The sequence below is a fragment of the Felis catus genome, chromosome B1 (assembly GCF_018350175.1).
Source record: "Felis catus isolate Fca126 chromosome B1, F.catus_Fca126_mat1.0, whole genome shotgun sequence".
Taxonomy (NCBI): domain Eukaryota; kingdom Metazoa; phylum Chordata; class Mammalia; order Carnivora; family Felidae; genus Felis; species Felis catus.
Window position 1 is genome coordinate 72312466 of NC_058371.1, and position 144179 is coordinate 72456644.

Below are 144179 nucleotides of genomic sequence, written 5' to 3' on the forward strand. Positions count from 1 at the left end.
GTAAATTGAAGAAATATAAATAAATATTCTGGAGAATATTATATGTGTATATACACGTATATACACATATATATGTATATATATGTATATACACATATATACATGTATACGTATATACACACATATATATATACATATATATACACATATATACGTGTATATACGTACATATACGTGTGTGTGTGTGTGTGTGTGTGTGTGTGTGTATATATATATATATGGAATACTACCCAGCAATGAAAAAAAAATAGGTATCATTCAACAACTTAAATGAATCTAACAGACGTAATGTTGAACAAAAGAAACTATGTACAAGATAGTATATACTGCGTGATTCACTTAACATGAAGTTTTCAAACAGACAAATCTAATCTGTGGGTATAGTAGTCAGAATAATGTGTACCTTTCCAAGAGGAGATAGTCTGAGAAGAGGCAGGAGGGAGGCTTCTGCCTTCAGCAATGCTTGATGTTTTCTGTATTTTACCTGGGAGATGATTACACAGGTGTACACATTTCATACACCAGTGTAATCATTGATTGAAAGTTCATTCACCATCATATTAAAAATTTGGCACTTTATTGTATGCAAGTTGTATGTCAATAATTGACAAAAATTGTATCTCTTTTAGATCCTAGTAAAGAACAGGTCAAAATACATTTTTTCTGGGGTGAATAAATGAAATGAGTTATAAGGCTGAACTCCAGTGTGATAGAATGAAGTAAGCATGGACCTTGGAATGACACAGGTTAAGTCTACACTTTTGCTCTAATACATATGGTGTGACCTTGTATAAATCACCTTTCTGGGCCCAAGTTCCTCATCTCCAATTTCTATCTGCCCAATAGGGCTGATAGGACTGTGAAATGAGACAGCAATCATAAGGCTTAGCAAAGAGCCTGACACAGCAGATTTCTCAATCAGTGATCTCTAGTAGTATTATTAATCCTGTTGCTTCCAAAGAACAGATTGCGCTCAAATAAATTAGAATGCATTTATTTAAGTTTTTATATTTTAAGGTGCCTTTTCTGAAAAAGTTACATACACACACAGTTTTAGAATGACAAAAAGATTATAGGGTATACAGTGAAAAATAAGCCATTCTCTTTGCCTTTGCCTTTGCCTGAAAATTCTCCTTAGGAGCACCCACAGTATAAACTTTCAGAAATATTAAATGAATATAACAGAATATATGTAAATCCTTCTATTTAGCACAAATTATACCCACTGCTCTACACCTTTTTTTTTTCACTTAATTTTATATCTTGAGGATCACTGCATATCAATGCTTTGGGGTTTTGACAGGATCTAATAAAGAGCATGACTCTTCCTCACCAGACTTCTGAACCAATTGAGATGTGACAAGAGTCACCAGATGGATAACACAAGAACCAGGTTTAACGCTGATGAAAAACACAAGGACTTAGCTTAATGTGAGACCCAAAAGGGCTTTCTAATAACTTCTTCCCCAACAGAGACCTTGGAACAGCTGACCTGAGAGAATGTTGCCTTGGAAGAGCAGACACAGCCCACAAAGTGCCCTCCCTCTGAGTGGAAGTAAAAGGACTAAACCAGTTGCTTTTAGGGGGGGTGGGTGAGTCCATTTTATTTCCTTCTGTTGACAACGCTATCGTGAATATCCTTGACCATCAATACATTCTTAGATACGGAAACAAAGAGTATTTGCTTGTTAAATTTTGGTAGGTATTACCAAATTACTCAGTTTGAGCAAAGCATTAAAATGTCACGTAATGTGATTTCGCCTTCATTAAGTCACCAAAATGTGATGCTAGTGTCCTGCGGGTCACAAGGCGGGATTGGAAACTATGCATCTCTACTCTCAATTCAGTACTTCATATCCCTAATGGAAACATGCTTCCAGAACAGGAAAGTGGCAGTACTCCTCGGCACTCCCAGCCAGAGGGACATCATAAGGCTTCTGAGGCATCACTTCCCAAACCTATCGACTTTCAGGCACCTCATCTACCCAGCACCCAACAATCTTTTGCATAAAAGCAGCATTTTGCTTGTAGACCCAAACAGCAGGATTCTAAATATGGCATATGTAACCAAAAGGGGAATGAAGGTCCTAAGAACAGCAGTGGCTCACGAGTAAAAACACACTATTTATTCCTCTGCAGCAACAATTGTAGAAATTCTGTTTTGTGAAAGTTTGCTGAGTCTTTGGTTTCTTTTCAAGATACAACATATTTTTTAAATAAAAATTTGAAAAGAAAACTGTTGCAAACGTGTGAGGCATGAGGCAAGCTAGATTTGACTTTGGAAATAATGGTTCTCATAACATGGCAACAAAGGTGGTATTTGGAGATAAGATAAATATGGAAAATATGGTAGATTATTTTGTATAAATGATATGCACTGTAAAGTTCATACCTTTCTAGGACTAACCTGTTTATTGAAAAATTAATTATGAGAGATAAGAATCAATCATTCTAACTTTTCTTTATACTAGAAATGCTATGCACAAGTGAGCTAGAAACAAAACAGTATTTGGAAAGCAGAGGCAGTCATAATATGAAAAAAATGGGTTTAATGTTTAAGCGGGACTTCAATAAGAAAAAGGTTCATTCTGGAATTGCCACTTACACTGGGGTAATCTGGAATTAAAGTTGGTCTAATTGATTCCTAGGGTTAGGCAACCCTACAACACTCTATTATTCCTGCATTTCATTTTCCACTAAGTAGATCTAGCCAGATAATATTCCATTGCTATTTATTTATTTGCTTATATATTTATACGCTCACGAAATATATATTGCTTCAGCTCCAACTAAGTACAAGGAGGGTACTAAGTTCTAGGGATGAAATGGGAAGCTTGAATAGGCATAGCCCTTTGCATTATGGGACTTACCATCTACTAGAACAGAGACATGTTTTAAAAGTCACAGAGGGGCGCCTGGGTGGCGCAGTCGGTTAAGCGTCTGACTTCAGCCAGGTCACGATCTCGCGGTCTGTGAGTTCGAGCCCCGCGTTGGGCTCTGGGCTGATGGCTCAGAGCCTGGAGCCTGTTTCCGATTCTGTGTCTCCCTCTCTCTCTGCCCGTCCCCCGTTCATGCTCTGTCTCTCTCTGTCCCAAAAATAAATAAACGTTGAAAAAAAAAGTCACAGAAGTGAATGCATACATGCAATCTTTATTTAATACTATGAAAAATAAAGTGTGAAAGGGTAAGAAAAGATATGGCATTGTGACTTGCTAGGAAGTGTCATTTGAGCCAGAACCTGAAGGATGAGTGAATTTTAACTTGATGAAGAAATCCCAAAGCCAAAGGAATGTCATTAAGACTCAGAAGATCATCAAGACTGACCACAGAGAACAGGAGGGCAGATAGGTATGGAATAACCAGAATGGTCATGGAGGGCAGACTAACAGCCTTGTATGCTATTTTGTGAGGTTTGCTCTTCATAAGAACAAAGGAAAATTCTAACAGGGTTTTAAGCAGAGAGATGATGACATGATTGCTCTTTAAAACCATCACTCTGGGTATAGAGTTCTGAAGTGGGAATTTGAGTGACACAACGGAGGCTGCTGGGAACAGATTGTCACAGTATCTCAGGGCAGTTACACCAGTAGTTTGAAAGGGAAGGCTGCAAACAGAAATGGAAAGAATGGTACACACCTGAGAGATATTTTGAGGTAAAATTGATAGGACTTGTTAAGTTACTAGATGTGTGGGGTAGGGGAGAATGTCATGCCTGCCTGGATATGAAACTGGATAGATGGGCAAAGAATAGGTTGAGAATTTGGATATTGGGCTTGTCACCTTTGAAGTGCTCTTTTGGCATTTTTCTTGTTGATATGTATGATTTACTTGATTTTTATCTTTCTTTAAGAGACAGTCTAGTAATTCCTTTGAGGTGAAGATGTCAGGCGGTTCTAGATCCATCGTGTAATCCTTCAGTGCTCTTGAGCAAGGCTATATGCCATAAATGTCAAAAGCCCATGGGAAGGGAAGACTTCTGAGGCCAAATATCTACAGATTCATGGCAACAGCAGTGATGGTGGGACTCCTCAACTGATAATACCTGGCAGTTTGGGAGAAAAAGCGACAGGTAGAATCAAAGAAGGATCACAATAAGAGAATTATTTGGCCCAAATTATAAAAGCCTAGATCAAAATTAGACACCTTGGTCAAATGTACGTTTTGATCCAAACTTTCCTTAAAGTTATGCCCGTGGTACCACAAATTTTGCACTATTGCAAGCAACATTTTGAAAGTAAGAGTGTTTCTGTTACTTATCCCATGACCCTGAGTGACACGGTGTTTGAAAGCATCAAAGTAACCTTCAAAAGCATGGAGGTTAAAGAACACCCTACTAAAGAATAAATGGGTCAACCAGGCAATTAGAGAAGAAATTTAAAAATATATGGAAACAAATGAAAATGAAAATACAACAATCCAAACGCTTTGGGATGCAGCAAAGGCAGTCCTGAGAGGAAAATACATTGCAATCCAGGCCTACCTCAAGAAACAAGAAAAAGCCCAAATACAAAATCTAACAGCACACCTGAAGGAAATAGAAGCAGAACAGCAAAGACAGCCTAAACCCAGCAGAAGAAGAGAAATAATAAAGATCAGAGCAGAAACAACAATATAGAATCTAAAAAAACTGTAGAGCAGATCAACGAAACCAAGAGTTGTTTTTTTGAAAAAAATAAACAAAATTGATAAACCTCTAGCCAGGCTTCTCAAAAAGAAAAGGGAGATGACCCAAATAGATAAAATCATGAATAAAAATGGACTTATTACAACCAATCCCTCAAAGATACAAGCAATTATCAGGGAATACTATGAACAATTATATGCCAACAAACTGGACAACCTGGAAGAAATGGACAAAAGGTAAGAACCATATGATCCTGTCAATCGATGCAGAAAAGACCTTGGACAAAATTCAGCAACTTTTCTTAATAAAAACCCTCGAGAAATTCGGGATAGTAGGAACATACTTAAAGATCATAAAAGCCATTTATGAAAAACCCACAGCTAACATCATCCTCAATGGGGAAAAACTGAGAGCTTTTTCCCTAAGATCAGGAACACGACAGGGATGCCCACTCTCACCGCTGTTGTTTAACATAGTGTTGGAAGTTCTAGCATCAGCAATCAGACAACAAAAGGAAATCAAAGGCATCCAAATTGGCAAAGATGAAGTCAAGCTTTCACTTTTTGCAGATGACATGATACTGTACATGGAAAATCCGATAGACTCCACCAGAAGTCTGCTAGAACTGATACATGAATTCAGCAAAGTTGCAGGATACAAAATCAATGTACAGAAATCAGTTGCATTCTTATACACTAACAATGAAGCAACAGAAAGACAAATAAAGAAACTGATCCCATTCACAATTGCACCAAGAAGCAAAAAATACCTAGGAATAAATCTAACCAAAGATGTAAAAGATCTTTATGCTGAAAACTATAGAAAGCTTATGAAGGTAGTTGAAGAAGATATAAAGAAATGGAAAGACATTCCCTGCTCATGGATTGGAAGAATAAATATTGTCAAAATGTCAATACTACCCAAAGCTATCTACACATTCAATGCAATCCCAATCAAAATTGCACCAACATTCTTCTCGAAACTAGAACAAGCAATCCTAAAATTCATATGGAACCACAAAAGGCCCCGAAGCGCCAAAGGAATTTTGAAGAAGACCAAAGCAGGAGGCATCACAATCCCAGACTTTAACCTCTACTACAAAGCTGTAATCATCAAGACAGCATGGTATTGGCACAAAAACAGACACATAGACCAATGGAATAGAATAGAAACCCCAGAACTAGACCCACAAACGTATGGCTAACTAATCTTTGACAAAGCAGGAAAAAACATCCAATGGAAAAAAGATAGTCTCTTTAACAAATGGTGCTGGGAGAACTGGACAGCAACATGCAAAAGATTGAAACTAGACCACTTTCTCACACCATTCACAAAAAAAAACTCAAAATGGATAAAGGACTTGAATGTGAGACAGGAAACCATCAAAACCTTAGAGGAGAAAGCAGGAAAAGACCTCTCTGACCTCAGCCGTCGCAATTTCTTGCTTGACACATCCCCAAAGGCAAGGGAATTAAAAGCAAAAATGAACTACTGGGACCTTATGAAGATAAAAAGCTTCTGCACAGCAAAGGAAACAACCAACAAAACTAAAAGGCAACCAACGGAATGGCAAAAGATATTTGCAAATGACATATCGGAAAAAGGGCTAGTATCCAAAATCTATAAAGAGCTCACCAAACTCCACACCCGAAAACCAAATAACCCAGTGAAGAAATGGGCAGAAAACATGAATAGACACTTCTCTAAAGAAGACATCCGGATGGCCAACAGGCACATGAAAAGATGCTCAACGTCGCTCGTCATCAGGGAAATACAAATCAAAACCACACTCAGATATCACCTCACGCCAGTCAGAGTGGCCAAAATGAACAAATCAGGAGACTATAGATGCTGGAGAGGATGTGGAGAAACGGGAACCCTCTTGCACTGTTGGTGGGAATGCAAATTGGTGCAGCCACTCTGGAAAACAGTGTGGAGGCTTCTCAAAAAATCAAAAATAGACCTACCCTATGACCCAGCAATAGCAGTGCTAGGAATTTACCCAAGGGATACAGGAGTACTGATGCATAGGGGCACTTGTACCCCAATGTTTATAGCAGCACTCTCAACAATAGCCAAATTATGGAAAGAGCCTAAATGTCCATCAACTGATGAATGGATAAAGAAATCGTGGTTTATATACACAATGGAGTACTACGTGGCAATGAGAAAGAATGAAATATGGCCTTTTGTAGCAACATGGATGGAACTGGAGAGTGTGATGCTAAGTGAAATAAGCCATACAGAGAAAGACAGATACCTTATGGTTTCACTCTTATGTGGATCCTGAGAAACTTAACAGAGACCCATGGGGGAGGGGAAGGAAAAAAAAAAGAGGTTAGAGTGGAAGAGAGCCAAAGCATAAGAGACTGTTAAAAACTGAGAACAAACTGAGGTTTGATGGGGGGTGGGAGGGAGGGGAGGGTGGGTGATGGGGATTGAGGAAGGCACCTTTTGGGCTGAGCATTGGGTGTTGTATGGAAACCAATTTGACAATAAACTTCATATACTGAAGAAAAAAAAAAAGAAAGCATCAAAGTAGATACACATCCACTTTTGTAACATAGCCTTAGAAGCTATCAACACTTTAATTATCTAATACCTTCAATTAATGCATAAAGACTTTTAGAAACCTCATTGCTATGACCAAGTTAAATAAATCAATGATATAATGGGAGAATGTGATTTTTATTCCATTGGAAATGATTTTTTTTCATTTTTTAAAGTTTAAATTCAAGTTCGTTAACTGACAGTGTAGTGCTGGTTTCAGGAGTAGAATTTAATGATTCATCACTTACATATAACACCCAGTGCTCATCCCAGCAAGTGCCTTACTTAATGCTCATCACCCATTTAACCCATCCCCCCAACTCCCTACATCAACCCTCAATTTGTTCTCTATTGTTAAGTCTCTTATGGCCTACCTCCCTCATTGTTTTTATCTTATCTTATTTTTTATTTTTCCTTCCTTTCCCCTATGTTCATACGTTCACCTCATTTTTTCTTAAATTCCACATATGAGTGAAATCATATGGTATTTGTCTTTCTCTGACTGACATTTCTTAGCATAGTATACTCTGGTTCCATTCACATTGTTGGAATTCATTCTTTTTGATGGATAATATTCCATTATATATATATATATTATATATATATTATATATTATATATTATATATATTATATATATTATATTATATATATTATATATATTATATATATATTATATATATATAATTATAGATATAATTTTGTATTTAATGATACATATATACATCTTTAAAATTTTTTTCTTTAATGTTTATTTATATTTGAGAGAGAGAGAAAATTAGAGCGTAAGTGAGGGAGGGGCAGACAGAGATGGAGACAGAACCTGAAGAAGGCTCCAGGCTCTGAGCTGTCAGCACAGAGCCTGACGCGGGGCTCGAACTCACGAGGTGAGATCATGACCTGAGCCGAAGTCGGACGCCCAACTGAGCCACCCAGGCACCCCTTCTTTATCCCATTCACCGGTTGATGGACACTTGGCTCTTTCCATAATTTGGCTATTGTTGATAATGCTGCTATAAGCATTGGGATGCATGTGCCCCTTCAAATCAGCATTTTTGTATCCTTTGGATAAATACATAGTAGTACAATTTCTGGGTCATAGGGTAGTTCTATTTTTAGTTTTTTGAGGAAACTCCATACTGTTCTCCAGAGTAGCTGTACCAGTTTGCACTCCCACCAACAATGCAAAAGTGTTCCCCTTTCTTCGCATCCTTTCCAACATCTGTTGTTTCCTGAGTTGTTAATATTAGCCATTCTGACAGATGTAAGGTGGTATCTCATCATGGTTTTGATTTCTATTTCCCTGATGATGAGTGATGTTGAGCATCTTTTCATGAGTCTGTTAGCCATTTGGATGTTTTCTTTGTAAAAGTGTCTAGTCATGTCTTTTGCCTATTTCTTAACTGGATTATTTGCTTTTTTTGAGTGTTGAGTTTGATAAGTTTTTTATAGATTTTGGATACTAACACTTTATCCAATATGTAATTTGCAAATATCTTCTCCTATTCTGTTAGTTGCTTTTTAATTTTGTTGATTGTTCCCTTCTCTGTGCAGAAGCTTTTGATCTTCATGAGGTCCCAATAGTTCACATTGGAAATGCATTTTAGTCTAAGAGTCCAAAATGTACAAATACTTCTTCTTGTCCTCCTTTTTCAACACAAAAATTGACTACTCTTAAGGTAAAAAAAAAAAAAAAGGTACCACATATGAGTAAAAAATCATGTAATTAAAAGAAAAAGTAAATTTTCAGTAAATTTTCCAAGGGAAACTTTAATGAAAAGGTTGCTAATTATAATTTGAATAGGAATTTAAACTGTAGAATGGTATGTTCAGAAATAAAAAATAGCTGACACAACAGAAAACACCAAAATCTCAGCGGCTTAAAAAAACAAGGCTTAATTTTTCTTCCTGCAAAGTCCATTACAGGCCAGGCAACCCTCTTCAATATAAATCCTGTCACATATAGTATGTGGTCTCCAAGGTCCCACAGCATTGAGAAATAGAGGAAGAGGTAACTCACCAATTCTTAAATACATTGGCTTAGAAGAGATTTGTGTCAATGTGCTTCCTTTTCATTATCCAGAATTCATTAAATAAACCTAGCATAATTGAAAGGAGAAATGTAGGGATTTCATAGATATTTGGTGAGTACTAGTTATCTAATCTTTGACATGGTAATTTTCCCAGGTGCATGCAGGTGTTTTCAGATTTCTGTCTGGAGTAGTTTTTATTTTACATTCATTCCACTTACAGTAGCACTTTATATAGTACAGACAAATACTTATGGTTTTCCACCCCCAATCGCTATATCTAAAGTAACAGCTTGGCCAAGGTACCATCATTTTTCAACAGCATCCATAATGGTGACCATAGGAACCTGGAATTGACACGTTTACTACAGTATCTGACAGAAAATATTTGCCAAGAAGTTAGTGAGCACCTGATTGACTCAGTCAGTACAGTATGTGACTCTTGATCTCAGGGTTGTGAGTTCAAGTCCTATGTTAAGTGTAGAGATTACTTAAAAGTAAAATCTTTTTTTAAAAAAAGAAGTTTAGATAATGATGAAATGCTTCCCAAAATATTTGTTCTATGAACAGACATCTCTTTTCTTTCTAAAGAGAATGGAATTTGTTCTGTGATATCAATTCTATGCATTCCACTTCCAACAATAGTCAAGTAAGCTTTTGCTAGACTCATCCTCCTCAGACAACAACTACACATACTGGAATAATTATAAAAACAACTATGGAAGTTCTTTGGAAGGCAAAGAAGAAGAAGAGGAGAAAGACGGAGAGGGGAATGAAGGAGAAAGCAGCAGCAAATTTTGGAGGGAAATCATCACTTGGGGAGAAGGGAAGAGCACTGAGTAAATTTTCCCTACTTTGCAGGGCCTTCACAATCTGTGCCAGGTAGGATGGTTAAAAATGTAGTAGGAAAGCCACTATATTTCTTGGTTGAAGAACCAGAAGACCAGATTTGGGGCAACCAGAACCATTGAAAAATGAGAGGCAAAATCACCAAAAGAAGACAGGCAGAGAAAGGAGTCTCAAATTCTGTATATAACCTATGCCTAAGTCCCTGCTGACATCTTCACTATGTGTGTGTCCGTCTCCAATCACTGTGTCTGAGACTAGAAGAAGGGACTGAGGTGTGTGCTCCTTCCCAGGAGCGGGTCTTCCATCTGATACAAACCAAATTAATTGCTTAAACAAACAAACAAAAAACTGGATTCTTTTGGAGGGATATTAATAGAATCCAAAACCTTCACAGCATAACATTTACAAGTTCAAGTTAATCAATATTCCAAAAAGTAGGAGAACACAACTGATTCTCAAGGAAAAATGACAGTCAACTGACACAGATTCCAGATAATCCAAATGTTAGAATGAGGAGACAGGGAGTTAAAGGAAGATATTAAAACCATGTCCAAGGATGTAAAAGAAATTATGTTTGAAAGAACTAAAAACTAAAAAATAGAAAACCTAAAGACATGAATCAAATTTCTAGAATTGCAAAATACAATACCAAAAGTAAAAGTGTTCAAATAATGAATTTAATAGCAGAATGGAGATGACAGAGGAAAGATTCTATAAACCTGAAAATCTATCAATTATGCAAATTATGCAACCTGATAGAGAAAAATATTTTAAAAATAAACAGACTCTCAGTAATTGGTGGGACAATATCAAAATGTCTAACATAGGTGCAATTGGAGTCTCCAAAGGAAAGGGGTGAAAGAACAAGGCAAAAGATACTTTGGAAGAAACGACAGCCAAAAATTCCCCCAATTTGGTGAAAGATATGAATTTACATATTTGAAAAGTTCAGTAAATGCCAAAGAATAACATGCCTAATTAAGTGATAAACTTTTGAAAAGCGATGATAAAGAGAACATCTTGAAAAACAGCAGAGAAAAAGCACATGTTAAATGTAGAGACAGTTAATCAAATGGCTGTAGCATTCTCATGAAAACAATAGAGACCAAAAGAGAATGGATCAGCATCTTTAAAGTGATGAAAGAAGTTTTCAACCTAGAATTATACACCCTTGTGAAGATAGCCTTCAAAAATGAAGAAAGAAAATTTTTCAGATAAAAGAATACTTCTTTTTTTTGCTCCCGCACATAAGGGCTCTATGTAATAAAACTGAGTTATTGAAAAAGGGATACATGTTATGCCAAGCAAACTGAGATTAAGGAGGTCAGAGTGTGTATATTAAAATAAAATAAAGTGAAAAAATATCAAGGCAAAGATTATTATCAGAGATAAAGAGAAATAATTCATAACAGTACAAGACTTAATTTACAAGAAAGGCAATTGTAAATGGGTTTATAGTAATAACAGAAATTAAAAGTTCATGTAGCTCATGAAAAAAAGTTCATGAAACTAATAAATAAAAAGAAAGTTCATGAAGCTAAAAGTGATAGAAATTAAAGAGAAAAATAGATGAATCTGTATTAACGATTATAGATTTTAGTAGTCCTCTCAAAAACTGGTGGAATAACTATGCAAAAAAGTCGGTAAAGATATGCAAGATTTGAACACTCTCAACAAGATTGACCTTATTGATATTCATAGAACTCTAAACTCAGCAGAATACTCATTGTTTGCAAGTGCTTATGGTATTTTCACTATGATAGACCACAATGTTGGGCTAAGGAAGTCTCCATAGACTAAAAAAGGATGAAAATCATCCAGAATATGTTCACTGGCCACAGTGGAATAAAATTAGAAATCAATAACAATAAAATCTCTAGAAAACTTCAAATACTTATAAATTAACCTTTTATATAATTCATAGAGAAGAACTCAGATATTAACATTTTTTAAGCTAAATGAAAATTAAAATACAACATATCAAAAAATTGGTGTTATTAAAGTAGTTCTCAGAGAGAAAGCTATAGCTTTAAATTATTAGAAAAAAGACGATGGTGTATTAATGACCGATTTAAATAGAAGAAAATAATAAAATGCAGAAACTAACAAAATGGAAAATAAACAATAAAGGAAATTAACAAAGCCCAAAACTGATTCTCCAAAAAAAATCAATTTAATCAACTTTAACTAGATGGATTAAGAAAAAAAGAAACACAAGTTACCAGTATCAGAAAAGAAAGTGGAGTTATCACTACAAATTCTATACACATTAAAGGGGTTTAAAAGATGCCTGGGTGGCTCAGTCAGTTAAGCGTCCAACTCGCTTTTGGCTCAGGGCATGATCTTACAGTTTGTGAGTTTGACCCCACGTCAGGGCCTATACTGACAGTATGGAGCCTGCTTGAGATTCTCTCTCTCTCCATCTCTTTTTGCCCCTCCCCTGCTCACACTGTCTCTCTATCTCAAAGAAATAAACATACATACATACATACATACATACATACATACATACATAAATAAAAATAAAAGGGTTTAAGGAAATAGGAAATATCATGAACTGGGGCACCTGGGTGGCTCAGTCAGGTGAGCATCCAGCTCTTAATTTCGGCTCAGGTCATGAATCGTACATAATCTCACTACCAGAACTTGATAAAGAAAATAATTATTGGTGTATTGACTCTCATGAAAATAGGTACAGAAATTCTTCACCGAATATGAGGAAATTAAATCCAGTATTTATATAACATAAAAATTATCGTTAATATCTGTGACCTTTGCAGTTTTATTTATTCCACAGATATTTGCTGAAAACAGGAATTGAAAGAAGCTTGCTCTACACAGGAGCACCTGGAGTTCACTCAATTACCGCTTTGAAATCTAACGAGTATCATTTCCTCCTTGTCCTAACCGACTCATTTGTATATAAAAAACAAGATCAGCAGGTTTTAGGTGTATGTTATGATCTGACAGCTTTCATTTTCTTCTTCTGCCCCAACCCACAAGCACATTGATTGTAACTGGGGCTTCATTTTGAGGATAGGCTTCCTTCTTTAGGAAGAGGATAAATAATCTTGAGGCATGGATCACCACCAGGCTTTTTTAGAGGCAAATTTGAAGTTTCGTTATACTCAAGGATTTGAAAATTGAGCCCCTTTCTCATAAAAAACTATTTTGCACCATCTGATTGTATTTTCTGGATAGACTGATCAGACACATCCTCACTCCTACTTTGTCTACTGACTGGCAAATACCTTGCCATACAGGAAGAATCAGTAACTTTTGTGTTCTATGATATATGTAAATGGAGCTAAAAACAAGGTGATACGTAACTCCAAAATACTTCCTTTTCATTAATATTTTTTTTCATTTTAAAGCCAGGCTAAGGTAAACAAAGACAGATGATCATAATCATAATGGACAGCAAAGTTAATTTTTCCATCTTGAAACTTACTGGTAAAGTATTCCAAGGATGATGATGTGATTGTAACAGTCTATCCCATGGACTGTTGAATAACTTGCTTTCCAGTTATTCAAAAATCATCCATGGTTAATGGATGATTAATTGACAAAATTAATAAAATATGGTCTAAAAAAATTCTGACTTGATACAGGGACCTTAACTAAATTAAATGATGGTCCAGTAACCAAAAAGACATATAAGTGATCCAGTAAAAGGGTTTAGAAGTCTGAGACTTGAACTTTCCAGATGTTGCTACCAATCTTAAATATGTTTCACCTTTGTGTTCTGACATTGTTCTCAGTACAGTAGGTATAATAGTTGGTAGAGGACATAAAAACATTTCCTGTTTATTTTGCCTCCATGCCCAATTAAACCAGGGAAAATTACATTTCCTTCAGTCTACGTCTACGATTCAACCCCAGGACTCCTGCTTTCCATCTGTCATCTCCATTTTTATCTCACCAGGCTTCTCCCTTCCATCAACAGATCCCATCTCTGGTCACATACATATTTTCTTCCTGGTCCACTGAAAATTTCTCTACCTTTACCTTTCTTAGATTCCTGAATGTTGGAAGCAGACTCATGGGCAATTAGTAAGCATAAGGCGGACCCACAATGGTGACATTTTAGCTAAGAGACGTCAGTTTTATACTGCGGTATCTGGTCCTATGTATCAACACTTTCAGGAATGCGATTCAGCACATGGGAGCTTACCTTTATTAAATGGAAGAGGGAAATGAGAGGAGCTTTTCCTATAATGAAAGGGTGACATCTGAGGGTGTGTTTAGCAGGGGTATCTACTGCAAAACATTGTTAATGGCTAGGCATTCCTGTTCATAAAGATAAGATTTGCAGCGCTCTTTCTGAAATCAGTTCTCTTTGTGTTGTGTGTGGTCATTAGTCACACTGTAGAGGGCAAGTGCTCTCTTTATATAGGTGTGGCAATAGAGACCTTCCACTCTCCGATCTGAGCTGTCAGTTTTATTAAAATGCTGATTTCACTCAACACATTTAAGGTTGAATTTTTAAGGAGAAAGAGAAATACAAAATGGAACAGAGTGAAGACCATGTTTAAACAAAATGATGGTAGTACAAACACAAAGCACAATAAATTCCTTCAAGTATGAGCTCTGGAAATAACCTTCAAGAGAGTTACAGGTTATGTTCCCTTTAAATGCAGTTTAAAATTGAGGAAGAATTTTCTATCACAACTGAACTTCTAAAAATCTATTCAGTCTAAGCACTCTCCATGCCTAGAGAGTAAGTAGAAAAACATATGTTGCATTTGAAATATAAGTTTACTGAACATGTATGTCATGAGCAACAAATTTGAACTGAGAAGTCATTGGGTGCATACCATAGCGTTAAGCATTCGACGAGGATAATCCATCAGCAAAACTACCTTCCCTTCTCCCAGGGAACTTAGATCCATCCCACTATGAACAAGGCTGAACTGCTGTGCATACTGAAAAAGTTTTAGTCCTTGTGTCTTATTCAGAAAAGGCAACAGAATCCATAATACTCCTCCCATTTATTCTAGCATTTACATCTGGATGGATGGAAGACAATAGGACCACTGCCATATTTTACGACTTTGGGACTACTTATTATAACACAAACTTTTTATCATGACTCACTCACCTCTGTTCCTTCCCCTCCAAGTAAGCCTGTTGGAGTGTTCCCAAGCTCCTTGATGTCAGAAGCAGTTTGTCCAAACTGTCCTTGCCTCACCTCTCCAGGCAAGAATTGCACTTGACCTTCTCACCCCTACAGTGCAACCATACAAAATATTTTATATCGCTGTGTTCCTTGCAGTTTCCTGCCACTTGGAGTCTATCTATGCTGCTGCTTCGCCTCTCACTTATTCTCTCCAACTGGTACAGAGTCATAATGCAGCACTGAGCACAGCTGAGGTATTTCCTCTCACTTCCTCCGAGAGCACTCCTTTGTGCTGCTGGTCAATGTACTCAATATATATGCTCATTATTGCATTAGTAATACATATTTTTATATTTGTATTTGCATTGGTTTTACATCCTGTTTTCTTTGTTAGAATGTTAGCACATCATATGCCAGGTATATATTAGCTGTTAATAAATTGTTCATGAATTCAAAGTAAGCATCTTAGAGCTGGGGGAAGATGGAGGTGGAGAAGAATCATTAATAGTTGTCAACAAAAAAAGCATGTTAAAAGCTTAACGTGTGTGTTTAAAAGTGTGCATTGAATACCTTGGATGCATATGCAAAGAGCTTAGAATTTTAATTAGGGAAGCAACATAATCAGTTTTATATTTTTCAAAGGCAATCACATTTCCCTTCCTAATTATCTCCCAGACACTATTCCAGTTGCTAGGGATAAAGGGGTGACTAAGACATGATGTGCTCTACTAAAGCATGGTGACGATAGCACAGGAGTAGTTACAGACCTCTAAGCAATTAATTAAAATATAATAAGATATGGAATGAATAAGTCACAAGAATAAAAAGTACAGCATAGTGGGGGCGCCTGGGTGGCTCAGTCGGTTGAGCGTCTGACTTCGGCTCAGGTCGTGATCTCACAGCTCGTGGGTTCAAGCCCCGCGTCTGGGCTCTGTACTGATAGGCTGGAGCCTGCTTCAGATTCTGTGTCTCCCCCTCTCTCTGCCCCTAACCCACTAGCATTCTGTCTCTGTCTCTCTCAAAAATAAATAAATAAACATTAAAAAAAATTTTTTTAAACGTACAGCATAGGGGGTATAGTCATGGTACTGTGTTAACAATAATGTATGGTGACAGATGGTAGCTATACTTGTGCTGAGCATAGCATAATGTATAAACTTTTGAATCATTATGTCATATACTTAAAACTAATGTAACACTGTGTGTCAACTATACTTTGATTAAAAAAGAGAAATATAAAATATAAATGCCTTAGACAAAGTGTGCTTCACCTAGCTTATTCTGTATACCCCAAAATTTAGTGGTTCAGATAATAACCATTTATTAGCTCGTGATTCTGTAGATTGCCTGGTTGGTTCTAGCTTACCTCCCCAGGAATGTCCCATGTGTTAGTTAAGAGGGTAGCTGACCATTACTCAATATTTTAATAGAATCTCACTCAGAGGTCTAGTGGTTGGTGGAGGCACGTAGAGTGACAAGGGTCTAGGCCAAATGTTACTCATCAAATAGGTTGGCCACACTTCCTTATGTAAACGAAGCAGAGATCCAAGATCAGGAAAAGGACAGGCCCCAATGAATAAGCACTCTTAAGCCTCTACTTAGATCAAGTTTTCTGATGTCACATCCACTAAAAGAAGTCACATGACAAGCCCCAAGGCAGTGTGGGAAGAACTACCAAGAAGAACTAAGAGTGGAATAGGAATTTTAGCCGTCATTTTGCAAACAATCTCTTCTCTATGACTCTTAGCTCTGCCCTCTTGGCTTTTTGGCTTCTCCTTCTGATATATCCTCCTTTTCTGTAAAAAGTAAATGGCCCAAGTTGGCAGTTGAGTAACTTTCTAAGTCTGCCTCCAATAGAAATTTGAGAGTCCAGAGACCTCTTCTTCATTTGAAATGACTCAGTTTCTTTTAGTCTAAGTTAGCAGTCCTTTCGCTGATACAACTTCCTTCAAACATTTGTGTGCTTTTTGTGCATCTTTTAACAAAAGTCATTCCCACAATTATTTTCTTTAAAAATTTTTTTTCAATGTTTATTTATTTTTGGGACAGAGAGAGACAGAGCATGAACGGGGGAGGGGCAGAGAGAGAGGAAGACACAGCCCAGAGCCTGACGCAGGGCTCGAACTCCCAGACCGCGAGATCATGACCTGGCTGAAGTCGGACGCTTAACCGACTGCGCCACCCAGGCACCCCTCCCACAATTATTTTCAAGACAGGCCTTTCAGGCTTCTTATGAGGCAATGTTATTTAGAGTCTCTTTAGAATCCTATTTAGAGTTATTTGAAGTCCTTTATCTACCTGACAAGTTCCACTAGACATCACCTTAGATTTTTCTTAGAGTCCTAACAAGGTTCTTACAGATGTATTCTTGATTTGATCTTGATGAAGAGACCATGTTTTACTGGGAGTGTCCTGACTTTTTAAAACACTCTTAGGTTTTCATTTGCATTGGGACTGTTACTGGCTGGAGAGACTGCAAATGAAAACCAATTAATCCAGCACACCCTACCTCCTCTACATTCTACATAAGTTCTTCTTGCAAGCTGATCCGTTCTTTCTTTAGAGCTCATCTTTCTTTCCCTGTCACTTTCATAGACAACTAAAAGAAGCCAATGGAATTTTAAACTCTCTCTGAAAATGATCCTGTCAAGGTTCCCATGTTTTCTTTTCTAAATTACCCTAGGCAAGAGTTTTATGAGTTATTTCATAAGATTACGTAACACATGTCACAATCTTTCCATCTTCCACTAGCAGTTGGCTTGCCAATCTTCCAGACTTCGCAAAGTATCTTATGGCTCTGCCCCCTGAATGGTTTCCAGTGCCACTGTCACGTGTTTGTTGTTGGTGGTGATGGTGGTTATGGAAACACCCCAAGTCTAGGTATCACTTTCTTTATCAGTTAGCTTTTGTTGCAAAAAAAAATTACCCCAAACATAGTCACTCAAAACAAAAGCCATTTCTTTAGCTCACTATTTTGTAGACAACGCTAGTGGTTCTTTGATCTGGGGTGGCAATCTATGACACACTGAAAATAAACTGATCTCTCCTGAGTCCTCTCAAGCATTGCATTCAGTTGGAAAGGCAGCTGGTGGGTGTATTACCAAGGATGGCCTTTCACACTGACACTTAGCATAGTTTTCCACACATAGCAGAGTTCCAAGAGTGGGAAGAGGGTGAACCCCGATGTACAAGCAGTTTCAACATAATGTTTCCTTCAAGTTACCTAATGTTCTATGGGTCACTAAGTCACATGGGCAAGTTCAGGGTCGGTGTGGAAAGGCACTAGCAAAAGGTAGAGACATAGGATAAGAAATTACGGTAACTATTTTTGTAAAAATCTACCATAAACTATGAGAAGACTGCAAATAGAAAAGAAAGGAGAAATTGACTAGCTACTAGAGTAAGACCAAATCCAAGCCACATAAGGTTTTACAGCACAAATTCTCAGCAAAATAGAGAGCTAGTACAATAACCTGGAGTCAGCATAGTTTTAAAAACATTCATTTTAACTAGCCACAAACCACAACTCATATGCACAACGTGAGATGGAGACACATCATTCAGAGCAGCTCCCTGTCCAGCCTATCTTCAGTCTCACACATTCCAAATCCTATCATTAATGCATCCTGGATACAGCAGTGTTCATTCCCATGGGTGCCTTTCTGAGGTATTTTATTGGTCAGCCATTCTTAAATTCCTAAACACTTCTGATTTCCTGGTTCACTTCCGCTCTTAGAAGTCGGTAGGTGCAGGATTTCTCCTTTATCTTCAGTGAGGTTCTTCTGAAGAGACTGGCACCCTGGTACTATTGAGTCTTTGATTATCTTTCAAGATTTAGCCTTGATGTCAAAGGTGCCTCAGTCCGGTTTAAGGAAAATCCCTCCATGCCTCCATGGAAATTTCAACTGGGACATTTATAAATATCAACTTACACCCTACTACTTTTACCTATATTCAGCCAACAAGAATTGATTTTGAAGATGCTCACACAAGTATGTCTTCACACATCACCCACTGTATGTGAGGTAGAGAATTATACTCAGTAACAAGTTTGGTGATAAGATTTGGAAGGAATGGGATGGGAAAGCACCAGAAAGCAGTTTTGCTGAGAGGAGAAATTGACTTGTAAATTAAATAATTGCTAAAATTCAAAAACATTTTTTTAAATGTTTATTTTCGAGAGAGGGAAAGAGTGTAAGAGGGGGAGGGGCAGGGAGAGAGGGAGACACAGAATCCAAAGCAGGCTCCAGGCTCTGAGCTGTCGGCACAGAGCCTGATGTGGGACTCAAACTCTCGAACTGTGAGATCATGACCTGAGCCGAAGTCGGACGCTCAACTGACTGAGCCACCCACGCGCCCCAATAATTGTTAAATATTTAAATGCAAGAGCCTAACATGCCTAAGAAATGTATTTGTTTTCAAAATTCTAAGGGAAACAGCAGCTTTTCAGTATGTCAGTGTTATCATGTCTTAATTTTATTGAATAAAGCATGAAAATAAATCAAAAAGGCGTTATTTTATTAATATAAGCTGAAGAGAAAAAATTGAGGCAAGACCCAGAAGGAATGTGGAATAAACTACTAAAACAAAGGTGAAAAAATAAAGAAAATAAAAAGGAGAGATATTCACTATCATCCAGCATCTTTTATAGACCTTGGCATATAATAGGGGACAATAATGACTTCTTAATTATTACATTTATGATTTAGGGATCATTTCACTCCCATGGTGTATGTTGTCAACCAACGTAGATTCTGAAGCCCTCCACCTTGTATAGCTCTCAGTTCACATGGCAAAAAATAAATTAGGAAACCAGTACTATGCCATGATTACCCTCTGCTCCATCCAGAGAAATAAAACCCACTCTAGCAATTGCCCTTTTGTAGTGACTTCAGCCTAGCAGTGACTTCAGTCTCAGGTAGGAAATTAAGTGGCTTCTCCATTTACTAAACTCCATAAACTAAAGAGTTCAGGACATTAGAAAAAATAGGGTAAAAACAGCATTTGGTATCTTTTTTATGCGTATTTGTGGGGAGGGGTGTTGCAGAATATTTGAATGTAATAATTATTTTTTGTTTGGGTCAACTACCATGTCTCTGACAATGTTTCGGATTCTGGCTGTGCAAAGGTGAGTAATCCATCTTCAAATAGTTTATGTTCCAAGAGGGGGAGACACGCACCTAAACCAATAACCGTATCGAAACTATATAGTTTCTACAATAAAGAATGAACTGAGTGGTGTAAGAGCATTGAGGAGGAAATGATCCACTCTGCCTGCATTGAGGAGTTGGGGGAAGTTTCATGTATGCGATAAGATCTGAGATGGTTCTTAAAATTAGAATGTTTTCTTTAGTTATGGTCAGCAAGGAAACAATTACATGCAAAAATAAATGATATTGGCAAAATAAACTTAAAAGCCCGAGGTGAAAGAGGAGATTGTAGAGAATATGGCTAGAGTCAATATAAATCTTAAGGCTCAGTTGGCCTAATTTTTTTTATTACCTTTATTACTTTGCTGTTTTCTATTAAGTTTTTTTTTAATGTTTATTTATTTTTGAGACAGAGAGAGACAGAGCGAGACAGAGCATGAACGGGGGAGGGTCAGAGAGAGAGGGAGACATAGTATCCGAAGCTGGCTCCAGGCTCTGAGCTGTCAACACAGAGCCCGATGCGGGGCTCGAACTCACAGACCGTGAGATCATGACCTGAGCCGAAGTCGGACGCTTAGACTGAGCCACCCAGGTGCTCCTCTATTAAGTTTTTTATTCAATTCCATTGTTAACATACAGTGTCATATTATTTGGGGTGTACAATATAGTGATTCAGCAATTCTATACATTACTCAGTGCTCATCGTGTTAAGTGTACTCCTTTATCCCCATTCCCTATTATTTCACTCATCTCCCCTCCCGACCTCCCTTGTGGTAACTATCAGTTTGTTTACCATAGTTAAGATCTGCTTATTTATTTGTCTCTTTCTCTCTTTTGTTTTCTTTTGCTTGTTTGTTTTGTTTCTTAAATTCCACATGAACGAAATCACATTGTATTTGTCCGCTTCTGACTGACTTTTTCACTTAACATTATACTCTCTAGCTCCATCCATGTCAATGCAAATGGCAAGATTTCATTCTTTTTATGGCTGAATAATATTCCACTGTGTGTGTGTGTGTGTGTGTGTGTGTGTATACATCACATCTTCTTTATCCAGTTATCTATCGATGGACACAGGCTGCTTCCATAATTTGGCTATTATAAATAATGCTGCAATAAACATAGGAGAGTGTGTATAACTTGAAATTAGTGTTTTTGTATTTTTTGGGTAAGTTCCCAGGAGTATAATTACTGGATCATAGGGTAACTCTATTTTTAACTTTTTGAGGAAACTCTACACTCTTTTCCACAGTGGCTGTACCAGTTAGCACTCCCACCAATAGTGCACAGGGAAACAAAAGTTAACATTATCAGGAAACCCAGGATGATAATTTGTGTGGTTCTGTCCTGCTGTCTCCCTGAAAAATTTAATTATTGATAAATTATCATTATTTCTAACTGCAAGACATTTTTATAATAACATACATGGTATTTTCTTCTAATTGAGAAGATTCTGTTTGTTCAAATTTAACTACTAGAAATGCATTTGAACATTTTTTTATTGAGGTACAGCAGAGCTAAGGAAAAATATGTATCTGCACCAAAATTAACTACTTCCAAAAAATAAGCAAGCACAGAAAATAAATATAAAATTATGCTCTTTGAAATTTGCATTTTGCATATTAAAACATCCAGAGTTCACAGTCCTCATTGAAGATGGCATATTACTTAGCTTGCTATCAAATGGATTAAAATGTAAATCTGAGTTTAAAGTCTAAGAATGGTGTTGCCATAAACATAGCTAATGATGAGCTGTTTTTTGTTTTGTTTTGTTTTGTTTTTCAGTTTAGAACTGAAAGCATTAGAAGCACACTGTAAGGTCTTAAATTCAGAATCTCCAATATGAAGTTTGATTCTTTTTTTTTTATTACTTGAGAGAGAAAGAGGGAGAGCATGCATGCATGGGTGCAAGTAGAGGAGGGACAGAGAGGGACAGAGAGAGAGAATCTTAAGCAGGCTCCACACTCATTATGGAGCCCGAAGCAGGGCTCAATCCCCCAACCCTGGGATCATGACCTGAGCCAAAATCAAAGATTGGATGCTCAAATGACTGAGCCACCCAGTTGCCCCTGACATATAATTCTTACTGGTGTGTTTTTGCACAGAAATATGTATAATTTTTAATCAACTTTTTCACCCAGAAAACACATTTGATTACTTACTTTAGTTTCCTTAAGATTTATTTTTTTATTACTTTAAAAACAAAAATTGTTCGGGGCGCCTGGGTGGCGCAGTCGGTTAAGCGTCCGACTTCAGCCAGGTCACGATCTCGCGGTCCGTGAGTTCGAGCCCCGCTTCGGGCTCTGGGCTGATGGCTCAGAGCCTGGAGCCTGTTTCCGATTCTGTGTCTCCCTCTCTCTCTGCCCCTCCCCCCGTTCATGCTCTGTCTCTCTCTGTCCCAAAAATAAATAAACGTTGAAAAAAAAAATTAAAAAAAAAAATTGTTCAAAATAATTAACATTTCTAGAATCTGACATAAGTTAAATTGCTTTTAAATTTAAAGGTACCTTTTCCGATTCTGTGTCTCCCTCTCTCTCTGCCCCTCCCCCGTTCATGCTCTGTCTCTCTCTGTCCCCAAAATAAATAAAAAACGTTGAAAAAAAATTTTTTAATTTAAAGGTACCAAAGGAGAGAAAAATAAAAATTCATTCAATGCACAAATGTAAGGTTTGTAGGTGTTGTCTGTACCTGGCACAATAAATATACCCCCCAGAGCCCGACAACAGAATCATTAATTCAACAAATATTTGTTTTGTAAGTGCAGAGAACATAAAGATGAATGACGTGGTCTCAAGCCTTCTAAAAGTTCATGTTGTGGTTGGGAAATTAAACTTGAAAATAAATTATAATAAGAAGTGATCAATATTATAATAGAGGCAACCACAGTACGTAAATGGAACATAAGAGGAAGGAGCATCTGAGCACATTAGAATCATCTGGAGAGTTTGGAACAAATGCCAAGATCAGACCCACCCCAGACAATTAAATCACATTGTTTTTTGGAATAGGCACTTTTAAAATACCTTAAAAAGGATATTTGATGATCTGTACATACAGCCAGAGCTGAGAACCTCTTAAAGAGATCACCTGATATTGAGCAGAGCAGGAGCAACATTAGACATTTCAGTAAGTGGTAACAGCACATGCAAAACTCTAGAAGCCTAAAAAGCAAAAAAAAAAAAAGGGGGGGGGGTAGGAGGGTGGATATTTAGGAACCCTAAGCAGTTAAGGTCTACTACAGAGTAGATTTTGGATGGGAAAGTGACAAGAAATAAAGTGCACATCTGAACAATTGTTTTGTGGAGCATGGACTGGAGGAAGGCAAAATTGCAGGACACCCATCGAGAGTCTATGGTAGAAGGCCACATGGGAAAAGAAAAGTTCGGAAATAGGCCAATGGAAATAAAAACGGACATCAAAGGAGAACAGCAGGAGATAGCAAGAGATTTTTACAAGGGGCAGTGTGGCTTTGTGGAATAGAGCAGTCTTTGGAGGCTTTGTGAACTACTTCTCCACTTGTAAACCGAAGAGCGATTGAAAAGATTAAGTGTGATATGGAGCTAACATAACTATTATAGTGCCTACTAAGGAAAAAGAACCCAGGAAGTAGTCACTCTTTTCATGTGCAGGTAGATTAGGCAGATCTTATATGGGAGGGGTGGGTAGTGGCAGGAAAGGCCATGGGAAACCTAGGAGGACACCATGATTCTGAGTGAAGGAGCAGATTCATGGCATTGTGAGGATGTCAAGCACCAAGATAAGAATGCAATCAGGTGCACAGGTTTGGGAAGGGGGAGATGATGGGTGAGTATCATCTGGTGAAAAGCTCTGGAAGGAGGGATAGAAGTTTACAAGTTGTTTGAAATAAACTTGAATCTTTGATACCAATGGAGCATCCACAATGAGATATCTGGGAAGCTGAATATCTGAAACTAAGAGCATGGAATGTTTATTATATGAAGACCTAACATGGGTACCAGAGCTTTGAATTTGTTTTTATCATCATCATTATCAGTACTGTTGATATTTACTGATAAGTTGGGAACTAATTGAGCCATCCACATACATTATCTAATTTAGTCATCCAACAACCCCATAGTGTCGAATTTTGGAGATGAAGCAATAAAGCTTGGGGATGTTAGGAAATTTCTCAAGTACTCATACTATTTACAATAATAATTCCATATATCAGCATCTCATATAAGAGTTAAATTAAGAATAAAATGCATATTGCCCTTTAATTAAAGTCAATATATGGAGAATTTAGATCTCACCCACTGACCCTGGACAGTCCAGGAGGTCTGGCATCTGATTGTCTTTGTTCTAGAAGGATTTCTAAGGTTAGACTCTGAATGCATGAACCAATTTGTAAACCCAGCAGGTCTCAGACATAAGCTGTATAAAACCATTTAAGAATTAGACAGTTCTTTCCAAATCGCCTATCTCTCCTGCTGCTTACCAAATTATGTAATTCCTTATCCTTTGTGAAAATGCTTTATGTTGAGGGGAGTTTCTTATCTTTGGAAATTTTGATATAAGAATTATATTTCTTTACTAAAAATGCCAAAAAGTTTTTATGGAACAAAAATCTATAAAAGGATCTAGTTAACTCACGTTAGGTAATATTTGCATTGTTACCTTATAGTATTATAAATAAGAGCAGAAGACTCTCAAGTAAATCTATATCAAGGAGGGAGAAGGATCAATAAAAAACAAACAAAAATAAAAATAAGAAAGGAAAAATAAAAAAGAGAGTTGAAGCCGTGGAGGAAACCCAAAGGAAAATGGGAGAAAGAGGGACATTTGTGAGGATGTTAAAGAGTAGGAAAACAGGGGTGGTAGGGAAAAGTGGGAAAGGAGAGGAGACAGGATAGATGATGATAAATAGAAAGATAGATAGATGGATGGGTGGATGGATACATACATACATACATATATATATACATATATACATACATACATAGATGGATGATAGTTTTATTTATACACACATATAGTATATGTTATAAGCCTGTTTTTAAAGCCCAAACATGTTTCATTCATTCATGATCAAAATTCTATGTGAACCAAAGGTCATAAGTTTCAGTTCACAGTCAATGAGAAAAATTTACTGAGATATTATGATAATAACGTTATTTGTACTAGTGCTTAGAGAAGATAAAGTGTGAGATTAAACATTATACTTATGTAGAGAGTTAAGAAATTAAGATTGGAGAGTGTTTACATACCAATTACCATGGCACTTAAATTAAAGCTATACTTATTTGTATACTTATTTGCTATTTTATCATAAAGCTGAGTTTCTAAGTCTGTTTACTGGAGAAATGCAAAGAATTTCCCATAAAATTGAATACTATGATCAAAAGGTTTCCATAAAATGATGATTTGTGGTGCTGAAATTTATAAATTTTGTTTAGAAAGCATATGTGTTAGCATTTCTTTTTTGTAGAAAACTGTTTTAGTTCCATTTTTTTAAACCGTGTTTATCATAGGAAATTTATTTTTCTCACCAATCTTGTGCCACTGATTCTCACCCTTCAGATCTAGCTCTAATATATCCAATAAGTAAAAACATAAAGAGACCTCCTTATCACTGGAAGATTGAAGGATTTACTAAGGAGAAGAAAATGTTCTTTACGGCACTGATCTATCACTTTTTTTCTTTTCAAAGAGCTCACATGTTACGAAGCAGAGCTTGGTTTATGGTCAAACAGCTGGGTTTCGATTCCAGATCTGCCACATGGTGTGAAACTTTGGCCAAGTTAATTATTTCTCAGAGTTTCAATTTCTGAAAGAAAGACAAAACAAGCCATATTCGAGCAGTGACTGGCACATGAGATAAACCATGAATGAAATGACTGAGTGAAGGAACAGACCTACCGTTATGCTCTCAATTCAAAGATGTTCAATAAATGTTATTTATGTTCTTCCCTGACAAGTCCACGTTTATCACTTGTTTCAAATTCAACTCAAACGACCCTTTCCAGGAATCTCTTAGATTCGGAGCTTTGTTGTCTCCTTTTGATACTTACATTTCTCTTGTAACGTAGTGCTTTGCTGTTGTTAACTTTCCTCTTGTTTTCAAGCTATTTTAAGTGTCTCTGCTTTGCCTTTTAAGCCAGATTCCTTCTTTAAAGACAAAAGTAAAGACTACCAAATTGCTGCCTGTCTGGACACACAGCAGGCAAGCAGAAACAAAACGTATGCTACCTAACCTTAGGGATCACACACAACTTTTCCATCATCTCCCGTCTTGCAGAGACCAGATGTGACATAACTGTCTTCACTGACACTGAATAAACAGTTCCGAATAATGATGCAAATGTTCCTCTGCTGTGATATAGACTAAGAGAAAACTTTAATGTTTATTTCACCCACAACATAAGGGCATTATAATTTGAGAAAACTTGAAAACATTGCTTGTATCAAATCAAAAAGAATAAGAGAAACCCCCCAAATCAGACCTGCTGGTACACTGAAATGGACCAAGCCAATAGTCCATGATAACAATTATCAATTATTTTATATTTAATATGTGCTCAACATGACACTGAGTGCTTTCAAACATTACATCACTGAATGTTCCTCATCACAACCCAAAGAACTGGATGACTATTATTCTCATTTTACAGATGAGGAAAATAAGATTAAGTACATTTTCAAATTTAACCCACAAATGGCAAAGTTGGGAAACAGTGGTGTTTCCAACTCCAAACCTACTTTGTTTTTCCCAGTATTCTTTGCTTCCTTTCAAAGTTTACAAGAATTTATTTACTTAGAGGAAAATGGAATGTTTATAGGCACCTGGCTACACAGAGAGTACCCTAAAATGAATAGGGGAGGGATAGCAAACTTTCAGATTCATCTCTAAAAACAAAGACCTCCAAGTTAAAGCTAACAGATCCTCGAGGTAAAAATTAAATCAATGTTTGCTACACCCTGAACATCTGATGGCTATGGCTGTTCTGTTTCTACTCAGTTGTCCTCAACTCTGGGAGAACTGGTGACTTTGACTTTCATGAGTTTGGTTTAATAGCAGAATTGAAAAAAATTTGCATATGCAAACACTGTCACCCTGATGCTCTAAATGGAGCTGCTGCCTACCGATTTGTTGGGTTCATCAAGGAGCCCTGTGTAAGGCTTTATAGTGTATGACGTATATAGTATCACATTGAGAAGAGTACGGCAGAACAGATTTGTCTGGTGTATCATAAATCTGTCGTCCCTAAACATTCCAATGGACACAGTATGCTTCACCCAAATTTCTTTCAGGTCAAACCAATTTCCATGTGGAGGCTATGCTTCCTACAATCATTCAGACCACAAACCTAGTTTACAACAATTGCATTTCAGTGTCATGGAGACACAGCTGGCTTAAGACCCAAGGATGGATATTTCATTGCTTGAGATTCATTCTGTTCATTCTTTACTGAAAGGGGAGTTGTGGGGAGCTGATTCTTCGTATGCCCCACCTTGTAATGTTGGGACAGCCAAGAGAATATTGTTTCAAGCCAATAACTAGATCAATAAAAATCTTATCCCTTACTTTCAAATATCAAGCCCAAAAGCCCTACTGCAGAATAAGGTTGAGAATATCAGGCCATGACAATTCAGCTTCCTTTGATGTCAAAGGTCCACTTCCTTGATCTGGCGGGTTAGGTGCCTGTCTCCTTCCTTCTCATTGCTCCACAAGTCATGCCTCAGTTCAGGACAATAACCTTTACCACAAGAACAAAATTCTTCAGGAAAGTCTATATGTGTAGGATCCCAATTCCTTAAGAAGTTGTTCTTTAATGGAACATGAGTTAAACATAAATCTCAAGCTGTAACTTCACAAAGAGTTCGGAAGTTTCCCATTTTATTTTCTGATTGAAAAATAGGGCCTCTGGATTTCTCCAAAGGCTGAAATGCCCACCTTGAGAATTGTCTGCAATTGTCTTGTCTCTGGGTAGCATTGCGTGTAACTTCATTTTTCATGGTGTTTTCATCTTCATTCCTCTGCTTCACTGGATCCAAACACTTCATGACTTTAGTCACTTTGCTAAAATTTGTAGAGTCAGGTTTAGGGTGACAGTTATGGAAAGAGGGACGATCAAAGAATATGTAACAATTTGCTACCGTAAATGACGCCTGCATCACTTCACTAGGTTTGCCATAATAAAGTAATGCAGACCAGTTGGCTTGAAGAAGAGAAACTCATTACCTCACCATTTTGGAGACTAAACATCCAAGATCAGGGTGTTAGCAGGGCTGGTTTCTTTTGAAACTTCTCTCCATGGCTTGTAGACATGTGTCTTCTCCCTGTCTTCACCTGGTCATTCTTATGTGTCTGTCTGTGCCCTAATCTCTCCCTAAAAAAGACACCAGTCATTGAATTAAGTCACACCCCAGTGCCCTCATTTAACCTTAATTACCTCTTTAGAGACCCTGTCTGCAAAGACACTCACCATCTGAGGTAGTGAGAGTTAGGATTTTGACAGAGGAATTTTGGGGAAGGGAGTGGGGGAGACAAAGTTTAGTCTATAACTGTCCTAGTTCATTTTTTCTCTCCCCCATAGGTGCCTGGATTATACTCTTCTGCCTTCTGAAAACTTCACTTCTGACATAACTCCTCTCATCCATAGAAAACCCACCGGTGAGTATGATCCAGGTCCCAGTCCTCAGCCTCCCTCATTTACCATCTTTTCATACATATCTTTACTGTTTTCAATGTCCCCTTACATTCCATTTGAGCCAGAGGTGCTAAAAAAAAAAAAAATCACCATTTGAGTCTCTCTCCTTTCTCGCCTTCCAATATCATGAACAATGGAATGAAGAAGCAATAAGCAAGAAAGGCAAGAAAACAAGAGATCCATTTTTACCCTTGAACAACCTACAGTTAAGATTGGGATTGGAACCCAAATGCAACCTAAGTATCATGTTCATGTTCATGCTTACTATGTAACGTTTTGTAGATGAAATAGAAATGAAATCACAATGTTTTAAAAAATAAAATGAGCTTCTCCTTTACTGTCAACTTTTTAAAACCACCAATCTATTTCCATGTAAAAATATGACTAAATCAAAATAAATTGCTAGCATTCATTTTCCCCAATTAGTGACTTCATTTGTAAAGAAAACATTTTATTTCAGCAATTAGTAAAGTAAATGATTAGGGTTTAATTGAATTTTGAGGCTGCTTCCAACTCCTAAAGTTTAGATCACTTAAATATCTATAATTTAGCATTTGGCATTTAAATAATCTGGGCAATATGAAAAGCACCCTTTATCAGCTGTTTTTTTTTCAGGCAAGCAAAAGGTAGCCATGGGAACATACTGCATGTTGTAGTACAGAAAAAAATACTTATGGGTCTGTCATAGAAATATTAATATTGAAAATTTTCCCCCCTGGATAATCATTTTAATGATGATGCCCTTTATGATTGATATTGCTTCTTTCTTCCAAAGGATCTCAAGGGTTTTTCACAGTATCTCTATTCGGGTTCTTCAGTAGGTCTTTAAATGATTCATGTTTTTCCACTGATGGTTGCATCACCCCTGGGTAAATTATTTGGAGTGAAATTAAAGAAAGTTTAAGCTCTAGGTAAGTAATAAGGTGAGACAATTATAATGTTCATCTCATGCCTCATATGTTTGAGCCTTTGTCATGCTACGGTTGAGATGTTTTTAATATTTATATTAAAGTCAGTGTGTAGCAGGATGCAAGGGACATTAAATGGATCCTGCTTCTTATTTATCTAAAATGTCTCTGGGTTTTTTTTGCAATTATGCTTCTGAATTATGTTACTCTGACAGTAAACATGCATTAGAGAAGACAAAAGAAATTTAATAGGTAAGGCTGAGAAGCATAAAGGAAAAGGATTTGCAAAATGAGAGAAGATGTCTAATGAATTATGGTGGAAGAATTGGCCAATCTAGGAGTGTCTCTATTTCTGACCCTGCACCCAGACAAAAATTCCATCCAATTTGTGACCGTTCCCATCTTTGAAGTTAAAATTAAGCAGGTGAAACTTGGAAGCACCTGTGTCAGAGGGTCGGGGTGTCTCCTGACCTTTCCATCATCACGGGGTAAGAACTGTTCCTGCTCTTCCATGCCACCCCTTCTCTGAATACCTGAGCCGACGCTCTTACCTTTAATTACCTTAAACATAACAGACCTAAAGTTTGTGTGTTTATAAAAATCGCAGAGGGTTCTATAGACTGGATGTTTGTATGCCCCCCAAATTCATATGTTAAATCCTAACACAATCTGATGGTATCTGTTGGGGCCTATGGGAAGTGATTAGGTCATGAGGGTAAAGCCCTCATAAATGGAATTAGCACCTTTATAAAAGGAACTCCATAGTCTCCCTCATCCCTTCTGCTGTGTGAGGACTCACCGAGAAGATAGCTGTCTATGAAGCAGGAAGCAGATTGTTACTAGACATCCAGACACCCAATCTGCCAGCACCTTGATCTTAAACGTCCCAGTCTCTAGAACTGTAAGAAATACATTTTTGTTTTTCATAAGCCATTCAGTCTATTGGATTTTTGTTGTAGCAGCCCAAACAGACTAAGACAGAGTGAGAGAAAGAAGGACTGAATGCTTTCTGTGTACTCACTAAGTCCTTCATAAGAATTGTCTCAGAATTCTAGGAGATAATCATTTTTGCTGTTCTCATATTAAGGATAAAGAAATGGAGCCTCAAGCACCATAAATAACTTTCCCAGGGCTGTTTAATCAAGAAGTTATGAAAAAATAGTTTTAACCCCATCTGTAGGACTCCAAAGCATGTGTTCACCCCATTCACACTTTTCCTCTAGCTCAAGAGAGTAATGCACAAACCAAGAAGTACGTAGGGTCATGAAAAAGCTAGAATTGGGGGAACAAGAAAACAAAATGCGTTAAGGACGTAGACTATAATTTCAAGGTAGTAGCCCTCACAAAGAAAGTTTCAGAACCCAGAAACTGAGACCAAAAGAAGTGACTAGCCACAAAGTCCCTGTGACAGTGCTGGTAGTCTTTATTCACAGTGTCTTACTATATGTGTGTGTGTGTGTGTGTGTGTGTGTGTGTGTCCATGTTATGCACATATATCCTACACTGTTATTTACTTTCATGAAAAATCAGAAATTTAACCACATTAATTTAGGATCAGGACACCAAATAGGCATTTTGACTTATTTCAGAGAGCTCGATCTTCAAAGAACCTGATTTATATTCTGTTTCAGTAAACAAAATCCAATATATCTTTAGAGGGCCATGCGGAGACTAGGTCACTTCCAAGGAAAACAACCTTATCTTCATAACCTCCAGGTTCCAAGTGTGGGTCTCCATAGAGATAATGCCCTCATGAGCAGCAAGCAGAGAAAACTCATCCTTTGAAGAAACAACCTTTTGGAATTAGATGAAAGGAAAATAATTTTATTGATAGAAAAACATGGAGATAAAAAAAAAGGTAGAAATTTTCTTTTGAAATAATCACAGTGAATAGTAACAACTTGATAAATATAAGGACTCATATTTCACAAGTGGTACCTATTATATTTTTTCTTATATGATTATTTAATCCTTAATCAGTAAATCAAGTCATGATCCCAAAGAAACCCAAGGACAATATCTAAAAATTCTTAATGTTATTCATTTTATATGCTTGCTTAATGCAGGATCATATGGTATGAGACACAGCTCAAGACAAGCAGCAGTTTTGATAATGTGATTTTCTGTTTGTGACTGGGCTTATGGGGTGGAACTAAATGCAGGAAATGTATTTTTGAGGGAACACTCATATTTGGAGTATATTCTTTTTATTTTTTTGGCTAGGAAAAAAATCATGTTTATTACAAAAAATAGGAAAGTATTGAGAAACAGAAAAAAAATTACCTGCAATCCCAAGAGGTAATTTTATCGCCGTGAAGATTTCAGTATATTTCCTTTCAATACTTGCATTTCCAAAAACACACATTTAGCTAGTCAAAATTTTATCATCTAACCATTTTAGCTTACTTTTCGATTAATAGTATTTCCTGAATTTCTTGGACAGAGCAGGCAGCAATATACGTCTGCACCAGCCAGGCAGAGGCTTTAGTGGCTGATGGAGAATGATCTTGGTTTTGTTTTTTAATTTCTTCTTAATGTTGATTTATTTTTGAGAAAAATGGAGTGCAAGCGGGGTGAGGGGCGGAAAGAGAGGGAGACACAGAATCCAAAGCAGTCTCCAGGCTCTAAGCTGTCAGCACAGAGCCCGATGTGGGGCTCCAACTCACGAACTCATGACCCGAGCTGAAAACGGACACTTAACCTACAGAGAGCTATGCAGGTGCCCCAGGAGAATGATCTTAACTGCAGTCTGCAGTAGTGATATCAGCAGCACTAGGGCTGCTTCTAGATCCTTCGTTCGGATCCAGGGCTTCGGGCCCTACCCTGAAGCTATTAATGCATCCAGTCATCGGTGTTTTGTAAATGTCCTCCCCACCCCCTGAATGATTCTAGTGCATAGCCAGCATTGAGAATCAGTGCTCTAGATTTTGAAGCCTCCAAAGTTTTTTGTTTTAAACACTCTAGAAGAATTTTGCAACTGTTGCCTGACCCGTTTGAAAGTTGACCTACAAATTTTTATTGGAAATGTAAATATTTATAAAAGATGTAATCTCTGGTACCCTGTAAATATTGATATTTTAAAACATTTTTATTGTATTATTCTAAATGTATCTGGAGGAATCTAAAGAACACAGCAGTGTGATATTTACACTTTTAAATAATCCATTAACGTTGTTTTAACAGTCAGAAATTTCATATCATTCCTTTTAATCCTTGACCTTGTGTTTCCATTCCTTTAACTCCAGACAGTTTTATCTCAAGATAACACATTATTATGATTCTAAGTGTTTTGTTGACCACCATAACAACAAAATGTGTACGTGAGTTGAAATTTAATTTTTCCCCCTGATGTGTGACCGAAGGGCTAATAGATTTCTTGTGAATTGAGAAATCCCAAACGGAGCAGGTGCTCAGCTTGAAGGAGGCAGAGCTTCAAATTCAGCAGCTGACATGAAAATTTCAGCGGTGCTTGTACAACCTCATGTCTCTGCAGGGTGGCCAAACTCTAGTTGTCATCTATTGGGAACCTTCTGACTGGACAAATACAACTAAACACTGCAGCTGACCACTGTGATTCACAAGCACCATTTATCTGACTAATTACGCCTATTAACACTTAAGGAAGACACACACGAAAGGGACTCAGAGAGGTTATTTTTGACTGTCAGAGACAAACCCATGATACGGAGAAAAAACGCTCGAAGGTTAAGATGCATAGTACCTGGAGATAACTTCAGCACTCAAAATATGGCTACCTCTTGAACCAAAGGATTTCAAGTTGAGTTAAGCAAAAATGCCCCACAGCGGCAGAGACAAATAGTAAACCATTCGAAAATAACATTGGTGCCTGATGTTAAGGGTACTGCTGAGAATACCTTTAATAGATGCCCTACCTGGTAATGACATGATCCTTGAAAAACTAGTAAAGTGGGAACCAAAAAAGAAGTAAAGCCTTGAAGCCCCTATAAACACCCCCAAATGGATTTTATACAAATAGCAGGAGCAATGAGCTATGACTATGTCCCAGTTATTGTTTCCTTACTCTGAGCGAATTGAGGGCTTTCCTTGCCAGAAAGCTATGATCCTAACGGTAATAATAATAATAATAATAATTGCTGGTTGGGGCGCCTGGGTGGTGCAGTCGGTTAAGCGTCCGACTTCAGCCAGGTCACGATCTCGCGGTCCGGGAGTTCGAGCCCCGCGTCAGGCTCTGGGCTGATGGCTCAGAGCCTGGAGCCTGTTTCCGATTCTGTGTCTCCCTCTCTCTCTGCCCCTCCCCCGTTCATGCTCTGTCTCTCTCTGTCCCAAAAATAAATAAACGTTGAAAAAAAAATTTTTTTTTAAATAAAAAAAAATAAAATAAAACAGGTCATGATAATTTAATAGGTCACTACCACCTTCCTCCTCACCCTCTTATTATTTGCCCGTAAAACAGCTTTCAATATTGGACTAAAAGGCGTGAGGTGGGGATTTCAGCAGAGAAGTAAGGGAAGGCTAGGAAGCATCTGACTTAACCTAACACTCAGCTGTCTTCTGAACATGCAATTAATTTCCCTCAAAATTTGTTTGTTTGTTTGTTTGTTTTCCTAGGTTTTCAAAAATCTTTTCTCTGATTTCAAAGAATCCAAAGGAAATGGTTTTGAAAAGCCCTGATTTACCTGTAACCACTCCTTCACTGGCAGTGCAGTGTCTTACTTTAGGTCAGGCAGAGCACTCAAATAAAATCCCAGGGGGTTGTATGGAAAGGGGGTAAATCACCAATAGTCTTCTCTCTCTGCCACCTCTGAGTTTGCTTTTCTCCACCTCCAGCCACACTTCAGTTTTCAGATCCAGGCTGCATGTGTGCAATGTTCTAACGGCCCCGAACAGCTGCAAGAACACCTCAGTAATTGATATTTCTTCCTGGAATTATCATAAGTTTTTATTTTTGTTTGAAAATTATTGGATTGCCCTCAACGTGTCCAAACATCCAAAGCTTTAAAAGCTCTCAATCTATTTTCTGATCCGTAGAAAACCAGTTTTTATTTTTATTACCCTCAAATAGAGAATATCATATAAATCTACTTCATTTATAATATTTAATATGTGGGGGTGCTTTTTAGTAAACAGAAATAGACATTGTATTTATTTATGTACTTATAAATCACTTTTTTGTTGTTGGTTCCTTAATGGTATTAGTTGTCCAAAAGGTGTTGATCTAATAATTCAACCTCTGATGAGAGAAAAAGCTAAATTAAAGGTATGAAACGTATTTGTTCATTTGCGTTTATACTCACAGAGAAGCTTTATAAGGCAATGAGAAGAGCTTGGACTCTAGATTCCAAATATGTGGTTTCAAATCCCAGGAAAGCCATTTGCTATGGCTTTGGGCCGGTTAATGAAATGCTCTCCTCCTTATTTAAAAAGAAAAATTGAATATGATCCAAAACAATTAAAGGTGAGGCATGCTTTTCTAATTGATAAAACTGATAAGAAGGCGTTGTAATCCAGAACACTTCACAGACAGATTCAGGCACAAAATATGCTTTCCAAGAGGGCGGTCTGCACGTGGTGAATTTGCCATGACTCCCGATGGTGAGAACTGGGGGTGAAGACCTGGGAGAATAGGTTAAAATCAGAACTTCCCCCCCCCACCCCACCCTACACCTCACTTAGAAATTCTAAGAGCAGGGAGAGGAGAAGATTTTAATTTGAAGACAGATTGAAATTTCAATATCTATCAGACTTGTAATAATGGAAAAGGAGATCTGAGTAACCCAAATCTCTGGTATTTATGCAAGATTAACTTTCAGAGATGAAAAAAACCAACAGAGCTAGTTTTCAGGACAGTGGTGAAAACGATACTAAAGCTTCTTCCTCATTGTCCAACACGGAGTCTAGCGAGCTGAGTAAATAGCCCTGTCTGTAAAGCACCTGGCACATGGCCTGAGTTCAAGGTAGGCTAGGTCCTTCCATGTCTGGTTTCCTCTGTCTAGTTCTGGGCCCTTCATTGAAAGGTTCTCATTTATAAAATGCAGGGGGTCCCTGGGAGAGCTCCATGAGACCAGGCATTCATGTGTTGCTTCATTCACACACATGCAGTTCCTTGGGCTCTTTACTTCCTTATGTCCCGTCTTAATGCACAGTTTCAAAAGCAAGGAAATAGAGCCCAGGAAGAATATGCAGAAAAGAGAGCTGAATTTTAAGTTGGCCACATTCTTTTTTTTTAATTAATTTATTTTTTTTTGAGAGAGAGAGGGAGAGAGAGAAGAGGGGCAGATAAAGAGGGAGAGCAGGAATCCCAAGCAGGCTCCGCACTGTCAGTGCAGAGCCTGATGTGGGGGTCGAACTCATGAACCATGAGATCATGACCTGAACTGAAATCAAGAGTCAGATGTTTAACCAGCTGAGCCACCCAAGCACCCCTAAGCTGGCCATATTCTAACCCTCACACAGTTCGGTTACATATGTTTTTAACACTGCATAGATACTACAAGTTTTCAATGGACCTGGGAAAAATATTGTTTTGGCAGTTGCATCATTTTTAGGCTTTAATTCCTCTGGATTTTCTATTTCATGTGCTTCCATAAACTCACAAATGTATAAATGTTAGCATGATTAACATTTTTGAACTATTTCCACAAGTCTTGCTAATTTTATCTAAGTGAAGAGAAATAGGTTGTTTGAAAAGCATCAATAAAAATGTTATTTGCTCACAATTTTAAGTGACATACAATCTTATTAATCAATAAAGTAAGTGAAATTTATTTGCAAAGCCTTCATTAGGGGGAATGCCTTGTTGAATACATGAGATTCCCAAATAATGTGTTAGTATTTTAAATAAATAGGCGAAAAGAGTTTAAATGTGTTTGGAAAATTCATTCTCTCATGAAATTTAAGTATTCTACCTGATGCCTTAGTATTTTGTTTAGCAGATTTTTGTCCTTAATTAACACGATATAAAAGTTTAGGCTCACCTCTCTTCCAATTATCCTGAATTCTAAATCTGTAGAATTGAATGCAAAGTCAGAAAATGAATACTGTTTTGGTTCAGTTATAATTTCCATCAACATCAGGAGATACTGGGTGAACTGAAAGGCCATGCAGGATGGGGAAGCACCCAGGAGAATGCAGAAACCCACAGCACAACTGAGTGGAAGTGTGGGCCTCGATAGTACGGCCAAAGCTCTGAAACCCCTGCTCTGGTGGACTGGGGTGATGGACAGAGGGCTTTGGATCACACAGGCAATCACTGGGGGCACATAGCATGCATGGACGCAGCAGCATGCCTCCCCCGGAGAGAGAGCAAAACACCAGGGCTAACGTGGAGACTGCTGGTACAGGTCTGGCGGCAGGAAGCTGGGTACCCACACACGGGGCTGGGATTCAAGGCAAGACCACCACTCAGTCTTTGAGGGAAACAGAGAATGGCACAGCAGGGGTCTGAAGGTTCTGGGAAGTTCAGTTCGGAAATGTTATCAGAACTAGCACACAGAGTGAGCACCTGATTGGCTCCCAGTGTGTTTAGTGCCAGATCATAGCATTAAGTAAATCCTTCTGGCCTGAAATCAGAAATGATTCTAGCAGTTGGGGGTACGCTAAAACTGTAAGTGGATTCAAGAAAGCAGGAACTTAGCGGAGATTTTTAGTGTGTACTTTCAGATATATATTAGGTCCTTGAAAAAAAAAAAAAACTATGCATCACCTCTGACTTGATTTTTCCAGTTCAAGATGAGATTATTTTTGTGCACATTTCTTAGGGGGATGTTGAAGGATTTTAATGTGATTATGGTACTAGAGTGTTTTGCACTTGTTTTCTAGATTGGAAGGCCTCAAAGTCAAAGCTTGGTTTAAACAAGGCTTAACTGGAAACAATGTGTGTGAGTATGTGCTCTTGTGAAATATGGCATCCTTAGTGTCACATTAAACTTTACTGAATGAAAGAACCTATTCTCGTCTTCACCGGAGCCCCTCAGGTCTTATCTTTATACACACACGAACACACAGAGACACGCTCTACGCAAGCGCACTCTCCTTTCTCTGTACAGAAAAATATATGTTTGTTTGAATTGAGTCTGTATGCGTACGTACATCGTGAAAGCCAACTCTCACGCAATATGGACAAATGCAACAAGTTCCTAAAATTAAATAAACAGAAAGAGAAGAGTTTACTTTTGTCCAAAGCTCAAAGCAATCCCTTCTTAGCCTTTTACAGGAAAGAGGCCAGAATTCAATAGCAGGTCTTCTACACAGTTTATTAAAGTAGAAGATAAAACACTTCCTCCAATCAGGAAGAAAAATTGAGAGCGAAAAAATATAAACTCTCACAAGAGCTGCCTGGGATCCTTAATGGAGCGTAAGTGTTCCCAACATCTGGGGCAGAAATAAAAGTCATTTCTACAGCATGAAAAATGGAAACAGGCTCATTTCATTGAAATTCCCCTCCCTTTTCTACATGCCTTGTGGGAGACCCGAACATCCACTTTTGTTTCTCCCCTGGTTCATCTTTCCATTTCCATCATGCTTTGCAAAAAGAACTATAGTTATTATAAATTTCTTATGTGCTCAATTACCCTTTGACTTATCTTCCATTTATTCTTTTTTTAGTTGTATCCAGTCAGATTTGCCAGTTTTCTTTCCCTCATTTCTATTGCTTTTAACTTGTTGTAAAGTAGAATACCACTCATTATTTTTTCCCCTCTATCTCCTCTCTCTCTCCCACTCGCCCTTTCCCTCTCTCCCCCCCTCTTTCTCACCCTCTCTCTTTCCCACTCCTTGTCTCTCCTTCTCTACCCCTCTCTTTCTGTGTCTCCCTCTTCTCCTTTACTCTCTCTCTCTCTTTTGCTGTGTGTGTGTGTGTGTGTGCGCGCGCGCGCGCGTCTTTCTCCTTCCCTCTCGTCAATTAGAAAAGATGTTATATTAGCTAGCCACACTGTTTTGGACCATGGTTTCTTCATAGAAGCAATGCAATGCATTTACTTTCCTTTGGGCAGGCCTCGACTTCTACCAGACATTTTAGATTTCTTCTTCACCAGCTCCTTATGGAATTTAATTTTTATTGTCTACATATATAGTTTTTAGAATCTTCACTTGAGATTGAGACTCTTTTGGTTGGTTTCTCAGAATAAGATCCAATAATCTAATATGCTTAAGAACCAGTATACCTCCAACCCCCTGATTTCCCTTCTTTTCTAGCCTTGGATACTGCTCCTTCTCACACTCCACGTCCTGGGAAACTCCTGAAGACACTCTTGGTACTGAGAGAATTCAATCACTCTCAGTTTCAACCGTGTGAGTTATTTTCAGATCTGCCCACCAGACTCAAGGTTGTCAACAGAACTTTTTAACTCCACATTCCCGGTTTTCTAAACGTTATTTTCATCTGTGTTCCACTAAAATTTCAAACTTAATATGTTCTGAACCAGTAGCTTTCAAACGTTTTAAAAACAGACTCCTTTTTACAACATGTCTTAAATGGAAACCCAATATTTTATCACTTTAAAGTTAACAGAACAGCAAACACTTATCCTTAAATGTGACAATTGGGTCATTTTGTTACATACATATATACACAAAAAGCTATGGGTAACAGTTGGGTTGCATTTCTGTTCCATGGTCTAAATTCAGAAAAAGACATTGAAAAGCAGCAAATTCTCAGCAATTCTTTTGTAAGAATTTTGAATTTGAGTACACAGACAAACAAGTTCTGTGCAATGAGTGAGTCAGCACAGAGGCTCCTATTTATGCCATCAGTGTCCACCAATGAGATAAAATTTATCGATTGCACATTTAAGTGAGTGTGTTGTTTTATATTGAAATGTGTCAATAGCTAATTTTTAAATTATGTTCTGTGGCTTTCAGAAATCCTGACATGCTTCTAAGGAACTACCATAACCCATATAGCACCGTTTAAAACTTGTTCTTCTATTTTATACCAGGTTCACCATTTCTCATCAAGAACTGTTCTCTCATCCTAATATTTGTATTATTTTGGTAAAATGATGACTGCTTCTTATTTTTTTTCACATACAATCACAAATAATCCTAGTGCTCAGTTCTTTCTTTTCTACTGAATTGCTATTGCCCTTGTCTACACCTGTATTAACTCACATCTGGATTGTCAAAATAGTTTCTTACATGGCCTTCCTATCCGCTACCATCTTTTTGTCCAATTTATCCGGCACTCTGACCCCTGACGAAAATACTACAATTCTCACATCAGTTCCTTACTCAAAAAATATCAATAGCCCTCTGCTGTCCAGAAATAAATGCCAAATACTTCTGCTCAGTTACTCATTATTCAGTTACTCATTATTTAGATCTTTTACTCTTCACAACCCCAACAGTAGACACACAAATAAACACACACACGCACACACACAAACCCTAACTGAAACATTTCTCCACCTCACTCCACATCTATCACACCCATATCAAAATCCATTCTGAGAACGTCCTTTATGACTTCCCTAACTACTCATAATAACTTTATTTTCTCTCATCTCTGATTTCTCTTGCCCTCGAGGTCGATACTATGTGAGGGGCAGATAATTATATACTGTTGACTTGTTCTCATTATTTTATATATGCGCATCTCCTTCAAACTAGATGGCATGTCCTTTGAAAAAAAGGACCTCTATTTTCTTCATCTCTCCTCACTCTCCACCTCGCACACACTCAGAATGACTAAAATAGGCTGGTTTGAGGAGTAATCTCTCAAAATCACTTGACTATTATGATTTTTCAGTCTTCTTATTGAATACTTAATTCTTTTATTTTTACCTCTTAATGAACTTTTTTGTTTTTCATTACCTGTGTGATTTTCTCAGGAACTGTGTATACATTGTGGATAACTCACTTGGCCATATTAAATTTAACTCAAGCCTTGGTATGGGAAAGGACTTTCAACACTAGTAATTATCAAATTCCCTAGTAGGGTAGATAGTATATAGCATCCTGAATCAGAACAGAATATTTTAAAATTAGGCAATACTCTGGTTTCTCTTCAGATCGTATAAATCTTTCGCCTTTTACTAAAATTAGGCAAGACCTTTTACACACACACACACACACACACACACACAGAGTGATGAGTGTGTGCCCCTAGGCAGATCTTTTGTCCTATTCACATACAGAGAACCAATACCTGAAAGGGTTACTAATGTGCTCTTGGCGTATCTCTTGAATGGGGTGAAATGAAGAAAAAATATGAGAGAATTTAAATTAAAAGAACAAAATATTTGATTACATTAACATTCAAAAATTTTATTCAGCAAAAATATCAACATTATAATTTAAATCAAATAACAATCAGATTTAGATTACTTCTTACTCCCTCCCTTGAATCAGCCCTAGAGAAACCACGGAAAACAAGAATCAAGCTGAAAAAATTATTCAAAACCTTTGAGAGCTCCGGGAAGACTGATAGCATCTTGGAAGGAAAGAAGGAAGCTTTAGCATCTGGCTACGAACATCCAGCTTTGAGGCAATACACTGGAAGAAATACATTAAGTTTTTTTCTTCTCTTTACATTGCTTTGGACAATTATTGCCTGCCCCATAGTCACAGGAATTCCCTCAAGTCTAGGCAACCTGGTTTTGAGGAAAGGGATGAATGTGGAAGAGAATTCAACGGTAGCACAAAAATCCCGCTGGGGCCAGGAGCTGGCAGAAACAGGTGTAAGGCACACTGGCTACCCTCAGGCATTCATTATTTGCCTCCTTTCCCTCCAAACAGTAAGGTTCACCTCACTCCAAAGAAATGACCCCTTCTAAAGCTGCCTCCATCTAAGGGGGTTTTAAAGGTGAATCTTTTAGATATAATGGCCCACCTAGTGGCTCTGTAGTGCCTGGATGTGCTGGTTTCCCCTCCTGCCCTTTCCTAAAACTCAGAGAAAACAGGTTCTTCCAGGGCTTCGGTATTTCCCCATTACACATTACAAGTCAGAGCAGGAATCCATTTTAAGAGAACATGAACACACAAGCCAACATGGCTAGACTCTTAAAGCAATCCTTTCAACAAATAAAGCAAAACCAACAATGGAAAAATAATTTTAAGCAATCATGATAAATGCTCTCAAAAATATTAAAATGAATGTTTAGTAATATTTAGTGGGATGAAGTCATAAACAGAAAGCAGAAATGTTAGTTCTGGAAAATAAAACAGTTTCAATGGTTTAAGATAAATAAATAGTAGCGTAGAAATAGCTGAGAAATCAATTAGCATGCCTATAGATTCTACTGAAGAAAACTTCCTGAGGATAGCATGAAAGGCAAAAGGAAATAAAATATAAAAGAAAAATGAAGAGATATGGAGGAGAGAAACAAAACTACCAACATACAGAAAATAGAAATATTATAAAAATATAAAATAAAAATAGGAATTTTAATGATATATAAGGACATGAGAAAGTTCTAAAGGCTTTCCACAAAGAAATAAGGATCAGACTTATGTGAGACTTCTTAACACTAACTTTGATGACAAGAAGATAATGGAGTAATATTTTTTAAGTGCTTAAATAAATCAACTTTGAACCTATAATTTTTATAATTTTTCTTAATGTTTATTATGAGAGAGAGAGAGAGACTGAACAGAGGAGGAGCAGAGAGATAGGGAGACAGAATCAGAAGCAGGCTCCAGGCTCTGAGCTGTCAGCACGAGCCCGACGTGGGGCTCAAACTCACAAGCATGAGATCATGACCTGAGCTGAAGTCAGACGCTTAACCGACTGAGCCACCCACGCATCCCTGAACCTATAATTTTTAAATCAACCAGATTGGCTTTTAAATGTGAGGCAAACACATAGCAAGACTACCTTCCCCAGCTTTCTTTGAGGTAGGGTGTAAGTATGTGGTTATATTTTGGCCAAGGGAAAATGGGAAGAAGTATGCCACTTCCAGGCCTAACTCATAAAATATGTGATCCTTCTATCCCCTATATGTTGGTAATATTGATGGCCAAAGCAATTTGGGAGCTATGTATTGGCACATTAGAATGTGAATTCAAAGTGCCAAATTTCTGTATCACATTCCCTTCATTTAAAATACCTTAAAAAAATACCTAATTGGTTTCTCTTTTCCTGACTGGACCCTGACGAATATACCTGGCAAGCAGGGGCCCCTTCAGCATTCCAGGGCCAAGTACAAAGGATACCAGTAGATTGCTACATAGCTTCTCAAGAGTTGATGTTAATAACGCTGGTCAAGAAAAGATCACTCATTGGGCAGAATGGAGAGAACACAATTCACTGCTTAGGAAATGAATCAGCAGAATGATGTTCATGAATTTTCTAACTTAAGTCTCTGACCAAGTTGTATCACTGTACAAGTCCATGGATTTGTACGAGGCCTCTAAGTATTACACAGCTGTTGTTCCCAAACAACTGTAAAAAGTTACCATCTCAATCCAGACCACTGTCTAGATCACTGTCCCTTACTGACAAGGTTGCTTTCAGACTGGCATTATAACAAGGGGAAGTGTCTTCCCCTGAAAGGCAGAACTACAGAGGGTCTAGCAACACCCAGGCTTGGCATATTCTTTTTCTGTGCAAGCAGAACAGGTGGGGAATCCACACTTTCCCTTATCTTCTGCTGGGCTTGGTTTTGTGAGTTTCCTTTTTTCCTTAAAGAAAGATGGTTCTTCAATCTGTTCTATTTGATGTTTCGCTATCTATCCTGAATCTCGACACATGACACATGAAGACCCAAACAGGGCCAAACTTACATGACTGGCATATCCAAAATCATTAATAATTAGATATCTGAAATTATAATAAGAGATTACTTTAAACCTATAGAATTGTCAAAAATTAGAAAGCTTGATAATGTTAAGTGTTGGTGAGATGTGCGGATACAACTATCGAGCATATACAGTAGGAGCAATGTGGAAATGCTTAGTCAAATTAAGCACACACATTCTCCATATCCCACCCTCTCCTGGGCATTTACTCTGAGAAATGTTCACATAGACCCTTCAGAGGACACATGTAAGTATAGTTATCACAGTGCCATTTGAGATGACAGGGAGTAGGAGAATCTAGAGTGTCCATAAAAAGACAGTAGATAGGTAAAATGCAGTGGAAATACATCATGGATTATTGTGCACTAGTTAAACAGATCAGAGTAGGTATGCACATAGCAATATGGACGTATCTAGAAAACACTGAGCTCAGGGAGAACTTTTAACTATATGACATGATACTGTTTAACTAAAATATGTATGCACACAATATATATTTTGCAAAAAACATACAAAGAAATATATACTTAATAAACACATTTGAATTGTTGTCAAAGTGAGCAGGGTAGATAGTTAAGGAAAAAAGGTAAAATAGATTACATAAAGAAATAAAACAGAGTGGTCTGGTGTGGCCATAAACTGACACGGCACCTGGAACCGAGGAAGTATGACTAACTCAATCCCACACAATTATGTTCCAAAAGAAAAGCAAACATACAACCATAAATGCACACATATTGTGGACAATTATATGCTAATTCATTTAAAAATCTAGTTTAAATAAATAGCTTTCCAGAAAAATACTTTTAATGTTAAAACTCAGGAATAAGTATAAAATTGGAATAGTCAATATAATTGAAAGAAATTAAAAATACTCACCAAATGCTATCTTCTCCCTAAACTCTAGGTTAAGGCAGTTTTAGAGATATGTTTACCAACTTTCAAGATACAGTTAATTTCTCTCTAATACAAGTGTTTCCAGTAAACAATAGAAGAGAAAAATTTCTCAGCTCGTTTTATAAGGCTTCTATAACCTGAATTCCTAAAGTAGATAAAAGCACTAATTGAAAATAAGGAAAATGTTGGAGTTTTAGATCTATAATTTTGTTATTTGCTTCTACGTATTGGAGGCAATGTTGACTCTGTCACCCTGGGTCCTTGAATGACCATACCCTCTGGAGTTGAATGTGCTTTGTGTGAGGAAGAAATATTTTTTGTGTGTGTTAAAATAGTGCTGTTTGTGGATTATCTATAACTTCAGCTTATGTTACCTTAATACAGAAAATTTTATATTGTGGTAAAGGAATAACAGAAAAGGAAGCTATAGCAATCATAAACATATGTGCACCTAATGATATACTTCCTAAATATATAAAACAACAACTGCAGAACTGAAGGAAAAGAATAGATAAAACAATGGTACCAGGAGATTTCAGTCCATTCCACTCTAAAACTGAGGCAAAAAAATAGCAGACCTATAATCAGTAAACCTGAACTACTTGTCATTGTTGGCTTTGTTAGATATATACACCTAACAAAAAAATTCTCATTCAATTTAATCATTTTAAATCATTGATTCATTTTAATCACACAGGAAATATTTTATGAAGTGAGTGAAACATCAAACTACTGAGAAAGCTTTAGTTATTCCCCAAATCAAAGTGCCATGTTAGAGGTTGCAATTCACGGTGTGCACATTGTTAATGTTTTCAAGTTAAGAGATTTATTATTAAGTTTTTTAGCTCTAAAAATTATATCAACAAAATTTTTTTCTAATAAATTAGTATATTATGATAATTTTTAGATAGAAGAAAGTAAACTGCTTTGTTCTAATATTATATATGTGCACATTCCAATATTATAATATACACATTTGATAAACAAAAGACATTGTTGATCTAACATCTCAATCTGTGCTTCTAAACAAAGAAATTGCATTTTAAATTAATATACTAATTACCATATCTTAAAAAAATTTTAGAAGCCTCCATTGTTCTTAGCACAGTGTCGAAATTTGATATTTAATATTGTAGCTCATACACTCTTCTACTTTAGTTGTGTTATAATTACATTGCTGAATTTTAAAATTAACTATATAAGTACTTTAATAATACAAAGCATTATTTAATGGCTAAGGTATATTTTTTTTCATTTGTAAAGTGTTATATGTAAATACATTAGGAATTACTCTGTAACGGTTTGATTAGTATAGCATAGCATCATTTGCTTGTTATTATGATTACTTCACGATTTAAAATAAAACTGCTTTCAAACTAAATAACTTTAAATGCATATTATTTTTAAACGCTATAAAATTTAAGATAAAACACTACATTGTTAAATATCACTTCACTGCAGATGTCAAGATTAAAGAAAAGCAGAGGTGTTAGAATAGAATCATAAGAATATTATTCTGTGTCATTAAAAGAAATTCTGGAGAAATTTGATGAAATGCCAGGGGAAAATATAATAGAATTCAGAGCTATTACTTTCAGCAAACTATAGCACAGTTATGTCACTGATAGAATAAAATGTAAATTTACCCTCTATCTCCATACCAACTATATCTAATGAGTTTTGAGAAAAACTGAAAGGAAAAAAAAATGGATGACCTATTTACACCAAAGTACTTTCTCCTGTCCCAGATACATAACCATGTAACTGGGATTTTCAACTAAAAGACAGTCTTGTTGAAAGTTCTCCATCACAAGTTAGAAGTAATAACATCTTGGGGCACCTCAGTGGCTCTGTTGGTTTAATGTCCAACTTTGGCTCGGGTCACCCCTGTGAATCCAGAGTCACTAGAGCAAAATAAATGCTTATCTTTGTGTAACACTGAGATTATGTGGTTGCTTATTTCAAGAAATGCTTAGCCAATACCAGGCAAAAACTATATCAAAATTTGATGATGGTATAGGAAAACAGTTGTGCAGAATACAAAAATCAACAACAAACAATATAACATATTTGCAGGCAATAAATTATAAAAATGAATAATTTAAATAGAAGATATATATTAAATTTATTTTGAAAATGTGAAAGACTCTAAATATTTCTCAATTTTGTATATACAATCCCTGAGCAAAGTAATGTGAAAGAGATCATAATTAGAGTTAGACTTATAACTTCCAAAATACAAGTGGCTCCATCTGAGAATAATGTGAAGAGTTTTGCCTAATACACAGCAGAAGCAGGATTGCACACATTTATGTAAACACTTACAAACACCTTATCTAGATAAAAATATAAGAAAAAATTGAGGAACCAGGAACATCCCAATGCTGTTAACATACTGTAAAAAATTAATAGAATGAAAAGTTATCATAAAAACCGTTATGGTATTTTGTATTTCTTGGTGAGTGTGCCCTTTAAATGTTTTTTATAAATCCAGGAGAAAGAATATCTTTTTTGTTTCTAGCTTTATTGAGATCTAGTTGACAAAATTGTATATTGTACAACTTGATGTTTTGATATACGTATTTGTCAACCAGGCTCATCAACTATAACAAATGTGCTACTCTGGAGGGGGATGTTAATGGGGAAAGCTGTGCATGTGGGAGGACAGAGAGTATATAGGAAATCTCTGTACCTTCCTCTCAATTTTGCTGTGAACCTAAAACTTCTCTAATAATATATACATAATATATATATTACATATTATATATATAAAGTCTTAAGATTAAAAAAAGTAAAATCCAAAAAGATTATCCTAGGAGGGCTGACTTAATGAAGTAAGCTCTTTAAAAAAAGGATTTAGAAGTCAGAGATGGTAGAAGTCAGGGAAAGAGAAGAGACAGCAGATATACTCCTACAGATTCTTTTTGTTGTTTATTTTTGAGAGAGAGCACGCACATCGGGGGGTGGGGGGGTGGGGAAGGGCTCTCATGAACCAAGAGATCATAACCTGAACTGAAGAGTCCAATGCTTAACTGACTGAGCCACCCAGGCGCCCTTACTCTTACAGATTCTAAAGAAACAAACCATCATGACAAGTAAGAGCCATGTGGCAGGGAATGGGGCTGACTTTTGAAGCTGAGGGCCTCAGTCTCTTGACTGTAGGAAACTGACAACAACCAACAACCAGTGAGGTCGGAAACGTCCTGAGCTCTGCATGAGAACACAGCCACAGCAAATACCTTGATTTTTTCCTCGAGGGACCCTGAGTGGAGGACACAACTAACCTGTGTCTAGATGACCAAATATGAAATTTGTGAGATAAGAAATTTGTGTTGTTTTAAGACACCTTAAATAACAACAACAACAACTTTGGCTATTTTTCCCCATTGAGGTAAAATTGACAAAAATTGTATGTACGTAGGGTGCACAACTTGGTATTTTTATGTAAGTATACACTGTTAAATAATCACCACCACCAAGCTAAGTAGCATATCCATCACCTCACATGGTTATCATTTTCCTTTTTTCTTTCTTTCTTTCTTTCTTTCTTTCTTTCTTTCTATCTTTCTTCTTTCTTTCTTTCTTTCTTTCTTTCTTTCTTTCTTTCCTTCTTTCTGTGGTGAGAACACAAAAACTTAGAACTTAAGATCTACACTCTTAGTAAATTTCAAGTATACATTGCAGTATTCTTAACTATAGACAGATTGCTGTACATTAGATCTCCAGACTTTATTCATCTTGCATAACTAAAACTTTGTGCCCTTTCATCAATATCTTCATGCTTTGTCCTCTCCCAATCCTGGTAACCAGCATCCCACTCTCCACTTTTATGAGTCTGACTATTTTAGATTCCTCATATAAGATCATACAGTATTTACCTTTCTGTTCCTGGCTTGTTTCACTTAGCATCATGTTCTCCAAGTCCATCCGTGTTTTTCCAAAAGGTAGAATTTCATTTTTTAAAGGCTGAATAATATTCCATTATGTATATATATACATAGCACATTTTCTTTATTCATTTCATCTGTTAATAGATATGTAGGCAGTTTCCATATCTTGGCTATTGTGAATAATGCAATGAACATGGGAGTGCAGATATCTCTTCAAGGTACTGATTGCATTTTTTTGGATGCATAGCCAGAAGGAAGATTGCCAGATCATTAGGTAGTTCTATTCTTAATTTTTTGAGAAAACTCCATACTTTTTTCCATAATGACTGATTTACATTCCCATCAACAGTATACAATGGTTCCCTTCTCTCCATATCTTCATCAGTACGTTATCTGTTGTCTTTTTGATAATAGCCATTCTAACAGGTGTGAAGTGATATCTCATTGTGGTTTTGATTTCATTTTCCTAATGATTAGTGATGTTGAGCACATTTTTGTGTACCTGTTGGCCATTTATATCTCTTCTTTAAAGAAATATCTATTTAGATCCTAATCCATTGTTAAGGGGGTTATTTGTATGGGGTTTTTTGCTATTGAGTTGTAAGAGTTCCTTACATATTTTGGATATTAACCTCTTGTCCCAGATATGTGGTTTCTAAATGTTTTCTCCCATTTTATATGTTGCCTTTTCACTCTGTTGGTTGTTTCCTTTGCAGTGCAAAAGCTTTTTATTTTTATATAGTCCCATTTGTCTATTTTTGCTTTTGTTGATTTTTTTTGGTGTCATATCTATAAAAATCACCCAAACCAATGGTAAGAAGTTTTCTAGGTTTTCTTAGAGTAGTTTTCCAATTGTAGACCTTACGTTTAAGTTTTTAATCCATTTTGAATTGACTTTTATATATGGTATAGGACAAAGGTCTAATGTCCTTCTTATATATATGGAAAAACAGTTTTCCCCAGACTCAGTTATTGAAGAGACTATCCTTTCTCTGCTGTGTGTTTTTGTCACCTTGGTAAAGATCAGTGGACCGTACATGTGTGGATTTATTTCTGGGTTCTATATTCTTTTCCATTGGTATATATGCCTATTTTCATGCTGGTATATTACTGTTCTGATTGCTGTAGCTTTGTAATGTATTTTCAAATCAAGAAGTTTGATTCTTTCAGCTTTCTTCTTCTTACTCAAGACTGTTTTGGCTCTTCAGGGTCTTTTGTACCTCCAAATGAATTTCATGATTGTTTTTTCTATTTCTATAAAGAATGCCATTGGGTTTTGATAGGGATTGCATTGAATCTTCAGATCACTTTGAGTAGTACAGACATTGTAGCAACATTAATTATTTCATTCTGTGAATATAGGATGTCTTTCCATTTTGACTTGTGTTTTTTTTTATCTTCCTTATTAGTGTTTTATAATTTCCAGTATAACATAGTTATTTAATTTCCACTTACCTGAATTTTTCTATTTCTTATTGTTATTGATTTTGGGTGTATTCCATTCTGGTTGGATTAATTTTGATCCTAAATGTCTTAATACTTGTTCTGTGACCTAAAATGTGATCTACCTTTGAGGATGGTCCATGTGCAATTTAGAAGAATGTGTATTCTTCTGCTGTGAGGGGAAAATTCTGTACGTGTCTGTTAGGTCCATTTGGTCTATGATGTCAAGTCAGTTGTTTCTTTACTGACTTTGTGTCTGTATGTTCTATACATTTTTGAAAGTGGGTCACTGAAGTCTCCTACTGTTATTGTATTGCTGTCAATTTCTCCCTTCAGATATGTCAATATCTGCTTTATATATTTAGGTGCTTTGATGTTGAGTGTACACATATTTATATTTGTTGTACCCTTCTATTGAATTGACCTTTTATCATTATATAGTTACCTTCGTTGTCTCTAGAGACAGCTTTTGTCTTAAAGTCTTTTGTGTCTTATCTAAGTATAGTCATCCCTACAGGGGCCCTCAGTGATGAAGGTTGTTGGGATCCTCCTGTTCTCCTTATCCATCACTGGGTGTGGGAGAATCCCAATTCAGGGGTCCCTTTTAACATTGAGGCTATACCAGCCTGAGATATAAGAGGACTCCTATAAAATGCTTCCGAAGCAGGCTCCAGGCTCTGAGCTGTCAGCACAGAGCCCGACGCGGGGCTTGAACTCAAGAACCGTGAGATGGTGACCTGAGCTGGAGTCGGACGTTCAACCGACTGAGCCACCCAGGCGCCCCATCATTGATATTCTTTATTGCTATCCAGTGAAACGTTGGTATTTGTTGAAAGTCATTTACTTGGCAATGTGAACCCACCATAGAATGTACGATAGAAAAACCAAGATGATACCATCAAGTTAATTTAGTTGAATACTTGGTCCTATTTTTAAAGAAGCTGATAGTAAGATATCAATTCTAGACTGCAAATAAGATATACTTTAGAAAATGTCCACTTGTGACTTTCTTAACTTAGTACCAATTTGACATGATATTTTAAGTAAAATTAATATTTTAAGCAAATTTATGATGAAAAAAATCCAATATATATACTATCCTTCGAAACATTGAGAGGAATAAGAAACCATTTTAAGTGATATTGTGAAAGTATATTATTGAGGCTAAAACAAATTGATGCCAAATGTTTAGTTAGCTTTCAAACAGAAAATGCTGGGGAAAAAATGTTGAAATTCACTTCAACTACATATCCCAAGATCAGTTTATCATTAATCTAAAACTAAATTTTAAAATCATTTTTTCTATGTTGTATAATATTATATAATTTTTTAATGTTTATTTTTATTTTTGAGATAGAGGGAGATACAGAGTGCAAACAGAGGAAGGGCAGAGAGAGAGGAAGACACAGAATCTGAAGCAGGCTCCAGCTCTGAGCTGTCAGCACAGACCCCGATGCTGGGCTCAAACCCATGAGCCATGAGACTGTGACCTGAGCTGAAGTCAGACACACAACCAACTGAGCCACCCAGATGCTTCTAAAATTATACCATTTTTAATGTTATGTTTATGATCTGAAAAGTTATCATGGTCTTTTCATTTTATACATGATATAAGTATATAATAGAATTATAATGAATGTAAGCTAGTGCAATAACATAAAAATTGACAGTTAAAATTAGTGAACATGGTAAAGAATATGTTATTGATGTGCATCAATGTATAATGAACTTAAAAGAATATTGTTTTAAATTTTAGTAAGGATCCCCAATGAAGTATTTTACATATTTACTGCAATAGTTCACTAGAACTATTAAATATTTATGTAGGTTTCATTTGTACCTAACTTTGCAAAATTGGTCCACAGTAGAGAACACAGATCTCAAAAATATTATTGAAAAGGTATATAAGGTCTGCAATATCACAAGAAAGACTATTAAGGTTCATTTATATCAAAAATCCAATAATGGAGCAATTAAGCATTGAAACTATCATAAAGAATTTTCTATCTACAAAAGCAGATGTATAACTCTTTTATGGTGATGATCATTATATCTAGACAACTTTGACTTTCTGATTACTGTGATTAAATTTTACATTAAAGAATGTATTTGTATTTCCAGAATTCTTTTCCATTTGTAACTGCTGTATAATAATTACACAATTGCTACAATCATACACAATTTATGTAATTATTATGTAAGTAATATACTGACTTAAGATATATTTTATTTGAGGAACAGGTGCTTTTTAAAAAATCACTCAAAAATGTCATGTGGGCTGATGAGCAGCTTTACTCATCAAATTTTGTCTTCATCAGGAATTATTTGCTTCTTAAGGAACAAAACTTACTCAACTAGTTTAAGTTAAAATGGAAAATTTTTTAAGGACAAGGGGATTTTTTTTTAGAATGAAAGAACTGAAATCAAGCCCATCTTTGTGAAAGCCTGGAACTAGGACCTGAAAGGCAATCAAATATCAAGATGCCCAGGGACTCTCTCTTTCTAAGGTCACATAGTCAATTATCTCTGTTCCACTGAATACCTTTCAACCCTCTTTCTCTTTGCAGACAAGCATTCTCTACTGTTCTTGTATGTACACAATTATGGCCAACTTAGTCACGAGTGGACACTTGTTATATCTTCTTTGTCCCAGTTCCAAGGCTCTGGCTTGCCCAGCTTAAGTCAGCCAGCTCTGCCTGGGCAATGTGGGGAGGACTCACTCAGCCAGGACCATGAGGCCTCATTCCATGGGCAACACAGACAAATACAATGTTCCTCCTTTATACGTGTGGCATACATTGCAAGACCCCCAATGGATGTCTGAAACTACAGATAGTACTAAACTCTATATTTACTATGTTTTTTCCTACACATACTTACATATGATAATGTTTATAAATTAGGCACAGTAAGAGATTAATAATAACATAGAAAAATTACAACAATATGCTGTAATCAAAGTTAAGTGAATGTGATCTCTCTCTCAAAATATCTTCCTGTCCCTATACTCACCTTCTTCTTGTGATGCTACGCAATGATAAAATGCCCCTGTGATGAGATAAAGTGAAGTGAATGGGGTAGGCATTGTGATGTCACATTAAGCTACGACTGACCTTCTGAGGCATGTCAAAAAGGACGATCATCTGCTTCCAGACTGCAGTTGACCTTGGGTAACTGGAACCACAAAAAGGAAAACCTCACACAAGGAGGGAGTACTGTAGCTCACAAATGAGTCCTAACTGCTCCATCTCTTATCACAGGCCTGTTTCCATGCCCTGTAAAACAGGCAGTCATCTCATCCTATACAAAATGAAAACCTTTTGAGCATTAACATTGGGTTTCTCATCTGGTCACCAGGATCTTTTTTAGCTCATGTAAACTCTGACATTTTTTTCAGTTTTTAGAGGGATTAGTATGAGTGAGGACATAAATAGGGCTCAATTCATGCTGGGAATCTAAAATTCCTAAAGATCCAGAACACTGTAAATGAAAGGAGGCGTTTTGTATGTAAAACTGATTTGACTTGATGCACCCCCTTAAAAGGGCCCCATGGACCCCAAGAGGTACATAGACTACATGTTCAGAACCACTGATTTACATTATTTAATTTTCCAAAGGGTTTATATTAAGAATAAAGAAATTTCGGAGCACCTGGGTGGCTCAGTTGGTTAAGCGTCCGACTTCGGCTTAGGTCATGATCTCACAGTCCATGAGTTCAAGCCCCACGTCGGGCTCTGTGCTGACAGTGCAGAGCCTGGAGCCTGCTTCAGATTCTGTGTCTCCCTCTCTCTCTCTGACCCTCCCCTACTCATGCTATGTCTGTCTCTGTCTCAAAAATAAATAAACATTAAAAAAATTAATAAAAAAGAATAAAGAAATTTCTTATGGAACCAAACAGCTGGAACAGGAAATGGAGGGAAGTCTATTGCATAAGCATGATTAGAGGGATGAGATTCAGGAGTTGAAACATGGCATCATTAAATTAAAGTTGTATTGGTCCTCATGGAACTATGCCTGAATCTATGCAAGACAGCCTGTAGATAGAATCTGAAATAGCTGTTTATATATGGATTCTGTTTGATGTGGGAGCCTTGCTGTCCCAAGACAAAGCATCATGCTTCTGTGCATGGAGGAGCCCAATATACACAGGTTTATCAGGAACATGAAGAGGTTTAGCAGGAACATGAAGAACTAGAAACCTTGATACAGACAACATTCTCAACACCCAGGGAAGATGCTACCAGATGTAGTAGTTGTGAGGTGCTCTCATGGACCATAAAGACAAATAAGCATCTGAGAAGAGTCAAAGCAGAACATGTTATACAATACATTCAGGGCAAATATACATTCATGTATGTGCCCAGAGATGCTCAGCAGTAATTCTATGAGAGATTTTAGGTAATGTTAAAGACAATGCATTACCAGCTGAGTCCAAGAGCCAGGGAAATATTGGTGACACTTGATTTGTACTCTTGGCTGGCAAGTATTTTGTAAATAATCATCATCTACTTGAATACTTTACTTCTTTTACTTTCAAGACTCCAAGAGAAGTGTTTGATTGACACAGTATTTTTATATCAGTAATGTCAAATTTGATATAGACTCAGCAAATTTGTGTTCTCTTAAAAATATGAAACAATTGTGATGCTACACTGTTCCATTTTCTAGGGGGTAACTAACAAGATTGTGGTTTCTTCCACTAAACAGAAAACGAAGCAGAAAATAGGCCATACTTACTTCTTGATTTATTTTCCCTAGAATCAGTTCTTTTTTGAAAAATTTTTTTAATGTTTATTTATTTTTGAGAGAGAGAGAGAAAGACAGAGCGTGAGTGGGCAGGGAGTAGAAAGAGAGGGAGTCACAGAATCCGAAGCAAGCTTCAGGCTCTGAGCTGTCAGCACAGAGCCCAACGTGGGCCTTAAACTCATGAACCACCAGATCATGACCTGAGCCAAAGTCAGACGCTTAACCGACTGAGCTACCCAGGCACCGCTAGAATCAGTTCTTACAATGAACCTTGAATTGCCCTTTTCCTGGAAGAAGTCGCGTGGTTTTCCAAAGTATTTTCTTTCTTTTTTAAAAAATGTTTATTTATTTATTTTGAGAGAGCGAGAGAGAGAATGCAGGAGAGGGACAGAGAGGGAAGGAGAGAGAGAATCCTAAGCAGGATCCTCCCTGTCAGTGTAGAGCCTGACACAGGGCTTTATCTCACAAACCATTAGATCATGACCTGAGCTGCATTCAAGAGTCAGAAGCTTAACCGATTCAGCCACCCAGGTGCCCCCACAATATTTTCAAGCTGAGCTTATAAGACTTCAGCAAGAGAGCCCCTACAAAGCTATAGAATGTATTAAGTATGAGTGAAATGCTTAATTAATGACTAACTTACATTCGTTGGAGAGCTCTTTTCCTACTAGGGAGAAAAACGCTTATTTCTCATCCTTAGTTTTAGTCATCTTCATTGCTGAAACAACCCAAATTGTTTCTACTTGAAAACAATTTTCAAAGGCACGAGAGAAAATGTGTTGCCAAGGAGACTGCTGACATGCAGGGGAAGGAAGGCTTTGTGGTTATCTGTGACCATGCAGCTGTGATTTCTCCTGCCTCCAGCTCTTGACTTGCAAGAACTTGCAAAAGCTTCTCCCAGAGACTGTGGTCACCCAAAGACATTAGTAAATCCTTCATGGTCCTCAGATCAGATTTCATGTCAGTTTATCTCAGTCCAATAAATCTGATATATACCTTGAGTAACTTTCTTAGTGGCAACATGAAATCTCCCAGAATGAGCAAGCAGGGGGCCCAGTTTTACTATTTTACTTCATATGTGGAATATCATTTATTTGTAGTGATAATTTAGTTGGGAAAGAATGTGGAAGCAATACGTTGAGTTCTGTTGGAGTTACCTGAGAACTTCAAGAGGCATAAACCTCAGTGACACTGTATCCTGAAAAATCATGGTGATCTTCCATTTTCATCAAATATTTTTTTTAACGAAGCTCAAGGTTTTAAGTACGCTAGTATTGCTCCTTTTTAAAAATAATTACATTTTAGATATCACTTAGTTAACTCATATTTTATTATTTCCATGATTACAAAACCTAAAATTCCCAAAGAAATTGAAAACACCCAATATTCAACACACTGGTAATGTGTTGAACTGCAAAGAGGAAACATTTGCCCAGGTAGCCTCACCAGGTGACAAATTTGAGAAAGAGGTAAAGAATTATGTCAGGTGTAGAGAGGTTCAGGTGGAATATTTATCTGAGGTAGCCAGAAGTTGAACATTCACAGGCAAATCTAAAATTACAACCTTGAAGAGGCACCTGGGTGGCTCAGTTAGGTGTCCAATTCTTGATTTCAGTGCAGATCATGATCTCAGGGTAGTGGGACTGAGCCCTGCACTGGGTTCTGCTCTGGGCACAAAGCCTGCTTAAGATTCTCTCTCCTGCTACCACCCATTCTTGCTCTCTCTCTCAAAAAAAAAAGTCACAACCTTGAAGAGAAACCAAAGAGCACGGCCAAGTAAAATGTTTACGGTTTTTGGACCCATAACAAAGGCAAAACTAAAAGGAGAGAGATTAGCTGAGAGCAAGAATGCCTGAAGCATACCGTACTTGACTGAAATGATGTGCGGTCAACAACTATTGATGAATGTGTCTACGTGTTACTGGATGTGTCATATGAGGCAGGAGGGCGTCTGGTTACTGCTCTGCACAATCAGACAAGAATGAAGAGTGAGCTGCTCTAACATTTAGATTAAGTCGCGGAAGAGTTCTTTTTTTAAATCCTTTTTATTACACTTTTCTGGCTATGAAGGAAATGTCACTATACGCTATGCAATTGTGTTCTGATGTGGTCAAAGGAACATCAAATACCGAAGTCAATTAACATTTCAGGATTCTATAATGAACCTAATTCAGAGTAGAAAACAAGTTTTGCAGTATTTTGGTATATTTTGCAGTGCCAAGTACAGTTCTTTTTATGTGATGTTTGGAGTATCACCAGGATCTGCCTCAATAAACTCATCGTGTATTAATAATAAATTTAAGAAACACTTTGTAATGGCAAAACAATTTGCTCTGACCTTAGTTTTACATTACATCAATATGAAGCATTACTAGATAGATAGATAGATAGATAGATATAGATAGACACAAGAGCATGTTTCTTTTTTTCAAAAAAATGGCTCTACCAAAATCTAAAACTTATTAGATCAAATAGGTCATTAACTTCCAAACCACTCCTGGTACATTCTCCCTCTTTGAAGCTTCTTGTCCTAGGGGCGCCTGGGTGGCGCAGTCGGTTAAGCGTCCGACTTCAGCCAGGTCACGATCTCGCGGTCTGTGAGTTCGAGCCCCGCGTCAGGCTCTGGGCTGATGGCTCAGAGCCTGGAGCCTGTTTCCGATTCTGTGTCTCCCTCTCTCTCTGCCCCTCCCCCGTTCATGCTCCGTCTCTCTCTGTCCCAAAAATAAATAAAAACGTTGAAAAAAAAAATTTGAAGCTTCTTGTCCTAGAGGAACTCTGTGCATTATTTGCTCTGAGAGAGATGCTGAAATGCCTTCTACACTGGTTCCACACATGCTCACAAATACATTCTGGCTAAAACATATATATAATTACCAACTTTATGTGTCAATAACTGCCTCAAAATTATGAGACTAAATCCTCTATTATTAATGGCCACTTCCTATGCTTTAAGAAAAAAACCCATAAAGTGTTGAACATAAAAAATATAGAGGTGTGTCTAGAATTTGAAAAATTAATTAAATGAATAAACAAATGAATGAAGAGCATACCTTCAAAAAAATACTTATGGACTGACTGATTGTTTTACTCTAACAGTACTTCAGTCTTTGGGATTGTGTTTAACATATATGTAAACCTCATAATAAATCTTTTCTTTTTTTAAGGTTTTTTGTTGGGGGGGGAGCAGAGAGAGAGAGAGAGAGAGAGAGAGAGAGAGAGAATCTTAAGCAGGCTCCACACTGTCAGCACAGAGCCCAATGCAGGGCTCAGTCTCACAAACAACAAGATGATAACTTGAGCCTGAATCAAGAGTCAGACGCTTAACAGACTGAGCCACCCAGGCGCCCCTAAATCTTTTCTAATACAAGGCCTGAGGTCACTGTTTAAGTGTGTCTCAACTCAATCAAGGCAATACAAACTACCATAGAAAGCCAAATATTCCTCACTTGAATGCATCCTCAGGATACTGGTAAAGGCTGAAGTGTACTCACTATGAAAAACTGTATATACTTAATCTGAAGATTCTATGAGATCTAAATTCTAGAAAATCCCAGTTATCATTCAAAGTCCAAACACTCATTTACTCACTTCATTTTATTCACTCATAGCCAATGGCCCAAATGGACAAGGGCAGATTGTCCTCCCAGAGACTTGGTTATACCGTCCACGGAGCTGCTGTCTACCCGCTGTGTGATATCAGCAGTTACCCTTAAAGAAACAGGGCTCCAGGAGGGTACCCTTGTTCTTGCCTTCATAATTACTACCACTACCTTCTTTATAGTGTGACCATCATGTTCTTTCTCTCCCCTGCTCTTCCCCCTGGTCATCAGTGTGCTTCCCATTCAAACTTCGGGGACCAAAACCTGACCAGTACTTCCTCTGCCACCCTCTGATAAATCTCACCATAGCCAGGATTTGCAGGATTTGCAGGATTGTGCCACATATAGACAAAAAGAAGAAATTGCAATGGTTATACAGAGAAGCTTAATTTTTTTTTTTTTCTTAAGGGAAACAAAATGTAGAATAGTTCTGGTTGATTCAATAACAGCAATTTGGAAATGATCTTACTCACCAGCAGGGCTTTGATGGTGTCTCTTTCAAACTTGAAATGCAAGGTCTACAAGCCCTTTGTTTTTAGTTCTTATCACACTTTTAGCCCTTTAGATTATTTTCAACTTTGTGCTCTATATTAATGCTTTTCACCTGAAAAACTCGAATTTGTCATTTAAGACCCAAACAAATGTCATCTATTTTTTCCTAAGTAAAGTTAATTGATCCATGCCTGTGCTTCCTTAGCTCTTCACATGTGCCTCCATAACATGTGTTAACATGCACCTCTATGACATTGTGAATATGTCTGTCCATGATGTAGGTTAGTATGTATCTCTACAGCATGAGTTAATGTGTACCTCCATAACGTGTTAATATGTACCTCAATGTTTTAGTCCATTGTGCTACTATAACAAAAATAACATAGGCTAGGTGGTTTCTAAACACCATGAATTTACTTCTCACGGTCAAGGTACTGGGTAGTCCACGATGATGGTGCTGGCAGATTTGGTGTCTGGCGAGGGCTCACTTCCTGGGTCAGAGATGCTTATCTTTTTGCTGTGTCCTCACATGGCAAAAAAAGTAGGGTAGCTCAATGAGTTTTCTTTCATAAGGGCATTAATCCCATTAATGAGGGCTCCACTCTCACAAACTAAGCACTTCCCAAAAGATTAGCTTTCAACATATGAATGGGGGGGGGGACATGAATAACATGCATTAAAATATATGTCTATAACATTTATGAATACATACTCTTGCATTTGGATGGGTTTGCATTATTTAGTCCTTATAGACTGGCAGATTTTTTACTTTAACTGTACTTTATGCCACTGAGAAAAAAAACTCCTACCTTAAGCCACCTCATGCTACCTTAACTAATACATCTCTTTCATTCATTTTGTTTGTTGGGCATCTAATATGTTTTAGGCACTGAAGATATAAATAAGACATGTAAAGAGCCTGCCTTCATAAAGCTTTCATTGCAGAGAACAGAGATCTAATACGTAAGTAGACAAATTAACAAGTAGCGATAAGTCCTACATAAAAATTATACAAGCACTGACGTAGCAATTACTGCAAAACCTAATTTATATGGGCAGTCAGGCAAAGCCCGCAGAGGGAACATTTGGACAGAAATCTGAAAGTCCAAAAAGGGCTAGTTCCTTCTTTCCTTTGTCTGAACTGCTCTATAACAACTGCCCCTGGCACAGTGCCTGGTGCCATAGATGTGTGCTCACAGATTGATCAAAGAAAACTTAACATATTGATCTCATGCAAAACAAAATGTCTTGTGTAATAAATGAATGAGCGAATAAATGAGTTGTGAAATCTGTATTTGGTGAAAGCGCCCTTAAACTTAACATAATTACATGTAAATTGGTCTAAATTAAACATGCTATACTTCATTTTAGTCAAATCTGTATTTAATTAGGTAATTAACATGTTCTGATCATTTCACAGCACTTTTATAGAGTGCTGATTACAGTTGATAAATGAGCATTGTGCTATGAATATTTAATATTTTACTCATAACAAAGAGAATTCCACATTTTCTAAAATAATTTACAGTCAAAATGCCTTCAATCATTTTTCTGCTATGTTTTGACACTGAATCTTTAGAACATTTTTTAGAACATTTTTTTAGAACATTCACATTGCCTAAAATCTCCCACCTATAACCACTAGTCCCTTCTCAATTTTGAACCAATTATCTGTGAAGAGGTGTTCCTGCATAGGTAAATTCCATTTCCTTTTGGATTTTAAGAGATAAGGTAATTAAGAATAGCAATGCTTACATTCTGATAGGTCAAGTATCATCTGAAAATTGAATTCCTAATTAATTCTGTTTAGAGAATTATCATTGTATAAATGATCATTAGCATTATACCTGCATTCAGAATTGATTATTAAAAAATACCAAATTTTAGTCTTGTCTTGAACACTCTACCTAGCAAGAAGAAGCAGAGACATTAAAATGAAGCACATAGAACAAACATTCTTTTTGAGGTTGAAGTGAAGATTAAAATAAATCTAAGCTGCTTCCTTATCCATTTCTTGGAAGAGTTTAACTTCCCAAGGGAATTTGATTTTTTTCCCAACATGGACCATACAGAGAGATTAATCCTGGTGAATAATAATAATAAGTAATAGTAAAATGTCAGGCCTCTAGGTAAGTTTCTTAGTGAATAGCACTGGTCAACTAATGGCATATTGGTAATACCAGTCTGTATTCTGCATAAACCACAGAGTGGCTAGGGGGAGCATAAAAAGGGCCAACTTTACAACTTGGCCTTAAATGGCTATAACATTTCTAAGACTATCCATCCAAATAGACAAAACATAGTCATAATGATTGCAAAAGCCAAGATGCCTGGGAATAAAGTGTTTTGGTCTTTGTATGGCCAATGTATGAACAAACTAAGAAAAAAATGGAATGAGCAAATTTTAATTTAGTCAACATACCATAAGGAATCACATATACTCTGCTTTTTTTGTTTTTTAACTTTATGCTTGAGCCTAGAATATGAAGATGTTTCCTAGAGAAAGATTCAGCACCTTTTAGTTAAGAGGTCAGGAAAAGTAAATTTGGAAGAACTTTGAAAGGAATTGGTAGAAATTTGGAAGGAAGAGAAGAATCTAGAAGGAAGAACCAAGGAAGGAAAATGTCAAGCAAAAATCCTGTAAGCATCATTATTTTTTAAAAGTAATTTCCATAATTGAACCATAAACTGTTGAAAGCAACTAAACCAGTAGTTATTAAAATCAATCTGAAACAACAGGCATTGGCGAGGATGGAGGAGAAAGGGGAACTCTCTTACAATGTTGGTGGGAATGCAAACTGGTGCAGCCACTCTGGAAAACAGTATGGAGGCTCCTTGGAAAGTTAAAAATAGAACTACCCTATAATCCAGCAATTGCACTACTAGGTATTTACCCAAAGAATATTAAAATACTAATTCAAAGGGATACATGCACCCCAAGGTTTATAGCAGCATTATCTACAACAGTCAAATTATGGAAAGAGCCCAAATGTCCATCGATTGATGAATGGATAAAGATGTGGTATATATACACAATGGAATATTACTCGGCCATAAAAAGAATGAAATCTTGCCATTTGCAATGATGTGGATGGACCTAGAGAGTATTTACTAAGCAAAATAAGTCAGTAGGAGAAAGACAAGTATCATATGATTTCACTCATATGTGGAATTTAAGAAACAAAACAATTGCACAAGCTAGGGGTGAGGGAAAGAGAGGAAAACCAAGAAACACAGTCTTAACTATATGAAACAAACTGATAGTTATGGGAGGGGAGGTGGGCAGGGGGATGGGTTAAATAGTGATGGATATTAAAGAGGGCACTTGTGATGAGCACCGTGTGTTGTATGTATGTGATGAATCACAAAAATCTACATCTGAAACTAATATTACACTATATATTAACTAATTGGAATTTAAATAAAAACTTGGAAAGAAAAAAAAAGAAAAAATCAATCTAAACCTTGAGTAAAGTTTCTTAAAAACCAAAACCCCAATTTTCCTCATTAATTGCTGTTCTTAATACTATCAATTACAGTGAGAGAACACATTATCCTGTATATATTTTGTTTTATGAAGATATTTATAACATTGCTTTCCTTTATTTCTCTGAATCTAGAGAAAGTTTTGGATACTCAAAAAGGTGGTGACTTTGAAAACTTTTCCCTCTTAATAAGCATATTAAATCTATGAGGTTCATTACAAAATTGTCTCCTAAGAATGCAATGTGGCATGTATAGCAAATGGAATGTAACATTTGCAAGGTTTTAAAGTTTATTGCTATCAGGAAACTGGCTTAGAAGTAAGATATACAGGTTTTGTAATAAAAATAATAAGACAAAGCTTTAAAAGCCTAAACTGTCCATTAAAATTTTAATGAAACACAAATGTAGTGCAATCATTGCTTACATAAAGATGACTCTTTCAGAGGATTGTGTAAACTTCATGAATATTTGTCTTTTCTCCATTATTCATCTTCCTATCGAACCGGGATCAAGCTCACAACGTAATCTTTGCACTGCTTATCACATTTGTCTTCTTGGCAAATTTTTTGGGTTAGAAGATCTATGCTCATGGAAACATGTAAAGGCATTGGCATTGGTGAAATACAATATTTTGCCTTTCATTTTAATTCTGCTACCAGCTAGAAATTCCTCCCAAAATAATTGAAATGCAATCTCCCCCAGGGGTTAGAGATGTTCAATGTCATGACAGTGTTTAGGCTGCTGTTAAATGGACCCATTCCTCCTCTTCCACAGGCAGATGGCTTGACTATCTTTCTTGACCTTCCTTACAGTTGTGTGTTCTGTGTGACTGAACTGTAGCCCATGACAATATAATGACTGCTAAAGTGATTGGTGCCTCTTTCAGACCTGGCCTGTAAAACCTCCAAATGTGACCCTCCTTTCTTTTTTCCCTTTGCAAAGATTTTGGAAGCCAAACAAAGGGGATCATGGAGCCACAACATAGAAGAACCTACTTTGAACTTCATGAATAGAGAAGTAAACTTGGATTAGTGGATGAGATTTGGTGGTTTTCCTGTTACTGCAGTGAGCATTACCTTAACTTATAAATACAGTAAAAATTTGTTTTGTGAGCATAATATGTTCCAGAAACATGCTTGCAATCCAAAGCACTTGTATAGCAAAGCGAGTTTCAAGAACCGTTGACTCGGTTGTGATCATGTGACATTTAGCATCACATACTACTGGTATTGCAAGACATCATTCATTTGTCAAGTTAAAATTTAGTAGAAATGTTTGCTTGTCTTGAAGAATACTCACAGAACAAGTTACTTGCAATCCAGAATTTTTTTTATTTTATTTTTTTAAAATTTTTTTTAACGTTTATTTATTTTTGAGACAGAGAGAGACAGAGCATGAACGGGGGAGGGGCAGAGAGAGAGGGAGACACAGAATCGGAAGCAGGCTCCGGGCTCTGAGCCATCAGCCCACAGCCCAGCGCAGGGCTCGAACTCACGGACAGTGAGATCGTGACCTGAGCTGAAGTCAGACGCCCAACCGACTAAGCCACCCAGGCGCCCCCAGAATTTTTTTTTTTAATTTTGACTTGAAAAACACGGGAGATGGAGCAAAGATAAATACAAGAAAAAAAAATTGGAAAATTTTTCTTTGTATTCATCAATAAATGAATGATATATAATATTTACATTCAGGCCTCCAAAGCCAACTTCTGATCCCTGGGTTAGAGCACTAAGGAGACACAAAACAATAGAGTATCTCACCTTCTGCCTTAGTGGGTGCCCATGGGAGCAGGGGGCTGCACCATGAGAAGAGAAAAGGAGAGCTTTGGTCATGGACAAACCCTGAGACCTGGAGAAACCTGGCAGGAAAGAGACACTGGCTCACTCAATGTTTAATACCACTACTGGAGCTCTCATCTTACCAGCAGAAAACAAAAACAAAAAAAACATAACCAGCAAAATAGAAGGAAAAAAAAAAACAGTTAAACATCCATAGCTTTTGACTGCTACTTTAGTTTACAAAAACAAAACAAAACAAAACCCAAAGGTTCCCCACTCTACTATTCATGTAAATGTCATGTGACAAAAAGCAATCAAAACTGTTTTATGGTCAAACAGCTGAGGACAAAGCTGGATTAAATATGTTCTTTACACAGAACTCCTCAGTCCTTTGACATTCTGCTCATTCCAAATATCCAAGAGGAGCCTGGCATATGCAATTTCCTAAATTGATTTGATCGTAGGCCTCTTTGGGGAGCATTTCGCAATACACAGATAGTAGGAGAAAAGAAGTAAAGGACATAAAACGACACAAAGAGGGGCACCTGGGTGGCTCAGTTGGTTAAGCAGCTGACTCTTGATTTCAGCTCAGGCCATGATCTTGTGTTTGGATAGAGCCCTGGGTTGGGCTCCATCCTGGGTGTGGAGCCTGCTTAAGATTCTCTCTCTCCCCCTCACTCTGCCTCTCCCTTGCTCATGCATGCACACGCATGCACATTTTTTCTCTCTCTCAAAAAAAAAAAAACTAAAAATATTTTTTTAATTTAAAAAAAAAGCACATAAAGAAAAGATGCAGGCACACACTATCCTGCTTTTGCCAGCAAATTGACACCTTTACCATTATTCCTGCTATAGACTGTAGAATTTCACCCAGCTATGTTTATCCTTGTGCTCTATGATACTGTATTGCAAGATAGCTAATAATGCCAATAAAAAGGCCACTCTATTAATTGGGACATTAGCCTCAAACCACATTTCAGTGTTTCCAGGATGAGTTAGAAAAAGGAACCACAATAACCAGCTTCGTAGCTATTTCTTTGGCATGAGTGTCTTCTCTTCCATCTGTCTATCTTAATACATGCCTTTGTATGAATTATTACTTAGTTAACATTTGTGCTGCTTACAGCATAATCTAAATTGGATACCATCACCTAGGAAATGACCTTGGACAACAGAGATGCACTCAACAGTAATTTCCTCAGTCTTGTACTGAAGCAATGGCGAAAATGTTGCTGTCTCCTGCCAAAAACAAATTTGAGAAATGAATAGGCTGTAGAAGTGTAACATTTTGAGTTAATATTCTTGACTTTCCATGCTATCCAATGACAGGAAGTCTCTGTAGGCGCAAATGCAACATGAACATTTCTACTACAATTGGTAGGTGGTTGTGGAAGAAGCAATGCGGGAAAACCAACCAGCCAACCAAACAGAAATAAACAAAGGTTTATTCAGTGAACAGAACACCACTCCATGCCTTATTCTCTAATCAAAACATTTGTAAATGACGATCATACTAGAATTCCTTCAAGAAGATGGCAGTGTGTTCATTTTAAATGTATACACAGTCCTTAAGGTCAAGTATAAAAAGCAGATCTCTTCTTTGGCAAGTTCCTTATTTATTGAAAGAGGAAGTAAAATAAATAATGCACTACAGAGTCTGCCTGAGGAAATACATTTACCTTCTTTTGGTCTCGTTTCTGATTTTTTTAGTCCGTTGTTCTTCAAGTAGAATTATTCTTTCTCCCAAATAGCTTTTTTTTTTTTTTTTTGAGGTGGCACTCTTTATTTTAGAGAGTTGACTTAGCCTCTGTGACATGAAATGGTACTGTTTGGATGCAGTTGACTTTAAAATGCTCTACTGAGTTAGAAATAGAAAAGCATGAAAAATAGGTAGCATTGGACACAGATGTGTCTGCACTGTTGCATTTTGATAGATTCCGTCATCTTTATTTATATCCAGTTTTTGAATGCTTCAGAACATATATACTTCGTATATGAAAAGTTTTGTATGATCAGAATCTCATAATATTACTATTAGAAGTGAAGTCTTTAAGGACCAAGGGACACTGTGTTCAATATCCCCAATACCAGCAGAGAGAATGGGACCCTACTACATACAGCATCAAAGATCCACCCCTTGCTTCCCAGGATGTTGTTTTCAAGACAGGTTCATGTCTTTGGTTACTCAGGTTCCTGACCACAAAATGAAGATGGAGATGGAGAAATAAACTTTATTATTTACATTTTGCAGATAAGAAAACATGCAGAAAGCTGGGTTTTAAATTCAGGTCTCTCTGCCTCCAAATTCGTGTTGATGGCCATCGGAATGTCACCTATAAATGTCATTGATTAAATGATGCAGTCATATTGATCCATGAGCAATGTTCCTCAGCTCTGCCCTCTGCATTTTTGGATCTATGTACCCAAGGTGACTTTCTGACGGAGAGCAGAATTGCTGTCTTCTTTCTGACTTTTACTTGTGTCCCTCACTTTGATGATATTACTGTTTGTTGAAACCATCCTGCTTGAATCACCTGTTACTTCAAGTCACCTCTGCTTTGACGATTTCTCAAGTTCTCTGCATGACACTTTTATAAGACTTGTATATCTTCCCTCACTGCCTCCATTCCCTTTCTGTCATTCTTTCTCTTGTCCTTCTGTCTTTCTTTCCTTTTCAGCGACCAGACTTTCTTAGGTAAGAAAAATTGTATTGGATGGAGGCTCTGGGTCTAATGAAAGATTCATATTTCTATGTACACTCTTTTTATGGTTCTTGTAAAAACCCTCAGTCGTCCCTGTTTATGTCACTGTTTTGGTGAGATTTTTTTTGACTTGTTGCAGCTGTGAACCTATATTGTTTTCTGTTTGATTTTGTGTCATCTTTCTTCTACATTGTAAATAAATGCAAAGAAAAAAGAGGATTTTGAGGGGGGGTTGTTTTTGTTTTTGTTTTCTTTTTTTTGGTCCAAAGAGATTACATGACACCCTCTGAAGTTCACTGAAGAACCAGTGCACTGGTAAAGAAGAATTTATGTGTTTAAACCAGTTGTTCCTAAGTAAGCCATACAAAGTCACCTCTTCCAACTTCCTGCTCTGTCCTCAACAAACATGAGTGCAATTAGGATCATCACTGCAAAGGTTGCGAGTGGCAAAATGTCATGGTCAAGGCCCTCACGAACCTTAAAACCCATCAAAATACTTCATAACAGAGTTCTGCTTAAATTCTCTTAGGATAAATAAAGATTCAATGTTTCCAAACAGGAAACTCCCAAATTTAGGAGAAAACTCCAGGCCATCTGCAATGGGACCAAGAAATGGCTCCTTTATATCTTAAAGCTCAGCTTCTTCCTCAACTGATTTTCCCAAAATGTTAGAGAAGAGTTCAAATCAACTCAGTTTGTGCCAGGTTTCCACTACTGGATCAATAAACCATGCCCATGGGCTGGAATCATATTTTACTATTATGAAACTTCTAGAACAATCAGGTTGGAGTCAGAGTGGACATTTTTCAAAAACTCATGCTTCCCCAGAGCTCTGGAGATTTCTAGGTAGTTTTAAGTTCACAAAGGAGAGAAAGAAAGATAACTGAGTTGGTTCTGTCACTCTAACTTTCTTCACCCAGAATAGATAACATTGATGTGTTCAGGATATTGGGTTACTGTTGCTGAAACAGGGTATGAAAACCATAGTTCCAAAATTGTCTGAGGAAACACACAACAAAAGTATAATGATGTTGAAAGACCAGCATCCTAAATGAGGTGGGCATTCCTAAGGCCAACTAAATTCAATTAGCTAACATAATTTGTACCACCTGAGTAGCATACTGTCCAGTGACCGTAATTTCTTACTTATGGAGTGATTATGAATACTAGGCACTGTGCCAAGCTCCAAGTGAGAGCAGTAAATGTTTTATAAATTATCTGTGGCTGTGCTTATTGGTCCCCAACAGACATCAGATGCAGATTTGCTAAAAACTTTAACTGAAAAATGGACACAATGACAGTACCTGCCTCAAAGAGTTTTATGAAAATTAGTCAGTTAATGTAAAATACTTAAAATGTTGACAGACACACATTTTGCGCTTACTATGCTATCTTCTATTATTGTTATTATTACTATTATTGCTATTATTAATGATAGCCAAAAATTAGAAATAGCAACTTTATTTTATAAGCTTATTTATTTTTGAGAGACAGTGGGGGAGGGGCAGAGAGAGGGAGAGAAAGAATCCCAAGCAGGCTCCACACTTAGTGCGGGGCTTGATCTCACAACGTGAGATCATGACCTGAGCTGACCTGACTGAGCTACCTAGGCACCCCAGAAATAGTTACTTTAGTAAATATATTTAAAATTTGAATCGTGGACAGCCTGGGGGTTGCATTCCAATTGCTGGCATCTAAAATAAAATATTTACACATTTTCTAGAAAATATCAGGCAGTTACATTTGTACATTTGTGTGAGAACTTTAGAGATTAAGATCAAGAAAGAAGGGAAGCTCACGAATGAGTCCAATATTCAGCACCACATTTCCCCTTGAGGTAGTTGCTATTTCCAACACTATTTCAGAAACTAAATAGAAACTGGTAGGAGAGAAGCTGAACAGAACCTTCAAAGTCTCATTGGCTAATGGGAAATTGAAAAAAGGGAGGTAAGGTTGCTGGGTATAAAACAAGATACCAGCTAGCTTTGAATTTTAGATTTAAAAAATCATAAGATAATATAAGTATAAGATAGTATAAGCATGTCTCATATAATATTAAAAATTCAAAGTTCAGGGGCACCTGGGTGGTTCAGTCAGTTAAGCATCTGAGTCTTGATTTCAGCTCAGGTCATGATCTCACAGTTCCTGAGTTCAAGCCCCACATCAGGCTCTCTAATGTCAGGGCACAGCCCACTTCAGATCCTCTGCCCCCCACCACCACCTCTCTCTGCCCCTCTTCTGCTCATGTGTGTGTGCTCTCTCTCTCTCAAAAATAAAATTTTTTTAAAAATTCAAAGTTTAAAATTAATTGGGCAGTCTTTTTGTTTGTTTATCATTTTGTTTGTTGTTATGAACTCTGGCAGCTCCAAAAGGAAGGACTATGCTAAGCAGTCAAGGTTTTTAGATAAGACTTCAGAAAATCTATACTCTAGGAGTAGTAATGAAGCAAAAACAAGCCAGACCTCACAAAGAGCTTCAGATCATCTCAAATGCTAAATGCATTAAAGTAATATACACTTGCCTCATAGAAGGAAAAATAAATTCTTGCTGGAGAAATATAAAATCTTCTAGAACCTCAAATTATCTCTATAATTATCTCTATAAAAATAAATTCTTGCTGGAGAAATATAAAATCTTCTAGAATCTCAAATTATCTCTATAATTTTCCAGTATTTAATTACATATTACCAGAATTAGCAGAGGTTAGAAACTTGACCAAAGTTAACTCTGTGTGTGTGTGGGTGTGTGTGTGTGTGTGTGTGTGAGTGAGAGAGAGAGAGAGAGAGAGAGAGAGAGAGAGAGAGAAATTTATAAGGAATTGGTTCATATGATGATGGAAACTGAGAAGTTCCCAAATCCACCTTCTACAAACTGGAGACCCAGGAAAGCCCGTTGTTTAATTCTGTCCAAGTTTATAGGTAGGCCTGAGAACCAGGGAGGCTGGCAGTTTAAACCCCAGTTTGAGAACCAGAGAAGATGAAATAAGATGACCAACTTAAGCAGGCAGGGAGCAAGGCCAGGCAAATTCCTCCTTAGGTCCCTTTTTGTTCTATTCAGGCCTTCAGTGGATTGGATGACACCCACCCACAATGGGAAGAGCAATCTGCTTTACTGAGTTCACTGATTCAAATGCTAATCTCATCCACACTCTGACACACACACCCATAAATAATATTTAATATAGGCACCCCATGGCCAGTCAAATTGACACATAAAATTAACATCACATGTATCTACCCTACCTACCAGTTCCACTCCTAGTTATATTTCCAACAGAATGATATACATATGTACCCCAAAAGATGTGTAAAAGTTATTCTTGCAGTATTATTCATACTAGCCAAATGTTGGAAACAACCCAACAGTCTATCAACAGTAGACTGTAAAAAGCATGGTGTGTGTGTGTATGTGTGTGTGTGTGTGTGTGTGTGTGTGTGTACTAGAACAATGGCTATATGCAATAATACAGATAAATCTCACAAATATAATTCTAAATCAGAGACCAGACATAGAAGAATACATACTGTCTGATTCCATTTACATCATGTTCAAAAAAGACCATCTCCTCTCTGATGTAAGAACTCGAGATACTGACTACTTTTGAGAGGAGGGAGGGGTACTTATTGGAAGGAAGTATAAAGGAGGCTTCCAGAATTTTCCAGAATTCTCTTGATCTGTTTGATGACTACACAGACATTTTTATTGCACGCATCTGTATACAACATGTTACATATATATATGCATATATGTGAGTGTGTGAGAAATTATATTTTTATAAAAGATAAAGTTTAAAAAAATAAGGTAGAGACCTGGGACATGGACAGTTAATAAGCATAAAAGTTAATGAAGAAAATAATAAATCCATTAGCATAAAAGACAATAAAAATAATAATAAACAGCAGCTGAAATAAGGTGAAGCCCTTTCTATAAAAGTCCTAAACTATATGGATAGCCTTATTGGAGCATGAAGAATGAGACCAATTTGGGGTGCATCAACTGAGTGATGGGAATGGAGCTGGAAGGAACCTTTTCTGGGTACAAGCAGTCAGACTCCTAGCAAAGGTGCACATTTACAAATAAAAACAGGCTCTGCAAAAAAGCCCTAACCTAAAGGTTTGGCAAGCCCAGCTGCCTGCACACTAGCTTATCAGCCTCAACTCCAGGCCTAGATAACACGGCTGAGTCTAGTTCTGCAAATGTGAAGCATATGCGGGTAGATATACATGCACATATATGGTTTATTTACAGCATCACCCTCTTCCTCCTCTTGTTAAATGATAAGAATAGTTCAGAGAAGTTTCATGTTCTTTGAGAAAATTGATTTTTCTATTGTTAAATAATATTTGTGCTGGAAGTCCTTCTTCAGAATTGTATTTTCCCAGCCTTTCAAAGTCCTTCTGCAATATTGTTTTTTCCCCGTCTCTCTCTCCATATCTAAAATCTAGGGTTTTTTCCATCAATGAAGTTGACAAATTTTGTAAATGTTTAACTAGATGCTGGCCACGGGTATCATGTGTGTACTGAGGTAAGCAAAATGGCTTTTATTTCATTCAGCTTAACAAACATCAGTGATGTTTCTACTACATATTAGATCAAACTGAGCTTTAGGTAAGGGTTTGGCCCTGAAGAATTTCTTTAAATAATTTACACTGCCACTCAGATATTCCCTGGGACTTCAGTGTTTTCTGCATTTGTGTAGTTCTACCTGTTTCTACTTTTAATAAGCTGATCTTTCACATCTGCACAGAGCTCATTTCAAATTCAATAATCACAATGGAAGGCAATGTAAATCTTTAAAACTTCTGCTTCGAGAAGTTATATTTTTTTAGTGCTCATTTTTAAAAAAGCTGCCACAACTTATTAGCAGTTCATGGATGCTAGCAGAAGAAATAAGATTTCTGGGTCAGAGGCAAAGGACTCTATTTACTCATGGCATAGCAGACAGCATGAGTATTAGCATATTTACATTTCCCCCTTTGTTCCAAGTCCCCCAGAAGGGACACGAATGGGCCCAAATACGCGGCTGTGCCCAGAGTGGTTTGCATTAAAGAAAAGGAGCCTTAACCTTATATAATTGGCAGTATGTATACTTGTCCTTTGCTCTACAGAGACTTTATTTTTCCCTCTATAGTTCAGTATGCCTTTGGAGAAAGACACTATTTTTTTCAAGGCTGTTTGCTATACAAACAGTAAAAGATAGCTAACAATGAGAGGGCATTTAGTATCTCTGTCATAAGACACAGAAATATGAGTGATCCATGGAAAATGATCTCCCAAACATGCAAAAGAATTTAGTAAAAAACCTACATTCTACTGACTTGGGCCAAAACTCCCTTAAATTCTCCAAATAATAATTAGAATTGGAAGATAAATTCCGTGTGTGAATAGAAGTCATTATTTTGTTTTTGAGTTTGTCATTTTCATTGGGTAACTCCATAAATAATGTATGCCAAGCAATTTGTGCATGAAATAGAACTTCTTCTGGGATGATAAAAGTTGGTGATAACTTTGGTTCGTTTTGTACCACTTCTGATTGACCTTTCTCCTCCACATGAGGTGATGCAGCAAAACACACAAAGCACCAGGTACTCAACAGAGAGCGTGGTGTGAAATCAAATAAGGGTTTGACAGAGCAAATGATATTTCCCCCAGGGTATGAAGATAATATTGAAGATCTACACAAACAATACCACCAATTCTAATCCCTTGAAAGCTCTTGGGTTAAACACACATGAATCCCTGTTGTCTGATAGCTCTACTTTTAGCCCTTGTAATGGTGTTGTGTTACAAAAGCAGACCTTCTAGAATCAAATTCTCATACTCTTCTTGGCCAAGTAGGAAGGACAGTTTCTGCCTCTAGCTGGGCCATCCCTCTAATGCACAGAAAGTGATGTCAAGTGAGGAGTCTTTGAGGTCAGACCCTAAATGTTCAACCTTGTTTCTGTTCCTTAAATACTTTGTGACGTTGGGGTACCACACGATGTCCTCAGGTCTTGGTTTCCTTGTCTGAAAGATGGCATTCATACTACTTGGCTGAAAGATGCAAAGACAAAAGGAGAAGAAGACTTTATAGCATAGACCCACATAGAATAGTTGCTGAATTTCCACTCATTTTGCTTTGTTCTCTGTTATGTCACAGGTGCTGATCTCCTGCCAGCTCTCCTCTTGGGTTCTACAGGTATGGAGGTGGAGCCCAATGGACTGGTGCTGAGATACTCAATTTCCTGTCTCAGATTTTGCTCTTCTTTGCTTGTCCAATTTTTCTCCTGTCCACTTGGCCTAAGTTTCCAAGCAGAGGTGTTTCATCCAGCTTGGATGCAGCAACTCTCTTCCACGACCCTGTAACCTCCAGCTCCAGAGCCGAGTCATATTTTCATTTTTATTCCCCTCTCCACAGACCTTCTGAATAAATCCTTCTTGCTGAACTTCTTCATAAAGCAATGGCCCAGATTAAGTCATTGATGTGAATCTTCATTTTAATTATGTTATTCACAGAAACATTAAGCTCTTTTCAGAGTGCAGCATGGGCTCATTCTTTTAAAGAATATGATACCTTGGGTTATGTGAAAAAGCTACAAATGAGGCCTATTAGAGGTTGCTTGATCTACTTCCTCTGGCACCAGGAGATCTGGCTTGAAGCTGCTCTTTAAAAGCTCACCTCAATATGGTGAGACCTGCATTACTCTGGCTGTTTTCTTCCATTTCCCCGTGAGCATTTCGTGTCATGTAAAATTTGCTCTCCATTCACAGAAAATGTATTTAATTCACTGATATTTAAGAGTGTGTGTGTCAGAAAAATACAGAGAGAGTGAGACTGAATAGGAGAGACTGAGACTCAAAAGGAAACTCTGAGGAAAGATTAAAAATGAAAATAAATGTTCTAAATGGCTTGAAATAAATGTTCTAAATGGTTGAAAATGGGCTATTTTCAGTAGCAGAGAATGTCAAAGATTAAAGATGACCTTGAAAGGATCCAGCTCAACCTCTTCATTTTACAGTTAAGGAAATTAAGGGCCAAAGATACAGAAGGAGTAAGAGATTTAGCTTGGAAGAGAATAGAATGAAGGACAGCCAAGTCAGTATGCTTTCCGTTGTAATATAGACAAAAGCAAAAGTCAGTCAGACAAGCAAGGTGTGGAACACTTGCTGTTGTGAGTTAAAAAAAAAATGTTTGATATTATTCTGAGAATGTTCTATCAGAGAATCAGGAATATCTGAGTGCTGAGCTGTTATTACTCAGCCTTATGTGTCCCAGGGAACTTGGGAAAGTAAGACTAGTCATATGGTGAAGCAAGTATTTATTTACAAGTGAGCCAGTATTACAGACTGTCAAAGTAGGACCTTTTGGTGAAAGCTGAGTTGGAGTATGTGACTCAGACAGGAACCTAAGTAGGACTCTTACATTCTTCATTCTTCTAGAAGTAAATCTTCAGTATGCCTAGGCCTAGGCTAATTCATCATGAAGAGCTAGGAACCAATGGAACATGGATCCTCTTGGATGCTCAGCTATATAACCAGAAGAAAGAGAATGACAGAGAGCAACCTTGTTGGGTATCCCTCAAAGAGCAGGAGAGTCACACACAAGTACTAATCACGGAGCCACAGCAATGCACCCATCCCAGCCAATAAAACAGAATCCAATCCATGTTCCCAGATCTGCCTAGTTTAATAGATAATTAGCCCTCTCTTGGGAGATGTCAGAAGAGGGTGGGTGGAGGAATAGCAGAAGAGACTGTTCGCAATAGTGTGGCTGGAATCACATGTGGGATACAAGATTCCAAGGACAGGGGCCAAGCATCATCTTTATTTAAAGAGGTAATCCTGAATATACTGGATTACTATAAAGCAGTAATGTGATTAACACCCTCATTATTCACAAAAATAAGGATATACTGATTTGAACCAAACTCTTAATTACATTATCTGAGTTAATGTTAAGGAGCTCCTTTCAATACTTCTTTAAATTATTTTCAACTACATCAACCTAACGATTAATGAAACTAGCCAAGGCAGAAAATATAAAACCTAACTTTAAAAAAAATCCTGGAGGAAGAGGAACCCTTTTGCACTGCTGGTGGGAATGCAAACTGGTGCAGCCACTCTGGGAAACAATATGGCGGTTCCTCAAAAAATTAAAAATAGAACTACTCTACAATCCAGCAATTGCACTACCAGGAATTTATCCAAAGGATACAGGAGTACTATATTGGGGCCCATGCACCCCAATGTTTATAGCAGCGCTATTGACAATAGCCAAAGTATGAAAAGAGTCCAAATGCCCATTGACTGATGAAAGGACAAAGAAGATGTGGTATATATGTATACACACACACACACACACACACACACACACACACAATGGAATATTACTCAGCCATCAAAAAAGAATGAAATGTTGCCATTTGCAACAACATGGATGGAACTAGAATATATTATGCTAAGCAAAGTAAGTCAGTCAGAGAAAGACAAATATCATATGACTTCACTCATATGTGGAATTTAAGATATAAAACAGATGAACATAGAGGAAGAGAAGCAAAAATAATATAAAAACAGGGAAGGAGATGAGCCATAAGAGACTTAAGTACAGAAAACAAATTGAGGATTGCTGGAGGGGATTTGGGTGGGGGGATGGGCTAAATGGACAAGGGGCATTAAGGAGGACATTTTGTGGGAATGAGCACTGGGTGTTATATGTAAGTGATGAATCACTAAATTATATTTGTGAAATCATCATTACACTATATGTTAACTAACTTGGATGTAAATTAAAAAAGAAAAAAAAAACTTTTGGAAAAAACATTTCCTCAACTAGCCCCAGAATTCTATCTAGAGGTTTCTATTGTAAAGGTTAAAAAGATAGACAGAGAGGGGTCACAGGGCCCATTAGAGTAGAAAGATGGTAAGACCCCAAGTTCCAGGCTTCCAGCTCAGCATTTTTTCCTTTATACATCATGATCTCTGAATGCAGCATTAAAAGCACAGGCATTTTTCATTGTTCCAATCATCAGCATTAAGGTCTGCTGCGAATACACAGGATCTGGTCTGCTCAGAGGCAGAAAAACAAATTAATGATCAACTGGTCACAGTTATGACCTTTAGTTTATGAACCTGTCACGACATTTCAAAACAACTCTCCTTCAAAATGATCCTTGGAGCTTTCTTTGCTACCATTTTAACACAAGACTAGTCAAACTAAACAAATGTTAAACTAGCACATTCAGGACTTATGAAATCCCACAGCTACCAGAAAGTCATTGAAAATACTTTCCCAAATACTCTCAATTCCAGTGCCAATGTTAAGAAGACATCTGTCAGCATTCAGATAGTGCATTCAGAAAAAGTCCTCCTCCACCCCCTAATCAGTGCAAGCTGAAATCAAAATCAAACCGTTTCTCCTCTTCCCTCTTGAACTGTGTATAACAGACATAATAGACGGACCCCCACCTGACTAAAGAGTGATATTACAATTTGAAGTGAGCTGTCAAATTGGGTGCGTTTTTCAGTCTGCTCACCCAAGCAACAGCTGCTGCCAGAGCCAGGCTTCTGAAGGGTTCAAGAGAATCTGGAGGCTTCTGAAGGATTCTCAGCAGAACCATTGACCTGAGATGGAGGGGAGAGCTCCACTGGCTGAGTAGACTCAAACCAACTTTTCTCACAAATTATCTAATACTAATATTATAGATAGAATTTTTTAATCTCAATTACCTGAAATTATTTGAAATTGAGCTTAGCTTCTCCTCAGGCACCAGTAGGAGACCCAGCAATCCACAAACTGCAGTGGAGATCTTTCAACATTAAGAATGGGTCTGAAAAGGGGCACCTGGGTGGCTCAGTCGATTGAGCATCCAACTTTGGCTCAGGTCATGATCTCGTGGTTCATGAGTTTGAGCCCCACATTGGTTTCGCTGCTGTCAGCCTGTCAGCCTGTCAGCGCAGACCCCGCCTCTCCCCAACTTGTGTGCGCTCCCTCTCTCTCTCTCAAAACAAAACAAAACAAAATAAAAATAAAACATTAAAAAAAAATAATGGGTCTGAAAAGACAGAATTTCTTTCCTAGATTGCTAATCAAACCTAGAGACTCCAGGAATAATCTAGAAGCTGGGTCTCTGCTGTGGCTTTAGTCTGTTATTGTTGGCATTCCACCACCTTACCTTAATATGCAACACTGAAGTTCACAGAGCTTTTTGAGATACATTGTCTGAGTTTGAATCTCACCACAAGGCTGTGGAGAAGGCAGAGAAGATACTATTTTCCTCTTTCACATATGAAGCAATTCTGACCTACAGATGTCAAATGCCCCCAATCTCCCAGACAATAATAGCAAAGTTAGAACTCAAACTCAAGATGATCCAAATCAAATTTAATGCTTGTTTCCACTGCCACATTGTGTTACCCAACCTCTCTAAGGTACCTGCAGCCTTGTCAAGACCTCTAGAAGCCACAGGTAAAGTAACTAACAGCCTCTCCTTCTACCATTGGCTTGGCTGGTGATTACTAGCTAGCATTAAAATAGTAACATAATGTGGTGGTTATAAGGCTCTAGAGCAAAACTGTAAAGTCTGGATCCTGGCTCTTTCATGCATTAACTATGTGATTTGGGACATGATAATCGTTCTGTGCCTCAGTTTTCTCTTTTGTAGTACTGGAATAAAAATTGTATCAATCTCATGGGTTTTGTAAGAAGTCAAATTAGCACACAAAAACCAATTAGAATATTTCCTGTTACAAAATAAGTGCTTAATACATGTTAGATATCATTTTTCTCTAATTCTTAAATTGAGAGGCAGATGGAGCCAGGTTAGACTAGGAATAGTGGGCTCTGGGAACCTCTATCTGCCCAGAATCCCTTTCCCTACAGAGTGTCTCTCCTAGGACCCTCCTACCCACCTCCCCATAATTAGTCACTTATCCTAACCATATTTTATTTTCTTGCCCCTAAAATTCTCACCGTTGGGTTCAATGGGTCAGAGCCCACAGGAAAGATAGTAAGCTCATAATTGAACTAGTATCTATGGAATAGCAGGTGTTTATTATCTTACCTTTCCCAGATAACATATTCGCATTTTGACAGCAGTCTCCTGAAGGCACAACTGCACACCTCGTAGCTCACACACTTCCCACAGAAAATGAATCATCTGAACCGAACCTGAAGCAGAATTTTTAATTTTTTTAATATACAAAATATCTTTCATTTTCCTAAATGGCTCTTAGTAACCAAAACATTTGTATCTTCATTTTATAAAAAGAACACAAAAGGAATAATTAGGCTTGCTTGATCTGTCCAAATTTTGCTTATTTCAAACACTATTGTGAGTCTCCTTTTATTTATGAAATTTAGGATTAAAATTAATCTGGGGGCTCCTGGGGAGCTTGGTTGAGCGTCTGACTCTTGATTTTGGCTCAGGTCATGATCTCGTGGTTAGACTCTGTGTTAGGCTCCACACTGACTGTGCGGAGCCTCCTTGGGATTCTCTCTCTCCCTGTCTCTCTGCCTTTCCTTTGATCGTGCTCTCTCTCAAAAATAAATAAATAAACTTTATTAAAAAATAATAATCTGAAAAATTAAAAGGGTTCAGCCTTCCTAGCTTAGCCATAAATAAAATGTGTTAATAAAATATGTTCCAATGATTGTGTACTTTTCAGATTAAAAAAAAATCATACTCATACTCAAGAATGATGAAATATCTGTCTATAAACAGATCTGTCTATAAACAGTTTTCCAGTAAAATACTCTTATCAATCAATCAATCAATCAAGGACAACCAGAATATACCTAATATAAAAAAGTTAAAATCCAAAAGTTTTATTAATGCTCTTAGTTTTCATAACATCCTCTTATTCTCACAAAAGTCATTAATTGATAACAAATTAATTATATGCTATAACTCAGCAAAGGATCTCACTCTCCTCTGCTCTCATAATTATGATTGTTATAATAAATTAGCCAGTGCTTATCTGGTATTATCCATACATGCAAACTGCCATCCCAAGAAAGCATCTAATTAGTTTCTACATGATTTTTGACCAAAAGATTGGGTATCTTGAAAACAGCATGGGAGAAAGACTGCATATGTTTGTTGGACAAGACCTAGCAAGGGATTGACCCTTGGAATCATGCTTCTGGGGAAAAACATTGTCTTTTTCCCAACTCTAAAAACGAGGAAGATGGCACTATTCAAAGCCATAAGCTGAAATTCTCAGAGAATCTCCAGAAGCAGAGGCCACAGAATTTAAGACCTAGTAAAAGGCTAGCTCTAAATTTCTAATACCAGGGGAAAACTACCTCTGCCCAAGACCACTGAAATAAGACGCCCCCTGCTGAATGGTGGGAGCCATTTACTATGATGCACTTCTTTGCATTTTTTAAATCTTCTTACCCATTTCTTCCCACTTCGTTGGTTTAAATTCTAACTTCTTAGTAGACAACTCTGCCCTGTAATCATGGTACTGCTAATGCCATACATCTGATAATCACAAAATATAGGATTAAGGCATAAGCACTGTGGTTCAATAGGTCAAGATTATGTATGTTACCAGAAGTGTTCATCTATACTTCAGTTTGGGTTGATTTATAGTGTTATTTGAGTCTTCTATATCTGATTTTCCATCCACTTGCTCTGTCAGCTACTGATAAACAAGTATTAATATTTCTAATGATATTTGTGCATTTGTCTATTTCTCCCTTCAATTTTTTGCCTCATGTATGTTGATGTTTTGTTTTAGGTACAAATGCACTTGAGATTATTCTGTCTTCTTGATAAAGTGTCATTATAAAATGTCCTTTATCCCTGGAAATATTTACATTTACTATTCTTTTTCTTTAAATTTTTTTTTTCAACGTTTATTTATTTTTGGGACAGAAAGAGACAGAGCATGAACGGGGGAAGGACAGAGAGAGAGGGAGACACAGAATCAGAAACAGGCTCCAGGCTCTGAGCCATCAGCCCAGAGCCTGACGCGGGGCTCGAACTCACGGACCGCGAGATCGTGACCTGGCTGAAGTCGGATGCTTAACCGACTGCGCCACCCAGGCACCCCTACATTTACTATTCTAATGTTGACTTTATCTGATATTACTATTGTCACTTGCACTCTCTTATAAATAGTATGGCATACCTTTTTTCATCCTTTTACTTTTAGACTGTTCCTTTATATTTAAAGTGTGTCTTATAAATACCATTTAGTTGGGTTGTGCTTTTTTTTTTATCCAATCTGACAGTTTTCCTTTTTACTGGAGGTATTTAGCCAATTTACATTTTATGTAATTATCACTTTGTTTGGGTATAAATGTGTCTGGGATAACTAATGTATGTGTCGCCTTGGCTTGGCCACGATATCCAGATAACTAGTCTAGACATCAGTCTAGTATATGTACTGACAACACAAGCACTAGACCTCAGTCTAGGTGTCTCCGTAGAGGTATTTTTTTAATGAGATTAGCATTTAAATCAGTAAATTTTGAGTAAAGCAGATTACTTTCTATAATGAGAATGGGCCTCATCCAATCAATTGAAGGCCTTAGGAGAAAAAAACAAAACAAAACAAAACAAAAACTGAGGTCTCCTGTAGAAGAGGGAACTGTGCCCCAGACTGCCTTTGGATCCAAGCTGCCATAGCAACTCCTCTCAGTAGACTGCCAGCCAGCTGTGCAGACTTTGGACATGCCAGGCCCTATACTCATGTGAGCCACTTTCTTAGAACAAACCTCTCTCTTTCTCTCCCACCCCCCTCTTCCCCACCCCCCTTCTCTCCATATATGTGCATACTCTATTTCATCTCTTCTTTGTGCCTTCTTTACTCTTTTTTTGTATTTTTAAAATTAATTGCATATTTTTTCCTATACCATTTTTTTTTTTTAATATTTTATTTATTTATTTATTTATTTATTTATTTTGAATGAGAGAGAGAGAGCAGGCAAGGGACAGAGAGAAGGAAATAGAGAATCCCAAGCAGGCAGTGTGGAGCCCAACGTGGGGCTCCATCCAACTCATGAACCCTGAGATCATGACCTGAGCCAAAACTAAGGGTAAGTTGCTTAACTGACCGAGCCACCCAGGCACCCCTTTCCTACCATTTTATTACAATTATCAACTTATGTGCTCTCCCTCTTTTTTTTTTTTTCTATTTAAATTCTTGGTGTAGGGTTACAATACAAAGACTTAACTTATCATAGTCTACCATTAAATAATCTTAAAGTTGGGGTGCCTGGATGGCTCAGTCGGTTAAGTGTCTGACTTCAGCTCAGGTCATGATCTCGTTATCTGTGAGTTCGAGCCCCACGTCAAGCTCTGTGCTGAGGGCTCAGAGCCTGGAGCCTGCTTCAGATTCTGTGTCTCCCTTTCTCTCTTAATCCTCCCCCACTCATGCTCTGTCTCTCAAAAATAAATAAAGATTAAGAAATTTAAAAATAATAATAATAATTTTAAACTAATAATGTATAATGCCTTTACAGTCATATACTTTCATTTCCCTCATCCACTATTATAGCCATTTGTATACATGTATGCTTGTTATGAACTCCACAATAAAATGTTATTTTTGCACTGAGTAATTATTTCTTTAAAAATATTTTAAACTATTAATTTTTAAATTAATTTTTTAATGTTTAAAAATACATCTTTGCTTCTGGGGTGCTTGGGTGACTCAGTTGGTTGAGTGTCCGACTTCAGATCAGGTCATGATCTCAGTTCGTGGGTTCAAGCCCTGCATCGGGTTCTGCACTGACAGCCCAGAGCCTGCTTGGGATCCTCTCTCTCCTCTTACCTGTCCCTGTCCTGCTCTCACTCCCTCTTTCTTTCTCAAAATAAATAAATGAATAAACTTTAAAAGTAGGTATTATTTTATGATGAGCAAACTGAAGTTGAGACTGCTTAAGAGGCCTGACCACAGTAACACAGCCCACGAAGCCAGGATTCAAATGCTGGTCTTCTCATTTAGTTAAGAGTCTATGCCTTTTTTCTTTTCTTTTCATTCTTCTTCTCTTCTCTTCTCTTCTCCTTTCTTTTTCTTTTTTCTTTTTTTTTGTTTTTAGCCCTAGTGTTTAAAAGCATGAACTTCTGGAGCCAGACTACATTCGGTTCAAATCCTAGCACCAAGCCTTATTGGTTAGCCTTGAACAAGTTGCTCCAGGCCTCTGTGGCTCTGTTTTCCTATCTATAAAATGAGAGAACAGATTCTACCTGTAAGATTATAATGCGAACTAAGTGAAAAAATAAATATAAATGTTTAGGACAGTGCCTGGCAAATAACAAGTGCTCTGTGTTTACTGTAGTTATTTTTAATATTATTATTGCTACATCAGATTATCTTATCTTTGTGAGATGCTTTACCATACATAATCTAATGTTCTCTTTACAACAGTCAACTAGAATGGGGAAGACAGACATTTTTATTGCCATTAGTATACAAATGCAAGCCAAAGGGGATACATTTTGCAGAAGGGCTCAGAATTCAAATACAAATCACTGTTGCTGGGTTCTGGTGCTCTCCATTGCATTTGGGGGGTAACAAATTTGCAGAACATAGCAACATAATGATCTTACTTAATCCTGTTGTCCTGTCATCTTGACTTTTGAATGATAGTTTTGATTAATAAAATTTTTAGATAGGTCTTTTTATTTCTTTTTAACATTTCAAAGGATTAATTTCATTGTCTTCTGATATGTAATTTCCTATGAGAATTCTGCAGTTATTTGTATTCTGTAACTTTTCAATTTTCTCTTTCTTCCACTGGCTGGTTTTAAGATGTTCTCTTTATTATTCATTTTAAACAATGTGATTGCAGTGCACTTTTTTGTGATTCTTCTTTGCTTAACCTACTTGAGGTTCATTGGGATTCTTTGAATTTTGTTCTTGTGTTATAGTTTTCATCAAATTGGAAAAACTGAGGCCATTACGTTTTCAAATATATTTTTCCTGCTCTTCAGACTTCTTGATATTTTCCCACGGACCACTGAAGCTGTATTTTTTTTAAATTTTACATCTTTTTTGTCTCCATCCTTCATTGTTGATACATCATATTGCTTTTGTTACAATACAAAATGTATAATGTTTTGTACATTATATTTCTTTTTATTGTTTTCAAGTATGTAGTCTTTTCTGTTACAACCTCTAAATCTGTGATTAAGCCATCTAAAAATTTTCATTTTAGATAGAGCATTTTTTTATCTCTAGAGTTATATTTGAAATGTTTTATATATCTTTCATATCTCCTTTCATCATGTTATTTTCCTTTAAATTCTTAAGTACATAGAACATATTTATAATTGCTGTTTGGAAGTCTTTGCTAATTCCATCATCTTTGTCACTTAAATACCGTACCTATTGAAAGATTTTTTTTCATTTTTTACTGATCATATTTTCTTAGTTCTTTGCATATCTAGAAATTTTTGTTAGTATTGTAGACACTGTATTTTTTTTTTACATTGTTGAATGCTTGATAAAATCGTATTTCCTTAAAAAGTGTTGGGCTTTGTTCTAGAAGGCAGTTAAGTTATTTAAATATCATTTTGGTCTTTTGAAGCTTGCTATTAATCACATTTTAGAATGGGGCCAGACTAGTCTTTTCTCTAGATTCAGGTTAGCCCATGACTAAGGTAAGACCATCTGGAGTCTTTACTGAATTCCTTGTATATTCAATCAGGTTTCTCTATTCTGCAGAATAGAAATTTAATTTCCAATTATGTATAAACTCTGGAAATAGATTAACTCACATTTCCTCAGTAATTATTCCTTTTTTAGAAGCTTTGCTTTACCTGGTTTCATGCCCTATGCATGTGCAAAATGGTATCAATCCAAAGATTCAATGAGATGTCTTCGTACATTTCTGGAGCTATTTCTCTGCATAGTTTGTTCCTTTACAGCACTCATCCCTGAAAATTCTAGCTGCCTCAAAGTCCTTTAATTCCTATACTTGTCTATTTAACTCAGCAAGACTATTGGTTTCCTCTTTGTGCTACTTCCAAGAAGAAATCTGGGAAAATAAAATGATAAGGTTGACCTTTTTTTCCCCTTTTCTGAGAGCACAGTCTTGAACTGGCATTTGTCTCCTGTCTTAAAAGAGTTGTTACTTAGTCAATACTACCCAAAGCAATCTACATCTTCAAAGCAATCCCTATCAAAATAACACTAGTATTCTTCACAGAGCTAGAAAACAATCCTAATTTGCATGGAACCCCAGCAATTGCACTACTAGGTATTTATCCAAGGGATATAGGTGTGTTGTTTTGAAGGGGCACATGCACTATGATGTTTATAGCAATGCTATGGACAATAGCCAAAATACAGAAAGAGCTCCAATGTCCATCGACAGATGAATGGATAAAGATGTGGTGTATGTATACAATAGAGAATTACTTGGCAATCAAAAAGAATGAAATCTTGCCATTTGCAACTAAGTGGATAGGACTAGAGGATTATTATGCTAAGCAAAATTAGTCAGAGAAAGACAAATATCTTAAGACCTTACTCATGTGGAATTTAAGATATGAAATAGATGAGCATAAGGGAAGGGAAGCAAAAATAATATAAAAACAAGGAGGGGAACAAAACATAAGAGACTCTTAAATACAGAGAACAAACTGAGGGCTGCTGGAGGGGTCGTGGTGGGGGGATGGGCTAAATGGGTAAGGGGCATTAAGGAGGAAACTGGTTGGGATGAGCACTGGGTGTTATACATAGGGGATGAATCACTGGAATCTACTCTTAAAATCATTATTGCACTGTATGCTAATTTGGATGTAAATAAGTAAGTTGTTACTTATAGTGCCCAGTTTTTTAGTCATTTTTTTTTTCAACGTTTATTTATTTTTGGGACAGAGAGAGACAGAGCATGAACGGGGGAGGGGCAGAGAGAGAGGGAGACACAGAATCGGAAACAGGCTCCAGGCTCTGAGCCATCAGCCCAGAGCCTGAAGCGGGGCTCGAACTCACAGACCGCGAGATCGTGACCTGGCTGAAGTCGGACGCTTAACCGACTGCGCCACCCAGGCGCCCCAGTTTTTTAGTCATTTTTGATAATAAAGTACAAACCCTTATACTCCATAATAACAAGAAGTAAAATTCCAAATAACTTTTAAGACAGGATTCACACCGCCATGTATGCATTTCAAAACCTCAGGCTTTTTCCTCATCTCAAGGAAGACAACAATATTTTCTGAGTCAGCACATCAGTAATGACTCAAGATTTACTTCAACATATGATACTTTAGGTCTGAATTTAAACACCATATGTGTTAATTCCATAATGGCATAGGAAAAAAAAAATCTTTTCACTTCTTGCAACATCCACCACTAAATCCTGGCCTGGCAGTTTTACATGCTAATCTTCACTCCTTTGAGGGATTTTAATACCAAATCAAAAAGAGTGGTAGTGAGTGGCTTTCTCCATGCATATCAATTCTAAACAATGTTTCTCTAAAATTGCATGGAACCTAGGATCTCTGAAGAAGTCTTTTATATTTCACTGCAGGTGACACCTCTCTGGTTTTATGTAAGTTTTCTTTGCTCAGTAATTTCTTTTTGCAGAATCAAAAATGGGCAACTATCAAATCAATACAGCAAAATATTCAAGAACCAAGATGGATGCAAGGTAATGTAATCTTTTTACATTCAGTACAGCTGCTGAAAAATGCTGAGTGATGTGGCATTTCATGCTCTGTGAATCTAACTCATAGTGCCTTTTATATCCCACCACTCTGCCAGCCTGTGATGAACCTGACTGTCCTCCAGAATTTGACTGCTCTTCACTAGGATGAGAAAGAGGATATCTGGAAATATAGAAATGTCAAGTAAGTCCACTATGCATACTTTAAGAAGGTAAACAGCCAGGGTGAAGATCTTGTACAGAATTCTCAAGGGAGGATGAAAAATCCAGAAAGAAAAAAAAAGGAACAGCACTAATAATTAATAGCAATACTAAAGTAAGTAGGAATATGAAAAAGGTTATGAAGAACCAAAGGGAAAACGTGAAAGGAAGCTCTCTATCTATATATTTATAATATGTTAATAGATGAGAGCTCAGTATTAAAAGCTGTCAATTTTTACCATATTAGTTTGCAAATTCCATTCATTCATAATTTAAATCCAAACAGTGTGTTTATTAACTTGAAACTAGGATTTAAAACTTCATATGGCATAATAATGGTTTAAGAATATCCAAAATAAACCTAAAATAAGTGAACAAAGGCAGGAGATTTGCGGTAACAGATAATATTTATTATAATTATGTAGGAATTAAAGCAATGTGGTATTAATGCAGGAATAAACAAATAGATCAATAGAATAAAAAAAGACAAGGGAAAGGAATGTATATAGAATTGATATGTAAAGTGCTAGTATTACATATCAATGGGTCTTTTCATCTTTTGACTAATTTTTCAATAAATACCTTGGGAACACTACTTGTTCTGTATGGAATAAAATATTAGATCCTTATAACACGTCACACAAAAATAAATGCTAAATGAAGATCTTCTTGTAGGTCAGTTTCCCCAGGAAACAACTCCTAAATTTATATGCCAATGGGTCACTGGGGAGTGTTCATGGGAGTGAGAAAAACAGAATCAGACAAAAGGAGAAGTTAAACTTTATAATTCAGTTGCAACAGGTTTCAGCTGACTGCATAGGGAGCTTTGGACACAGGAAGGCTCTTCAGAGACATCCTGAACTGAAAAGCAGTCTGCCCGCAGGAAGAGGAGGAAACTTCTGAGGCGCAGCACCCTTTGGCCTATGGAAGGATCCAGCTATGAAACCTCATCAGGCAAAACTCCCAGCAGCTTGAGAAATAAGTGTCATGTTTTTTAAGGCGAGATCTGAGAAGTGAAGTGTAGCATTCACTATAGTCTAGTCCTTGCACTGCTCAGTTCTAATTGCTTTGTACACATTCACTCAGTTGGGAAGAACTCCTTTAGGATTCTTGTTGGTCTCTTTTTTGGGGGGACACTGATAAGACAGCCCTCCTAGCTGTAACTAGTGTGATTGCCAGTTATCTCCCTCTTCTGTTGCTGAGTGAATTGAGAAGACCCTGGACCCTGGGGCCTTGACCCAGCCTATACCAAAGGAGTCATCAAACCATCTTGGTCTTGTCATGAGAAAGAATTTAAGGAAAGACAGGCAACACAGGGGACAAGCAACATAAGCATGAAAGTTTATTAAGGCAAAAAGTACACTCTCGAGATGCGAGAGCAGGTGAGCTCAAGGGAGAAAAAGAGCTACAACCCTGGGGTTTGGGTTTTTATCTTTTGTCCATAATTTTTAAGTAGGGGATAGAATATTCACTACTTGGGGTGGGGAAACAGGGTTTTGTGCTTTCCTTATTTGGTTAGGGGTTTCCTGCCATGGCACCTGCCATCTTGGGTCTGTCTGCTTTGATCTGGCTTCTTGTGGAATGCTGCCCAGATAGGTCTCTGACTTTCCTAATAGTTGGCCATGACCTCCTCCTTGCTGGCTTCCAGGTATCCTTTTCGAACCTAGCTAATTGCCTACTCTAATTCTAGTACTCATTCTTTATTCCCTTCACTCTCAGCTAGCATCACCTGGTGGAGTAATCTAGACCTTCATTTCCCAGGGTTCTGCGCCAAGGGTGATCATGCCCTCTTCAGACTGTGGCTTTTGCATGCTTACTCTGATAGGGTCAATCAAACTCTGTCAGAATGATGACTCTTTTCTTTGTCTACTAATCTTATGGCATAAGGAGCCCAAAATGATTAGGTCATAGCCATAGCCATAGCTTAATGTTTAATGTTCTTTTGCTGTATCCTCTGGTGGAAGTATTTTCCTTTTGGAGAATAAGATCTTTAGCATGAAGAGCCTAAAACTTCAGGAACCAAAAATCTAAATTTTCCAAGTGGGCCTAGCAGAAGAAAGGCATTGGGACCATTCATACTTCCTCTCCTTAATTCCTAGACCACGTATTTTTCCCTATTAAATATATAGTACCAGGGGCACCTGGGTCGCTCCATCAGTTAAGCATCTGACTTCAGGTCAGGTCATGATCTCACAATTCGTGAGTTTGCGCCCCGTGTTGGGCTCTGTGCTGACTGCTGCCTGGAGCCTGCTTCAGCTTCTGTGTCTCCCTCTCTCTCTCTGCCCCTCCCCCACTCACGCTGTCCCTCTCTCTCAAAAATAAATAAACATCAAAAAGATTTTTTTAAGTATATAGCACCATATTCTATTCACTGATTTAGTTAATATACTATGTCCTGGAGATGATAACATCTTTACGCAGGCTTATCTGTTATACTTTCTAAAAGCTATATTATTCCTTCATCTGGCTGTAAGCTTCTGGGTAGTATAGTATGTGATAGGACCACTGGATCTTATGGTTACATGCCTACTGCTGTACCCCCTTTGCTATAAAATTAGTCCCTTAGTTTGAAGCAATTGTAATCCCTGGCAGTGGTTGAGACAGTCTGTAAGTCTTTCAATAATGGTGCTTGAAGTCCTATAAGCAAGAAAGGCAAAACAACTCAATTCCCTTTAAAAGTAACCACTACGCCTTCAGGATGGAAAAGGTCTAATATAATCAACCTATTACAAAATCTGCTTTGTTTCCTAGAAAGATGGTACCACATTGAGAGCTCATCTTTTGTTGATTTCCACTATTGACAAGTTGGACACTTGAAAGCAGCCATAGTTAAATCAACCTGGGTAGGTGACAGTCCATATTTGTGGGCCTATGGTTATTATCTATCCCTATGATAATGATAACTCCAGTTTTGTATCCATTGTGCTAGCTCTCAGGTATGGCCTAACAACAACAAAAAAAAGGTTAGTGTCAACTGACTACATCTTTCCACTTGGTTGTCTAGTGACTATTACATGAGGGATATTCTTTGGTGGTCATAATGATACGATACAAATATTATAACACTCTCATTCGTTATACAATTGTTTCCATCTTTCTTCCAAGGCTTGAGCACCTGACCCGTAATTATTTAGGATCGTATCATCTTCTTTGCTATCAAGGAGCCCAATCTTACCATCAGCTGTGGTCTAGAAAGGACAGTTTCCATTGGGCTTCTCAATATTACTTTGGCCCCTCCTATAAGTTCATTCTTTATTGCTTTAATAAAGGAGTATACACTGGACCCTACTATAAACATAGTTGCTGATAGGTTTCCAGCTATATGAATTATTTTTCCAACCTTGTATAGTACATTCTCTCTAGCACACTCACTTCTCTTTCTTTTAATCTGGCCTTCCACTCTCCACAACGGCTCTGGCATTTCTGCTTCACATGATGTGGTACCTCACGTTTTCCAAGTTTTTAAGTCATCCTAGTATCTGAAACTGTGTTCCCTTCTTGGTGGGTGCTGAGCCAAAGTACACAACCAAGCCAAAGAACAGGAAAAGGAAGGCTTTTACTTGCAACAAATAAAGGGGAACAGCAGGTATCTTTCCCAAAGCAGCATCTCCCCAAACAACAAAATTGGGCAAGTTTTAAGCTAAGGGTTCATGCATATTCATGAAGAAGTTTGTGCATAGGGGAATATAGTATGGAATTGGGACATAAGTCATGTTACGGTGGCCGAGTCCAGGTCAGAGTCATGAGGGCTGGCAAGGGTCACCATCCTCAATTCTCTGGCTCCAGTTGGTAGGGTATCTGAGTTCTCAAAATGATTTAGATTCTGCAAAGATAATTCATGAATATACATCAGGTCAGTCTTCACTTTTAAATATGATTAGGTTATTTCCTGGACTGATAGTAGCTGTTTGCTCTTATATTCTTTCATAAGATGACTGGGAGCCCAAAATGACTTTTCCTATGTTAAGAAAGCTATGCCTGTCTTCTTTTTGGGGGGATCCCTAACTCTTTCTGCTCTTAACCTAAACAGCCTGTTAGTACTGACTCCTGAGGCCCTTGTCAGAGTGTTAAAGTTTTATCGTGGATAACTAACTGGTCCCATATCACTAAAGACTCCCTTATCCAACTTTGTATTCCAACTCCTTTAATCTAGAACTCTCAGGATATTATAGTCCAAAACACACTCCCCATCTCCTGTAAGAATATATTGGTTTGAGGCTGCCTGGGTGGCTCCGTCAGTTAAGTGTGCAACTCTTGGTTTCAGCTGAGGCCATGATCTCACGGTTTGTGGGATCGAGCCCCATGTTGGGCTCTGTGCTGTCAGCTCTGTGCAGAGCCTGCTTAGGATTATCTCTCCTCTTTCTCTTCCCCTCCCCTGCTCACACTCTCTGTCTCTTTCAAAAGAAAGAAAGAAAGAAAGAAAGAAAGAAAGAAAGAAAGAAAGAAAGAAAGAGAAAGAAAGAAAGAAAATGAATAAATTGGGTAGATCTTGTAGCTCTTCTGAGGTGTAGCCCTGTTCTCCCCTTAGCAGGCTCAGTACTTCCCTTGGCTAGGTTCTCCTACAACTTAACCCTAGTAACTGATAGGATATTCAAAGGGTGGGGAACCAGAGAGATTTTAAGGAGGGCAACTGTTCTCACACAGTGAAGAGGACTCTGCATAATCTTAATATAAACAAGGAGCACTAGACTCTCAGCAAGGAGTGGGTCACTTATTCAGGCTTAGAACATTTAGGAGAATATGGGAATTCAAGATTTTTGAGTGCATTAACTCAAATCTTGGAATCTTACTCTTCAAATCCTACCCTGAACTTGGTGTAGTAGACTTCCCAGCACTGAGAATTCAGGTTTCTTTGGAGTTCCACTATCATGAAACCAGCAGCATAAGACCAGCATTTTCTGCCCTCCAGCTGCAAAAGCTGAATGTCTTATATGCTGCCAAGGGCATCCTCTGGTTATCACAAAGCCTGAACTGATGATTAAAAGTCTTCAGCTTTGCTTTTCTTTTTCTAATTTATCAATAGTCCTCAGCAACAGCCATCTATCGAGATTTTTTTTTAAATTAACATTTGATAAGTAGAGCCTGGAGGGTATGTGTGATGTTGAGCAACCCTTCAACAAAAGACTACAAAGAAAAATGAAATAGAGAAGTTTATTATTCACAGGTCCTAGAGGAGGTACTCAGCATATGGGAGGTCAAGACAGGGGGCAGGCAGAAAGACCCTGGTGGCAGCATCTGGGCACATGGCTTTCTTAGGGCCTGCTAGTGGAGTGCTTTGGGGTTCCTGGGCTAAAGGTAGATTCACTAATTCAAACCAAAAAGAGCAGGAGTTTGGTAAGCTTCATAGGGGTCTTATCTAAGGGCCACAAAAGGGAAAAGCCCTAGGCAGGAGGAAAGAATGCTTATCACAAAGGACAGCTGATGTAGCCAAATTACAAATTTACTTTATGTGTGACTCTGTGGCTATTATCTAGAGCATGAGCTCACAGCAGGTGCTGGTGTCAGTTCAAGTTCAAGGCCCCTGCAGGCTGCTTGGCTAACACAAAACAGATGCCAGAGCAGCAACATTATGGAGCAGTTTAGCTAAACTCAACACCATCCAAGTTCAGTATCCTTATAAATCCATACTGCTTCTCCTGAACCTCTCAATCACTTGAGATGTTGTACTCACCAGTGTATTTTCTTCCAGCCTCAGTCAAAGTTTTAAAAGTCACTGAGCTACCACATGCCAGGGTTTATCATTATTTCATCTATGGCCTAATTCGCCATAGCCAGCCAGGTGGTAGATGATTCAGCTCCAAAACCCATTTTTGAATGTTTTGTAGCACTGTTTCTTGGGCCAATTGTCCCAGGTTGTCTCTAGAAAACAGACTCTGAGAGGGAGATGGGCATGAAGCTGCTTTATTGGTAAGTAATTTGGGTAAAGGAGGAAAGGAAGCAAACTTGGGCAGAGAGAGAAGCTAAATAGTAATGCATTGCAACAGAGACCTTAATCAATTCCATGGAGAGACTGCAAGTTGGACTGGCCCTTTACAGAAGTCCCATACTGAATCCAGGAGCCCAGCTTTTGTCCTTCCGCAGGAACTTGTAATTGAACACAGGGCTATCTCTGAAGAGGGAGCTGAATCTTGAACAAAACAGGTCTCTTTGTCTAATTTGAGGGACACACTATGTTGCAAGCTTTCAGAAGACAATGCTTGAAATAGACTCTGGGCCACGCACCAGAGCACCCACTACAGCCCTAAACCTGTGAATCTAATAAAATTTTGCCTGCTGCTCATTTTGTGTCCACCTTTTATTCTTTAAAGTGGTGAGACAACGAATCTCGGAGATTGAGGTAAAAATTCCAGCAACGTTTCTACATAAAAAATAGTTAAAAGACTTTAAAATGGACTGGAAGAACATATTATGAATTCCTGAAAGTGATTATCTTTGAGAATAAAATGATTATAATGGGTCTGGGAAGGAAAACCGGACTTCAGCTTTATCTCTGGGTATTTTTTTATGTAAAAAGTCAAAAGTAACATTGCAAAATTTTTCTTTTAAAATTCTGTTACTTCTCTGTATATTTAAGTTAAAATAAAAGGAGCCTAAGTGAGAAAGCTATCCTGAGTCATCATTTACATATGGTGGGCTTTACTACTCCAAATTTCAGAAGCTGCAGGTGGTATATAATGGTTCTCAGTGTAATTTCACCAGGACAGAACTTCCAACTGGCATTGCTGTCAGTTTAACAACCAAGTGTCTAATACTTTGATTAGTTTTATGGAACCTAAGACACAGTATTCTTTACTTCAATCAATTAAAATAAAATGTAAGCTTGACTGTATGCCAGAGGCACCTTTGATAACCTCTGGCTGTGGCTGCAGTCTGAGGATTAGGAATTGGCCACACAAAGCACTGGGCAGGTTTCTCAGAACAATGCCCATGGGAGTGGGGAAGTGTGTGTGTGTGTGTGTGTGTGTGTGTGTGTGTGTGTGTGTGTGCAGAGGCTGGGCTCAGCTGGGAGAGGCCTGCAGTGGTTGTAGGAGCTCCAGATAAGAGAAAAGCTGCCTTAGAGCCATCACACTGGCTCCGAAATGCTTCTCAACATTTCCCACTAAGTTTTGCTCTTCAATCCTTTCAGGGTATGCAGACGTGATGATGCTATACCCTGGTTTGCTTCCTCTTGACAGGCCAAGTTCAAAGTCCAGCCTGAAATACAATCAGCTCTCTGCAGCTAACCCTCAATAAATTGAATCTGCCCAGGACTCTGTGGCCCTTTCGATTGGCCAGATATCAAAAACGATTCATATCATTCAACACTATAGCAAATGTATCTCAAAGATTCAACAACTACTCATGAAGGATGAAGGACCCCTTTAAATAAATTTCTGCATATGGACCCTATTTCTTCATGTGGACCCTGCATATGTGAAATATATGCCCATCAAATACATTTCAAGAAAAAATTATTTTGCAATTTTTGTTGACCAAAGAATAAAATAAAAATACATAAAAGTACATGAAATGAACAAGAGATCACCAATGCTACATTAGCCCAAAGCTCAGAATCCTGGCACATTTTTTAGAACCCTGATATTTTAGTTATATTATGAACCCTAATGAGAATAAATGATTCTCATCAGGATTTTTAAGACTCAGAGCATAGTCCCAGGATGCCATCAAGAATGTTACTGACCTAAAGTTTATTGATCTGGACTTTATTTTCAGATTGAGGCTAAAATTGAATCTGGGGAGGGAAAGTTTAAGCAAACTATCTTTTATTTCATTTATTTCCTCCCAATGTTGAACTCTTAAAGTCATGGAAATCAATTGTTCCCTTACTTCTTAGTGCATTATAGCTTCACATTATGAAGTCATCTTCAAGGGACCTGAGAAAATCATGTACCTTGAATAGTACGTCAAAAGAATCACATAGCTCTGCAGAGGGGATGGAATGGTGAGAAACCATTATCAAGACTTCTATTGATTCAGTGTTCTTGTTCTGTTGGTGCATGTGATTACCCTTAGACAGACAGCCCAGCATTATGATTTCCCTGCACACAGACATACTCTGGGAATAGAAAACAAAACAATAATGAGAGGTCAAACTGTCAAACTACTTTGAACCACATAAAACCAAACTTAATAAATGTTGCTCAGAAGATGCACATGAATAATCATTAGAGCTGTTTCATGTCTGCCCTTCTCTGACAACTCAGGCCTCTGTCAAGATCCTTCTTTATCGAGAATTGTTCCACTGAATGACTTCTAAAACTATTTCACAAATAATCTAAGCATTATACTCTGACTTGATAATCAAGCTACTATCAACATCAGGGAGTAGATATCATAAAATAGGTGAATAATCCTACCAGAAGTCTTTCTACTCAAAGGAAGACCAACCACATATTTATATATTCAACAAACAACAATCAGACAAGCCTGAAAAATGTTAAGTGTTCTTCTCCCTCATTACACAGGCAGCCGAAGTGTAATTTTTTTAAAATGGCATAGCCTTAGGTAAGTGATCGCCAGCAATATAATTAATATAATTAATCAAAATGAAATATATAAGAATTGACAGTCTTTTTTGCTAGACTCAGAAGTAATAATAAATAATTTGAGTAAGCTGAGGGCTCATGACTACTTTCTTGTGCCCCCAGCTTACAAAAGAAACTAAGCAGATTATTGTTTTATGAAATTTGTAATGCTGTGAAAACCTAAATTTCATAGAAATGACATTGACCAAAATAATACAGTGACCTTCAAACAGTAATATACTCTTTTCAAATCATGTCATAGTCATGGTTGTAAATTTTTATCGATCTTCAGAAGCATTTCCACTCAACTGCACTTCTGAACAGTGTTACATGCTTGCAGGATGGCTCAGTGAGGCAGTGGATGGAGAATATAATAAAGAACAATTTGGTTCATCATGGGATGAGACATTATACATGTGTCTAGATCAGACAAAGTGACTATAAGCCTATGGAGGTCATTGGGAAAATCACAGAAAAACTAACAGAGTTTTCAATCCATCTAAACAAAGTTTTACCCTTTTGCTTTTATAAATTTGCAAGGAATGACAAAGATTCATTTACTTGAATAGAAATTCATTTAATTCAGCTTCTTATATCATCCTATGCAGCAACATCCACCTAGGCACTAGCAGAAAGAGGCATAGCACAGGATCAAGCCTATAGAGAAGCCATGATCTGAAAGAACTGTAGCAATTAATGAGTGGTATAGCCAATATTTTTTGTTGGACTAGAGCAGACACGATCCTACCCCCCAAAGTATTTACCATATTTTTTTCTTGATACAAGCAGACATTAATCAAGTAATCACATTATGAATATATGTAAAAAACTGTGATAAGGACTATGTAGGAAATGTACATGGAGCTATGAGAGCTTTAGCAAGATGATCTGGCTTAGTCAGCAATGTCAGAGAGAGACTTCCTTAGGAAATGACCTTTGATCTGAGATCTGAACAATTTCTCAGAATTGGCTAGGGGCAAAATAAAGAGGTAAAATGTCATGTGCAAAGGCCCGGAGGCAGGTAGGAGTACAGTGTATTTGAGGACGTAGGAAAGATCCTGAGTTCAGTTTTGAATATACGAAATGGAAATGCCTATAAAACAAGAAGGTGGTTAGATATACACATAGGTCATGATCCTGAAACTGTATTTATGTACAACACCTGTGGAATGCCACACTAACATAAATAACACCAACTTGCCCCTAGATAGTTGTGAATACACAGAGACCCAGAGGATAGTGCAAAACATTTTTTAAGCTTTTATATCTGTGGTCCTCTCTCTAGGCATAGAGTGTTCTCTAATGGGTACCCAGGAAGATTTGATCTTTTAGGCACCCTCTTTTTCACCTCCATTGGATCCCAGCTCCACTCTGAAGAGACAGTAAGTATTCTACTTTCAAAGCATCCACTTAGGAAGGTGACAGGACCTTACTTAGCAGAGCTAGAACTTCCTAGTAATGGGGCTTTAGGAGGGTGCTTCAGAGTAGAAGATCTGTAAGAGAAACAAATGTTTCTATTTCAATATTGACTAATTTTCATAGTAGGACTTCAACATACATTTCTGCTAACAAAATATCTAAGCAAATAGAATTTAACATGAGGACACCGTAAATTTTATTTATACTAAACTGTAGAGGCCACTTTTGGGCAGAAGGCTTGAGCAATGGAAAACAGATTAAGGTAAAAGGGCCTAGAATGACCACCAGGCCACATGCAAACAGGCTTATGAAGCCACCAGCCTCAAAATAGCCACAGACCCTAGCCGGCCAATGGGTGACTTCCAACTGGGCACAGGGACAAAGAAAGGAAAATTCCATGCATTCCCCTACCTCCTCACTCCCCACCTTAACTATCGCCCCCCACCCACCACCTCCTGGTAGACAGTCTCTCCTCTACCGTCCTGCCCATTGCTCCCTTGTAGTGTATTCAAGCTTCTATCTCCTGTGTTCTGTCTTAGGTGAGTCCTTTTACTGCCTGCACCCCTGGTCTCCACCAAGTCAGGTCGCCCCCACATAACCACCCTTGAGGAACTTCTGAAGATTTTGCCTACAGTCCAGGTAAGGTTAAACTCCTCCGGTGGGCTTTGCTGAGCTGGCATTAAAGGTAGCTCTTCTCAGAACATGAGGACGTGCCAACACCAGGCTCGTACAAGTGCTTACAGAAGGTGCTTTCTCTTCCTTAATTCTAAAAAGACTGTTCTTAGGAGGTAGAATTTTAGACCTGTCCAGTGATTAAGTGGAAATAAAAGGAAAGAGGAAAAATCCCTGATAAAGGGCTAAGATCAGTGCTCTTATCATTGCTGGTATTCATATGTGATGATACCTCTGAGCTTTACAAAGTCAGTGAAGATCCTAGTGGTGTCAAACGGGCAAACAACTGTCTCCTCCACTATAAGGTAGCTTCTCTGAGGAAGTAAAGACTGGAGGTGTCTTGGCCTAAACCAGAACAAAGCTGGGCATGCCAACACCTAAAAGCTTCTCAGAATAATACAAAATCAGAGCACAACTACCAGCCATCACCAGAAACCAGCAGAAATCTTGGCCACTGGACTCTGGAAGGAGGACGCCAATTTCACATGATGGGAGAAGGGGGCTCCTGCAGAGCCTGCTAACCTGCCAAAGTTAAAAGGATGTTTTCCATGAATATTCCAGGGGCTCCACAGATGTATTTCAAATCTGAGGGCCTCATATCTCAGCTAATTGTTCCCAAACAGACTTCTCAGAAACCTCTGAGGAATCAAGTCTTTCCCTTTAGTCCAAGAGCAGAGTAACATGGCTTCCCATCCTCCCAGCTGCCCCTGTGTTCCCAGGCTTCCAGCCTCCTGTGCCAGGCGGCCTTGGCTTCTCCTCATTCACCTCTGGTAGAAACCAGGAAGTTTCCTCCTGGAAGTCAGTACATCCATGGGTGAAGACAGAGTTACCATAGCAACTTGGTCACTGGAGTGACTTCAGACTCCTGTCAGTTCAAATGCTGCTTCCCTACTCTCTATAGATTTCCCTCCAAACCCATTCAACATGTTGTTTTTATCAGCTAGATTGTATGCTTCCTGAGGGTTGAAACCAAATTATTTGTTTTTCATAGCTTCTGGCAACTTGTAAGAGGTTTAAAAAATAATTTTCTAGTTCAATCTTACTTCAGCATTTTTCTGGAAGGATATATAAAGAGTGATTAACATGTGCATTAAAGAGAGGTTCCAGAAGTCAGTATGTGAAAGGACAGCGAAGAGAGAATTTCACTTTTCATTCTATGCTTCCAATACTGTTAGAATTGTTCTTTGCCATTAAGGATATATAAATGTTTTTATAATAATATGCTCACTTTTAGTTTCTATTTATTTGGTGCATTCTACCTATGTTGTAAGATGCAAGGGAAAAATAATGGGTTTTGAGAGTTTCAGTAAAGTTAGTGACTAGTCTTTGGCATGAGAGAAAAATGCTTTTCCAGAGGATCAAGATGCCTCTCCTTCTTTCAAGGCAGATACTTCTGATTAATCATGACATCCTTTCCTGTTCCCAACCCCGCATACCTGGCAGTTCTTACGAATTGACTGGAGGTAACTTGGGATACGAAACATATACACCCTCTGAATAGATAATTTAATGCACTGACAGTTCTCTTTGAATGGCAACTTAACACTAACGTATCTAAGTTAAAAGCTGGAGAAATAGGTCCCAACGAGGACAGAAGGCAAAAAAGGGAGGCACAAAACATAGTGAAATATGATGGCATCAAACTGTAAGGCTATAATCAGATAAAAACTATCCATATAAAAAGAAAACGTTTTTCCAAAGATGATGACTTTAGCTTTTCTGGATGGATGTCTCCATGCTTTGGGGCATTCCTGTGGGGGGGGTTGACCAAACACTTGTCACCACAGCAGAATGCTGCCTACCATGTCAGTTCCTCCCACTGCCTTTCTGTAAAAAGACTCTGTCCAAAAGGGCAGCATTTCATATTCTCCATTGTCATTTATCAAACTATGTGTGGTAGTCTCAACAGAGACATCACAGGGTGTGAATAAAAAATAATCTTTTCACTGTGTTCTGTTAATTCCATGATGACTGAAGGCAGATAAATGCTTTGGAAGAAAAATGGCTGCTCCTGGGGGCTTCGGCTCTCTTTGGGAGTGGAGCAATTCATCCACTCACTGAAATAAGGCACTCCAAAGTCCGCTGGAAATAGTAGAGGAAAATCACATTGCAATCCAATTCCAGTTCGAAGGAAAATAGAGAATTTGTTTGAGAGGTCATAAATGCACAACCTGCTCCAGCCAACTGATGTAACCAGGCCAACCAAGGTAAGATTCTTGTATGCACTTCAGCATCTGATCACCTGCTATGTGACCTGAACAGTTCTTGTTATTGAGGGAGAAAAATATCCAATAGATTCAAGCTCATAAATTCAAATATTCATCTATTAAGCACCTACTATGTGCCAGACACTGTGCTGAATGTTAGTCATGGCCCTTGCACCCAAAGTGTTTGCACCCTCAGAGCCAAGATATTTACACACTCAGTAAATAGAGAATAGTGAAAAAGAGCAGAGGGCTAAGTGTCAGAGCAAAGGAAAGACTACATAGGAAGCCAGAGTCAGAAGAGATTATTGTGAAACAAGCAGTTAAAGAATCTTCATGGACAAGGTAAATCTTAAAGATACTGTATTAATCAGGGTTCTCTAAGGAAGCAGAAGCAGTGGGGTATTTTATATATTTTATATAAAATTTTTATTTATTTATTTGTTTATCTATTTATTAATAAATAGAGAGAGAGGTTATGAGGGATTGGCTCACATAATTATGGAGGCTGAGAAGTCCCATGATCTTCTTTCTGTCTGCAAGCCAGAGACCCAGGAAAACCAGTGGTATAAGTCAGTCAGAACCCGAAAGCCCTGAGAACCAGAGGGGCTGATGGTTTAAATCCCAGCCTGAGAGTCAGACAAGATGAGATGAGATGTCCCAGCTCAAGCAACGAGATCAGAGAAAAGGGGCTAATACCTCCTTCTTCTGCCATTTTTTCTATTCAGGCCTTCAGTGGATTGGATGATGCCCACCCACGATGGGCAGAGCAATCTATTTTGCCGAATTCACTGATTCAATTGGTAATCTCATCCAGAAACACCCTCACAGACCTGCCCAGAAATAACGTCTACTCTGGGCCTCAGTGGCCAGTCACGTTGGTGCATATCACACATAATGAGTGAGTAGGTGTAGAAGAGAAGGAATGCATTACAGCTAGAGAAGTAGCTTGAGCAGGGCATGGAAGTAAACACAAACAAGCATTGTGGGTCTAAGGAAGGAATGAGCCTGGTCAGACAAAGCTTCAGAAGGGGGATTTAGGGACTAAGATGGCAGAGGAAGAATGAAGTTGTATTATTTTATTTATTTATTTATGTTGAGGGAGAGAGAGAGAGAGAGCAGGGGAGGGGCAGAGAGAGAGAGGGAGGGAGAAAGAGAATCCCAAGCAGGCTCCACGTTGTCAGTGCAGAGCCCAACACAGGGCTCGAACTCACAAACTGTGAGATCATGACCTAAGCTGAAATCAAGATCTGGATGCTTAACCGACAGCCACCCAGGTGCCCCTGGAGCTGTATTATTAAATCACTTGATAATGAAGCAACATCAGTGAAAATGGTGACATTGGAAACTAGCACAACTTAAGATGAGAATGATTTAACAATTTTTTGCTCCAGCTAGTCTGTGTTGAATATCAGCTGCCGGCCTGGGTCAACCAATATACCATGCCATGTAATCCTTACAGGAAGTCACTGAAGTTGGTTCCGTATTTTCAAATTAAAAACATGTGGCTCAAGGAGATTAAATAATTTTACCAAAGTTACACAATTAATGGGCATGTCTATGTGATGTTGAAGCCCATGTCTTTTGCACCCTGAATCTTCTAGGTGCTATAGAGCTAATCTAAAAAAGCTTATGCAGACAGCATTAAGGGATTCATGCTCATCTATTATGCCCACTGTGGAAACCAACATGTTGTCCATAAATACTGGATACCTGGTTTGAGATTGTCTCCTTAACAATACCTACCCTGTTCATTCATTCCACAGATAGGAGGTTCTTGTCATGTGCCAGGCACTACTGTATGCTCTGGGACAGAGCCATGACCAATGCAGTGCTCTCTCGCTCTCTTCATACACCTTCTTGTGGGAAATAAATGAATACTGGGGCAAAATCCGGAAAGAATTTCTTGACATGGAATTTAATGAATGGGGTGCAAATACTTATGTTGAAATTTTGTCATGTTACCCTGAGGTAAAAATGCTAACAGAAGCATAAATAAATATAGACAACCATAAATAAAACATGGCCATCGGTACATTAAGTAATAAATAACAATTTAAATTTCTAAGATATTATTAAAATGTAGCCTTTAGTTAATAGAAATGCCATTGTCCTTTTCTTCTCTGGGCTTCTTGTGCTTTGTATCCTTTAACAATGTACTTTTCAGGGGCACCTGGATGGCTCAGTCGGTTTAACGTCTGATTTGGGCTCAGGACATGATCTCGTGGTTCACGAGTTCGAGCCCCATGTCGGGCTCTGTGCTGACAGCTCAAAGCTTGAAGCCTGCTTCATATTCTGTGTCTCCCTCTCTCTCTTCCTCTCCGCTGCTTGTGCTCAGTCTTTCTCTGTCTCTCTCTGTCTCTCCCTCAAAAATAAATGAAAACATTTTAAAATTTTTGAAAAAAAAAAACACAAAAAACAATGTACTTTTCAGTGTGTAGAATCAGACCCTTCCTTTGGGTTAGGAGAGAAATCCAAACCTCAAAGACCTCGCAGGCTCAGACTACACCTTCATAAGGTAGAGACTTTAAGACAACAACCTTTCACTGAATTCAGCTCTTTGTTCCAGCAACCGCCCAGGTGACTGCAGTGTGAGGTTCAAGGTGAGGCAGCTCCTTCACCCTTCACTGTGTGTCCTCCCAAGTGCCTGGTGGCAGTTTTCTTCTCAAACGCTTTCTCCTCTCTACCTCAGTGTTGTGGGCGACAGGGGAACAGGGCCTTTTACTTTCACTGTGCCTTTTAAGAAGAAAAGAATGTTCTTGACTGACTGTTCCTCAAATAGCTTTCTCCATTACCTTAGAAAGCTATAATTCTATTTGTTTTCCCCCAAACCCTGTCATCTCTCCCTCCCCACACCACCGCTCCCACATCATCTATGAAATAGGATTCTGTTTTTTTGGAAATGCTGACACTTCAAATGACTATAGTCAGCAATCTATTTGATTCATCCAACTAAATTCAAAAGAACTACTGGGTTAAGTCATGGTCAATATTGATTTTTGCCTATTTTTTCCATAAATTAATTTCGTATAATTCTGTAGCTTAAAAATATACACCAAGCACTTTTCAAATAAAAGCTTGGAAATAATTTCAAATGCTTAGAAGGTATGTTTTTAAAAACGAAAAATGAACTAAATGATTTTTAACAAGAACTGATCTTAATTCATATTGCAAATCATTTCTTTTTTTTACCATATGGATTAGCAACAAATATTTTGTTTATTCAGCACTGTGCAAACCAGAATGTGAAAATTTCCTCATAAAATATGAAGTTCTTACATTTTCACCTCATGTCTATCTTGCCTATGGCTTGTGCTGAGTTAATATTTAAAATATATAGCATTTACTATTAATAAGTAATTTTATAATAATAGTTTATAATTCAATAATAATTATTATCTGTAATATAATATTTAAAAATATATTTCTGCCCAGGGAAGAAATAGTAGAAAAGTTCTATGGGACACTTAGAAATAGACAAAATTAAAACTCAGAACCCAGGGACACCTGGGTGGCTCAGTCAGTTAAGCGTCTGACTCTCCATTTCAGCTCAGGTCATGATCTCACAGTCATAGGATCAAGCCCTGTGTCAGGCTTAGCACAGGGTCTGCTTGAGATTTCTCTCTCTCTCCTTCTCTCTCTGCCCCCTCCTCATTCATGCTAGCACTGTCTCTCTCTCTCTCTTTCAAAAAATTTTTTTTCAACGTTTATTTATTTTTGGGACAGAGAGAGTCAGAGCATGAACAGGGGAGGGGGAGAGAGAGAGGGAGGCACAGAATCGGAAACAGGCTCCAGCCTCTGAGCCATCAGCCCAGAGCCTGACGCGGGGCTCGAACTCGGACTGCAGATCGTGACCTGGCTGAAGTCGGACGCTTAACCGACTGCGCCACCCAGGCGCCCCTCTCTCTCTCTCTCTTTTAAAATAAATAAATAAACTAAAAAAAAAAAAACAACAAAAAAATTCAGAACCCAAAGTTGTTTCCTCCCATGGTAACTCTCCCACCATTATGGTCTTTCTAAGAAGGAAGCGATAAGAAATACCCCTGGGATAGAAAAAGTAGCACAGATTTTGGAGTAACAGTTGACACCTGCATGCATGTCAAGATCAGAAGACTTTGTTAGCTTAAGTGCAGGCCTTAATTTCCTCCAGGTATAAAATTGCCTTGTTATGCTTCAAATTTTCAGTCATCAGTAACTACCTTATAAGTTGAGAGGGTTAAGTTGGAAGGATGCATTTGAAAATATTACTTATTAAAGCTCTTTTTTTTTAACTCCTGCAAATTCCATTTCCATTTAAATGGAAGCAGAAGCAGACAAATTGCTTTCACGATGCTCTTCCTATTTGTGTTTCTATGGAAATGGATTCTTGATTAGGAACGGGAAAGCTAAAATCAAAAGTTGTAAGCAGGCAGAGCATAACCGGGGTGTTTTATGGAGCAGTTCACCAGATTTCATCCAGTCCAAGGTAATATCATATTAAAGTAGCCCAAACGTACAGAAATAAACACTCACGTCCTCACCTTACCTCGCCCAGAGCTATTTGACCTCTCATATTTTCCTGACCACATCTTAACAACATCAAACCCCACAGCCTTGATTTACAGGTCCTCAATATCTGGCACAGTGCCCTTTGTTGGGTCTTGCTTTTAAATATATCTCTCTTAACTAGCTCTCAAATATGATGCTTGCCCTAAAGTATATGTCCAAGGGCCATGGACATTTTGGGATATTATTGAGAGAATGCGGTCTAAAAAGAAAAAATTAAGTAAGTAAAAAATGAAGCTGAATTTCAAAGCATAAATAATAATTAAGTATCACTTTCACCTTTCTATCCCAACCATTTCTTAATAACTCACATTTAAATTAAAAATAAGTTAGATTTATACTGTCTCTATTCTGTGCAGAACTGTCATTAAAAAAACAAAACTTATTTGTAAAAACTTCCATTACATAAACCATGCCTGTCCGCTGCTATCAATTTCCACACCCTTTTGACTTCTAAATGGCTAAGATTTTGGCAAAAGTGCTAATATAGTCTCTTTTATGACAGGAATTTTGCAACTGTGGCAGCACAGGAACAAATTACACACTTATTTTCTGCAAATGTTCAATGCTAAGAAAAGGTACCTGATACATATTCATGAAACAAAACTAGGAAAGTCTTAGTCTAAAATAAGGTCACATAATTACATAAAATATTAAACAATAATTAAACCAAAACAAAATAATTTATATCAAAATCTATTGTGAAACTTGATTGCAATGTTGGTATTATTCTCTTAACTTTGTTGTTTGACATGAAAGATATGTTACCTCCAAACTTCTGAATCAGCGTAAGAATGAGTTTATACGTTAGTGTAGATTACCTAAAATCTCCAAAATCTCTCTGATTTCCTCAGTTCCAAACACATTACTAGTATTCCATGCCAGAAATTAAAAGGCTAACAATTAGGAAGAATTGAGTAATTGGTTACACAGAACTGAGAATTGCTTTTAAGTGTATCATGACTATAAAGTAATAATATTACAATGTTGCTCAGTGTGATAGTCAAGTCCGAAGAAAAAAAAGAGAAACAAAAGAGAAAGAAGGGGAGAGGGAGGGCAGGAGGGAGGGAGAAGAGGAGAAGGAAAGAAAGGATATCAAGGAGAAGAAAGGCATGCAAAACCTGAAGAAAGAAGGGAAGAAAGGAAAGAAAGAAGGTAAGAAATTTGGAGACCATTGAGCCAATAATTATTTTGGAATGGAAAAAAATGAAAGTAACAGAAGTCAACACTGATCAATTCTCTTCTCATGTATTGGCCATAAAAATAATGTTATTTAACATTACCAGAGAGCCAGATGCAAATAAGCCCGAAGGTACAGACAAGAAAAGGTTGAGAGAGAGGGAGAGGAGAAAAACTCCAACACATCAGTGTCTCTTCAAGATATACTGGTCACTTGTGTTTCTGCAGATAGGCAAACAAAAGGCCTATACACCAGGTCTGTTGAGATAAAGTCTTCTTGAATAATGGGCATAGAATAAGATGAATGCTATGGGCAAAAATAAATAGGTAAGAAGAAAAGCCAATATATGCCACAAAAACATAACCACGTTCACATTTGGGACTACTCATCCAATTGTAAATTTCGAGTTATTTGTTAAAACAAAATTGCAATTGAACCTTGAACAATGAGGGGGTTAGGGACACTGACACCCCCCTCACGCACACACAGTCAAGGATCTACATTTAAGTGTATAACTTTTAACTCCCCCAAAACTAATAGCCTACTTCTGACCGAAAGTTTTACTGGTAACATAAATAGTCACATTAACACATATCCCATATGTCTTGCATATATACACTGTACTCTTACAAGAAAGTAAGCTAAAGAAAAGCAAATGTTATTAAGAAAATCATAAGGAACACACACAAAAGAAAATCATAAGGAATGGAAAAAACATTTACAGTACTAAACTGTATTCATCAAAAAAAAAAAAATCTGTATATAAGTAGATCCACGCAGTTCAAACCTGTGTTATTCAAGGGTCAACTGTATAACAAATACATGTAATGCGCATTCATTTTGCATCTCAGCCATTGGGGGAAATGAATACTCAGCAGACCAAAAGAGCAATAGTTAACTCCCAAAAACCCTTCTGAAATCCATTATACAACTTTCCTGAAAGGGCAACACTTTCTTAATCTTACAATTTTTGAAGTTTCTCAATACGAGTAAGATGATATGGTCATTATAAGTTGCTGACCAGATATGTCAGGTAAACAAATGGCTGGCTTCCAAAAACAAAAGAAAAAAAACAAGGGAACAATGAAAATCTGAACTTTTGGAGAATAATAGACCATTGCTAGAAGCTAGAGAAAAGATGCCATTATACAAAACCAGAGACCATTTCCATTTGGAAACATACAATACAACCAACCCCTTTCAATCCAATCTCAGAGTGGAATGATGGCGAAACTAGCTTCCTATGAAGTGTTCCTATCTGTATCTTCCCTGGACTGTTTCCCACACAATCCCATGTTCCCTTCTTGATTCCTTCCTAAACTGGTCTACCAGGACGCTCTGGTGTCTTGTGGAAAAAAGAAAACTTTTTTATTCAATGTATCCTATCATTTTATTTTCTTCTTCTAAGAGATTTAGAGGATGTGGTGGCAACCACAATGGGCAAAGAGAAAATGATGTGTGAGTGTGTTGTGGTGCAGTTAGGTATAACACAAGCGTGCAGATGACCGGTGGGTTCAGGCAAAGACTGTGGATGATGCTTCTACTATAGATTTTGAAGGGATAGAAGAAACAAAGGGATCCATATTAGAGTTCTTTGAGGAAAAAGGCAGCTAAAAATGGTAAGGAGTGCCCTGGAAAGTGTTTTCTTTACCTTAATTATCACTTTGAATATAGAGAAAAGAAAACACACTGTGATTGTTCTCTTGTTGGAAATGTGCTAAAAGGATGATTGCGATCAAATGATTAAATTCAATGAAATAATTTCTGTCAAGCAAGAACTAAAATTTCTGTTCATTGACCCTAACAAGCTAATTATTTGAAGACCTTCATTTTGTATCAAAATGAAGTATTCAGTGATTATATATTCATCAGAAATATGGCAGATAAAAGGGTAGAGCTCACCAGGGGGAGGCGATAAACACACCCTTTCCTTAATTTCATAGTGGCCTCAGCTCTAATCAACACATGGGAAAATGCATCTCAATTAATCCCTTCACTAGTAAATGGGAAATGACTCAGACTCAGCATTTGTTTTACTCAGCCACACTAATCAGTATAGAAGGAAACTCATGTAGACCAAAGAGAGAAGGGGAGATGCAGGAGATAGAGCTGGGGGAGCAGGGTTGCAATAGAAAAGGGATGAGAGGAAAAGAGACCTCATCATGCATTGCTATAGACTTAAAAAAGGATGAACTCTACAGATGTCTGGCAATTTGGAGAAGTAAATTCAAATGAACTCGATTTTGTGAATTTGTCTTAAAAGGTTGAAATTGGAATACTGATTTCAGATAATACAGAGGTTTTCAAATTTTCTTGGTTCACAGTGCCCTTAGTATCTCAGTAATTTCTTATACCCTCCCTACCCAGGCCAAAAATATATATATATGAGTTACTTAGATCCAAACAGCTTAATAAGATTTTGTGTCCTCAAGCTTAGCAGCTGTGTAAAATATAATACATACAATTTGAAAGGGGAAAGTAGTTTTTTTTTGTTTCAGTCTCAGCCATCATTACCTATTAGGAGATTAGTGAGCCTGATGGGTGCTGTGCACCTTCTCAACACTTGGAATAGCAATAGACACTAACATTCACATTTTCTGTTCCACATTAAATTTCACATGGTATTTGCTTTTTATCACAGAAACCACTAAATCACGGCTCCACAAAGACATAGTGTCACTGAAAGGAATGTAGCACAATGTAACGTGGAACTATGGACTACCTTACGCTAGTAGTTCATGTGGCATCTACCGATGCTGCTGTATTTCCGTCAAAAATTTAAAATATCCTTGGGCGCCTGGGTGGCTCAGTCAGTTGAGCGTCCAACTTCGGCTCAGGTCATGATCTCATCATCTGTGGGGTTGAGCTCTGTTTTGGGCTCTGTGCTAATAGGTGGGAACCTGGAGCCTGCTTCTGATTCTGTGTCTCCCTCTCACTCTACCCCACCCCCACTCATGCTTGCTCTCTCTCACTCTCTCTCTCTCTCTCTCAAAAGTGAATAAAATTAATTTTTTTTTTAATTTAAGTATCCTGCAGTGCTCCCTGTGAACAAGCTATGGTGTCTCGAGGTACCTTGGTGCACAGTTTGAGAATCATGGGCAAAAAATTATTCTTAGAAATACGTGACAGAAATCAATTGAAGAGACAGTATTTTATACCTAAGAAGTAGCATACATAGAAATTTAGGTTAAAAATGCATGTGATGTTTGAAGAATAGAAAGTAACTAACAAAAAGAACAAAGAGGTATATGATACCTACTATGTGCCAGATGCTGTTTAGCAATGGGGACACTAAGGTGAACAGGGTTGACATTATCACTGTCTTCATGGAATAAAAGAAGATACAAGCAAACAATCAATTGTGGAATAAAGGTAAAGCTGGAAGAAAAAAAGCAGGAAAGGATTTATGAATAAGTGATGTTGAAAAGTACACCTTAAAAATTCATAGTAGTAAACCAGGTGAAGGAGGGTCTGCGGAGGATATTTCAGACATATGGAATAAAACACAGAGAGCTCCAAAGTTCCATTCAATTATTCATTCATTCAATAAATATTTATTGTTTTATTTTATTTTATTTTATTTTATTTTATTTTAGAGAGAAAGAGAGCATAAAGTCAGGGAGAGGGGCAGAGGGAGAGAGAGAGAGAATCTCTAGCAGGCCTCACACTCAGCACAGAGCCAAATGTGGGACTCCATCCCATGAACCTGGGATCACAACCTGAGCCAAAATCAAGAGTCAGATGCTCAACCAACTGAGCCATCCAGGCACCCCTCGTTCAATAAATATTAACTGGGCATTGTTATTTATCAGATGCTGTTCTATGTTCTGAAGATACAGCAGTAAATAAAACAAAGTCACTAATCTCTTGGAGCCGCTATATAGTTAAAGAAGACAAACTATATATATATACACATACATAGACAATATGTGCAATATATATATATATATATATATATATATATATATATATATTCAATATCAGAGGTTGATAAATGTCATAAAGGCAATTTAGACAAAAAAGAAAGAAAGAAAAGGAAAGAAAATTTAGCCAGAATGAAGGGATAGAGGGTATTGGAGAAGTTCTGTGACAGTAAGCTTTGAAGGGCTCAGTATGCTAAAAGTCACTCTGCATAACTGGAAGCCAGAGTGGAAGCGCAGGAATAGGTGGTTGGGAGTGACGACAGAAGCTGAGGCTGAAGAAGCTCCCTGGCCTTGGGAAATACCTGTGCAGACGGACTTTTCTACTTTAAGAGTTACTGAAAAAGGATCAAAATAATAGTATGAACAGGGGCGCCTGGGTGGCTCAGTCAGTTGAGCGGCCGACTTTGGCTCAGGTCATGATCTCGCGGTCAGTGAGTTCAAGCCCCGTGGCCCGCTCTGTGCTGACAGCTCAGAGCCTGGAGCCTGTTTTGGATTCTGTGTCTCCCTCTCTCTGAGCCTCCCCCGTTCATACTCTGTCTCTGTCTCAAAAATAAATAAAAGTTTAAAAAATAATAATAATTAAAAAAATAATAGTATGAAGAAAGAATTTTTTACCAAAAAAAAAAAAATCATGCCAGAAAATAAAAGACTGTAAGTAAATTAAAGGTATAATTAGATTCTTGTTTTATAAGAGGAAAAGGGATGAATTTTTGGTTAATTATTTTTTGATATTGTTACTCTCTCCTTTTTTTTTTGGTAACTCTTTTTTTTTTTTTTAGTTTATTTATTTATTTTTAGGGAGTGAGAGAGAGAGAGAGACAGAGAGAATCCCAAGCAGACTCAGCACTGTCAACACGAAGACCAATGCAGGGCTCAAACTCACACACCATGATATCATGACCTGAGCCGAGGTTGGACGCTTAACCAACTGAGCCACCCAGGTGCCCTGGGTAACTCTTAAGGTAGAAAAATTAGGTCACGAAACAAGTCTTAACAAACTTAAGAACACTGATATTATACTGATTATATTTTCTGATCACAAGAATGAAACTAGTAGGGTGCCTGGATGGCTCAGTCGGTTGAGCGTCTGACTTTGGCTCAGGTCATGATCTCACAGTTTGTGAGTTCGAGACCTGAGTCCGGCTCAGTGCTGACAGCTCAGAGCCTGGAGCCTACTTCAGATCTTGTGTCTCCCTCTCTCTGCCCCTCCCCCACTTGCACTCTGTCTCTGTCTGTCTCTCTCATGCGCGTGCAAAAATAAACATTAAAAAATATTTTTTACAAGAATGAAACTAGAAATCAACAGCAGAAAGAAAACTGGTAATTTCATAAGTATGTGGAAGTTAAAGGACATAAATTTGAATAAACATTGGGTTAAAAGAAATCAAAATAAAAATTAAAAAATATCTCAAGAAAAATAATAGCACAACTTACCAAAACTTATGGAATGTAGCAAAAGCTGTAGAAAGTAGGAAGTTCATAGCAATAAAAATGTACATTCAAAAAAGAAGAAAGATCTCAAGTAAATAACACAACTTCACACTTCAAGGAACTAGAAAAAATAGCAAATTAAAGCCAGACTAAGAAAAAGAAAAGACTAAGAAAAAGAGAAGACACAAGTAAATAAATCAGAAATGAAATAAATATAATTATAATTACACATAAATAAAAAGGATCATAAAAGACTATAAAAACAATTTTGCACTAACAAACTGTAAGAAATAGGTAAATATGTAGAAGTATGTAACATATTAATTTATATCTGAGGAAACAGAAATATAGATCTGAGCAGATCTATAACTAGTGTGGAGATTGACTCAGTACTGAAAATCCTCCCAAGAAAGAAAAGCTTGGGCCTAGAACACTTCACTGGCAAATTCTACCAAAGTTCAAAGAAAAATTAATGCTAATCATTCTCAAACTCTTCCAAAATTTTGGAGAGAAGGAATAGTTCCAAACTTATTTGATGTGACCATCATTATCCTATACCAAAGCCACACATAGACATCACAAAAATAAGGGAACTACAGTCCAATATCCCTAATGAACACATATGCTAAAACCCTCAACAAAATATTAGCAAACTGAATTTAACAGTACATTAAAAGGTCATACACCATGACCAAGTCTGATTTATCCCTGGAATGCAAGGATGATTCAATATACAAAAATCAATTAATATAACACATTACATTAACAGAATGAAGGATAAAATCTATGTGATTATCTCAATAGATTCAGAAAAAGAATTTGACAAAATTCAACACCCTTTCGTGGTAAAAATGCTCAACAAACTAGATAGAAAAGGAGTATACCCAAACATAATTAAGGCCATATATGACAAACCCACAGATAACATCATGTCAATGGAGAAAAATTGAAAGCTTTTCCTCTAAGATCAGGAACAAGACAATGGTGCCCATTCGCAGCTGTACTGGAAGTCCTAGCCAGAGCAAATAGGCAGGCAGGCAGGGAGGGAAGGAAGGATGGAAGGATGGAAGGAAGGAAGAAATGCATAAACTGAAAAGGAAGTAAAATTGTCCCTGTCTACAGATGACACGATCTTATATATAGAAAACTCTCAAATCTCCATTAAAAAAAAAAAATGTTAGAATAAATTAATTCAGTAAAGGTGCATGATACAAAATCAACATTAAAAAAATCCAGCTGAGTTTCTAAACACTAACAACAAACTATCTAAAAAATAAAAAAATAAAAATTAGGAACACAATCTTATTCACAATAGCAGTAAAAAGGAATAAAATATTTAGGAATAAACTTAAAGAGATGAAAGGCTTGTATACTGAAAACTACAAAACATTAATGAAAGAAATTAAACAAGTCATAAATAAATGAAAAGACCTTCCATGTTCAAGGATTGGAAGATGTAATATTGTTAAAATGTCCATACTACTTAAGCAATCCACAGATACAGTACAATCCTTATCAAAATCCCAATGATATGTTTTTACAAAAGAGAAAGAAACAATCCTAAAATTTGTATCGAACCACACACACAAAAAAAAAACATAAATAAATACTATTCCGCATTTAAAAAGAAAGTTCTGGGGCGCCTGGGTGGCTCAGTCAGTTAAGCGGCCGACTTCGGCTCAGGTCACGATTTCAGGTCCGTGAGTTCGAGCCCCGCGTCGGGCTCTGTGCTGACAGCTCAGAGCCTGGAGCCTGTTTCAGATTCTGTGTCTCCCTCTCTCTGACCCTCCCCGTTCATGCTCTGTCTCTCTCTGTCTCAAAAATAAATAAATGTTAAAAAAAAAAATTTTTTAAAGAAAGTTCTATGATATATGACAACATGGATAAATCTTGAGGATATTATGCTAAGTGAAATAAGCCCATCACGGAAAGACAAACACTGCATGATCCATTTACATGAGATATTTAAAATAGTCAAATTCATAAAGTCAAAGAGCAGAATGGTGGTTGGCAGGAACTGGGGGGAAGGGGACGTGGAGAGTTACTAATCAGTGGGCACAAAGTTTCAATCTTGCTCTAGAGATCTGCTGTACAACTTTGTACTTACAGTCAACAATAACCTACTGTACAATTAAAAATTTAAGAAGGTAAATGTCATGTTAAATATTCTCTCCACAATAACATACAATTTTAAAAAGAAGTAAAATAAAATGTTTCATATAAACTGATATATTTATATGAGAAACATGATCTTACTTTTAAAGTCCCTGTTCTTAATAGTCACCACTCACACCACCAGAAACTTCTCACCAACTTTCTCCAAAGATAAAAGTTTTGCTGTGTTCCTTGGCTTTCCTATCTTCCCTGATATACACTATTTCCAAATTCCTTCCACTTTGTATGCAGAGAAGTTTAGTTCTTTTCTGTTTCATGGTCTTGTGAATCATTCCCTTGAAGAACAATCTTCCCCAGACACGAGGAAGCCTATCATTACATTAACATAAACAGAAACAGTTTCAGTCCTAAGATAAATTCTGGGGTCAGCTATTGAAATTACATCATTTAACCTATCTTGGTCTGTGTGCATGAGTTTGAATAGGTGTGTACATGTATGTGCATGTGTGTGTATCATAGAAAGAGAAAGAGAGGGAGAGAGAGAAAGACATGGGGGAGAGAGAGAGGAAAGACTAATTCTAGTTGAACTAGAGAACATAAAAAGCCAAGAGTAGTCTTGAGAAGGGAGCTAGTTTAATTCTAGATACATTTAGTCTGATGTGTCTATAGACTTTGGAGGTAGAAATGAACAACAGATGGCTGGAAATTTAAGACCTGGAATTTATTAAAAATGCATTGTTAAATTAGTGTTAAATGTCATATATGAGAGAATTTTATTTTATTTTATTTTATTAAAGTTTATTTATTTATTTTGAGAGAGAGAACAGGGAAGTGGCAGAGAGAGATCCCAAACAGAGATCGGTCAGTGCAGAGCCCAGCATAGGGCTCGTTCTCATGAACTGTGAGATCGTGACCTGAGCTGAAATCCAAATTCCAATGCTTAACCACCTGAGACACACAGGTGCCCCCATATATGAGAGATTTTTAGCTGGTAGGATTTTTTGTCAGTATGAAGATAGTGATTTGTGCTCTCTAATTTTTATAATTTTACCCTCATCTTCCCAAGGAAAAGAATGTGAAATGTAAATTCTAAAATTCCTTGTCTTACCATTTTGAAGTGTCTGAAATTTGAAAACCATCCAGTAACAGGCATGACCAGCTGAATGATACAATCCTCCACTGCTGATTGCATCCTGACTGCCCGAGTTTCTCTGGGCAACACATGACCCTAGTGCAACCTGAGAGCCCCCTGCCACTCTTGAGGGTTCTTCCCGGCCACCGTTTACATACCATCAGTTCACCAAAGCGCTATTTCAGTTGGTCAGATACTGAAATTGATCAAAATGCTTCAAAATGTCTCCTGTTTGTAGAGGGAATATTCCTGCCTGGACTCACAAGGAGGAAACTGCTGACCAAACCTCCACATCCTGGCGAAGGTACTGCAGAGGGGACATCCACTTATCTCTCCACCCTGTCATTTACTCTGAGATGAGTTATTCTATGCAGAGCCGATTTAGAAAAATAGACTACTACTGGTAAAATATTAAAGTATGACTTTTTCAGGACCCATTTATTTTTCTTTATGAACCATAGCTATTCCTTATTCTCAATTTTGGCATTTCCGGTTGGAATACACATCTTAGGAAAGAAAAAAGGCCATTTTCTTGTGCACACTATCTGTTCATCTCTACACTGACAGGTTGTTGCATGAGTGATGAGAATGCATGAGCTCAGCCTGCTCACTATCAACAGCCTAATGGCTCACGTGGTGCCAAGATGCATCAGTTAGTACCAGGGTGAACAGCCCAGCTGTCATCGGTCACAGAACGTTTGGAAGGCTGTTCCTTGTATGATTCCTAGGCTGTGGGACAATTAGCCCAGTTCTAACAGTAACCCATTTCATTTTCTCAGTCCAAAAAAATTTTCATATTTTCCTCTATCCTTTCAAATGTTTCATATTTTAGGAGAGTAAAAGCACATGAATGCTCTGTCCAACCAAATCCTGCCCATTCCCCTGGGCCTCTTCTTTCCAGTGCTATTTCCCCAGATACTGCTCTGCTTTTCGGTCAATAATTGCTTCTCCACTCTGAGCGGCGTCTACTAGCTACATGACCCCACTGGTAGTTGAGCACAGCAATAACAATGACTTCTTCCGTGACCAGTTTAATTGAGGAATCTCACCACATTGGGGTATATGTTTAAGATGTTATTTTTCAAACAACTGACAGCAACTGTGCTCTGCCTACCCCTCGACTTCTGCCAAATACCAAACTCTATTTATGAGGTCCCAGTCGGCCTCTATAACTTTTCTTTAATGTTTATTTATTCTTTGAGAGAGAGGAAGACAGAGCATGAGTGGGGGAGGGGCAGAGAGAGATGGAGACACAGAATCTGAAGCAGGCTCCAGGCTCTGAGCTGTCAGCACAGAACCTAATGGGGGGGAGGAAGGGTCCTTCCTTCAGGAAGGAACTGAACCGTGAGATCATGACCTAAACTGAAGTCGGACACTTAACCAACTGAGCCACACGGGCGCCCCTGCTTCTACAACTTTTCACTTTCTGTTTAGTACTGGCTATTGCATTTTAGTTACTAAGACTCAGTACTGATCATTTTTAAGCTTTAATCCCATATCTAAGTCAATCTGTCTGCAAATCCCCTCCTCCTTCACCTCACCTATGGAGGATCGAATTTGGAGTAGAGTGAGAGAAGGAGTATAAAATGATCTACTTTTTCATACTCCTTTCTTTCTCACGTGTATTACTCTGGTTTCGGGGAGGGGAGTGGGAAAAGCCTTTTCCTTTCATGGTCATTTGATTCTTGGATTGACTATGCTTCTCTTTATGGGTCATAAACAACCTTATGTCAGTGGTGGTTAGGGGTTCTCATTCTGTTGATAATCACCACTGACCTGGCTTATTATCTCCAGACTTATGTGGATCAGTGGAAGCCCAACAAAACCTTGCTGACACGGTATGCAATCCCATAGAATCAATGGGCCCTTGCAAGAATCAGCTACATTTTCAAGCTATCCCTACCAGCACCCCCATGCCACATTCCTCTAGCATTTGAACTACATTGCCTCACATGTGTTGGTTCCAGTGAACCTACAGTTTGGTCTCATTCATTCCTTATTACCCCAAATCTGGAGCTGCTGGAGCACGTAGGCTCTGTAATCTGCATTGTTTGAGAACTAGGAATTTGAAAGGGTAATCTCTGCCTGACCATGCTGCCCTTTCTGCAATTCTGGGACCACATGAACAAGTAGACAAGACTGGTAGCTAAGAGAACATCCACTTCATAGTATAATTTTGTTGTAGAGAGAATAATGCATCCCCAAAGGATGTTCACATCTTTACCTTCAGAATCTGTGAATATGTCAGTCTTCACGGCAAAAGGGACTTAGCAGATGTGATTAAGTTAAAGATTTTAAGATGAGAAGATTATCCTGAATTATCACAGTAGATACGGTGAATCACAAGGACTCCTATCAGATGGAGGCAAGAGGGTCAAAGCTGTGAGATGAAGTATGACAATGAAAGCAGGAGCTGGAGTTACACACTCTGAGGATGAAAGAAAGAGCAGAACTCAAGGCAGGTAGACAGTTTCTACATTCTGGAGAGGTAAGGAATGGTAAGGAGAAAGGTAAGGAAGTGAATTCTCCTCTAAATTCTCAAGAAGGAATATAGTTCTGTTGAACTCTTGATTTTAGTCTCTAAGATCCATTTGGACTTCTGACCTCCAAAACCGTAAGATGATAAATTTGTATTGCTTTAAGACACAGAGTTTGTGTCTTAATTTGTAACAGCAGCAATAGGAAATTAGTACAGACAGCAACAGCACCTTCTTTCTACACGCACAAAATTTGCAAGTCCACCAAAGGTGTCTATTGACCAAGTATCTTCTTGCCCCAGAGAGTGGTAAGAGGGACAGATAGCTTTTCTTTAAGAGCTCTTCTCTCCTCACAAAAGGTGCTCTCCCCTAATTCCCAGGCACCCTCCTGGGTCAGAGCCTCTTTAGCACCTCATGCAGAGCTGGCATCTCAGTCAAGATCTGGCTCTTTTCCAAGCTGACTTTGAAAGTTTATAATTTTATTCTCAACAGGGCCTTAATTTAGCTGTTTTCCGTGTACCCTATACTGTATACCGAGGTACCTACACTATTTCCAATTACCCCACAGCTAAGGCATTTTTTAAGGAGGTTAAGACACAATATTGTATTTGTCACTAAGCTAGTGGTGGGCTGGCCATTGTCTAACAACTAGAGAGGAAAGGGGGCCGATTTGTAGCATTTGTATCTTTCCATGGTATAAATAGCCCACCCTGGCTAATTTCAAGCTGTGATATCAGTGAACATGGAGCTGGGAAGAGATCTACAGAAGCACACAATTATATAGGATTTTCATTGCATTAATATGGTAATAAATGTAAATATAATAAATAGTAAAATATAATAGATATAATAAAATAACCAGAAAGTTATGAGTTTTGAATATTTATTACCTTTTATAATTTTATATACATTTTATAATCATATCATTTATTTAATTTAAGTTTATATACACACATATCATATATACTACTTTTAATTATGTCTATGTTGAGTAACTAGGTAAAAAATTCTTCAAAACTTTTGAGCCAGTTCCAATGCACCACTGAAAAAAATAAAACCAAAAATAGCTTTATTCTTTTACTAAATCCCAGCAATAATGTTTTTCAAATTCAGAAAGCTAGAAAGCAGAAAAGCCAGTATTTCAATGGAGGTCTTCTAAATCCAAATTCTGTTATCTTCTCTGCATTTTGCTTCTGTAGCCTGAGTTGTGACACTTATCAACGTACGTTTTCCACCAAGATGTTCTCTGACCCAAGGTTTCTAAGATACAAAAGTCTGGGATACAACATTCCCTCTCTCCTTCTTGGAAATTCATGATTAACATTAGCATGTTATATGTTATGAAAATCCTTGATGTAAGCATCTAGTTAATTTTAACTTAATCAGTGCAGTGTTTCCAAAAATATCTGACCAGGAGCCTCTTCCTCATCTTTTTATGGTACAGGTATACCTTGTTTGCTTGTGCTTCATTTTACTGCATTTCACAGAAACTTGGTTTTGTGTGTTTGTTTGTTTTGTTAGTTTTGTTTTTACTAATTGAAGGTTTGTGGCAACCCTCTGTCAAGCAAGACCATCAGAGCCATTTTTCCAACAGCACTTGCTCACTTCGCGTCTCTGTGTCACGTTTTGGTAATTCACACAATATTTCAAACTTTTTCATCATTATTATCTGTGTTATGGTGACCTGTGATCAGTGATCTTTGATGTTACTATTGTAATTGTTTTGGGGATGCCAGGGACCACACCCATATAAAACAGTGAACTTAACTGATAAATGTATGTGTTCCGACCGCTCTGCCAACTGCCTGTTCCCCCATCTCTCTCTCTCTCTCTCTGTCTCTCTGTCTCTCTCTCCAAACCACCTTATTCCCCAAGAGACAACAATATTGAAATTAGGCCAATCAGGAACTCTTTAAAGCCTTCTCAGTGTTCAAGTAAAAGAAGGAGTTGTATACCTCTTACTTTAAAGCAAAAGCTAAAAATAATTAAGCTTGGCAAGGAAAACATGTCAAAAGCCAAGATAGGTGGAAAGCTTTTGTACCAGTTAGTCAAGTTTTCAGTGCAAAGGAAAAGTTCTTGAAAGAAATTAAAGGGGCTGTGCCAGTGAGCACATGAATGCTAAGAAAGCAAATCAGCCTTATTGCTGACATGGAGAAAGTTTGGGTGGTTTGAATAGAAGATCAAACCAGCCACAACATTCCCTTAAGCAAAAGCCTAGTCCAGAGCATGGCCCTAATTCTCTCCATTTCTATGAAGGCTGAGACAAGAAGCTGCAGAGGAAAAGTTTGAAGCTAGGAAAGGTTGGTTCATGAGGTTTAAGGAAAGAAGCCGTCTCCGTCACATCAAAGTTCAAGATGAAGCAGCAAGTGCTGATGGAGAAGCTGCAGCAAGTTCTCCAGAAGGTCCAGCTGAGATAATTCATGAAGGTGGCTACACCAACCAACAGATTTCCAGTGTAGATGAAACAGCCTTCTACTGGAAGGAAAGGTCATCTAGGATTGTCGTAGCTACAGAGGAGAAGTCAATGCCTGGCTTCAAAGATTCAAAGGACAGGTTGACTCTCTTGTTAGGGGCAAATAACAGCTGGTGACTTTAAGCTGAAGCCTCTGCTTATTGGCCGTTTCAGGAATCCTAGGGGCTTGAGAATTATGCTAAAATCTATTCTGCCTGTGCTCTATAAATGGAACAACAAAGTCCAGATGGCAGTCCATCTGTTTACAACATGGTTTATTGTATATTCTAAGCTGTTGAGACTTACTACTCAGAAAAAAAGATTCCTTTCAAAATATTCCTGCTCATTGACAATGCACCTGGTCACCCAAGAGCTCTGGGGGAAATGGATGAGACTCATGTCGTTTTCATACCTGCTAATACAACATCCATTCTGCAGCACATGGATCAAGATTTTGCAGTGCCTGGGTGGCTCAGTCAGTTAAGCATCTGACTCTTGGTTTCAGCTCAGGTCATGATCTCACGGTTTGTGAGTTCAAGCCCCGCATTGGGCTCTGTGCTGATTGCAGGAAGCCTGCCTGGGATTCTGTCTCCCTCTCTCTCTGCCCCTCCCCACTCATTCTCTATCTCTCTCTCTCTCTCAAAAAAAATAAAAAATAAAAGAAGTAATTTCAACTTTCAGGTCTTATTATTTAAGAAATTCATTCCATAAGGCTATAGCTGCCAAAGACAGTGACTCTTTTGATGGATCTAGGCAAAATAAATTGAAAACCTTCAGGAAAGAATTCATCATTCTATATCACATTAAGAACATTTATGATTCATGGGAAGAGGTCAAAATATCAATATTAACAGGTGTTTGGAAAAAGTTTATTCCAACCTTCACGGATAACGTTGAGGGGTTGAAGACCTCAGTGGAGGAAATAACTGCCAATGTGGTGAAAACAGCAAGAAAATTAAAATCAGGAGTGGAACCTGGAGATGTGATTGAATTGCTACAATTTCAGGATAAAATTTTAACAGATGAGGAGTTGCTTCTTACAGATGAGCAAAGAAAGTGATTTCTTGAAATGGAATCTATTCCTGGTGAAGAGACTGCTAATATTATTGAAATGACAACAAAGGATATAGAATATTATATAAGCTTGGTTGATAAAGCAGCAGCAGGGTGTGAGAGGATTGAATCCAATTTTGAAAGTTCTCCTGTGGGTGAAATGCTATCAAACAGTGTCACATGCTCCAGAGAAATTGTTCATGAAAGGATGAGTCAATTGATATGGAAAACTTTATCATTGTCTTATTTTAAGAAATTGCCACCCCAGATTTCAGCCACCACCACCCTAATCAGTCAGCAGCCATCAACATCGTTAGATCATTCACCAGCAAAAAGATTAGGGCTTCTTGAAAGCTCAGATGATGGTTGGCATTTTTTAGCAATAAATTATTTTTTTTTAATTAAGGTAAGTACATTATTACCTTTTAGATATAATGTTATGGTACACTTAATAGACTATGGTATAGAGTAAACAACTTTTATATGCCCTGGAAAACCAGAAAGTTCATTTTACTTGCTTTATTGTGATATTCAATTTATTGCAGTTGCCTGGAACCAAACCCACAATACCTCTGAGGTATGCCTCTACCAGCTAAATTCCAATAGTACACTTGTTCCAGGAGACCCATTGTATGGTATATATGTTCATTTCTCATGTGTGCACTTGTCTCCCACAAATTGTTGGAAACTTATTGGCCACAGGAATTATACCTCAACTATTCTTATACCCTCCTTAGTATGTGAGGGCTTAATAGAGTAGAGACTCTGTACACATTTTTTAACTGAATGAAATTCAAATAAATGCCAGTCAGGAGCAATGAAAATACAATGACATTTCCCTGGGGTGATAGTCTCTCTCTTGCAAGATACAAACACACATTACTGATATATTTTAATTTAAGCTCATAATTTTTCTTTGCTTTCATTATTATCTCCACTTTACAGATATTGAGCCTACAAAGAAATTAAATCTTGCCTAATAAAGGGTTGTTTTTGTATTGTATATTCCTCACTTATCACTTAAATCAGTCAAGCAATAGAGAAAATATTGGAACTCTCAAATGGAGAGTACATGAATTTAGCTTTATTATCACAGCACTTAGGGGCCACTTTCCTATTAAGATAAGATTTTGAGCTTTGTCATGTGCTTTAACATTCCCAGTTAGATGCCAATCTGACCTCCAGTGTTTCTCACTGCTAAATCAGATGGCTTCCTACTCAGCCATAAAAAAGAATGAGATCTTGTCATTTGCAACAGCATAGATGAACCTAGAGGGCATCGTGATAAGTGAAATAAGTCAGACAGAGAAAGACAAATGCCATATGATTCCACTTATATGTGGAATCTAATAGAAACAAAACAGATGAACAAACAAAACACAACAGAAACAGACTCAGAGACACAGGAAGCAAACTGGGGGCTGCCAGAGGGTAGAGGGGCTGGGGACATAAGTGAATGGGGCTAAGAGCTATAAACCTCTACTTATAAAACATAGTTGACCTTTGAACAATGTGGGAGTAAGGAGCTCTGACCCCTCCATGCAATCAGAAATCTGCTTGTAACTTTTGAGTCCCCCAAAACTTAACTACTCACAGCCTACTGCTAACCAGAAGGCTTACTGATAACATAAACAGTTGATTAACACATATTTTGTAGGGGCGTCTGGGTGGCTCCGTCGGTTAAGTGTCCGAGCCCGGAGCCTGCTTCGGATTCTGTGTCTCTGTCTCTCTCTGTCCCTCCCCCACTCGCTCTCTCTCTCTCTCTCTCTCTCTCTCAAAAGTAAATAAGCATTAAAAAACACATATTTTTGTATGTTACATGTATTATATACTCTATCATTTGTTTTAAAGTTTATTTATTTTGAGAGAGAGAGAGAGAGAGAGCAAGCAGGGTAGAGACAGAGAGAAGGAGACAGAATCCTAAGCAAACTCTGCTCCATCAGCGCAGAGCCCAAAGCAGGGCTCAGCCTCATGAACCACAAGATCATGACCTGAGCCGAAATCAAGAGTCAGCCGTTTAATCAACCGAGCCACCTAAGTGCCCCTATATATTCTATTCTTACAATAAAGTAAGCTAAAGAAAAAATCTTATTAAGAAAATCATAAGGAACAGAAAATACATTTAGAGTTCCATGCTGTGTTTATTTTTAAATCCATGTCAACGTGGACTTCTGTAGTTCAGACCTGTGTTTTTCAAGGGTCAACTGTAAATAAATCTTAGGTATGTAATGTACAGCATAGGGAATATAGTAAAAAATATTTAAATAATTTCATATAGCAATAGATCATAACGACTAAATATGGGGATCATTTTGTAATGTATAAAAATATTGAGTCACTGTGATGTACACCTGAATCTAATCGGATTTTTATGTCTATTTATACTTCAATAAAATAAATAAATGAGTAGGTTCAGATGCCCTCAAAGATATTTTCAGCTATTAACTTCTTTTAGTTATCCACTTAAAAGTCCTTAATAAGTAGTTACAATTGTAAAAAAACAACAACAACAAAAAAACCCAAAATCCTATGGCATCTAAATAAAGAGCAATAGACATGAGCTGCTATCCAAGTATTTATCAGAAGCTTAGTTGAAAGAAACATTTACAGAGGGTTTTCTGAAGATATTTAAGAGTCCAACCCACTCCTTACTGATACCACCTTTTTCATTGTAGTAAGATCTTAGGAAGTTTAGAGAAATAGATGAAAAAGAATATATTTTATCATATTGTATAATATGCTATTACATGATACTTTATGGCATAAATAAAAAAGTTTTATTTTGTTTTGTTTGTCTAATAATATAAGAGCTGCTACCGATGTTAACAGATGAATTCTAGAGGGTTTTCTGCAAGTAAACCACAAAAGCTACTCTTGCAATGGAACTGAATTATCAAACTTTCATAGAACCAAATAAGAGACGCTTGGTGGGAATAATAAGTCGAATCTTCCCGTCAGCAACACCCACCATAAGCAGTCACTTGCAGAAGTATCACTATGGACTAAGTAAATCTACAAGAAGAGGCTCTTTGAGCCTTTTTCACTTGTAAATAGGGAATTTCTCTTTCATTCCTTGATGCATTGTATAAAATTATTTCCAGATATCTCATCATTCCTGTTGCCTGTCTCATGTTATTTGCTGCAAAGTTAAGTATGATTGCAAAAATACTGTATGCACAAAGAGAATTGATACTTTAAAATTTTTTTTTAATGTTTATTGATTTTTGAAGGAGAGACAGAGCTTGAGCAGGGAGGGGCAGAGAGAGAGGGAGATACAGAAATGGAAGCAGGGTCCAGGCTCTGAGCTCTCAGCACACAGCCCAATGAGGGGCTCAAACTCACAAACCATGAGATCATGACATGAGCCAAAGTCGGACACTTAACTGACTGAGCCACCCAGGCATCCCGAGAATTGATACTTTTAAATACTTAACTAGGAAACATTTTTATGTTGATAAAAACAATTAATGGGGCTCCTGGGTGGCTCAGTCAGTTAAGCATCTGACTTCGTCTCAGGTCATGATCTCACAGTTCATGAGTTCGAGCCCCACGTCAGGCTCTGTGCTGACAGCTCAGAGCCTGAAGCCCGTGTTGGATTCTGTATCTACCTCTCTCTCTGCCCCTCTCCTGCCTATGCTCTGTCTGCCTCTCTCTCTCAAAAATAAATAAACATCAAAAAAAATTTTTTTAATTAAAAAAGAGTTTATATAACAATGTTTGAAATAATGTATTTGCAGAGTTGACTGGAGGAGGATTTTAAGAGAAATGTCCATTGGTTCAAGAGAACTGTCCATTGGTTCATTGATTCCACGCCTATGCAATGACACATACAATGTGTCAAATACCAGGACACCCAATTCCTACAGAAAGAGTTTTGCTTTTTGCAGATTTCGTTGCCTTCTATTATACATCTTTGTCTTTTGTTTTTGTTTTATAACTCTTTATCTTGTTTAAAGACTCATTTTTAATCTAATGGCTTGCTTACTTTTTTGTTATTTTTAACTTTTTATTGAAGGATAATGTACATATGGAAACATGTACAATTCAGAAGGGTACATATTTATAAATTTTCAAAAAGTGAATGCATCCATGATCCCAGCACCCAAATCAAGCAATAAAATCTCACAAACACCTCCAGGGCCCACCTCATACCCCTTTCGTTCACCACCCTTTCTCTCTCCTGGCCGCTACAAGCATAGATTAGTTTGGCCAATTGCTGTAGTTTATTTATAAATGAATCACACTATATATACTGTTTTGCTTCATTTGCTCAACACTCTATTTGAGAAATTCATCCAGCAGTGTGCTGGAGAAGTTATAACAACTGACTGATTTCAAGCTCCCAGCATGCAGTCACTGATCACAGAGTCGGGAAGGGAGCTGGTACAAGTCAACTGCAGCACAACACTGAATTAATTTATCCACATTGTTGTGGGTTCATTCTCCTGATTATAGTGCCCCAAAGTTATGTGCTAATGTATATTATCCTTAAAAAGACTTAGATCTAAGAAATCCACACAGGATGTGATTAGTTAGTTGTCTTTTTTACAACATGATATTGTTGTATTTTTCTAGCTGTCTTATATATAAATGAAAGCAGATTCAAGAACATTTGGGAGGTTTATTTTCCAGGGATTTATAAGCCAAATCCAACTGTTTAATGATCATAGATCCCACTTCTCAGTGAGTCTTTTAAATGCACTCTCATGTAAAACAATTAATTAAAAATTCAGTTTTTAAGGGAGCCTGGGTGGCTCAGTCAGTTAAGCATCTATCTTCAGCTCAGGTTATGATCTCACAGCTCATGAGTTCAAACCCCATGTTGGGCTCTCTGCTGTCAGCACAAAGCCCACTTCGGATCCTCTGTCCCCCTCTGTCTCTGCTCCTCCCCTGGCCCCTTCTTTCTTTCTTTCTCTCTCAAAATAAATAAATAAACTTTAAAAAAATCCATTTTTTAAAAAGCTCATTGAAGATGAATCTGAATTGTGAGCTCCGACTCTCATTAATTTCTTCATACTGGTGAGTTCTTTATACTTGAACCCATCTTTGCTGGGTCTAGAATTAAGCCTATTCCATTTTTGAAGGAAAACATTCTATTTCTTACAACTGATGTGATTATTAGACACTATAAGTCTAAATAGGAGCAAATTTATTTCTACTGAAAACATTGTTTTTGAAACATCTGTTCATGATATTGCACAATGTTCTTTTTAAGGACTATTGAAGTAGTCTCTTTCTGGATCATACTAATTGTGTCTCCTTCTTTGTGCACTGACTGCCAAAATCTTTAGGACAAATCAGTGGATCAGCACTAGCAACGTATCAGGGTATATGCTGTACCAGACCAACCCGGTTCAGTGTGAGACAGAAGCACACAAGGGTATGAATATCAGGAGGTAAGATGAGTGGGGGCTGTCTTAGAAGCTGGCTACTACAACTTCCAAATATTCTCTGAAACAATGTAAGTATATGGGAATATATATTCCCATGGGAATATATGTTGTATGGGGGATGGGGAAAGAAGAGTTTTGAATAGCTTTATTGCAAGTGGAATTTATGTCCATTATGATTTATCTTATGGAATAAAGGTCCTTAAGACAACACAGACACCATGCTACAGTGGAGTGGGAAGAGGGGGTAATGAGAAGAAGAAAGAACAAGGATTTGTGGCTTTAACTGGTATAAGCAAGCTGACGAAGTTTTTAGAAAAAAAAAATTATACCAGTGAAGTAGTTTTGTTATTTTATACCAGAAGAATTTTACTCTAAGTATGTATTAACTCGGATGCTTTTGCTTTCAAGCGACAGAAACCTCAACCCAAATTGTCTTCAAGAAAAAAGTGTGATGACCTATGTATACAGACCCATACAACTGAATGGTTTTGGAGAGGGATGGGGGTAAGACTGGCTTCAAGTACAACTGGACATGGGCTTCTCCCCCACCCCACCTCTCCCTCTCAGATTCCCACCTTAGTTCAAGGAAGGCTGGGAAAGTGGGTTTCTGACATTTTCATCTGCAGTAGTGAAGACAGAACTTACCTCCCCTAATTTGAGGAATTCCCCAACAACAAGTTGGCAAAGCTCCTGTACAGGGACCACCCTAAATAACAACTTTGGAATGCCTCTTTCTTGTGTGATTTGCAGCACTGGTGGTTAGGTGATCAAACAGCCATTTCCAGCCCTTTTCTCTTGTGCTCCTCTCTGCCATCAAGGCCAGAAAACCTCATCTCTTTCCTACTCTCCTGTGCCGGTAGGGGTGGCCAAAGATGTGGCCAATGAAGTATAGCTTCAGATTTCTAGGCAAGAGAAGAGGGTGCTGAGGGCTTTCAGCTCTTCCTCCACCCCACGCACATATATCACTGATACCATGTGTGGAGCTATAGATCCCATTTGGTATCATGAGACCAAAAATATGAGAATGAAAGGTAGCAGAAGTAAGAAGGGCAGAGCTAGGACCCCGGTGATGCTGATGAGCAGCTGAACCAATGCTACCGGGCAACAACCCAACACTTCTTACCATGGGAGACAGATGAACCTCTATCTGACTACGCCATCTTCAAGACAGAGTTAATGTAACTTACACCTAATATATATTTGGACTAAAACAGATAAAGTCCCAGGATAGAAACTAAAAAGCCATCAAACTGACCCAAGGGAGCAGCATAGAGGCCAAGCATCTGGGAGGTAGTTTCTCTAAGACGTGAACTGTGCCACTACTTCTATCTCAGGGTTCACCAGAAGCTGCTTTGCCAAAGGTTGGCTATCCAGATAACATGGAGCAAAGCGAGCATGACTTAGCAAAGCAGTACAATTATAACAATTCCAAAACTAAAATCTGCATAGGACAAGTGGCTACCAAAGTGTCACTTAAGACCCTGATATGACTTTGCATCAAACAGAGCCTTCACGAGCACTGAGTTGTAGTAGGGCCTGATTTTAAAGAAAGATATGAAGACTTGGGGAAAGACACAAGAAAAATGATAAAGATGACAAGCTTTGGAAAATAATTAATTTTTGAAAGAATAAAAGGATTGTTCTTATTGTGGCCAGAAAAATAGAAGGAGGCCATTTTATGATTTTAATAATCATCACCAAGCTTCTGATGTGCTGTGACAACTAAATCAGAATGCTATTAAATAAATAAATAAATAAATAAATAAATAAATAAATCAGAATGCTATTCAGTTCCACTCATTTTCCTTGGGAGTCGAAACATAAAAGCCCTATTTGGGGGAGGTATCTGTTGTCATTTTGCTTCTCCAGGAAAATTATTCTCTCCTTCCTTGAGAAGGAGTGACTCACCAACACATAATGAAAGCTGTTCTCACCTACTGGAGAGTTTCTAAGAAATTAGTCCTGCGTTTCTAAGAAGCAGTCCTGCTCTACTGTAGACAGAGGGTCGCCATGTCTTGTGTGCTTTGCATGATTGAGGATAAAAGTCCAGAGGGGAATGGTGTGAAAACACCAAGGGGGCTGGAGGGAAAGAGGAGGAGGTGGGAGCATGTCCGGACACCCTCCCTGACTGATCTCATAGCAGATGCCAGGGCTGGAGCACATGACCCTGAAAGGGAAACCCGCCAAGATCCAAAAGTCCTGTGGAGCTCCCTCTAGCACTGTGGTGGCCTGGTGACACCTCAACAGAGGCCCACCAGCCTCAAACTGCCTACCCGCCCAAAAGTCAGGACCCCTCCTGGCCAGCTGCCAAGCATCTGGTGAGCAGAACTCCTGGTCCTCAGGTATGAGTCCACACACACACACACACACACACACACACACACCAATCACTGAACCTTCTCTTGAAGGCTTGTGCCTACCACACCCAGGGCCTAGGCCCCCAGGGACCTACCAGATGGCGTGGGTGCATCTCCCATGCATGACTTTGAGGTTGGAAGGGACAAGTAAGAGCTGAAACAAGAAGGAGCAAACACCCCTAAGGTGAGTAAAAGAGAAACTCTTATTAAAATGTAACCTATGGTGGCGCCTGGGTATCTCAGTCTATTGAGCATCTGACTCTTGATTGCAGTTCAGGTCATGATCCCATGGTTTGTGGGTTCAAGCCCTACATCAGGTTCTGTGCTGACAGTCCGGAGCCTGCTTGGGATTCTCTCTCTCCCTCTCTCTGCCCCTCCCCCACTTTCTCTCTCTCTCTCTCTCTCTCTCTCTCTCTCAATAAATAAACTTTAAAAACTTAAAAAAAAATGTAACCTATGAATTTAGGTTAAACATAAAGGAATTCCTGACACTGAGCCACGGCAAATATGAAAATGTATCACAGAGATACAAGTTACTTCTCTCAGAAAGTCTTTAAAAACAGACTGTAGGGGTTAGTTTAATCCTACCTCATAACAGGTAAATATCCTAGATGGCTTCTCTGAGGGGTTTTCTCCCCTCATAATTTCTTATGTAAGCCAAAGAAAAAACTATTATTATATTTTATTTCCTTCAAAAAAAGATTTGAGATGACTTATAGCCATGTATATAATACTACAAAAATAAGAATACGTAGCAATTATAGTGAAAGAAATGTTCAAGCAAGTGCATGGAAAAAAAATTTTTTTTAAAGTAAGGAAATAGGTTGGCTTGGCTTTGCTAGGAGGGCAAATCATGCCAGCAGATGGAGCTGATCAATTTGTGGTCCTGAGTTCATTGAAGCGGAGTGTCCCTGAGAAATTAGTAAATGCAGGCAAACTATCAGCAGCTCTCTGGAGAGCACTGTCTCACTCCCCACCTATCACTGATTAAATCCTCAGAACTACAGTGCCCCAAAAGAACATGACTTATCAAAGCCCTGAGACATAATTCTCCTGTTTGGTCTAAGAACTAATGAGTAAACTGAGAGGCTCGCATCGCCCAACGTGACCCCAGGTCCCCAGCTCAGTCAGCCCTGGGCATAGTAGCCACCCCATCGCTCACAAGGGCACATCTTTTATTGTCTCACCTTTTTTCCTCTTTGCCTGTGTTACCTGCTTTCAGAGAAAGGCCCTGATCAACAGCCTGCCTTAGCATGCGGGTACATTGAACCAGACAGCATTCTAGAATTTCTCTATTTTTCGTTAATAAAGGAAACGAAGTAACAACGAACCAGTAAGAAGGAACTGAATTATACTTGTTAATTACTGAACTAATCCATCATAAAGGGCATGGTTAGACCAGGGAGCTGGCTCCCCTGGGCTGGCGCTCATTTCAGTGTTGCCTGAGATCCTACTCATCCCTCATTCTCTTTCTCCACATCACATCTCCATCAGCATCATGACCATCGATGCTTCCCGAAGCCTGCTCCAGGAACCCTGGTCACAACACTCCTCCTACATGCTTCTCTCCTCCTTTCTAATCCCCTCACCCCTGCCACCTTCTTCAAGACATATCCTTTCCACAATCTCTCCTTCTTGCCCAAACCCACTGTGCTTCATTGTTTTTACTGAATTCCAGCAGCATTTGTCACTTCCTCACAATTTAATACTTACTCAGCTATTGCCTGGAACTTTTCTTGAGTCATTTCACTTATTTAAGTCTTCTTTTCTTGAAAGCATTGCACGCTCGTCAGGATTAGACCCCCATAGCCAGATGCTGCCTGAGTGTTTGGATGGGGCTCATTTGACCACAGGATAAGAATATGAACAAGAATCTCTTTAGAGGAAATGTGGTTTGGAAATATACAGCGAAATGTGAAGTCATCTTCCTTGTTCCTGCCCAACCCTCCCCTTCTCTTTACCATTAATATTGCATCCCTCATCTTTTTTAAATCTACTGCAAAGTGGCTCAAATGGCAGCAGATACTGAAATGCTGTTTTACTCCATGGGCCTGAACGTGCCGAGAATGATGACAGTGACTGAGGCTTTCATGCAGTTAATTTGCAAGTACATCGCCAGTCTTGCCTGTGCGCCTTCAGCCTCTGGGCCCTACATCACTGAGAAAAATGCTTTCCTACGAATGACTCATGTCCTTTTGGTCAGTGCCCCAGTCCTTTTGCTGTGGCTTCTAACAATTTCAGAGGAGCGGATCTTTTGTATCTCAATCTTAGGCGTGGGCTCTACAGTAGAAGAAGTGCAGTAGTTAGCTGCTCAGAAAATATCAGTATTCTTAGAATGCGTGGCTTTAGAAAAAAAATTAATAAAGGGTTGTGAAAGGTTAAGTTTTCCTTCAATGAGTATTAGGTCCTATTTAAAATAAAACCTGCTGGGGCGCCTGGGTGGCGCAGTCGGTTAAACGTCAGACTTCAGCCAGGTCACGATCTGGAGGTCCGGGAGTTCGAGCCCTGCGTCGGGCTCTGGGCTGATGGCTCAGAGCCGGGAGCCTGTTTCCGATTCTGTGTCTCCCTCTCTCTCTGCCCCTCCCCCGTTCATGCTCTGTCTCTCTCTGTCCCAAAAATAAATAAACGTTGAAAAAAAAAATAAAATAAAACCTGCTGGTTATTACTATTACATGTATCATTTTGTCTCCTTCAGAAAATGTACATTGTTGATCCTGAAAGTTTAGTTTCAAAGTGTTATGTCCTACAAGGCTTTTCAACCTTTGATTTTTTTTTTCCCTTTGATTCACTTATACTAGTCCTCCTCACCTCCCCCAGGAAATATAGACAGCTAAGGGATAATTTAGGGGAAAAAAGGACAATTGGGGAGCCTGAGTGGCTCAGTCAGTTAAGCATCAATTTCAGTTCAGGTCATGATCTCCCAGTCCGTGAGCTCGAACCCCACGTCAGGCTCTGTGCTGACAGCTCAGAGCCTGGAGCCTGCTTCAGATTCTGTGTCTCCCTCTCTCTCTGCCCCTCCCTTGCTCACTCTCTTCTCTGTCTCTCTCTTTCTCAAAATAAATAAAAATATTTTAAAAATAAAAAGAAAGAAAAAACGGACAATTGATAAAATTTCTGCTCATAAGGTCATACAAATATGAACTCTACTTGTTTCATAGCTGCAGGAACCAGTGACACTGATTATTCTTAGGCACCAAAAAGACATTTGACTCCTCCCGAGTCTTAAGATGGGAACCCCTTCAACTTTCTATAATTGTGGCTACAAATTTATCTGCATCTATAACCAAGCTTCTTTCTTCCCTTCTGCTTAAAATAAAACAATAATAATAAAATAAATAATTTTTTAAAGCGCCCTTTGGCCAATCAAGGGGCCAACACTTCTTCTTCGACCTCTCCCTCACTACTGCTTCCCATCACTATCCTAACATGATAAACTTACACTATTTAAAGGAAAAAACTTTTTTTTTTTTTTAACTAAGCCTGGGTGGCTCAGTTGGCTAAGTGTCCAACTTTGGCTCAGGTCATGATCTCACAGTTCATGGGTTCGAGCCCTGCATCAGGCTCTGTGCTGACAGCTCAGATTCTGGGTCTCCCTCTCTCTCTACCCCTCCCCTGCTCGTGCTCTGTCTCTGTCTCTCTGTCTCTCTCTCAAAAATAAATAAACATTTAAAAAAATTTAATAAATAAAATAAAAACAGCAATAAAAGGAACTACTTTCTCCCTTCACTTTCTTCTATTCTTCTCTCTGGACAATCTTGTCTACTGAGTTTCAAACCCTACAACTGCAACATTACGTCTCCAGCACAGCCTCTCTTCCTGCACCAGCTCTCCTATTGTTACCTCTATCTGCACATCCCAAGAGACATCTCACACTTGTCCAAAACCATATTGTGACCTTTGTCCCACTACAATTCCTCCCACAGTCACCATCTCAGGAAATGATGCCACATGCAAGCTAGGGGCCTGAAAAGGTTGTTTGTTTCGTGGGGTTTTTTGTTTGTTTGTTTTTGTTTGTTTGTTTGTTTGCCACAGCCCTCTCTTTAAGCCTTCCACCCTCAAATTCTCACCTTGTCCTGTGAACTTAGTTCAAACCAGTGCAGTCTCTCCATCTCTACTGCAAAAAAAGGAGGCCCAGCTAACAATACTTCCTGATCGATATTTCTTCAATAGCCTCTGGAACAGATGTTGTGTGGAGGGGTTTCATCATTGCCTTATCACTGCAAACGGGGGCCCAAAGATGAAAACTTGAGTGTGTAAAGTACTCCTATGATAGAAGGGGCCACAAATAATTGAGGGCCAGACAGCCCCTCCAGTTATTTAGTGACATCTGAACTGATTCTGCCACACCCAAACATTATCCTTATCCTTGTAAGCAAAAGACTAGGGAAGAGGAAGAGAAGAGAGTCCTTCATAGAGAGCAACCTTTGGGGAAGGAGTGTGGCTTTTTCCTCCTCCTTACCAGAGGAGAAAAAAGGATTCTTCTTGCCCTACTCCAAAATAAGGTGACGGGTCCAAGAAAATAAAATCACTCAAAGACATGAGGGATGTCAGCAAGAAGAGAAGTATATAAGTCTGAGTTCAACCACAACAGAAGAGTAGGAAACAATCTAATCATTTAAGGAAAATGGTTGCAGGGAATTAACAGTTTATGGAATCACTTCTAGGACTGGTGGGAGGACTGCAGGGTATGTCCATGAAACCTCACTGCTTCTGGGAGCCACACCACCAAGACAGTTGCTGCTCCTACAACAGCCAAGAAGCTGTATGAATTGGAAGCTATGCTACAACTGCCAATTCCACTAACACACTGCTTCTACGACCCCCTAAGCAAGAATGACGTTTGGAAGTCTACCTCTCTTTTCCACTTGACCCCATCCCCATAGTAGTTGAATAATAAACATAGCATAAGCATGTTTATGTTTTTGTAAGAATACATGTGCATATGTAAATTCAAGGACAAAGTTCTACAAAAGGTTATAGCTAATGACTATATACTTTGAGAATGATGTCAACAAGATGGCTGAATAGGAAGTCCCTTGCTCATATTCCCCCATGGCCTCCATGGATAAAAGTGAATTTATGGGAGCCTTGGTTTCCATGCAGGAGGTTACAAAACCCCACAGGAGCACACAACCAAGGAGGACAATTTTGAGAAGGCAGATCCATGTCTAGGTGGTGGGCTCACCAACTGCGATCCCAATTTCAGACTCAGAAACAGTCCCAACCCCCTGTAGACTGGGCAATAGACCTGTTTGGGCTTCATCCCGTCAGCAGTACCATCTGTTCAGACCCTGAAACAGTCCTTTGATTCAGTTCTAGTTCCTCACAGCTGCAGTCTGAGGTTAGTCCGACCTGCCCAGGGACCCTCCCAGTGGCCGGGCAGGAACTCTCCCAGGGATCTGGCAGGAGTCCCATTATCCACACACCTGGTAGCAGACCTGATATTTGAGAGGTTTTCTGGGAATAGGAAAAATACAGTTGTTTGGAAATATTTGGTAGCTTTTCAGGATCCATAAGCTCTATGAACAGTATAATTTTGGTGAAAAAAAAAAAAGTAAATTCAAACTTCTTCCCTCCATCCCTAAGCTCATTTGCTCATAAGCACAGCTTATTTTTGTCCAGATTTTGTGTAGGCATAATGGTATCCTTGTCCTTTCATATTTTTGACGTTCAGGATTATACTAGTGTTGATATAGAAATAGCTCTTATACAATGCACTTGTAACCCACACTGGGCCCTTGGAGTATGTAAGGAAAATAAGGAAGAGTCTCTGCCTTCAATGAGTTTGAATTAAAAAAGAAAATAAAATAGATAATGATAAAACAGAAATATTATAAATAAGAAAGGACTTTGAAGAAAGGGGTCATTTCAAAGGTTGAGTTGATAAGTTAAATGATGCAGTTCTCGGGGAACTTTAAACTTTAAAACTTTAAATTTGGGGTTTAAAAAATACATAAGTATTTTTTCAGGGGCGCCTGGGTGGCACAGTCAGTTAAGCGTCCGACTTCAGCCAGGTCACGATCTCGCGGTCTGTGAGTTCGAGCCCCGCGTCAGGCTCTGGGCTGATGGCTCAGAGCCTGGAGCCTGTTTCCGATTCTGTGTCTCCCTCTCTCTCTGCCCCTCCCCCGTTCATGCTCTGTCTCTCTCTGTCCCAAAAATAAATAAAAAACGTTGAAAAAAAAATACATAAGTATTTTTAACAACAACAAAAAAATACATTCACATGTTTAGAAACTCCAATGGTACAGAAGGGCTTTTACCAAAAGAAGCAGTCCCCAATCATATTCTTTGTACCCCTTCTCATTCCTCCAGGAAAACAATTTTTAGCTCATTTAATCTTTCTGTCCTTAGTTCTGCTGGTGATTACTTCCAAATGTCTAATATTATACATACATATTTTTCTCAATTTTTTTTCTGGTTTTCTGTGTAAAGTACTCTCATAGCCCTCTGTTAGATTGATTCCTACATATTGGATATTTGTGATACACTTGCTACATATATTTAAAAAAAAAAAAAAAATATATATATATATATATATATATATATATATATAACAAGTGTTGTAAACACATACAAAATAATAAATTTTTAATTTTTAATGTCAACAAAATTTATTATATAATTTGTTACTATTTATTCTTATATAATTTTATATAATCAATGTTAATTTCAATTTATCTACACATTTATACTTTCACAGCTTTTCATTTTTCCCCATATCTCTAAATTATCTACCCATTTCACAAGAAACACTCTTTAGTTTTTTCTTTGATAATGATCCATTGATGACATAGTTTCTGTTTTGTTCTTCTTTAAATGTCTTCACTTCACCTTAAAGTAGATAATGCTAGATTAGCGGTTACTTTATTTCTGCACTACAAAAATGTTACTGCATTTCCTTATGGCATTCATTGTTTCTGATTTTGAGAAGTAAGCTATCAGTTACATTGTCACTTTTGTGGAAGAAATATGAATCCCCTCCTCAGCTCCCCAGTCCCTGGCTGCTTTTGGTATTTTCCTTTCCTCTGCTGCCAGCTCTTCTATTTTCATGTGCTAAATGTAGAATTGCTTTAATTACCTGGTTGGTGTTTTGGAGGGCCTCATGATCTGCAATTTCAGGCATTCATCCTTTTTAGAAGATTCCCAGCTCTTATCTCTTCAAATATTGCGTCCTCCTCATTTTGTGCTGCCTTCCCCTTTTTGGATATTTTCACTATGTCCTCTACATTTTTTTACTCTTTATGCATTTTCCATCTTTTTGTCTATTAGTGTTTCATTCTGATTCTTTTCTTCTGATGTATTTTCTGGTTCATTATGTCTCATCCCTGCTGAGAATACAATCCAGTGGGTTTATAGCTTTAGTTACTATGTTTTGAAATTCTAGACATTTTATTGGTTTTGTTTTCATATTGTTGTGGTTCTTTATACTTTCTAGTATCTGCCAAATTTCTCAAGATTGTCTTTATTTCCTCATAATAAACATGCTAATTTTAGAACTTGTGTCTTAATTTCCATATCTGGAGTCCCTATGAATCTGTTTCTATTGTCTGTTATTTCCGTGTTGTTCTCCTTCATATTATTCTCATATTATCTGAAATTTTTATAGTTTGCTAGATACTTAATTTGAAAAAAACAGCTACAACAAATGTATTGCTGAAAACCATATTAACAGCATAGAATAAAGAATTACAATAATCCTAATGAATTATAAAAATGCAGTTAAAGAAAATGTGCATATTAAGATCAGGCAAAATGATCAAACATAAGCAAACATGAGACCCTTGAAGAAAAGAATCCCCAAAAGAGAAAAACAAGTTAAACAAATAACACAGAAAATCAAGGAAGATCTGAATCTACAGATCAAAAGAGTAAACTATGTTTAATGAAACTGTGATACAGAACAACCAACTCTCCAGAAAAAAAAAAAGTCCTAGTGATTAAACTTTTAGAATGAAGAATACTGCAGAGAGAGAAAACAAACTATCTGGAAGGGGAGTAAATGCCAGAGAGTCTCAGGCTTCTCCATTGCAAAATGCGATGGTATTTATATTTATATTTGAAGGAAAGTGAAAATCATAATTATAAACAAAAATGAGAGTTTTAAATTGAAAGGAATCAAAGAATATAGAACCAATAGCCCTCTTTAAAAATAAAAAACAAAAACAAAAACAAAAACTACTCAATTATAAGCCCAACCAACTAAGATATTAATCATTACAAATACCCCAGGAATGCTATTTATTTAACAAATATGCTGTGCTAGAACTATCCTTGGGAGTTGAAAATTTAGTGGTAAACAATATATACACTATGGAACTTTGGTCATAAGTGATGAAGAAACTATGGAAAAGGGGAACTAATTGTAAACAACCGTAGATATTGTGTTGCACGTTAGAAGTGTAAATACTCTTAGGGTGCCTGGGTGGCTCGGTTGTTTAAGGCTCTGACTTCGGTTCAGGTCATGATCTCACAGTTTGTGGGTTCCAGCCCCAGGTCAGGCTCTGTGCTGACAGCTCAGAGCCTGGAGCCTGCTTCAGATTCTGTGTCTCACTCTCTCTCTGCCCTTCCTCTGCTCATGCTCTGACTCTCTCTCTCAAATATAAACAAACATACAAAAAATTTTAATAAACATTAAAAAATTTTTTAAAATAAAATAAATGTAAATATTCTAAACTAACAATGTAAAACTGTAAGTAAAAATTATCAGTGGGTTGTGGCAAGGAAGTGGGAAAAATTTTTTAACTATTAATCCTTCATATTCCATATCAAGAAGTCATCAGTTCATACTCTGTAAAACTGGAATATGATGACTCCAGGTTCTTAATGATTTTCATATTAAATTTTCTGAATTTTTGAGTCCAATATACCTCTGAAGTTCAACAATTTCTTTATTTAAATATGTTTTTCTTCTGTTAATTCAAGCAAAATTAAATGTAATAATTTTAATATTAAAAACATGATGTATAGCAGAATCCCAGTCTCTTAAAAATGTCTATTTATCTGCATAACTCTTTTATCAGTTTATATAAACAGAGACATATTTGGCTTATTTTTAGGAAATATTAATACTAGTTATTTCTAAATATGAGATTTTTTCTTTATATGTTGCTTTCAAATTTTCTACATTTCTTGATTTTTTTTACAATGAGCATGTGCCATCTCTATAAAATCTGTAGAATTCATAGTTTAAAATTTTTAACATTTAAAAAAATTTACATCTGGAAATCCATTCAACTTTATTCCTCTCCTGTTTGTTCAACATCTCTGGTATCCCCCCCCCCCCATCATTATCTGCATATGCTAATAAGCAGTAAAATGGTATAGTAAGATATCTGAGGTTAGAGTGGAAATAGAGCATGATTAACTTATAAAATGAATACACTTTTCTTTTTTGAGTAATTAACAGTTCAGATTACTTGGGCCTAGTATAATAAATTCTATGATTCTCAAAAGTACCATGCTGTTTCCACATAGGGTGAACAAAAAACCTGGTTATTAGTAACAAGTACCATAAACACCTAAACATCTAATTTTTTTAGAGCTTATAATCCCAGTCTTATAGTAAAATGATGATACTGGGGACACTTAGCATCTCTGGTCAAAGATTATTTCTGAGGATTCATTTTACCTGAGAGAGGAGAAAGGATTATTTCTTCCTAGAGCAATGACTTGGTTCCCAAATTTGTTAATACAATACCATCACCTGGGGAGTTTAAAGACTACTGAAGACGAAGCACCAGTTTTATAGAGTCCTCTGTAACTGGTCTTGCACTTTAGGATTTGTATCAGCTCCTGGGTGATTCTAATGTACAGCCGAGATAGAGAACCACTGTCCTAGAGGAAGCAGATGTTTAATGGCCTGCCTCAGGACCAACTACATCTGAAAAGCAATTTAAAGCTTGATCACTTTCCTGGATCAATGTAGGCTTCTTGCAGAAGGATTTTGCTTTTAAGAGTCAATCCATCTTCAAGGCAACAACTTGCGTTAGCCAAATAACTATCTGATGGAGAATAGCCATAAAACTGATGGAACTTGGTGGCATTCCAGTTCTACTGGAAATTACTGATGATGATAATATGGATAAGTATAGTTACACTTTCTTTTTAAAAATTCATTTAAATATGCCAAAGTAATGAATAAGAACAACTTTAAGTTCCAGACTATCTTGGCAGTGCAAGGTAAGCTATCACAAATCCTTGATCAAGTATCATTTTTAAATATCTGAGAGATTGGGTGTCATCCCCAGAATTTCATTTCTTTAGTTAAGTACCTACCAAAACTGTCAATAAACATTCCCTGATCCATGCTCTATAAATAGATTTTTCATCCAATAATGTGATTATGGTCACAAAAAGTTATCATTGGGATATTTTTGAAAGACAGAAGACCATATGTGTGATGTAAGGGGAAGCTTAGAAACACAGGAAATCTAAAACGATCCAGTCACGAACTCAGGACTTTGTTGAATAAAGTTGTTTGTATCATGGCCATTCCATAATCATTTTACAATTTTGAAAACATCAGTGCCATCCATTGTTTTTTGTTTGTTTATTTATTTATTTATTTATTTGAGAGAGAGAGAACAGGGCAGAGGGAGAGGGAGACAGAGTATCCCAAGCAGGCTTTGCACTGTCAGTGCAGAGCCCAACGTGGGGTTTGAGCTCACGAACGATGAGATCAGGACCTGATCTGAAACCAAGAGTCGGATGCTTAATCGACCGAGTCCCCCAGGTGCCCCCAGTGCCATCCATTGTAATGAGTGGCGGATTTTAATTTTAACTTTAATGTGCTGATAATTTAATCAATCATGCTGACCCTTCAAAGTGAGGAAGGTATTTCCTCGACAGGGCTGACACTGAACTAGGACACACTGCTCTTACTGCACCAGTAATTCATGGTGGCATTTGCTCTGAAGCCCTATGTCACACCAGGTAACCATTTTTATTGAACACAGGACCGGTGGTATGCAGGTAAAGCAGCAGTCCAGGGAAGAGACTGCTTTGTACCTGTAGTGGCTAAATGGTGGGCCCCCAAAGTCCATGTCCTAATCCCCAGAACCTGTATTATTACCTTATGTTGCAAAAGAATGAATGTTACTGTACGTGGCAAATGAAGTAATTGAGAATCTTAATGGGGCACTGACTTGGTGGCTCAGTAGGTTGCGCATCTGACTGTTGATTTCGGCTCAGGTCATGATTCCATGGTCTCAGGTCATGATCAAGCCCTGTGCCGGGCTCTGAGCTAGGTGTAGAGCCTCCTAAAGATTCTCTTTCTCCCTCACTCTCTGCTTCTCCCCTGCTTGAGCACACATGCATGTGATCTCTCTCTCTCTCTCCCTCTCTCTCTCTCTCTCACTCTCTCTCTCTCTCTCTCAAAAAAAAAAGAGAATCTTAAGAGGAGGAGCTTGTCCTGGATATACCTTGGGTTAGCTGGGTTGTCCCTAAACATAGTCCCATGTACCCTTATAAGAGAGAGGCAGTGGGAGGTAATGGGACCACAGAGGCAGAGATTAGAATGCTGTGGCCACAGGTCAAGGAACACCTGGAGCCACCAGAAGCTGGAACAGGCAAGCAACAGATTCTCCCCTAGAGCCTTCAGAGGGAGCACGACCCTACCAACACCTTGACTACAGAACCCTGTCACAGCAGCCACAAGAAATAAATACAGTAGCATTTGGTGACTTCTCTGGTGTAAATAATCTCACCATGGCTGATTCTCAGCTACCAATCTACAGTCACTGACCAGTGTTAGAAAGAGATGCACACAGTTGATAGCTCTGAGCCACTACGAGCTCAGTTCCAGCCCACTGACCCTAAACATAGGTTCATCCTTTCAATTCCCTTCTAATTTCTTACTGGGATCTCATTTCATTTCTTTCTGCCAGAGACAATGAAATAAGTTATCCTGTGCATGCTTTCAAATGGAAGTCGCCCCGAAAAACACAACAAAAATGGCTAAAAATTCACTCAAGTTAGTAAATTAGAAGATAAACTGAAACCAATGCATTCTATTGATAAATTTAAATGTCATTATAACACAAAAGGTATAAGCTACAAACCCATATGCTCTACAGTTCTGCCCCCATTGAGTAACTGGTGGCCATCAGCTAACCACTGAGTTCATTTTCTCACCTGCGTGCAAGGTATTTCTATACTGGTACAAGTGCTCGAAAAAAAGTCAGAATTGTTTCACTATCACCTTCATCACTGGTGAGGGTAATGAGAGGAGTAATAGCAAAGATTAGTGATAATGGTAACACTAGCAATAGCAGTTGTGTTAAAGTGTGGAAAGATCATTTTATTCATTTGCTGGGATAAAGAAGAACAGTAAAGTCAAGAGCAGAGACCAGTTACTAATGAGCTATGCAAAAGTAATTGCCATGTGCGGGGGATCTGAATTTTGGAAGGAAGAGCAAGAAGAGGTGAGGGAAAGGGCAGTATGGCAATGAAGGTCCACAGAAGAAAAGAAGAGAGCTTTCAGCAGTTACCCTGGGGGACTGTGTGGAGGGAGGTGTGTAAAGAGAATTGGTGGAGGCTGAGCCATGTGGTTTGCTGTGCTGCTCCCACAGTGGAGGGGAAGGTACAGAGACGGGTTCCCCGTCACTAAACTAACCAAACTAATGTTTAGGAGATGAGCTGACAGATGGAAATAGATTTCAAGATAGTCAAGAATTATTTGGGTTATATACCGCCCCTTTTATTATTAGCTAGGCTGATAGAAGACTTGAGCAATTTTGGGGGGATCTAATCAATAACAACAACTAATTAGTCTTTTTCACTCCATAAAAGAGCCATTAACTAACTTCCCCAAACATCTCAGCTTAGACACCTTTTTCAACATGTAGTAAAAGTGAGGATGAAGGTAAATTTTCCCTAAATCTCTTCAATTTTCATAACCCCAAAGTTTCAATGTGCTCTGTTTGCCTGCCCAATGACAACAAAGAAGATAAAGCTGCCTGTTCACATTGAGTCTGGTTTGGCTGTTTGAACCCTCTACCTTCCCCCTTGGCCAGAAGGCAAGCAGGTAGAAACAATATTCTCAGAGCAGTAACTATTGCTGGTGGATAACGGAGGGCCTCAACTGAAATTGAGCATGTTCCAAAAAAGCATACCTCTCACTGCTTATTCAGATTTGTAATTTCTTCTGCAAAGTGCATCAAGCCAATAAAATAATGTAAATTTGAGACCAAAATTGCAGAAATTAAATAGGTAATGCTATATCTAACATTTGTCCTCACTTCCCACCTTTCAGTCCCCCGTACAAGGGACTTCCCTCAGATATGGCTGTACAGGCTAATTGAACAAAGTTGAATTGAACAAAGATCATGATCAGACTTTTCTCTGCAAAAGAATAGTAATAGGACATATCATTGGCATCTTTTTGGTGCATAATTCTCATGTAGTACTTATCTTCATTCTAATTTCCATTCCCAAAATCTGTTGTTAATACCACCAGACAAGGAGGTGCCTGGGTGGCTCAGTCAGTTAAGCATCCGATGGTGGCTCAGGTCATGATATCACTCGTGGTTCACAAGTTCAAGCCCCACATCGGGCTCTGTGCTGACAGCTCAGAGACTGGAGCCTGCTTTGGATTCTGTGTCTCCCTCTCTCTCTGCACCTCCCTTACTCACACTCTGTCTCTTTCTCCTTCAAAAATAAACATTAAAATAAATCAATAGAACAGAGCCAAGATGACGGAACAGCATAGAAGTCTTTTGAGTGTCTCGCATCCATGAAATACAGCCAGACCAACACTAAACCATTCTACACACCTAGAATACTGATTGGAGGATTAACACAACAATCTGCACAACCTGAACCACAGAAATCAGCAGGTACATGGCACAGAGAGGAGAACTTGGAGAGTGGGAAGGGAGGTGCTTTTGTGAGCAGAGAGAGAATGGAGACTGGTGGGGGGGAGAATACGGGAAAAGCACCCCTCCCCAAAAGCAGCTGGAGAGAAAGTGGAAAATTGGAAACAGCTGCAGGGACTAAACTAAAAAGGGAGAAAGGAGAAAGGACAGGGTTTAAATTCTATTAAGACTGTAAACAAAGGGAGTGCAGTCTGCAACTCCATAGCTCGATACCTGGCAGTGCTCTGGTGGGAAGGGCGAATCCCCAGGAACAGAGTGGGGTCCGGGAGGTCCTCAGGCCACACGGGGAAAAGCAGTTCCACTGCTGGAAGGACATTTGGTAGAGACTGTTGAAGCCACCTGGTCCCAGCAGACCCCAGAAGGCAGCCACATTCACTGGTGCTGGGGCAAGGTTGTTGAAGGTGAAGCCTGGTGCCAGATGTGTGTTGCGATTTTCCATAATCCCTGAAACGCTGCTGCTACACTATCTCGCAAACTTTTTCTGGGGCAGCTGGCACCTGGCCACGGTCTCAGGGCAGCAGCAGGGTCCAGCAAGTGTTCCTGGGTATGGCCGACATTCAGCCATTGCTCAGTGAGACCCTCCTACAGAGGGGCTGAATGGGACAAAGTTGCAGTCCTTCAAAAGTAAGGGGCCGGAGAAAACAGCCGCTTCTGAGACAAAACTCGGGAGAGAAGTACTGCCTGGGGCCTGGTCACGGGCAGTGAAAAACCGGGTAGTGGATGAAAGCTGAAGATGGAGGACGGGTACGCGTTTGCTGATCGGGGAGAACAGAGTTCTGATACTAGAGACTGGGTAGCTGGCTGGCGCCATTTTCACTGCTCCTGCGCATGCGCATACACACCTACGAGTGCTTCAACACTCCACCCCAGGAGGCTAGCAGCGCCATCTAGTGGATAATGGAGCCATTACACTAAGACCCTCCCAACTGGGCCAACCTCGCTCTTCAAGAACACAACTCTCACCGCCTGCTTAGTTTATGGACTATAAAGTGCTTCATACTCAGACTTCTATGGGAAAACGAAGTAATTGCGTCCTATTTCAATCTGTTAGCAGGTCCATCTATTCAATTTTCTTTTTTTTTCTCTTTTACACTACTTTTCTTTTTCTTGAATACAGGAAGAGAAAAAATTCACTTTTATTTTCAATTTTTATGAAAAATATTCTTTAATTTTTTTACTATATTTTTTCCTTTTGTGAAAATTTTTTCAAATTCTATCTTACTTCCATCATTTTATTTTAGTCTACTACAGTGTATTCACCTTTTCAAATTTTCAAATGATTTCTTTTTTTTCTTTTTTCTCTTTTTTGTTTCTTTTCTTTTTCTTGAATGCAGAAAGAGAAAAACTTCATTTTTACTTTAAATTTCTATTAAAAATATTTTTCTTTAATTTTTTACTACGTTTTTTGCTTTTATGTAAATTTTTTCAAATTCTATTTTACTTTCATCATTTTATTTTAGTCTACTACAATGTATTCACCTTTTCAAATTTTCAAATGATTTCTTTTTTCTTTTTTCTCTTTTTTGTTTTTTGCTTTTTCTTGAATACAGAAAGAGAAAAATTCATTTTTATTTTTCATTTTTATTAAAAACATTTTTCTTTAATTTTTTCTACTATATCCTTTACTTTTGTGTAAATTTTTTCAAATTCTATTTTACTCCCATCATCTCATTTTAGTCTACTTCAGTGTATTTATTTTTTCAAATTCTCAAAAGATTTCCTTTCCCCCCCTTTTTTTTCTCTAATCTGTCAAACCACTTTCAACACCCAGACCAAAACACACCTAGGACCTAGCATCATTTATAAGATTTGTGTGTGTGTGTGTGTGTTTAATTTTTTAATTTAATATTTTTTATTTTAATTTTTTTAATTTTAATTCTTCTACCTCATTAATTCCTTTTCTCCCTTCAAAATGACAAAACAAAGGAATTCACCCCAAAAGAAAGAGCACGAAGAAACGACAACCAGGGATTTAACCAACACAGATACAAGCAAGATGTCTAAACAAGAATTTAGAATCAGGATAAGAATACTAGCTGGAGTTGAAAATAGATTAGAATCCCTTTCTGCAGAGATAACAGAAGTAAAAACTAGTCAGAATGAAATTTAAAATGCTATAATTGAGCTGCAATCATGGATGGATGCAGCAGCGGCAAGGATGGATGAGGCAGAACAGAGAATCAGCGATATAGAGGATAAACTTATAGAGAATAATGAACCAGAAAACAAAGAGGGAGATTAAGGCAAAAGAGCACAATTAAAGAATTAGAGAAACCAGTGACTCATTAAAAAGGAACAGCATCAGAATCATAGGGGTCCCAGAAGAGGAAGAGAGAGAAATAGGGGTAGCAGGGTTATGTGAGAAAATCATAGCAGGAAACTTCCCTAACCTGAGGAAAGATACAGACATCAAAATCCAGGAAGTACAAAGGACCCCCATTAGATTCAACAAAAACCGACCATCAACAAGGCATATCAATGGTCAAATTCACAAAATTCTCAGGCAAGGAGAGAATCACAAAAGCAGCAAGGGAAAAAAAATGTCCCTAACCTACAAGGGAAGACAGAGCAGGTCTGCACCAGACCTATCCACAGAAACTTAGCAGGCCAAAAAGGAGTGGCAGGATATATTCAATGTGCTGAATCAGAAAAATATGCAGCCAAGAATTCTTTATCCAGAAAGGCTGTCATTCAACATAGAAGGAGAGATAAAAAAAAGTTACCCAAACAAAAATTAAAGGAGTTTGTGACCACTAACCCTGCCCTGCAAGAAAATTTAAGGGGGACTCTCTGAGGGGAGAAAAGATGAAGATATAGATATAGATATAGACATAGACATAGATATAAATATAGATATAGATATAGATATACATATATATATATGTATATATATATATATATATATATATATATATATATACCAAAAGCAACAAAGATTAGAAAGGACCAGACAACACCACCAGAAACTCCAACTCTACAGGCATCATAATGGCAATAAATTCATATCTTTCAGTACTCACTCTAAATGTCAATGGACTCAATGCTCCAATCAAAAGACATAGGGTAACAGAATGGATAAGAAAACAAGATCCATCTATATGCTGTTTACAAGAGACCCACTTTACACCTAAAGACACCTTCAGATTGAAAATAAGGGGTTGGAGAACCCTCTATCATGCTAATTGTCAACAAAAGAGATCTGGAGTAGCCATACTTATATCAGCCAATCTAGACGTTACAATAAAGACTGTATCAAGAGATGCAGAAGGGCATTATATCATAATCAAAGGGTCTCTCCACCAAGAAGACCTAACAATTATAAACATTTATGTGCCAAATGTGAAAGCACACAAATATATAAATCAATTAATCACAAACATAAAGAAATTCATTGATAGTAATACCATGATAGTAGGAGACTTCAACACCCCACTCACAGCAATGGACAGATCATCTAATCAAAAAATCAATAAGGAAACAATGGCTTTGAATGACACACTGGACCAGATGGACTTAACAGATATACTCAGAACATTTCATCCTAAAGTAGCAGGATATACATTCTTCTCCAGTGCATATGGAACGTTCTCCAGAATAGACCATATACTGGGACATAAATCAGCCCTAAGTAAGTACAAAAAGATTGAGATCATACTGTGCATATTTCAGACCACAACGCTATGAAACTCGAAATCTACCACAAGAAAAAAATTGGAAAGGTAACAAATACTTGGAGACTGAAGAACATCCTACTAAACAATGAATGGGCTAACCAAGAAGTTAAAGAGGAAATTAAAAAGTATGTGGAAGTCAATGAAAATGATAACACCACAACCCAAAACCTCTGGGATACAACAAAGAAGGTCATAAGAGGAAAGTATATAGCGATCCAGGCCTTCCTAAAGAAGGAAGAAACATCTCAGATATACAATCTAACCTTGCACCTTAAAGAGCTGGAAAAATAACAGCA

The 144179-nt window shown here is 37.9% G+C and overlaps 2 long non-coding RNA genes and 1 pseudogene across 5 annotated transcripts; 2 read left to right on the top strand and 1 right to left on the bottom strand.

Annotated features, from left to right (window-relative positions):
- Positions 1 to 25907: 25907 nt before the first annotated feature.
- On the bottom strand, positions 25908 to 48069 carry LOC102902294. 4 transcript variants are annotated; one of them, XR_006596635.1, is made up of 8 exons: positions 48014 to 48069; positions 35177 to 35495; positions 34559 to 34769; positions 31597 to 31694; positions 30700 to 30799; positions 28524 to 28671; positions 28236 to 28361; positions 25908 to 26108 (listed from the first exon to the last, which is right to left on the bottom strand). It is a non-coding gene; the product is annotated as an uncharacterized LOC102902294 (long non-coding RNA). The 4 variants fall into 4 exon arrangements; XR_440107.4 differs by lacking the exon at positions 34559 to 34769; XR_002741744.2 differs by lacking the exons at positions 30700 to 30799; positions 34559 to 34769.
- An 11292-nt stretch (positions 48070 to 59361) lies between these two features.
- On the top strand, positions 59362 to 63399 carry LOC123385219. The gene is made up of 3 exons (XR_006597415.1): positions 59362 to 59646; positions 61164 to 61323; positions 63112 to 63399. It is a non-coding gene; the product is annotated as an uncharacterized LOC123385219 (long non-coding RNA).
- A 49294-nt stretch (positions 63400 to 112693) lies between these two features.
- LOC109499358 lies at positions 112694 to 125468 on the top strand (annotated as a pseudogene).
- Positions 125469 to 144179: the final 18711 nt, after the last annotated feature.